The sequence below is a fragment of the Lygodium microphyllum genome, chromosome 7, assembly GCF_053477565.2.
Source record: "Lygodium microphyllum isolate KBCC chromosome 7, Lygodium_microphyllum_v1.1.10, whole genome shotgun sequence".
Classification (NCBI taxonomy): Eukaryota; Viridiplantae; Streptophyta; class Polypodiopsida; order Schizaeales; family Lygodiaceae; genus Lygodium; species Lygodium microphyllum.
In genome coordinates, this window is record NC_141141.1 from 58,878,370 (window position 1) to 59,022,548 (window position 144,179).

Below are 144,179 nucleotides of genomic sequence, written 5' to 3' on the forward strand. Positions count from 1 at the left end.
TCTTCGGCTAGCCCAGGTAATTCTACACCTCCCCCTATAGTAGTAGGACCAATCTGGAGCTACTTGACAAGGGGGATGGCCTCCAGCGCCCTGCACGATGAATTTTGTGAGCTTCGACAAAAACATGCGCGGCTTTCGGCACGTCCCAGTCACGTCGACTCTGGTCTGAGGCCCAGACTCGACCCTCGGACCACCTGGCCCATTCGGCCAAGTCGGTCGGCCCACCGCCGTCCGAGACAAACCATCTGATTCAACCCATTCGGCCGTCCGAGTCAAAATTTTTTGCCACGTGGCACATTTGGCCTCAGCCCCCATCCGAACGACCCGTCCGAGCCTCAAATTAGGCCCTCGGCCACTTCCCACATTCGACCGTCGGCCCAAGTGCCTCGGCCCATCCGAATCACCTTGTCCGAATTGGTCATTTAGCCGTCCGAATCAAAACCGTCCAAGTTAAACCCTGAAGTTCGGCCCTCGGCTTGTCCAAGTGACCTACTGAGACCCTACAATTCGGACCAATTGGTTCGAGTGCAACTTTTTATCAAATTTTTCAAAAATTTGACCTGACCTAGCCAACCCTCAGCAGTGCAAACTATCGGAAGCCCTTAGGACACTCAAAACGCTATTCTGGCACACGAACTAGGCAAAATCGTAGGGCGTAATCGCTTAGGAGCTAGAGGCAGGCAATTACAAGACTAGGGACTTAGGCGCAATCCACCGAGGGGGAAAGCCTGATTAGACCCAAAAACGAACAAGGCAACGAAGTGGAAAAAGAGCCCCGAGCCCCGAGCCCCGAAATTGACCCCACAGGCTACATAGAACGAACGGCGCACTGCAGACCCACGACTGGGCCGAACCCTCGAATAAGTGGTTCAAGGTTTGGCAGAATGATCCTCCAAGCTGTGCATGGTGCCTACCGTAACGACCCTGCGGGTCAAGGAGGGGACTGCCTCCAGGAGCCCCGCAAAGGGGGCCCTACCCCTCCTTTTCCACCCCAAGTAGGTTGGAGAGAGAATGCGCGCTGTGACAAGCCCTCTAACTTGGACCCTCGGGTAGTAATGGCCCTACGCGAGTATGGAGGCTCCCTTGCAAAGGAGCAACCAGAAGCCCGCACTCGAATAGAGGCAAACAGAGACCCTAGAACCTTAACAGGCCGATCTAGCCATCAAGGGCAAAAAGGCCGCACTACAAGGACACACGTGCATTGTGTTCAAACTACGTTTAGTCAAAGTAGAATGCAACATCATCAAGCTACCAATGCAGAGGTGACTAGACATAACAATCCTGACAATAGATGCACCCTGAGCAGCGGTGCACTGACCACCCAAGATTTTCGTGGAGCATCCGCGTCTGACTGTGCAGCTAAGGACTCAAGGGCATGTATCAGAAGGCTTGAAGCTATAGATCAAGACCCGGACGATGAAGGCATAGTACCACCTGCTTATCTTAGGGTCAAACTCACCGCAAAAAGAGAGCATAGAGTTGATGCTCTCATTGATGAAGGAGCAGATTTCAATATCTTGACTCATGGAGCATGGACCTTGCTAGGTCAACCAGAGCTCCAACCGACTAATGCAACTCTTAAGCCTCACGGGGAAAGCCCACTGGCACTTCTAAGGAAGTGCAGAATCCTGGTTACCATTGAAATAGAGAGCTTGCCAGTCCTGTTCTATGTTCCTCCAAATAACGGGAAGTATGGAAAGGAAATCCTCCTAGAAAGGCCCTTCAAGAAGGCAACCAAGTGTGAGGCCGACTATGTAGCACAGAGCATACACCTGACACTACCGGGTATAAGGATAGTCACGACCTTTAGCAAGGTTGACCTCATCAAACCTCGAGGGAAAGGCAAGCAAGGTGCTAACATAATAGTCAAGCCTGCTAACAAGGGCAAGGACTTGTTGCAAGAATTAATACAAGCACAGGTCGAACGACAAGAACCAGTGAGTGAGGCCATGCCTGAAATAAGAAGGTCAGGAGACAAGGCCAAGGATAGGGCTTGGACTTACAAATATCGTAGAAGACCACAAAAGAAACCCAAGCATTATAGACAAAGGCATCCAGGGAGAGCACACACGACGCCACGATGGATACCCAAGGCATTGCTTCGTGCTCAAGGGCATTATGCGAGCAACCGATGGGTTTGGGTGCCGAAACCCCCTGCTAAACCACCTCGGCTAGGAGCCCAATTTAGGTTAAAAGAAACAAGGCATGGGAGGATCTCTAAACGAGAACTCGAGCCTTGGACCAAAAATATTGGATTGATAGCACCCCTCACGAGTGAAATCAAGAAGCCAACCATGACCCGTCAAATACTAGATCCACAGTCAGGGCCAGGTCTGCCTAGGAGTCATGGGCCCCCTTCATCCTCTCTTCCCAAACACACATAGGAAACACAACAACAGTCGTCAATGGTGGCGGCTCACTCCCAATCTCCATCTCCATCAAAGCCTCCAAATATCCAGGAAGGGGGATATGATACTAGCCGTATCTCTCAGCCCAAGGATATGCATGTGCAACCCAATGTGACCAGATCAACTCATGCTCAATCTGCACAGATGAATGCTCAAAGGGCAACAAAAGACGCGACCACCTCCGATTGCCCTAAGGACCGGATACCGCAGCAATCCACCAATAGTAACAAGTCCACCGAACTAGCTGCTAGTACTTTAAATCAAGGTTCACAGCCGTCACAACCCTTGGCCGTGACAATGCCCCTTACTAATGTGTCCATAGTGGTTTATCTGTGAAGGAGGTGTCGCGACCAACCTCCTTAACAACTCCAGCACTTCCAAAGAGCCTAAAACTTGGGCTGGAGGAGTTAAGCACAAGGGAATGGACGGAAGGGCTAGACTCTCCCAAAAGGGAGACAGTTGTACCCATGCAACCTGCCAAGGTTACTCCGCAGGCCACGACTAGGTCCCATGAGTACCCACTAGAGAAGGGAAATGCTGAGGCCCAACCAAGCACATCAGTGGCGGCGGTCGACCTAGCCCAGGGTCCTGAGCCATTAGATGCACCTGCATTGACCAAGAAAACGAGGAGAAAACAGCAAAAACAACAACAGTTGCAGGTGGTTGTGGACCCCAAGAACATTGGAACGAAGAGTGTTGGAGAGCTGATGAATAAAGCATCGAGTCCATCCACCAATGAGCCCACTAATGCCTCTCCTAATAGCGGTGAAACCTCAAACACATCTGTGTGCTCCGACAAATCAAAGCAGTCGTTACCATCAATGGCTACTTGCAACACTCTACCCACTAACAATAGAACTCGCATTGAAAAATCAAGAGTGGATACAACACTGTCATGACAGGGTGACGAATTCACACCAGTCACACCCAAGGAGAACCATGACGCAATAACGAAGCCTCAAGAGAAACATGGAAACCCCAAGAGCATGAGCAATCCTAGCGTTGACCAATCTTGCTCATATAGACCTGAACCCCCAGCTATGCTAAAGCCTAGGAAAACTCCTAGAACCTTGCATGAGATAACAACCGAGCAAGCCCTCGTTGAACATAGAAGTGTCGTAGAATGCTTAACTGAGTTGGATGCTAAGCTCAAGGTGTTCGCACGGTCTACGTCCTTGCGGACATGGGCGCATTCCCTAAGGAGCAGCTTGGAGATTACTTGCCCTTCCCTTTATCTTGGGAAGAGCAGGAACACCTTGACGAGCACTATAGCGGGCTCCTGCACGAACGCTTGCAACTCATCCCGGGTGAGGAAGCAGACGAACTGCGCTTAACTGTCACATTCAATGAGGTGCTTTGCCAACCGAATCTCGTAGACATAGAGCAACTAGAGCGATTGTCAGCAGGCCGGAGTCGATTTGAGCAGCATTGGTGTGAAAACCGCGTTGCAATGGCCGCACTAGGGGCTCAGATCATGATAGTCTCTGAGGAGCGATTGGCCAAATGGCGATTTCAAAGAGACCCAACCTATGTGGCATCAATTTCTCTTCGAGTGCTGACTGCCATTTGGGGCAAAGACTTGGCCAAACTAGGCCAAGAAAACCCTCTGTTTGATAAAGTTCTTGCTGAGGAGGAGTTACATGTCGCCAGTAGACTCGGACAAGGTTCCATGCTACTCGATGTGGCGAAATATTTATCAGTATTGAGTAAGCTACCACGTGTGCTAGATGTGTGTGCCACGCTTCAGTACAATCCCGAGTTCTACCATTGGTTTCTATCCTAGTGAAATGACAAGGTCTCGGACAAATGTATGCACACATATATATATCCAATGATTTTCGTATCACCTTGTATAGACATTATCAACACACACAAGCCATAACAAGTCAAGCGCAGACAGACAAATCGAGGCTGCCAAGCTATGCTAGGCCGGTTCCATATTCACCAGATCATGCCCGCCTCCGGGCAAAGAGCACGTGCTCTGCATTACCACCATGGTAGCTCTGTCCAACATCCCTAAGGACGTAAGCAGGGCGCAGTCTCTCTCTCTCTATATACATGATCCCCTCCCCGGCCTATCCTTCTGAGGAGGAGCCTTCCAAATGCAAAACCACCAACCGACCCAACTCAGCGTGAGTCAAGACTTGCTCGTAGTTAGCAGCCAGAGGGACACCATTACAAGAGTCCAACATGTTCCGCACTTCCTCTTCTAATCACGTACGTTTGATAACCCACACCAAGTACCTCCTATGAGAACGCTCTTATCCTGTATCAAAGCCTAACTCTTGGATTGCATTTTGTAGGTTTCTAGAAGAAAAACATGGAGAACCACGGTCAGCTGGCATGCAAGGATGCTCTTCGCACACGCCGAGAGCATGCGGCACACGGCTCTCCACCGGAGCACTATGTGCCCACACTTAAGAGATATGCAAAGAAGCGCAGACCTAAACGGCACCACCCGAACGAAGGCCTAAAGATCCTCAGGCTAGGAAAGTCAGAGCTCGTCTAAGCGTGCAACCCATGGCAACACCGGTTGCACAAATCCCCCACAAGCGCTCAGGCACCAAATGCCCAAGAGCAGAAAAGGCAGCCAAGGATAGGGAAGAATTCAACGAGTTGGTTAAAAGCATTCTAGACCTGGCGGCGGCCCAGGACTATACCATCCACGTCCCGACCGACATGTGCCCCACCCGACCTCACAACAATCGCGCACCAGCACCAACCCAGTCGCCCAACCAATCGGACTTGCCCCGCCTAATAGAAATTGACTAAGCCTTGCGATGCACGAGCAACTTAACATGTGTTGTCTTTTTGATGGGTGAAAGGGAAACTCCCCACTCATACCACTTCTGCTGTCCATAGCTAATGTATGCCGAACCTTTAACAAGCGATCACCTATGCGGTGAGATTAACATTATACTAGTTTGGAAAGTCATGTTTTAACTCAACTGCATCTGTTGAATTACTTAACGAAATCAAGCATATGCTCTCACGACGTGACAAGTGGATGCAGGATAACACAGGTCTTCGTGCAAACGTGTTCAGCGTCTGGATCACTGCAAAACCACAACAAAGTCACGCGGCTGAACGCGAACTATCACCCTCGCAAGTGCACACATCATGCGAACCCACGCATAGTCAGGGGCTTTCTTGGGTCATGCTCTGTGCTCATGACGGGTGTCACCACAATCGCACCAATACCGCAACAATGGCTCCCCTAAACAACGAGGATAGGGTAAAATCATCACGACCATATCCATTTCCTGAGCCTCCGATGTTGGACATGTCCCGACACATTGAAAGGCTCATAGCCTCCGCATGTTGCAAAAGTTGTATTGTGGCCAAAAAAAAAAAAAAAAAAAAAAAAAAAAACCTAGATCACAACACCACACCTAGGGGCCCTCAAATCAGGTGTGTCCAGTGCCCTTGGTCGGCTAGCTCCACCCTTAGTCCCCTAGCCCCCTAGCACCCCCCACAATCGTTCAGGGCACCTCAAGGGCAAGACATACCTAGGGAGCCTGTCTCACCTATGGTTAGACCTGTCACCCTGACCCACTCCCACAATCCCCCCTGGCACTCTGCCTTAATTTCAGTGCAATCAATTGTAATTGTGCAATCACAATGTACAAAATGTCGCATACGTCTCCACGTGTACTTCTTTCCATCCAAAACGACCTTGTTTACTCCACATGTCATTTGGCGAAACCCGCCTGCAGTCTTCTACCTACGTAATATCTAAGTATGCAGGGGCACTCACCTAATCTCTGCACCAAAGTATACACACAGTTTGGGGCCTCAAGTGCAGGACAATACTCCAGGCTTGCTTAGAGTTCAACCTGTCTCCCAAACTAATCAAAATATGTATTGTGCACGATAAAGAAGACTAGCACTACCCCTTAGGGAGAGACCCCATGAGAGGTTTTTCAATTGCAGGTATTGAAGATCCGACGAAGGTGTCGTTCGCTCTTCATCCACACTCCACTCTGAATTCCTATCCTTATCACCCGGTAAGCCTGTCATGAATCATAATGTACAAAATCCTCACCAAATCGCCACTTGTACTCCATCAGTACAACACCTCCAAAGAACAGCCTTACCACCAACTCTCGTTGCCCTACCACCTACCACCTACCACCACTTAACCCATCAACGTGCCCCCAACAACCTTTCTCCCCCCCACTACCAACACTCCACCTTGGCTACAACCGATGTCCTTGCCACCCACGTCTTCGGTGCATGCTAACGCCTACTACTTACGACGATGAGTGCCATGGGACTGGCACTTGTCTAGGAGGGGGTAATGTTAACCCCAACACAAAGAAAGCAAAAGGAAATAAAAAAGACGCAGGGCAAAGGCGAAAAAAAGGTAGCCCGACTGAAGAAAGAAGAGGAGAAAATGTCAAAAGCGCAAGGGCAACCTTAAAAAGTCCAAGGCAAATGCAAAAGGGGAAAGGTGCATTTTAAAATACAAAGGTGCACTTTGAAATATTGTAAAAGAGTGCCAGGTGGTGGAAAATTCGGAAAGCTAAAACAGAAGACAAAGACAAAGGCCAAGGCAAAGAGAAACGAAAGACAAAGGCACACAAGGAAAAGCGCAAGTCAAAACTATTGTAAAATAGCGCAACCGCATCATAGTTTAATTCAAGGAGCGTCGGGCTCTCACCCGTGCAATTTGTAAATGTAGATGAGCGGTGGAAAGGAAGCTAGGGAGAGAGAAGGACAATGGGAAAAAGGGCCACCGGCCATGTAAGAAAGGGGAAAAGGGGATGACTGCCCAAAAGGGATTTAGGGTTTTGTATATAAAGTTGAAAAGTGAATGAGAAGCTCATTCTTGTGTGTGAAAAAAAGTGGCTCTCTTCTTCTTCTTCTTCTTCTTCTTGCTTGCTTGAGCTTGTACTTGAGAGAGGGAGTTTGAGAGTGTGAGGGAGTGAGCGTGTGAGGGTGAGGGACCGTGGGATGAAGAAGCTCTCCATCTTCTCCTCTCTTCTTCTCTTCTCTTGCTCACGGTGATAGAGCTTGGATCGTGGAGCTTGAGGATGGAGCTTGCTTGAAGCTTGCACTTGGATCGTGGAGCTATCGGAGTGCGCGGGAGAGGAGGTAACTCGAACGGCATGGAGATAAGCTCACTACACCCGTAGATATGGATGGCGCATTGGCTATGTGAGAGGTAGCCATTAGTACTCGGCTTGGAACGCTTGAAACAATAGGCGGTCCGTGGGTCTTGGTGGTTGAGCGAAAGCTCCCACTACATGAGCAAGAAAAGCTTAGAACATCAAGTGAATGGCATCCAGACATCTAAGATTCATAGAGCATACGTCCAATATAAGCATAAAACTCGATATATTCTTCAAGCTCGTAACTACATAAGCCATTGAAATAACCAAGGCATGTAACCACACTCATAATCAATGTAACAAAGATCAAATCTCAACTCAAAAGCATTCCATAGCATATCAGAAAGTATGCATAACAATTAAAATAGCGACACATCTACTAGGTATCCCATAAAGCATCAATGAGCATTAGGCACAAGCTTTTCACTGATAAATGCTTGTTGTCATATTATTATAGCACTAAAATAATAGTGAATTTTGAGCTATTTCAAGCTCAAATCAATCTCAAAAGCATAACTATACCATTTGGGCACCAAAATAGCATCCCTGAAGCATCAAATATGCATTATGGAATTTACTATTTGTTGGCCAAACCAGAATAGTTCTATTATATGTGAAATAGAGAACAAAGAATTTACACAAAATTGACTTTGTGAGTGCCTAGATTTGTGGCTCTCATCACACTCTTTGTTTTTAGCTATAGAATGCCTAAATCTGATAATGTATGCAAAAGTTATGGCCAATATACAATAGTGCTATCAAGTTGGCATAACTATCCACGACTTCTACAACATGCTCTGTATCCACTCAAAAATGGATAAAATGACTACTCCTCAGCTCAATAAGCACTCAACAATGTTCAACTAAGCCTTTAGGAAGCTCCACAACAAGTGCGGAGCAAGCTAGAACAAGTCGGAAGAAGGAAAGACTCAATACATATCTCGAGAGAAAGAAACAATGGTTGCCATGAAACCTTGAGTTAAAGCTTTGAATTCGGCTAGCTAAAGCAAAGAATGGATACCGACTGAAGGGAGTGAACTCGAAGTGGAAGCATGCAAACGAAAGCAAGAGCTATGGGAGAGAGAGAGAGAGAGAGAGAGAGAGAGAGAGAGAGAGAGGCAAGATGTGGGAACTCCAACAGTCACAATGTATGACTAGCCTTCCCTTTATTCAAATGTCACTAAAAGAATAAAGAATCAAGTGACAATGATTGGCACCCACCACCTGCGGTGTAGAGGTGTATGGGTACTATCAATATAGTAATACATGGGCGGCTAGCCACAGGGCACCTTTATCACTGACAATGAATCCTCATCTCAAGACTCCTACCCTAAAGTATAATATGATTGTTTAGAAGGAAAATGAGATATGAGAAAAAAAAGGAAAGAGAGAAAACTACCCAACATGGTGTACATGTCATTACACCTAAGGATTCTCAAGTTAGAATTGCTTGGTGACTCTTGTTGATGGGCTCAATCTCTAACCCCCTAGCCCTCTTTCCTTACATGAAATCATAAGCATGTAACGAATATGACATGGCTAGAAAACTTGAACCCCTAGATTTACTACACTGCTCAACCCCTTGTTATCGCTTGGGTCCTCAAGTGTAGGGACATTCCTTAGGAGTTTCGCTCACCTAGGTTGGACCCACCTCCAAATCCCACATTGGCTCACTACATATGTAAGCTTTGGGCATTGCCTATAAGTAATTACCTTGTATGGTGGTGCGCAGATCGGTCGCAGATAGCTCACGTAGTGAATCCCTGAAGGTCCCCAATAACAATGAACTCTACCTTTTTGCACAAAAAACAATGCAAAAGCTTGAACGACAAGAGACAAGAGACAAATTGGGTTCAATCTCCCCCATGCCTTGTGTGAGCGCTTCACAAAGCATGTATTTTATGTATATTTCAATCTTCATGCTCAATAATAGCCCAATTTACAAAAATATGACAAGCTTTTAGCTTTTGAGTTTGCTTTCTACAAAAATAGGGAAATAAAGCTAATGGACGGTGCCCATAGAGTCTAGCACGCCCAATCTCAATGTCCAAATAGAAATAACATATCCGTGCCCATAGGCGCATACAAAATAATAATCAATAATCAATGTCTCAATAGACATAACAAAATATAGGCGTGGAGCCTATCAAAATATAGTCCAAAGGTCGAATACCCGCTAGACTCCAATGCTTTCCTCCGCCACTGCTGCTATCTCTACACATCAACTGAAGCATTCACAATCGTTAGTAAAACAATACAATTAAACCGACAAAAGTGAATACCTAGCAGTCTTCAGCTACATAAATAAATCAACTGGTTAGAAATAAATCCTAACCTTAATTTATTACGAGTGCGCACTCTAAACTCATAAACGTTTATTAATTTAATATGCATTTTGCGGAATCACCCACTATAGAATCACCCATGTACACACTAAATTAATGAAACGCCCGAAAAGGACAGGCGTCCCCATCAACTTCTCGCACAAAGAATCCTCTTTGTGTATGAGCCCCGGTCATCTAAGTTTACGGAATCCACCGTAAAACCTCACGGAATCCACCGTGGCACAGAATCCACCGTGGAATATGGTTCCTGGCATCATACCCCCGGGGTGGGATAGTAATTGATCTCAATTGCTATTAGCTCAATGTGGAGCTAACAGAGTGGGGAAAGCATTTAAGTCTCTAGCGTGCATCCATTGTGCTTCCTCTACAGGATGGTTTTTAAATTTTACTAGATATCTAGAATACCTTCGGCCAGTTCTAGTGGTCATGTAATCAGTGTCTATGATGGCTTCTGGTTCAAGTATTTCAGTTTCTTCCTCTAGTAAAGGTGGGTTTTCATAAACAGGGTGGATAGGTAATTGGCCTCTAAATGGTCTCAATAAACTGATATGAAATGTATTGTGAATTTTCCAATGAGATGGCAATTCTAACTTGAATGCATTATCATTAATCTTATGAATGATTCTAAATGGTCCATAAAATCTAGGAGCTAATTTGACAACTAGATGTCTATCCACACTTTGCAGTCTACGCTTTTCTATTCTAAGCCAAACATAATCATCAACTTTGAAATTCATAGCTTGTCTTTTCTTGTTGGCTTGTTTGGTATATGATTGTTGGGCTTTAGCAATCATATCCTTAACCTCATAAAAAATACTGTTGTGCATAGTAGCTATATCATCAGCACTCTGAATTTTATTAGACAAGGATACAACAGGGGTAGATAATCTATATCCATAAATGACTTCAAAAGGTGCTTTCTTTGTAAATGTGTGCGGTGTATTGTTATATGCAAACTGTAATAAATGCAAATGAGTATCCCATGTTTGAGGTTTAGAGATAGTGTATGCACGTAAAAGATCTAAAATAGTGCTATTTGTGGCTTCTGTTTGTCCATTTGTTTCTGGATGAAATGCAGATGAGAAATCAATCTTTGTGCCTAGATTTGCAAACAGTGTAATCCAAAAATTGTTACAAAATCTAGAATCACGATCTGAAATAATCACTTTTGGCAATCCATGGTTAGTAAAAACAGTTTTCAAAAATAACTGTGCTGCTTGTGATGCTGTTAAAGTTTTCTTACATGCAATGAAATATGCTTGCTTACTAAATCTATCTACAATTGTCCAAATCATGTCATGGTTAGATTTAGTATTTGGTAAACCAGTAATGAAATCCATAGATATATGTTCCCAAGGTTTAGATGGAATAGACAAAGGCATTAGTAATCCATACTGTTTACCATGATGTCTCTTTATTCTTTGACAAATCAAACATTCAGAAACGAAATTAGATACATCTACATCCATATGCGGCCAATAAAAATCTTCAGTTAACATGCGTAATGTAGATATGATACCTCTATGACCTTGATATGGGGGACAATGAATTTCATTCAAAACAAAAGATCGGAATGGAATAGTAACACACAGTCTCTTTTCAAAAAACATAAATCCATCATTATATGATAATGAATCAACAGGAATGAAATTATTTTGAACTAATTTTTGCCAATCAGAATGAAAAGTAATATCCTGGTGATATGTGTCTTTCATAGCAATCAAAGAATCAAAAGATATGATAGAAATATTATGAATTGCAGGTCTTCTACTCAATGCATCATCAACTATATTTTCTTTTCCAGGTTGGTATTGAATGATAGGATGAAAACTTTGAATGAAGGAAGCCCATTTGATATGACGGTCAGAAATTTGGGGTTGGCTAAGTAGATGTCTAATGCTTTGCTGGTCAGTCTTTATCATGAATTTTGAACCCATTAAATAGTGCTTCCACTGTTTTAATGCTTGTACAACTGCTAATAGTTCTTTGTCATAAGTGGAATATTTGAGCTCAGAGGGTTTCAGCTTAGAACTAGAATATGCTATTGGATGATTGTCTTGCATTAGTACGGCTCCTATTCCTGATCTGCTAGCATCGGTCACAACTAGAAAGAATGGTCTGTTAAAGTCAGGTAACTGTAGAACAGGGGCATTAGTTAATGCACGTTTCAGTAAATCAAAGGATTTCTGCTGAGTTTCAGTCCATTGATAAATAATTCCTTTCTTAAGAAGTTTTGTTAATGGTAAAGCAAGTAATGAAAAATTACGTACAAACTTCCTATAGAAACTAGCAAGACCAAGGAATGAGCGTAATTCATGTACATTCTTAGGAACAGGCCAATGCAATATTGCATCAATTTTCTTAGGATCAACTTTAATTCCTTCTTTTGATACAATATGACCTAAATATTCTATTTCTGTCTTAAAGAATTCACTCTTTTCAGGATTTGCAAACAATTGATTTTCTTTCAGTAATTGAAAAACTAATTATAAATGTTCATAATGCTCTTTTTCACTTTGACTAAACACCAAAATATCATCAAAGAAAACAATCACACAATACTGATATTTCAGAAAAATACGGTTCATCATTCTACTGAAAGTAGCAGGTGCATTGGTCAATCCGAATGGCATGACTAAGAATTCACAATGGCCAAACTGTGTTCTGAATGCAGTCTTAAATATGTCGGATTTATCTAGCCTCACCTGATGATATCCAGACTTAAGGTCAATTTTACTAAATATAGAAGATCCTTGCAGTTTGTCCATAAGGTTATCAACTCTAGGTATAGGATACCTATTCTTTACAGTGATCTTATTTAATGCTCGGTAGTCAATACACATACGATAGGTATTATTCTTTTTCTTGACTAAGAGTACAGGTGCACCGAATGGAGAACTGCTAGGTCGAATTAAGCCTCTATTTAGTAATTCTTCAACTTGACTCAGGATTTCTTTTTACTCTATTTGATTGTGCCTATATGGTGCTTTGCAAGGTGGTTGTGTGCCAGGTATTAGATCAATCTTATGGTCTTCTGGACATGAAGGAGGTAAACCTGGTGGTAGGTCTTGTGCAAAACAGTCCTTAAAATATGCAAGAAATTCCTTATGCCTAGGGTGCATATGATTTTCCTTTGCATGCAATTCATTCACCCAAATGAGATATGATTTAGTATTCTTGCGTAGTGCATGTTTTGCTTGAGTATGCGAAAGCAGTGGAAAAATATGAGATGTATGCATACCATATAATGTAATAGATTTTCCTTGAAAATTAATATTCATTGTGTGTGTGGAATAATCTATATTTGGATTATGCTGGTGTCTCCATGGCATTCCTAAAATAATGTCGCTTGACTGTAATGGGACAACTAAGAAATTTCTTCTTTCAATGTATGAACCAATTTGAATTTCTAAATCTTGTACTTCTTGTGTGCCATTGTACCTAGTGCCTAAAAATGCAGCTTTTATGCGATAATGCGTAGGTACAGTATGCAATTTTAATTCCTTTACCAATTTGGCTGAAATAAAGTCATGAGTACTACCGTCATCATGCAATATAGTTCTTTCCTTTCCATGCACCAAACATCTCATAGTTAATAATGAATGTGGGGTAGGCATACCTGGTAAAGTGTCGGAAGTAGTAGTAGGATCATCCTCATCTTCAGTGAAATCTGGCATATCCTCATGCTCGTCTTTGTCCATGGCTCCAAGATAGTTGATATGTGCTGGTGGCTTCTTTGAATGACAATTTGCTGCGAGATGCCCTGGCTGGTGACATTTATAGCATACTATTGGCTTGGCTTTGGTCACATTATTTGCAATGGCTGGAAGTCTGGGTACATTTGGATTTGCTTGTGGAATAGGCTTTGGATTTGGATTGACAGTGGATGGTAATGCAGGTGGTTTAGGCCAATTCTTGCGGAAAGATGGTGATGAGAAACGACCTGGATTAAACCTTCTAAAATTGGAATTGAATTGTTTAGATCCATAATTACCGTTGGCTTGGAATTGCTGTGGTCGTCTATCTCTTCCGCGTAACTTATCTTCAGTGTTGTGAGCTAAGGAGATGGCGTCTTCAAGGGTAGCAGGCTTGAACATGTTCACTTCAGCGTAGTAATGTCCAAGAAGTCCAGACATATACTTCCGCTTATGTGTCGTCTCTGGTACGTCTTCAAGCATGCGTAGCTGTAGGAGTGCATTCCAAAAACGCTCTGTATACTGTGGAATAGACTCACGATCTCGCTGTTGAAGTAAATCCCATTGCTTGATAGTCTTCTCATGAAATTGCGGTGGAAGGAAATTCAGCATGAACTTCTTCTTGAAATCTTCCCATGTAGTAGGACATTCTATGCTCTTGCGGACTACAGTCCACCAAAGTGATGCTTTGTCTATCAGATGGTTAGTAACACACTTGATTTTATCTTTTTCTGGATAAGTTTCCTCATGGAAATAGTCATCAAACTGGCTAATGAATGATAAAACAGTCTTTCCTTCTTGTATACCATTGAAAGTGCGAAACTTGAAACTTCGTTTACTTATCTTTGATTCCTTGCAAATGGTTTGTGCTTCAAGAGTGGCGTTGATGGTACGGCGAATCAAATCTTCAGCTTGAGGTTCTTTATCGGTGGACGCTCTTTGTAGTTTTGTCAATTGCGCTTGCAATGCTTGCCTAGCCCTTCGCTCTTCTTCCAATTGTAGCATGATTAGATCTAGCTTTTGTTCCATGGTAGGCTCAGGTAGGTCGTCTTCAGTCATAGGATCATCCATATGTGGGATCGTCATCCTGTAAAACTCAACAAACCTTTCTTACTCAAAATCAAGTTAGCGGGATGAGCGTAGCTCAAATTTGGGGTTACAAGGCTATGTATTTTTAGGTATTTCTTTGTCTATTTTCAGAAAATCTGCAATATTTCCGTCTCCGTTTGCTGAAAGTACTTCAACAAACTTTTAGATAGGTAGAACACCTTGCTACGAACAACTTTCCAGTTCAGAGTTTTTGCATACGAACAAGTCTTCTAGGAGTTTTAAGCACTAGTCAGTTCTGATTTAGTCTGACTTGCAGAGTTGCAGACTTAGCAGACTTGCAGAGTTGTTGACTTGCTGAACTTAGGCTGACTTGCAGAACTTACAGGACTTGATTCCACTTGACTTGCTGAACTTGACTTTGGTAGCGCAGGACCTGGAGTTTGCCAACTTGTGTGTCTTGTTAGAGACTTGCAGAGAGTTGAGTGACTTAAGCTTAAGTAATTAAGCTTAAGCTTATTAAGCTTAATGGAGGACTAGCAGGGCGGCGTCAAATTTTCGTGGGGGGGGGCCGTTTTTTGCGCCGTGATTTTCGGAATGATGCCGTCTGCCCACGATTTGATTATTGAAGCCTTCCTAAGCTTAAGATTAAGCTTTGATATAGTAATTAACTTGAATTTGAGAAGAGCTTATCTCTGTTTTCAACGACTTGATGAAGGAGATAAATACGTGGTCCTCCGCCTGCAGAGCCTGGTCCTTCCCGATCTGACAGTGGAAATAGGGGTTCTTGATCGCCAGAAATCTGCCTGTATCGACGGTTCGTGATGAGATTGACTGTAGAGCCCGTTTGTTCCTGGAGCTCCACCTTCGCCCGAGATTGGTAGCGATTGGAAGCTCTTGATCTCAACTCCGCTCTGATACCACTAGTGCGCAGATCGGTCGCAGATAGCTCACGTAGTGAATCCCTGAAGGTCCCCAATAACAATGAACTCTACCTTTTTGCACAAAAAACAATGCAAAAGCTTGAACGACAAGAGACAAGAGACAAATTGGGTTCAATCTCCCCCATGCCTTGTGTGAGCGCTTCACAAAGCATGTATTTTATGTATATTTCAATTTTCATGCTCAATAATAGCCCAATTTACAAAAATATGATAAGCTTTTAGCTTTTGAGTTTGCTTTCTACAAAAATAGGGAAATAAAGCTAATGGACGGTGCCCATAGAGTCTAGCACGCCCAATCTCAATGTCCAAATAGAAATAACATATCCGTGCCCATAGGCGCATACAAAATAATAATCAATAATCAATGTCTCAATAGACATAACAAAATATAGGCATGGCGCCTATCAAAATATAGTCCAAAGGTCGAATACCCGCTAGACTCCAATGCTTTCCTCCGCCACTGCTGCTATCTCTACACATCAACTGAAGCATTCACAATCGTTAGTAAAACAATACAATTAAACCGACAAAAGTGAATACCTAGCAGTCTTCAGCTACATAAATAAATCAACTGGTTAGAAATAAATCCTAACCTTAATTTATTACGAGTGCGCACTCTAAACTCATAAACGTTTATTAATTTAATATGCATTTTGCGAAATCACCCGCTATAGAATCACCCATGTACACACTAAATTAATGAAACGCCCGAAAAGGACAGGCGTCCCCATTAACTTCTCGCACAAAGAATCCTCTTTGTGTATGAGCCCCGGTCATCTAAGTTTACAGAATCCACCGTAAAACCTCACGGAATCCACCGTGGCACAGAATCCACCGTGGAATATGCCTCCTGGCATCATATGGAGGGATGAAGTGGATCAGCACCCATCAATGACTACTTTTACCTCATCATCAACCCCTCACTTCTTCTAAAAGACCCCTTCACACCACCATGAGTATCATGGGACCAACATAGGGTAACCTTAAGAGATTTATATCAATGACAAAGGGACATGTATTTAAATTTCCAAATTCTTCGATTAAAGTAGTTAAAGTTAAAGTTGAAGGTGTAATTTAAAATGCCAATCGATAAAGAAGGAGACATCAAGGAGTCAAGTACACTAACTTTTGAAAATAGTAGCTATCTAATAATAACAACAACTAAAACAACAAGTTGGAGTCGAGAGACTAAAAACAACCACAAGATACTACAACAAGAGACAAAAAAATAATAGGATAATTTTTTGAGCTATTTTAGGCAGCAGTGTTGTAAAAATAACAGATCAATGTAAATTTTAAAGTTCAATAAAAAATCAAGACAGGCTTAGAATCTTGAAATACATAGATGGAAATCATAGAATCCAAGAATTGGGCTCACTAGTGTGAAAAGTATAATCATTTCTAGTAAAATTTGTCATCTCATGAGTATATTCAATTTTGGGAATATTGTTTCTAAAATCATGGATAAATACTTGACTCTTAGCACAATTATGCAACCGGGTAAAAATCTCATAAACTAGCCACAATGGCCTATGGACATTGTAAGTATATAGATTTTAGAGAAAAATGGAAGTAGGAATGCACCTGTCAAGCCTAGAGTATTCTAAGTTAAAAAAAGCTCATTATTTTGTATGATAGTTGTAAGCTTTGGTTTTCTCTCTTTGTCTCCTTTTAATCACACACACACACACACACACACACACACACACACACACACACACACACACAAGAGCTTCTCATGTCTACCCTCTTGTATCCCTCTTCTTTTCCCTATTCTTTCCTTTTATAATCTTCTATCATGGGAGTGCATTTGGAGGGATGGAGGATGATTAGAGGTGCATGGAGCTTCCATAGCTTTCCAACTTGGATCACATGGGCACCAAAGGTTCCCCTTCTATGGTTGGACTACAAAGAAAGATGGAGAACACATTGATGAGTCTATCTCGCATTCTCTTGTTATCTTTTCTTGCATTCATGGGCTTGACTGGAGTAGGCATGAGTAGAGGCTTGAGATCGGGAAGCGGAGGCATCTATACTAGAGAAGGATGAACTATGAAAGTGTGGAGCTCTTGAAGGAATAAGAGATTCTGTCTTATCCCACTTATTGAGCTACTTGTGTCGGCTTGACATATGACATTGATTGCTCCTTAACAAGAAGAGCTAATTGATTGACTCAAAATACGGATGGCTGGCTATTACAACTCAGGACCATTTGAAGTATAGTCCTCCCATCACAAAGCTGGCCTAATCTTGCAGCAATCCTCTTATGCATCCCCACAATTGAAAGAACCCCCTAAACATGGACCATGTCTCGGTGCCCATGATCAGTCTCCTTGTTGAAGGAAAAGGGAAGTGATACACTGTATGTCCTCTTCTTGTTGCATCTCCCACTCTGTGAATGGATTAGGCTTTGTTGTCATATTGTTACCTAGCATCCTTAAATTAGCACTAACAAGCTTGATGTTTCGCATTCATATTATCTTTTTCAATGCCTATTACACATGCAAACAATTGGGACAGTTTGCAAGACAATGTCTAACCAACTTAAAGGAAGGGAAATAGGTAGCTTAAGTAGGAGCCTCCTTCAGCAAGCATAGCTTTTGTGCCTAAAGACGGAAAGAGATAATGAAGGCAAAATGATAGAAAGGGAAAGACAAAGGCGACTGAGGTTCACATTGTTCTATAATCATCACATGAATCACTTGCCCTAAATCAACTTGCTTGTAGAAGGGCTAGGAGTGTTCTAGGAAGGTCTCTTCCCCGGCGTGTCACCTCTGCCACGTGTAAGAGGGGAAAGCCAGCCCAACAAAGAAACGAAGAAGAAAGAAATTAAAAAGAAAGGGATAGACTGAGGGATCATTTTAGAGTCTAGCTTATCGAGGTAGCCATGGTACTAATGCAGAAGTTCTCGAAGAAGCAACCGGGCTTTTCTGACGTTACAAAGGAACTATGAAGCATACTTGATCTGAGGCACGGTTTTTACGCCATGGCGAATACTCGAAGTTACAGTTCCTCTTCTTCCTTGCAGTTTCTTCCTCAAGAAGACACTTCCTTTCATGGGAGACGGTCACCTTCAATGGCAACAGCTCGATCTCTATCTTCGTCGTCTTCCAATTGTCCCATGGCCTTAGCTGCCAATGCCGGAGAGCACGTGCTTTCAAGAGGTCTCCCTCAACTGAAAACGAGGCATCAGGTAGTTAGAATTAGGGTTACGGTTTGAGTAAATTCTCATTTGGTTCTTGTGGTATCGGGTCCCTGCATACGCACAACCATCATGTTGTGCTCATGATAGTGTCAATGCAGGGACAGACGCTTTTTTGTAAATACTTACCTTTTCTAAACAGTAAGCCAAGCTTTGATGATGGAGATACATGGATGAACTTAAGAAAGGATTTCACATACAGTAGTAGAATATCTGAGATTTGTTGTCATTGCACTTATATTTTATGCAAGTGCTACTAGAACAACCACCCATATAGTAGCTGTAGAACATCTGAGATTTGTTGTCATTGCACTTGTATTTTATGCAACTGCTGCTACAACAACCACCCAGACATGTTAGATCTGGACAGAGACTCGAAGACATTATTTTGGACAAATGTTGAAAATTAGTCATAAGCATACCTTGTTTTATCAAAGATACGCTGAATTTTCTTTTGAAAAACTCTCAATTTGGTCAAACTGCTCAATATATGAGTAAACTTCTAACATAGTGAAAATACATCATTCTGGAGCATTTTGTGCTTCGGAAGGGCTATCACAAGTTCAATGGGAATCTCTTCCCTAGGCAAGTCCAGAATAGCCAATGGCTGTAACTTTTCCACTACTTTCATTTTACTTGGTTTTGAAGCATGCTATATATCACATCCCTCATGTATATGTGAATATGTTGCTCCATTTGAGGCCAAAAGAAGTGGTGGGATGGTAGGACCTTGACCACAATGCTCCATAGCTGGTGCATCATGCGTCTCTTGAGAAATGATAGCCTTGTAAGGTCTCGCAACAATATACAAAGCCTATTGTGAAAACACAAGCATCCACCTTTGAGCACAAAGCTTCAAAGAAGACATTGTTGGCACTGATGCCTCTCTGGACCAAAATTTGGATCAGCCTCATGGAGCTTCTTCATAGGAGTGAAGAAATTCTATAATAGAGATGAGATCATTGTCATTGCATGGGATTGTTGTTAGAAAAGCAAAACATGCAAGCGAATAATGAAAGACACAATCGATAAAAGAGATAATGCACAAAATATAAACCAGGAATAGGAATCCATTATGACAGAGTACAATGGTTGAGTGGTAGGTCACACACTCCACAAGCTCCCTCTCTCCGCACCAAGAATTTGCAAGTACTTGAATGGATAATGGACTATGGCCACACTTCCTCCTTTTATAGAAAAAAATAAAGGAGTTGTCCTGTCATAAAATATGTTGGCCTATTACAATAAAAAATAAAGAGAGTATCCATAAATTAGGTTGTGGGTGCTTGTGTGAACCTGTGATATGACCCTCTCTTAGAGCATAGGTGAATAAGTAATGAACAAGAAACCTAGGATGCACCATGGATACTCCAGTAGCATGCGCTTTGTTGGATGCATCTCGGTAAGAAAGCACCTTGAAGAAGAAGTCCAAATGTCATAATCCCTCTTTGATAGCAAAGTTGTCAAGCTAGCTACCTTGTGTCAAAAGTGACTAACAAAAGAAGGCTTTGATACTATGTCAAAAATGACTAAGAGACCAAAGAGATAGTAGGGTTTTCGAGGAGAAACATAGTGTGTACTACAAACATTGAGAGAGGAGAAACACTCAAAAACACAAGAACGCGATGATGATAGTGCACTAAATCATACTATGAGAAGAAAAGCCAATACAAGCTCAAAAGATGATTGCACTGTTTTGTTTGACTTAGGCAGCAGCAACTGTGGGAATTTGCACAATGAAGAGAGTGAAACAGAGTCCTCTATGTAGTGGGCTATCAAAGTAATCACTAGAAGGTGAAGGATAGTTGTTGAGGGAGTGAACCATAGTCCTTAGATGTCATTGGAGATGAGGAAGATGATCACCAATTGGCGAGGGAGCGAAGTGTAGTCCTCAGATTCCGTCGGAGATGAGAAAGATGAACACCAGTTGTTGAGGGAGCGAAGCACAATCCTCAGATGTTGGATTGTGACATGGGCTGCAAAATGCAAATCCCAGAGTGTGTTGGAGTTGTAAAACGCAAGGAAAGCAACCCAGATAATGATGCGAGGTGGAGTGTGATGACGCCAGACGCAGAGGACGTCCCTAGGCTGCAAAATGTAAATACTTGGGGTATGTTGGATAGACACGAGGGGTGAAGAGGTTGTTGTCAAATGAAGAATGCTGTCGCCAAGTGTTGGGAGCTGACATGAGATAGATGGAATGCCTCTAGATGCAAAAATCAAGTCACAAGAAGTTGCTAGGCCACCAATTGTGATGTCCTCCAATAGGGGTATGTGCAACAGTGGTGTGGAGAGAGAAGAGTGTCGGAGTGATGGAAGAAGAGGAGTGAAGAATAAATGAATCAATGGCCTATTCATAGGCATAAATTATCTAGGGTGATTCACCATTGAGTGGGTGCCCATTGATGAAATGACTAGAATGTGGACACTAGCTCTTTTTGGGGCTGTTAGTCTGTAAACTGAAGAAGTGGTTTCTCAACACCCTCTCTCATGCCCAAAAAGGGAGGAAGAAAGAGGAGCAAAGAAAGATATGAAGATGCAGAGGATCCCAAAGATCCAAGATTTTCACATGAAAGGTAACCTGTAGTAAGGAATAGTAGATGGGACGAACTATAGAGCTTGACTCCACCTTGGGAGAGAAGCCACTAGCTCCATAACTCCATGTTGGAAGGAATTCGAAGGCCTCATCACCAAGTTGTGGTTGAACCTCCAAGCCCTCGATCTAGGTGGTACTTGAAGATCTTGGTTATCAATAGGAGAAATGACTACTCCAAGATAGCCATCCCCAAAGAGTAAAGGGTGGGTGAAATACTTCATGATGAGTAGGTGCCCCCTCAGAGGGTGGTAGGGGATGGGCCCTCTCTCTAAATCCAAAGAAGTAGGAGCCCCTTGTCAGGGCAAAGAGAGTACACCCCCCTCTGAATCCCCCTCTGTGAGAGATAGGAAATTTAAAATCTCATGGATCATGGACTTTGAATCATCTGATGATGAAGGAAGTATCGCCGGTCATGCCAAAGAAGGTAGTTGGGGTGTCGAAGATATCGAAGAACTCCTAGAGGGCTCGAACTTGAGTACTCGAGGGTGGGGAAAGGTGAGGCTCGTGCTGAGCCAACTGTTCTGACTTCATAACCATAGTAAAGTATATTCTCAACATAAACCATGGCTGAAATTGTCAATGGCATTTACTAACATGTTGTTGTGCATGGAACCAGCTGTAAACCATTGAAAATTGAGCATAATTTGATCCTAAATTGATCATTTGCTGACTTGAGAACTGATCACAAACTGGTGCAAATGTGACCCTAAACTGATCACAAAGTAATTGCAAAAACTGATTAGTAACTAATGCAAAAATTGATGAAAAATTGATCCTAAAAGTGACCATAAATGGTTCTTAAATTGATAAAAAACTAATCAGAAATCGATCTCAAAATTGAGCCAAAAGTACAAGTCCAATCAATCATGAACCGATCCCAAACTGATGCAAAATATAGTCTTATGCATACATCTCACAACGACTAGTACACTTAATAGTGACCCCATGGCAGACATATTGTCAGGACAGTACCTTGGATGCATGTTGAATACATTTGAGATCCACTACAAACGAGAGTTGTCCACAACTACTAGAGGAGTGGAAGTGCTACCTTCCCTTTGAGCATCAGGTAATACTCTGGACCCTTGCTTTGTTGAACCTGCAAATTGAAGTTAGCTCTAACTAAAAGGCATTTAGGTAAAGCTACAACAACTGAGGGATGGTTTGCCAAGTCCTCTTCTTCCATCCATTTTGCATCCGTTGGTGAATGGTTTTAAAACTTCACCAAATATCTCTTGGAAGCTTTACCTCTAACCTTTCTTTCTTTAAAGGTAAAGCATGATAGACAAAAGATGCTAGACTTGTTGCAGCCCTTGCCTATTCTAGATAGGCCTTGGTAGAGCATTGCTATGGACTTTATTTTTGAGCTTCCTAGGATACCTACGAGGAATAATGGGATATGGACTATCATTTGCATGTTTAGCAAACATGCCCATTTTATTCTAGTGAGAAAGAAAATAAAGGTCGATCATATGGCATGCTTGTTTCTGCAACATATCTTTAAGTATCACGGTATGCCAGAGTTGATCGCCAGTGATCAAGACCCTCGGATAACCAATTTATTTTGGAAGGGGTTATTTGAGAATATGGGTACCATGCTGAAATTCTTATTATCCATCCATCCATAGATAGATAGTCAATTTGAGGAACCAAATTCCATAGTGTTAGATCGTTTGAGATGCTATGTTTTAGTCCACAAGACACAGTAGGAGCATCTGCCATTAGTTGAGTTTGCTTACAATAATACAGTGCATAGTCCCACTGGCAAAGCTCCGTTTGAGGTGGTTAAGGGTGGTAAGAAGGTACCACCTATCTTGTAGACTAAGGATAGATCTTTGAGGCTGATTGTTATGTGGAAAACTTGGATGCAACCTATGCAAAGATAAAGTATGCACTTTAGAGATCATAGAAAAAGCAAAAGGCAATTGATATCCATAGAGGTGCTTTGAAATTTGCAAGGTGTTTATGTATTGTTGCGTTTTGAAAATGCAAGATTGAAAAAGATGAAAGGAAGAGAGATATTATATTTGCAAGGCGATCATGTATTGCTGCGGTAAGTATGAGATACTATGGGCCCGTCAAGGTGTTAGAAAAGATCAGCAATGTGGTATATCGGTTGAAATTATCTCCACAATGGCGGATATATAGTGGCTTTCATATTAGTTTATAGAGGCCTTTTCATGGTAATGTACTAGAGGATATGTCTGCTAAAATGCAGCTTGAGGTTGAGGAATCGGATGAGATGTCATATCTCAAAACGGGCCAATAAAAGAAATGCTCCATTGCCTTGATTGTGGCATCAATACCTCTATATTCTGCGTATGGAGGAGCATGACTTTCAATGATAACTCTAGGCCTCAACTGCTTTGTGACATACAATTGTCCATGCATCATCAGAAATCCATGTCTTAGTAGAAAGTGCTCATGCCTTTGGCCATTGTACAACTGATTATAAACATTAGCAAAGTCTAAATCATTAACACATCGCTCTTTCATGGCATCCAACTCAACGCGATAAACTGTGCTGACAACTAAAATTTATGGCTTACGTGACAGCACATTAGCCACAACATTCTTTTTACCATCAATATGTACAATTTGAAAATGAAACATAGAGAGAAAATTTGCCCATCTCATATGCCTCTTTGACAACTTGTTTGCGTCAGAAAGTATCCCAAAGTCAGATGATTTGTTTGCATTGTAAAATCAGCCCCCAACAAATAATGCTTTTACCTAGACAATGCATGAATTATAGCCAAGAGCTTTTTCTTATAGACCTACAAATTCTTCTGTGCACAGTGGAGAATTCAACTCTCATAAGCCACAATACGGCCATCTTGCATAAGAATAGCTTAAATGCTATTACCACAAGCATCACACTGAACCACGAATGACTTTCTTAGATTGGACGCACAAGCACAGGATCTAAAGTCATCTTAACCTTCAACTTTTCAAATGCTGAAATTTCCACTACTATTCATCTAAATGGCACATCCTTCTTCTGCAATGCATGCATGGTGAAACTTGATTAAGCATTGAATTACAACAATTAATAACTAAGCATAAATTGAAATGCACACATTACCTTAACGATTTTGGACAATAGGCAATTGGTTGGCCCCAAAACTGGTGCCCCTTTTGGTATTTTTTAAACTTTGATTGCTAATGGCCAGTATACAAGCTGAGATTTCACAATGTTCTTTGTTGATCCAAAACCTCTTGTTGTACATAAAATCAACAAGCAATTTGATCCAATTACCCCTTGATTTTCACCAAGTATTAGTACAAATGGAATGACCAATTGGCCAGATGCTACCCCAATTTACAATGGATGGGCTAGCATCTGAAATCCCTGTCAATCATAAATTTCAAGTGCTGATTTCAGTGCACGATGCCTTCTTCTGTTGGCTTGGGTCCTAAGGTGGCTGTCAAACCCTAATTTTTGCAAAAATTTAGGGTTTATAGCAGAAATCCTCATGTTGTCCACCAAATTTGACTGAGATCTACTGAGAATGGCTAAGAAGTGTTGAGATCTTTTGAGAAATTGTTGAAGGTAGCCAAGATGAGAGAGAAATCTGATTTTCTTTGTAAGAAAACCCTAAAATCTGCTGTTGCTTGCTCTAGCCTGCATTTAATGCAGTCATCTACTTCCAAGCACCTCCAAAATACTATCACCTAATCAACAATGCTGTTGCTAGCCCTTGGAAGATATCTCCTTGATGTCCCTTGCTTATTGAGGCCCCTAGATGGTTGTCTTTTGTAACAAATTGCTGTTCTCTAATTAGAAAATGGACCAACAGATCCCCCCCCTCTCTCTCTCTCTCAGGTTGTAAACTAACTCAATGGTTGAGACATAGCTGCCAAAAACGTTTTCTAAGCTTGCATGGCCATTTTGGCCAAGTGGCAGTCTTCTAAACCCATTTTTCAGCATTATCCAACAATTTAATTAAATTTTAGAGTTAAATAATCTTGAAAAGTTAATTTCAGCCCTTTTGATCTTGCCCAAAACTAAATGTGCCCATCTATAACTAAATTGGCTAGGCCATTTGCAACTTGGAGTGGTCTCCAACCTCTGTTGACCCTTAGAGTGGTATTAATTAATTAATGAATTAATGCTAGTCCCTAGTGTCACTGCTACTAACACTTATTGGCCAAACGACTATCCTAGAGTCAAAATTGACACTAGCTGATCCCCAAAGCCCAATTGACATAACTTATCACAACTTTTATCTTTGACACCCACTATATCCTCAGGGTCCTTGGCTTGTTAACATGAAATAACTGCCATGTGTATCACATATGCTAAACAATCTTGTACATTTGATAAATAACTTAATCAAATGTTATCAACAAGATTAAAGCTGAGTGAAATTTCACATCTCCATAATAATCATAAAGATATTCGGTCGTATTGATTTAAAAAGTGAGTATCATCATATATAAATTAGATCAGAGGATGTGCCTAAGATAGCTTTAGGACATCTTTTGGGCTACATGAGTTTCTCGTCGTGCCTTTTGGGCTTACAAATGCTCCTACCACTTTTGATTAAATAATGGATCGCATTTTCAGACCACATAGAGGATTTGTGGGTACTCTTTTTGATGACATGATCGTCTACTTAAAGAATGAGGCAGAGTATAGAAAGCACTTGGACATTGTGTTCAATGAACTACGTAAGCATAGGCTGGTTATCAATGACAAGAAAAGTAAATTCTTTTTGCATAAAATCCACTTTTTGGGGCATATTGTATCGGCTGATAGTATTTGCATGGGCCTTGCAAAGGTTGAGATAATACGATTATGGCCACCTTTGAAAAATGTGCATGAGATCCATAGCTACTTGGGTTTATGCTTTTATTATTGAAAGTATGTACGTGGGTTTGTTGAAATTGCATCTCCATTGCATGCTTTGCAGAAGAAAATGCGTCATTTAGACTGACAACAATGAAAATTTCAGCATTTAAAAAGTTAAAGGAAAAGATGATTTCAAGTCTTGTGCTTGTGTTGCTTGATCTAAGGAATGTGGTTTAGTGTGATGCATGTGGTAACAACATGAGGGCTATTCTTATGCAGGATAGCTGTGTTGTGGCTTATGAGAGCCGAAATCTCCATGGTGTAGAAAAGAATTTACAAGTTTATGAGAAAGAGCTCTTGGCTGTAATTCATGTAGTGTCTACGTGGAAACATTATTTGTTGGGGTTGATTTTATATTGGAGAAAGACCATCAAATTTTGAGGTACTTTCTGACACTGACAAAATTGTCAAAGAAGCATATGAGATGGGCAAATTTTCTCTCTATGTTTCATTTTTAGGTTGTACATATTGATGGTAAAAAGAATGTTGTGGCTGATGCGCTGTCATGTAAGCCACAAATTTCAGCCATCAGCATGGTTAATCACACTGAGTTGGATGCCATGACAGAGCAATATGTTGCTAATTCGGACTTTGCTAATGTTTATGATCGGCTTTGTAATGGCCAGAGGCTGTTAGAGTCATCACCTGGACAGGCAGGCAATCGGCTAGGTGCCACGCGGCAGTAGTTAGGCAGCAGTCAATCGGACTGGAGTAGTCGGTTGCATGTATTTTTTAGGCATTATTTTCAGTCTATTTATAGGCTCTGTCTCCAGCAGTCTTGGTCAGTTGTGTCTCACAGATTTCAAGTTGCAGACCGTGGAGACTGCCCTCGGGGCTGATGGAGACCGAGATCTTCGAGGCGGAGACATACGTAGATATTCTCTCTGTACCCGTGTATAATTCTGCATCCTTATGCAACATTCTTCATTGCAGATTTTTTGCATTTCATTGTCTCTTTCTCTCTCTATTCACTCTGTCTCGGTCATTCGCTTCTGCATTGCTTCACTCTGATATGGTATCAAAGCATTGAAGGACTGACCTAGGGTGGATCCATCTGAAGAGGAGATTTCAGCGCGACACAAGGCTGCGTTTTCAGCATTGAAGTGCGAGCAGGTGGACTGCGCATTAGGACAAGGCTGAGACAAGCATGGGTGTGCTAGAAAAGAGAAGATTTGCTGAAGTTGCTACTGTTTTTTTGCCATTAGAGAAGGAAGAAGGCTGCATTTTGGGCCTTTAAGTGCAGATTTTACCTTTTCATCGCCTCCGGTGGTGAAGGAGTAGGACGAGCTAACCATGGCTCTAGTAGGCTGTATTTTCAGAGTCAAGGGGGCTGCTCTTTGTGTTTTGTGTAAGCATTGTTGGTGAAGATGTCTTTTGAGGCAGAGACAGAGCTTCAAGCGATCATGGATCATGAGGTTTCTGTCCTACCAGCTCTTCCTTCAGATTATAAGCTTGATGGTGAGAACTACTGCATCTGGCGGGTCATGATGCTTGCCATATTGGAGTCCTATGATCTGACAGAGCTTGTTACGGAGGCTATCAATCATCCTTCTTCACGTGATGATTCCGGACTCTCTTCCAGTGAGAAGGTGGAGTTGGCAAAGGCTTAGGCACATTGGGATAAACTCAATGCTCGCATTCGCTCGTTTTTATTTCTCTCATGTACTACAACTGTTATCTCTCATATAGAGCATTTGACGGTGGCTAGGGAGATATGGTTGGAGTTAGATCAGATATATCATTGGATGACCATCATGAAGTAAGTTTCTTTGGAAGTGGGAATGCGGACCATGAGTGTCAACAAGTCATTATCCATGCAGGAGCATATCAATAAGCTAAGGCAGCTTCAGATGCAGATTCAAAATGCAAGGAAGGTGATCACTTTTGAAGACATGGCGATAACTCTCCTTTCATAGTTACTGCCTCGCATCAATGGTTTTTATTTTGCCTTGATTGCTTCAGGGTAGTCCAAGACTTTTCAGTGGGAAGAGTTGGTTTCTATGGTCTTGGACCAAGAGGAGCAACTGAAAGGAACCAATGCTTCAAAATTTGAGGCTTTGGTTGGTCAATCCTGTCAATAGAAGGGGAAGGATCAAAAGAAGAAGAAGAAGGAGGACAAATCTAAAAAGGACAAAGTCAAGGAGTCTACTTGTCACACTTGTGGCAGGTCACTGGAAGAAGGATTGCCCTGATAAGGAGAAGAAGGAGAAGGAGAAATCTTCAAAGGATTCCGGAGCGGTGGTCGCTCTCTCATAAGCTGCTTTCCTCCATTTGGAGGTGGTTGAGGATTCGACCATGCCGGCTTCTGAAACTAGCCTTCCTTCTTGGATGACCCCATTCACTCGGGAGTGGATTGTTGATAGTGGTGCCTCTCGGCACACGACTCCTTCCGTAGGTATTACTCATTTGCGGCCTTCTCATGGTCAGATTCTCATTGGTGATAGTTCGTCTGTTCTTATTCAAGGACCGGGCAATGTGCATCTTATTCTAGATGGGCATGGTGGTGCCCATGTATTCGAGGTACTTTATGTGCCGACTTTGGGGTATCATATTCTCTCGGTGCACAAGATTTGTGCCCTCGGCCTTTTGGTCGAATTTGATGTGGATTCTTTTTGGATTCTTGATCGACCATCGAGACAGGTTTTGTCTTGAGGTTATGAGGAGAATGGAGTCTACAAGTTGCAGTGGTTTTTTGCCTTGACTTCTCTTCTTCTTACCTCTCAAACTTAGTCCGAGCTTTGGCATGCTCTTCTTCTTACCTCTCAAACTTAGACCGAGCTTTGGCATGCCTTGACTTCTCTTCTTCTTACCTCTCAAACTTAGTCCGAGCTTTGGCATGCCTTGACTTCTCTTCTTCTTACCTCTCAAACTTAGTCCGAGCTTTGGCATGCTCGGTTTGGCCATCTCAATTATGATTACCTGCAAAAGGCGTCTAACGATCAGTTTGTTGAAGGTTTGCCGGATATTGTGGTGAGTCAATAGCCTTGTGTATCTTGCATCCGTGGGAAACAAACTTGTGATGTTGTTCCAAGCAAGGCTTCGAGGTGGTCTTGAGCACCCTTGGAGCTTGTTTCTACGGATCTTTGTGGACCGATGAGGATGGAATCCCTTTGAGGGAGCTTGTATTTCATGCTCATTGTAGATGATTACAGCAAGATGACATGGGTCTATTTCTTGAAGCTAAAGTCGGAGGCTTTCTCAAACTTTAAGAATTGCTTGCTCTTTGAGGAGAACTGATCAGGGTGGAAGTTGAAGACATTATGATTGGATAAGGGCGGAGAATTTGTTTCTAATGAGTTTACTCGTTTTTGTGCAGATCTTGGTATACACCAGGAGTTTGCCAATACAAACACCCCTTAGGAGAATGGCATCTTGGAGCGGAAGAATCGCAGTGTGATTGAGATGGCCCGTACCATGATGGAGCATCGTCAGACACCTCAGTGTCTTTGGGTTGAGGCTGTGGCTACTGCAGTTCATATCCTTAATCATTCCCCTACTTTTGCTATTGTTGGTATGACTCCTTATGAGGCGTACTTTGGGTCAAAGCCAAATGTTTCTTATTTCAGGGTTTTTGGGTGTGATGCCTATGTTTACATCTCGAAGACACAGTGTGACAAATTTGAAGCGGCTTCCAAAAGACAGGTGTTTGTGGGCTATAGCTTGCAGCCTCATGACTATTGATTATTTGATCCTGTTAAATGGGATGTCTACACGAGCCGTGACGTTCGGTTTGTGGAGGTTCTAGCCCCACAGGGGGGTGAGGACCAGACTGTTCTTGGAGATCTTGGTGATAGTTGGGTCTCAGCAACTATTCCTCTCGAGCTTGTGTCTCTTGAGGACTCTTCTTCGGATGAGAAGCCTAGTTCCTAGCCACCGGATTCACCGATTGGTCCTCCGTTGTTGGTAGACCTTCCAAAAACTTCAGCAGAGTGCCAAGGCGAGATCCGGCCTCCTCCTTGTTGGGTCTGTGACACGCTCTAGGATTCAGGGATTGAGGGGGTCCCTGAGGAGTGGTAGCCACAGGATGGACCGCGGAGGTCACGGAGGCACTAGGCACATACTATGGAGCTTGTTTGCTGTAACTACTGTTTGATGTGCCATGTTATGTAGGATAGAGAGCCTACCTCAGTGAAGGCGGCTTTACAATCTAATCATTGGCGAAAAGCGATGAAAGCCAAGTTGGAGGCTATTGAGCGGAATGGCACTTGGTTTCTTGTGCCTTGTCCCTCTCATAAGAAGGTGATTGGTGTCAAATGGGTCTTCAAGACCAAGTACCACAATGATGGCTCTTTGAAAACAAGCACAAGGCTCGCCTTGTTGCTAAAGTTTTTACACAACGCCCAGGTGTTGATTTTCATGATACTTTTGCCCCTACTGCTCGTATGACAACTATACTTTTGCCCTACTGCTTGTATGACAACTATCCATGCTATTCTTGCCTTGGTTGGTCATAGGAGATGGCCTGTCCTTCAATTGGATGTGAAGTCGGTTTTCTTGAATGGTGAGATGGCCCGTCTTTCAATTGGATGTGAAGTCGGAAGGAGGAGATCTATGTAGAGCAGCCTCTGGCTTTGGTTTCTCAGATGGGAAGGTTTACAGGTTGAAGAAGGCTTTGTATGGCCTGAAGCAGGCTCCGTGTGCTTGGAACGAGAAGATTGACTCCTTTCTCTAGGCAAAGTTGGGATATCGGCGCTCTAGGGCTAATCTGCAGCTTTATGTGCACACTTCCAAGGGTGGTCGTGTGTTGTTTGTTTTGTATATTGATGACTTGATTGTTATAGGTGACCTTGCCCCGAAGGTCGAGGAGATGAAGGCAACCTTACATCAGAAGTTCGAGATGACGGATTTAGGACTCCATTTCCTTTTGGGCCACAAGATTTATTAGACTTAGAGGGGGATTTTCATCTCTCAGCAGAGATGTATACAAGAGCTCTTGGTGACTTTTGAGATGGAGGATTGTTGGTCCATTTCTACTCCTATGGATCCGAACTAGAAGGCCACTTCACACTCAGATTCTCCTTTGGCGGATGCTACCCGCTATTGTTAGCTGATTGGATCATTGATTTGGCTCCTCACCACATGGATTGATCTATGTTTTGCTGTAGGTCTCTTGGTTGGGTTCATGAGTACACCTCAGTAGGTGCATTGGTAGGCTGCTTAGAGGATACTATAGTTTTTGAGGGGGACCTCCGACCTCGAGATTTTCTATCCAGCAGGTACAGGTGCTTATGATCTTGTTCTTGCAGGTTGGAGTGTTTCGGATTGGGTTGGTGATGTGGACCATGGGTGGTCTACTACAGGCTATTGTTTTACCTTGGGTACAGGTATTATCCCTTGGAGTAGCAAGAAGTAACCCACGGTAGCCCTCTCTTCGACTGAGGCAGAGTATCATGCCGCATCTTCTACCACATGTGAGACTGTGTGGCTTTAGCGATTGTTGGAGGAGCTTGGCTGCCCCTAGTCTCGTCCTACTGTTTTGCGGTGCGACAATAAGAGTTGCATTGCCTTGGCACGGAATCCCGTATTCCATGCACGGGCGAAGCACATAGAGATCCAATACCACTTCATCGGGGAGAAGCTTTTGGATGAGACCATCGATGTGGAATACTGTAAGATTGAGGACAATCTTGCAGATTTGTTTACGAAGGCACTTCCCCAGGCTCTATTTCGCCGACATTCCAGATCCCTCCGCCTTATGCCTTGTCTAGGATCTGAGAGGGGGTGTTAGAGTCATCACCCTGGACAAGTAGGCACCATGTGGAAGGCAGTCGGACTGCAGCAGTCGGCTGCATTAATTACAACCGATCTGTATTTGTAAGGCACTATTTTCAGCCTATTTATAGGCTTGTCTCCAGCAGTCTTGGTCAGTTGTGTCTCACAGATTTCAGGCTGCAGACCGTGGAGATTGTCCTCGGGGTTGATGGAGACCAAGATCTTTGAGGTGGAGACATACGCAGATATTCTCTCTGCACTTGTGCATAATTCTGCATCCTTATACAACATTCTTCATTGCAGATTTTCTGCATTTCACTCTCTTTCTCTCTCTCTTCTCTCTTTGTTCAGTCTTTGTCTTGGTCATTTGCTTTCGAATTGCTTCACTCTGACAGAGGCATGAGTACTTTGTGCTCAGAGATGGATTTTTGATTATGCATGGACGACCGTGTGTCACAAAGCAGTTGAGTAACTATAGAGTTATCACTAAAAGTCATGCTTCTCCATATGCAGGACATTGAGGTATTGATGCCACAGTCAAGGTAGTGAGCATTTCTTTTGTTGGCGAGCTTTGAGGCATAATATAGAGTGGTTTGTTAGGACATGCATCGTATGTCAGATAGTAAAGCATGATATGCAAAATGTGCAAGGCGTGTTGCACTATTCTAGATAGCCCTTGGTAGAGCATTGCTATGGACTTTATTTTTGAGCTTCCTAGGGCACCTACAGGGAATGATGGGATATGGACTATCATTTGTGGGTTTAGCAAACAATGGTACTTGGGAATGGGTTTACAAGATGAAGGTCACTTCTGGTTTCTCGCCAAAGTACAAAGCAAGATTGGTTGTGAAGGGGTACAAGCAGGAACATGGAGTTGACTTTGATGAGATTTTCTCTCCTGTAGTCAAGATGACTACATTAAGAACCGTTTTGGGCCTGGTTGCGCAGTTGAAGATATAGAGCTCATACAGATGGATGTAAAGACTACATTCTTACATGGTGATTTGCATGAAGATATATATATGCAGCAGCCTGAAGGGTTTGTGGCAAAAGGGAAAGATAAGATGGTATGTAAACTCAAAAGGTGTTTGTATGGGCTGAAACAAGCACTAAGAGAATGGTATTGTAAGTTTGATATATTTATGTAGTCTCAAGGTTTTCATAGAAGTCAAGTGGATCACTGCTTGTACACCAAGAAGGCAGCAGATGGCAGCCTGATTATCTTGGTTCTGTATGTAGATGACATGCTGATTGTTGGCAGGGATACTCATGCCTTGGACTCATTGAAGCAAAGTCTTCATGGCAGCTTTGACATGAAGAATCTAGGTGATGCAAATCACATTCTTCGTGATGGAGCTGGATGGAGTTGAGAGTGAACGCGACAGATAACACACACGAAGAATAGAGAGCAGTAGAAAGGAGAGTGAGCAGGAGATCTTTGATGTTCGGTACAAAAGGACTAGTGTATCTCTTTAGGTTTTAGATAGATATATATGAAAGTACAAATGTGCTAAGGGTGTGTTCACACCTGTGCACATATAAAAGGCACGATGGCTCTTTATTTCCAACAACCTCCCACCTAAAGGCAATGTGCCTTAAGAGGAGAAAAGAATTAGCTAAGTCTAGGTATATACAAAGTTGAAATACATATATCTATCCAACTTCCATCATCTGTCAACAATGAGCAAACTGTTCTATTGGAAGATCCTTCATGAGAAGATCTGCAGGATTATCATCTATATGCACTTTGACAAGCTCAATGCTCTTGCTGTCAAGTACATCTCTAATGAAGTAATACTTCACCTGTATGTGCTTCATCTTTGCATAAAAGACGGGATTCCGTGCTAGCATGATAGCACTCTGACTATCACAATGGAGAACAAACAACTCTGTAATGCCAAGCTCTCCCACCAGACGTGAAAGCCATAAAGCCTCCTTGCATGCCTAAGTGGCAACCACATACTCTATCTCTATAGTAGACAATGCAACACACTTTTGTAGCTTGGAGATCCAAGAGACTGCTCCTCCTGTGAAGGTAAACACATACCCAGAAGTGGACTTTCTGCAGTCCGCATGACGAGCATAGTCTGCATCTGTAAAGCCAATGACAGATGACTTTTGCTTTCCAAAGCAGATGCGCAAATCCTTTGTGCCTTTGAGGTATCTCATAATACCTTTCACTGCTTTGCAATGCTTTTTACCAAGTTTTGCCATGTATTTGCTAACCATTCCCACTGCAAAGGCAATGTCACGATGTGTAGCAATCATAGCATACATCAAACTACCAACAGCTGAAGCATATGATATCTTGGCCATTTCAGCCTTCTCATCATCAGATGCAGGGCTGTTCTCTGCACTGAGTTTCACATATGGAGGCAATGGAACCCCAATTATTTTTTCCCCCTGCATATTGAAATGCTGCAAAACCTTGGAGATATACTCCTATTGAGATAGATAGAGTAATCCTTTTGACCTATCTCTGAGTATTCGCATGCTAAGAATGTGATTTGCATCACCAAGATCCTTCATGCCAAAGCTGCCATGAAAACTTTGCTTCAGTGAGTCCAAGGCATAAGTATCCCTGCCGGCAAAACTAAGATAATAAGGCTACCGTCTGCTGCCTTCTTGGTGTACAAGCAGTGATCCACTTGACTTCTATGAAAACCTTGAGATTGCATAAATGTATTAAACTTATGATACCATTCTCTTGGTGCTTGTTTCAGCCCATACAAACTTCTTTTGAGTTTACATACTATCTTCTCTTTCCCTTTTGCCACAAATCCTTCAGGCTGTTGCATATATATGTCTTCATGCAAATCATCATGTAAGAATGCAGTCTTTACATCCATCTGTATGAGCTCCATATCTTCAGCTGCAACCAAGCCCAAAATGGTTCTCAATGTAGTTATCTTGACTATAGGAGAGAAGATCTCATCAAAGTCAACTCCATGTTCTTGCTTGTACCCCTTCGCAACCAATCTTGCTTTGTACTGTGGCGAGGAACCAGAAGTGGCCTTCATTTTGTAAACCCATTTGCATGGAAGGGTTTTATGCCCTTTAGGCAACTGTACCAAGTCCCAAGTGCCATTTTTCTCAAGAGATTCCATCTATGACAACATGGCTTTATACCATTTTTTGCTGTCTTGTCTGTCCATTGCTTCCTTGAAGCAAGATGGTTCACCACAGTCTCTCAACATGACATAATCAGCCACATTTTTTCCATCAGGAACGAATCTATCAGGTTGTCTAGTACCCCTAGACGATCTCCTAACCCAATAATCATTGTTTGTTGGCCGTTGAGCCTACAAATTTCCATTTTCAGCTTGCTGCCCTGACATTTTAGCTTGCAAATCAGCATTAACAGCTTGCTGTCCTGGCTGTTCCTGCACATCTAGTGGCTCATCATTATGGGCAATGGCTGGCTGATCATTTCCAGCATTATTTTCTGCATCTGTAGGTTCATTTACAGCATGTATTTGCTGCTGTACAGTGGGCACATTTTGCTGTCCAAAAGCTATTTCTTCCTGGAATACAACCCTACGAACCTCCTCAGTCTTTTCTGGCTGTTTATGCATACGATCTTCCCGGAAGATAACATCCTTGTTGCGTACTATTTTCCTTTTCTTGGGATCCTATAATCTATACCCCATTTCACCCTCGTTACCATATCCTAGAAAAATGCATTTACAAGACTTTGGCTCAAGTTTGTTGTGTTCTTTTTTACGAATGTGCACAAAAGTCTCACAGCCAAACACTTTCAAGTGAGCATATAAAGGTGGCTTGCTCGACCACGCTTCTTGAGGAATTCCCCCCTCCCCAAAGACCTGTTCGGTGACTGATTAATCAAGTGAACAATTGTCATAACAGCCTCTGCCCAAAAGCCAGGGGGTAATGCAGCATGAGACAGCATAGTACGGATTTTATCTTGTATGGTCGGATTCATACGCTCTGCAACTCCATTTTGGGATGGATTATGAGGGGCAATGACCTCTCTCTTTATCCCTTTGCTGTCACAAAATGCGTGAAAGGCCTTGGACACATATTCCCTACCATTGTTAGAGCAAAGATACTTAAGTGTCTTATCAGTTTGATTTTTAACCAATGCCAAGAATTTTTGAAACTTGTCAAGCACTTCGTCCTTGCTACGAATAGAGTAGATCCATACCTTTCGTGTAGCATCATCGACAAAGGTGACAAAGTATTTCTTCCCCCCTAAAGATAACCCTCGTATCTGACATACATCGGAATGTACTAACTCTAGAGGAGAAGATTTCAACAAAAGAGACTTCTTATGAGACGTCTGTGCATGTTTACCATAAACACAATGATCACAATGCTCAAAATCAACATAACGAAGACAAGGCAAGTAACCCAAACGAGAAAGCACTTTCATTCCAGTTTGACTCATGTGTCCCAACCGGCCATGCCACAAAGAAACACTTGGTTGCTTGGTCACGGCAACAACATGGTCACACACACTAGATACATGGAGAGGATACAAGGTATCACTTTTACAACCTTTGACAATCACCCTAGATCCCTTACAGATCTTCCATTTTCCATCACCAAAGGTGATATGAAATCCATCGTCATCTAGTTGCCCTGTACTAATCAAGCTCTTCTTGAGCTGAGGTATATGACGTACATGCTGAAGTGTGAAGACAAAATCATGCTGAAATTGCAACTGCACATTTCCAATACCTGCAATGTCACATGCATAGTTGTCCCTAAGATGGACAACACCATGTTGACCTCCTGTATAGTCAGAGAATTACTCACGATGAGGGGTGACATGAAAGGAAGCACCTGAATCTAGAATCCAAGTGTGCATGTCATCATTCATATTTGCAAGTAAAGCATGTGTACTAAAGTGTGAAGAGACAAAGAGTACGTCATTCCCACTGTCACTGTCATGAGTGACTACATTCACCTCTTCAAATTTGACACTGCTTTTCTTAGGTTGTCTCTTTCTTCTCTTCCTTGTTATCATCTGTCTTCTTGCCCTTTCCTTTCTCTTTCTTCCATTTGTAGCAGTCACGTTTAAAGTGACCCTTCTTGCCACAATGATGGTATTCAATATCCTTACCATGTGATTTACTGCGTCCCTTGCTATTAGATTTGCCCTTCTGCTGTGATCTGCCCCTAGTATGCAAAGCATTGGAAGACTTATTGGATGCATTGTTCTGCTGATTCATTTCTTCCATGAGTAGAGCACTCTCTACATCAGCATACAAAAGCATCACATTAGAATTGTTCATAGCAGTCCAGAATGTATCCCAACTCTGTGGCAGAGTGCAAAGTAAAAACATAGCCTTAAATTCTTCATCAATCTTGAACTCCAAGGCAACCAGCTGGCTGAAAATGGAGTTAAACTCACTCAGATGAGTAGACATTGCTGTACCCTCTTTCATACGCAAATCCATAAGCTTTTTCAGCTAGTAAACTTTGCTTGCGGCACTCTTCTGGGCATATAGTTCTTCCAATCGAGTCAAAATAGCATAGGCAGAATCCAAACCTTAAATGTTAAACAGTAAGGTATTAGAAATCGATAGCTCGATGGTTGAGCGTGCAAGCTCATTTAACTCATCCCAGTCTTCCTGTTCCATATCTACGGGCTTTGCCCCTTTGGTTTTAATCGGCCTTGCCTGCTTCTTCCGCAATAGGATGTTATAGCACTGTTTTTGCCAGATTGCAAAGTTATGTCCTCCTTCAAGCTTCTTAATGTGCATGAGATGAGTGCTGTCACTACTGCGAAGGCATTCGCCCTTTTGACATGGATAGCTATGCTAATCTCGAGTATAATCCAAATTTCTATGCCTGGCTCATGAGAAGGTAAAGCTCTCACATTATGTGCTGAACGGTCGTCATCCTCTAACCTTTTAATCCTAGGAAGGATTCTTCTCAATTCAGAAAGGGGGAGGCGTGGTGAAACAAACCAAACATATAACAGGAACCATAAATGAAAATAACACATGCGGAACATGAGGAACCTCAATAGTAGGACAAAGCAACTTGTGATCTGAGGAATTGACAATAAAACTTGGAAGCAATGTACGTAGACTGTTTGGAGGAAAAAGTCTAAAATTCAGTAAATGCAGGCCCAAACTGTCACACAAGTGACCAAGGTACAAACAGGTACCAACCAGCAATAAATAACCATGTAAAAACAGAAATTTCAGATCTGCCAATAAATTTTCAGAAGCACTAAACCTTGTGCTACAGCACTCCACAACTGATTACAGCTGTTCCAAGGACAAATACATCACATTACATGAGAAGTTCCAAATTTTAGCTGTAATTTCGGTTGTACATGCACCCACGGGCACAAAATTTGGCATGCACGGTCAAAAGCCCCAAAATTTTTGTGCTCAAAGCATCAACCATACATTTGCACTGCCTCTAACATGCATAGAATAGGCCAATTTTGCCAAAATAGAGCAATTTCAGCAAAACCCCTAAATTTTTCCAAGTGCTAGGTATCCAAATTGCATGGAATTAAACCCGCATGTACATAAAATGACCAAATGGTGCACAATTTCACCCAAATAGCAAAAGCCCCAAATTGCACGGGGTCCAATGTGCATCTATGTCGAGAAATTGGGTAAATTTCAGCCCAATTCTTGCATATACATGAAAAGCCCCAAATGTTGGAGGCAAAATGTCACAGATTCCTGCAATTTCCGAGACAAATATCATTGTTGTGTCTTACTCGCATCAAGTCTGGATAAATCCCCAAAATTTTTGGGTCTGGTGTGCACAAATTTCAGTGAAATTAAAAAAAATTCACTAAAATGTGAAAAGCCTAAAATTCCCGGGCAAATGTGCACAATTTAGCAATTTCTGAGGCAGATTGTCTAGTTTTGCATTAAAGTCCCCATATCTGGGAAAAGCTCCAAATTTCTTAAGCAAAATTTGACTTTGTGCCTTTGCATGTGAATGCTCGATAAAGGAGAAAAGAAAAAAAGATATTTCCGAGAAAAAAAATTCGTTGACTTGCCCGTTGTCGCCTAGCCTCATGTGGACGACTTTTGCCCGTTGTCGCTTGGTGTTGCGTGGACTGGTAGGCACATACTAGATTCTTGACGATTGGTCCTGGTCAGTGTCCCGTCTGCCGCCAAGCTCGTGAGCTCCTAGACCCCCTGTTGCATGTTGACTGTTGCTCTTCCGTCTGCCTGGCTGCACATCAGTTGCTTGACTTCCTTGTCGACCTGTCGTGTGCCTGTCGCGTTACTTGCGACCCTACAACTCTTCCTTATCGCCTCCGATACCCGAGGCTCTTGTTGGCCTACACCGCCTGCTCGCCTATCACGTGGCGTGACGCACATCACAGGCTTCAGGAAGTGTGCACAACCTGTGGTTTTGATACCAGGTTGATGGAGTGGGATGGACATGAGAGTGAACGCGACGGATAACACACATGGAGAGTAGAGAGCAGTAGAAAGGAGAGTGAGCATGATACCTCTGATATTCGATACAAAAAGACTAGTGTACCTCTTTAGGTTTTAGATAGATATATATGAAAGTACAAATGTGCTAAGGGTGTGTTCACACCCGTGCATATATTAAAGGCACGATGGTCCTTTATTCCCAACATGCCAGCAAAGACGAAGCACATACATGTGAAGTATTACTTCATTAGAGATGTACTTGATAGCAAGAGCATTGAGCTTGCCAAAGTGCATACAGATGATAATCCTGTAGGTCTTCTCATGAAGGGTCTTCCAGTAGTGTGGTTTGCTCATTGCCGACAGCTGATGGAAGTTGGATAGGTATATGTATTTCAGCTTTGTACATACCTAGACTTAGCTGATTCTTTTCTCCTCTTAAGGCACATTGCCTTTAGGTGGGAGGTTGTTGGGAATAAAGGGCCATCGTGCCTTTTATATGTGTACGGGTGTGAATACACCCTTAACACATTTGTACTTTCATATATATCTATCTAAAACCTAAAGAGGTACACGCAAAAAAAATTGTACCCAAGAACATCGTCCATCTCTCTCTCTGACTCTCACTCTCTACTCTTGCTTACGTTTTGTTCTCTACCTGACATTTTCATCGCAGGATATTGCATTGCCACTATGCATCACTCACTTCACCTTACTTCTTGGAAAGGGTGGTAAATCCTTGATCAAGCACTTAATTACAACAATCAACAAATGAACATAACTTAAAATGCATAAATTACCTTAATAATCTTGGACATTAGATACCATGTTGGCCCCAAAACTAGCATCCCTTTCGGTATTTGTTTAATCTATTGCTAATGGAATGAGTACAAGTTGAGATTCACAATTTCCTTTGCTGTTCCAAAAGCCCTTTTGCTGTAGCAACAATCAACAATCAATTCGGGCCAATTGTCTCTTGATTTTTCACCCAAGACTTGCACAAATGGAATCACCAATTGGCCAAATGTTGCCCCAAATTACAATGGATGGGCTGGCGTTTGAATGCCTTGACAATTGCACAAATTTTAGGTGCTGAATTCAATGTATGATGCCTTCACCAATTGGCACGGGTCTCGAGGTAGCTGTCAAACCCTAATTTCTCCAACAAACTTGACTAAATTATGATCCAAAAGGTTGAGAAATGTAGAGATTGATTGAGCACAAGATGGAGAAGGTGAGAAAACAGAAGACAGAAATTTAGGAATTCTTCACGAGAAAGGCCTTCAGATTGGCCGCAGCTTGTCAAATACTGCACAGGAGCTGTTGCCTACTGCTAGGGATGTTAGAATTTGCTATTGCTAGCCATCAGTTTGCTGTTGCCAGATCCAAGGAGCCTCAAAATTGTTGTCGCCTGTTGCTGATTGGTCTTCCCTTGCCCTTGGCTGCCTTAGAAGGTCCTCCAATGGTTGTAGATCTGACTAGCAGCATCTCCTTCCTCTCTCTTGCAGGTTGGATGCAGTGAATGCCTCTATCCACCTCCAAAGAAGTTTTTCAATCTTGCACGGGCATTTGGCAACCTTCTAAACCCATTTTCCCGCATTATCCAGCCATTTAATTAATTTTCAGAATTAAATAATTTGGAAAATTAAATTCAGCCCTTCTGACCCTGCCCAAACTTGAATGTGTCCATCCATAATTTAATTGGCCAGGCCATTTACAATCGGAAGTGATCCCCAACCTTTGTTAACCCTTAGATTGGCATTAATTAATTAATGAATGCTAGTCCCTAGTGTCACCACTGACACTTATTGGTCAAATCACTGTCCTAAGGTCACATCTGATACCAATTGACCACCAAAACCTTTGCCTTTGATTCCCATTGCATCCTTGAGGTCCTCGGCCTGTTACCATACCAGCAAGATTAAGGCATATCAAAATTTCATGTCCTTGTGACCTGTAGGTCTCCAATGATCAGCTGCATCAAGCCCCAAATTGTACCTAGATTACAAGCACATGCAGACACAAATTGTGTCTTGAACATTTGCATGTAGATCTCAAATGACTAGCAACATCAAGCCTAACTTCTCGTTGACACACGAAACACCTTGAGTGAAATGGCTGATTGAAACATGATTTCTGAATGGAAAAATATAGTTGGGTTTTTGCACCCTCTATGTATAGGATCCATCCTTATTGATCTTGTGTACCTGAGAAAAGACATCCTTTGTAGACATGAAAGGATTTGCAAAGTATAAATGTGTAATTTGGAACTCATTGTTTATAAAGGAAGCTATCTTATATGTATTATTCAACTATTTCACTTGACGTGTCGCTTGGGATTTGCCCAAAGGTGAAATGTTTTAGGGTGAAACACAATGTTTCACCCCTGAAACACAATGTGTAGAGGAGCTGCAAGAAAAGGTTTATCCAGAAAAAAAAGACATTGACCAATCGCATCCTTGACTATGCATGATGTGGGCCCATGGGGCATTGCTCTTGTAGAGCTTTCTTAAGGGTATGGGGCTAAAATTTAAGGTCTCTCAAAGTCTCAAGTCCTTATTTACACACGAGTGTGGCTAATTTCCTGGATTAAGCCTTAAATGTAAGGGGTGTGCACTGAATCATTGCTGTTGGAGCTGTGAAAGGGATGATTTTTGAGATTGGCATGGAGAGTGTGGAGCAGCTATACTGGATTTCTTGCATCAGAATTTTGATTCTTTGTGGCAAGTTGCATTTTTGAACCAGCTGTGGGCTGGAGTATAATTTGCAGATTTACAAACCCTGCTTTTAGATTCACAACCCCTATGTGCTGCATTAAGTTAGATTGAACTTTTTACAGTGCTGCATAGAGAGGGAGGGAGGGAGGCAGGTAGGTAGCAAGGAAGGGAGTGGCTGGATTATAATTTGTTTTTAGACTCATAATCCATATGTGCTGCATAGAGAGGGAGGGAGGCAGGCAGGTAGGTAACAAGGAAGGGAGCAGCTGGATTATAATTTGCTTTTAGACTCACAATCCATATGTGCTGCATTAAGTGAGATTGAACTTTTTGGAGTGCTGCATAGAGAGGGAGGGAGGCAGGTAGGCAGATAGGTAGCAAGGAGGGAGTCCAATGTGAAAATTCTCCTTGTTAAATGCTAAAATCTGGTCAAGCACTGACATGAAACTTAATACAGACATTCAGGAATATGATGTGTTGTCCTCACATATATATGGATTCAGCCTTGATGTTCAGATTCCCATTTCAAAGGAAACATCAAAGATTACATGAAGGTAAGAGTGGCTGAAATATATATTTTAGTGTGCCTCATGTTCTGATGAAGGTTTTAGCTCTTGTAATGCAGACAAGTATGATGCAGCAGTAGGATTGCTGAAATGGTTTGGAACCAGCTACCATCACTCCATTGGACAGAGCCTGCTGCAGCTTAATCCCCTGGTAAAGAAGTTCTCAATTCATCCTTTACCTGAAGCCTTGGAATATTCGGATGCTGGACACACACAGGAAGATCCCCTAGTGCTAGAAAGGGCAGACAATGACATTCTAGAAGTAAAAGGAGAAATGATTCAGAAAAATGCAGGCCGATGTGGGGTTGTCTCCTTTTCCACATGTGGAAGTGATCAGCCACAAGAATCAGAAGCTTCTGTAGCTTTGGACACAAACAATTGGTGGGTTTCTTCATTTTGGGTGCTTGGTCCAATTGCCTTGGTGTCATCGGTGGTACTTCCTCCCTTTTTCTTAAGGAAGGCTTTTAAGATGATATTGGAGGATTCCTTGGTGACAGGTATTGACCTGTGGTCAAAATCTGTTTTATCTTGACTTAGCTCAGTGGTAAACTTGTCATGTATGTCTATGGTTGAATCTTGCTGTTGTTAAACTGTTTTAGGTTAAAACTTGGAAAGAATGCTCATCTTATGGAGCTCTTGCTTATATTGCTGTGGTATGAAAATCGGGTAACTTTGTAAACAGGGTTATACGTTGGAGAAAGATGTCTGAGTGCTTGATTGCTTTGGTGCAACAGATTTTTTGATTCTTTTCTTCACGGAGACCCTTTTTTACATGGGTGTAGCAATCTTCCTTCTTATAGCACACAAAGTTCAGCTTTCAACAGGAGTGGCTACATGGAAAAGCAGTGATGGCCTAAGCTTGGGATACAAGGTTTCTACTATTGTAACAATGATTCTTGCAGTTACTCTACCTGTTGGGGCATTTAGTCTTGTATGGCCATGGACTGGGCCTGCAGCTGCAGCTGCACTTTTCCCATACTTGGCTAGCCTTGCTGTGCAGTATGGATTTGAGCAGTTTGTGCGAGAGAAAAAGTCCTCTGTGTGGCCTTTAATACCAATTGTATTTCAGGTATGCGCTCATTTAGTTTTTTGGGTCTTGAGCTGCCCATCATGTCATTGTTGGGTGTCATTTGTGGGATTTATGAATTTTAACTCTTTCGACTTTGTCAATGTTTCATACAATGGCTTTTCACCTTCTGCACTAAGTTCTGGTAGAAGTACAGTTGCTTTTATAATTAAGTCACTAATTTATAGTATGTGCATAGTTACTTTAAATACTGAAGTGTAAATCACAAAGAAGAAATATTTTGAAGTCAAGTGTTTGATAGTCACCACTTCTGCATTCTCATATATGTCTTTAAGTGGCCCGTGATTTAGTTCTTTTTCTCCTAACCTGCCCATCTTGCATGGCCTAGCTTGCCTCGGTGGCTGGGTGTCCTGAGAGCAAGGTGCCCTTTGCTGTTTTTTTGAGGAACTCTTGTGGTTCCATTTCCCATCATGGTGGCTTGAGGAGGAACCTTGCACACCCCTCTTGTCTCAGAGCCCATGCAATTTTCAAATTAGGTGCAAGTGCATTCCCCATTGTCGGAGTTTAGTAGTAGTATAGTAGTGATCAGCCCTATTCATTAGGGTACCACAGGTGGTTGAAACAAGATTGGAAGAGGTGTAGGGCATCTCCTATTTTCAGGATGGAGTTCATGCGTGCATATATGTCACACAGACGATTGGACGCATGCAAGGCACTCAAGAGTGAGGATTCAAAGCCCAAGTGGCTAAACGCGGACGACTGGCACCGACTCAGGGAGGAGGCTATACATTCTCCAGGACGTTGGATATAGCAGCGCGAGGCGTCGAGGGCAGAACTAGAGGCGAGAGTGGTCCATCATCTTAGGAGTAGCGGCCACAAGACATATCTGGAGGAATTTTTAAGTTTTTCTTTTGTTTTGCTTGCTTATTTTTTTGCAATATCCTTTGTACTGACAATCGTGTTTCTAACAGTTGTATTTTGTTTTCTTTGCAGCACTCCATTACAAATCGCGATCCCACCGGCACCACAATTTTTGTTTCTGACTATTGAATTATGGATCCACTCATTTCCAGCTTGTAGTTTGCATAGTTTGTTTCTCTGTACTTTTTCCATCTTTACTTAAAGTTTCAAAATAGGTGTGCCAACACCTTGAACTTTCTTGGTCTAGAAGTGTATCTTGTTGCAAGAGAAGGCCATTTGGCATGTGCCCACTTCCATGCGGTCAGTAGCACTTGTGGGTTGGCTAATTATGCGTGAATAATGTATGATTTTCTCCTTTATTCTTCCCTTCTTGTTGATTTCCCTTCATTCTGGCACACGCTTGATTGATGAGTCTATTGCTGGAAAACCCATTGTTATTTATAGGAATGTGAAACATTATTGTTTTCAAGCATAAGGTAAGTTTTAGAGCTTGGGCATGCAACTGACAGGACAAGGGCTGTTGCTTACGGATGAACCATGTAAATGATTTCTTTTCATTTGATAGGGTGGACAGGCAGCGGGTGATGAGTCAAACAACAGTGAGTGAGCGAGTCAGCATTTCTCCCTTTTTTTTCATTTTCCCATGAATTTGTTCCCAAGGAGGGAAAAAGGGATGGTTGGCTCATACATCACAAAACAGAATGCACTCAACCACTTGCAAAGGTGTTGACTACAAAGTAAAGGGGTAAAGAGGTATGTACAATTGAATGCTATATGATGAGAATGTGCATATAGCTAGGTGCCACTTGGATAGTGCCCTTCATGGGGAAAATTGTTCACTTGCCCAAGTGCCTTCTTACTAAGATGATAATGATCATGCAATGCAAAGGCCCAAGGGTGAGTAGACAAAGAAGGGAGGACAATGTTGGAGACAATGCTGAAACCTATAGGTACCAAGCCAAGGGTAGGAACCCCTCTCAACCATGGATGTTGATGCTGAAGAAGAAAGAGGAACTTGATGTTGGTCTTTATGTAGGGTCAAGAACCATAAAGAAGGATGGAAGATGAAGCAACCCAGCTAGAAGACCTAGCGAGAAGCAACTGTTGTGGTAGCATCAAGAGATGCTTGAAGATCTACCTCGAGAGGGAAAGCCTCCATATACCAGTAGAAGAGCAAGTTGTCATATGTGGTACAGCAATGGAAGGACAGAGAAGTGTTGAAATAAATTGCTGAACACAAGATAGAAGAAAAAGAAAATAGAACATTGCAAAAGAAGAGAACTTAGAGATGTGCTCGGGAAATGGAATCCATATACCAAACACAAGAATGACATGTACAACAATGAGTCACTGGTTGCATGGGCACTGGCACTAGCTTCTCTCTCCAACAGAAAAAAGCCACTTGAATAATGATGATGATTGAATGGGAGGAGGAGGAGCCACTGAATAAATAGGCCCAAAATATGCCAAATATGACAGTTGGTTGGCCAACATTTAATGCTGACTGATTGGCATAAAATGCCACACAAAAATCACTAAAATAATGCCTAAATAATGACTAGTGTGCCTAGCTCAATTCGCATGTATAGACTCACACATGAGTTGACAATCTTGCTAATACCCTCTCTCAAATCATGGGGGATTGATACAATACAATGATACAATGATAAAGGCTAATCATAGTCTAGACAACAAAGAACCACCTAAGTAGAACCATGGACCCAAGTAGTGGGTGATCAAGCCACCACCAAGGTGCCTTGGAGAGAACTTGATGTGGATGTTGATTGTACCATTTCCTAAAAATAGAGAAGAGTCCTAACAGATCTTTGTGTCTGGTATGATGTCTCCTAATAGTATACAAGACTATCCTATAAAAAATGCCTCTGAACATATGCGACCATGGATTCTCCGCCTTTAGCCAAGATCGCCAAAGTGTCCCCTTATGTGAGCTCGGACTAGGAGCCAATCTAGCTCTCTCAAAGAAACAACCCATCATGAACTTAGATGTCAATCCCAGCTCCAGGATTTGAATTTGTTGGACTTCGGTTGATGCGTCAGAGACGTCCCTCTCTGGAACTTGTGCACTTGTATAGATGAGGCTTGGTTGCCCCATTGCACCACCCTCTCACACTCCCTCTCTAGCATTGGAGAGTCATTAGGGATAACCGCATTACTTGGACTAGAAAGTAGCAAAGGAAAAGGTAGTCAAGTCTTTCCCTCGGTGTGAAGAAGTGGATCCTTGCTGTGCCTTGGACTTCCTCTGGGCCAGAGGATCAGAGTCGAAGTTTGAGGAAGAGGATGACTCGTCAGAGGAGTTCACATTCGCTTCTTATTCTCCTCGTTCTTTCGTGAGGTTGCTAACTCCTTGTAGTTCTTTTGCAAGTGTCCCTTCTTACCACACTGATGACACTGAGTCCATAGCAGCCAGAAATGTAAAAAACGTTTAGAAATGAAACGTTAGAAACGTGTTTCGTAAGTTTTTTTCAAGAGGGGTAAAAATAAGAAACATGGGTTTGTTTATATAGGGATTTTTAATAGTTTTCTAGGGAAAGAGGTTCTAAATCTCTATGGAACTGTCTCTTAAACAAAGAATGGCCAATTGAGCTTGAATGATAATAGAGTCAATTGAGAATAATACTTTACATATCCATGATCCATTATTCACTTGTCACTTATGTCAAAGCTAGTCTTTGGACAAACTATACTATGGTTTAGAACTAAACACTATGATTCATATATATCATACAAAGAAAATTGAAATAAACATGTAAATAGCTTATCTACAATATGGATTAAGTCAAGTTGCAATATCATGATTCTCATTTTAAAACAAACTGACAAAATATTAAAATCGAGAATGAATCATAATATATCATAAATAACTCATAAATGAGACTAAAGTCGTATAATAATCAACTCTCAAGATAAGAATAGATACTAGATTGACAAAGTTCAATAACTAAACAAAATCACAAAAAAATTAGTCTCTCATTCAAAATCTTGAGCCCTCTCTAGTCATTACACATCAATATCATCATGCTTAACATTGCTCAACAATTTTTGTGAAAACCATATTTTGGATTTCAACTTACAAAAAAAAATCCCACGTTTTTTACTCTCAGAAATGTTTCATAAGTTTCGAACTAAAAGAAATGCGTTTCTTAGGTGTTGATTGGGCTATTGACTTCTTTTTCCTGTCACCCCTCTCTGAAGCCGTAAAGGCCTTATTGGCACCTTCATAATGAGACCGAAGTCTCCCTTGTAAATGCAAAGATGCCTCATGCTCAAGTAGCATCGAGGACATATGTGTGAAGCTCACAGGTGTAGATGATGTTTGTGCCCTCAAAGCATTCGCCACCCCTTCAAAATCTGGGGGGAGCTTGTAGAGTATCATTTCCACTAGATGTGCCTCTGGAAGGACAGACTGCATGTGTCGAAGTTGGTCTTGTACTTGTGTAACACAGAGTGAAAATGCTTGAATGGTGTCCTTCGACTCAAACTTTAGCTGTTGAAGCTGTCCATAAAGGGTCACTACACGTATGGGGGAAAGCGCCTCGTACATCATCTGAAGCTTCGACCATATTTTTGGTGATGTCTTGGAGAAGCTAACCACCGGGAGAACTTCTTTAGAAATACACCGAAGCAGTGCAGAATACACATGTGCATTGTTTGAATCCCATGTAAGCATAGCTTCCTCATGGTTGTCTTCATCAAAATCTTTGAGAAGAGAAAAAGGGCGCCGAGGCCGAGGAATAGCTCCACATATAATGTACCAAATCTACCTCTGCACAAGCCAAGCTTTCATCATAGCACTCCGTGTAAGAGAGTCAAGTCCATGTAACTTATCATCTGTAGAAGTGCATGGAGGAGCCATTGGGACAAGATAAGAAGAGAAGATAGAGAATAGAAGGTATACGGAAAGGGAATATAGCCAAACCAACATCAAAGACTTCACGAAATGAGAGTTCACATGGAGTGCAACCAAAAATCTGATCATAATAAAGTGAAGGCCAACTGTTGCAAAATGAAGAAAAACTAGTCCAAAATTGCTAGAAACAACAAAAACAGCCTATACAAATAGTCGCTCAACACAGTTAGGGGCAAAAATGAAAAAAGCAGGCTGGTTGAGCATTTAATGCAGCAAATTGTCGATTGTAGGCTGGAATCCAGGCGTAGGCTGAAAACGCAGGTTGCTGGTCTGAAAAACACATGCCTGATCACTAGGGGCAAGAAAGACTTGCGATCAGCAGAAAAAGCACAATAGGAACCTAGATCCTGCAATCTTATACCATGTCAAAAGTGGTGCACAATGGAAGGATAGACAATTGTAAATGTTGAACACAAGATGGAAGAGAAAGAAAATAGACGAACAATGCAAAAGAAGAGAACTCATAGATGTGCTTGGGAAATGGAATCCATATACCAAACACGAGAATGACGTGTACAATAGTGAGTCACTGTGGCTGCATGGGCACCGACACTGGCTCCTCTCGCCAGCAAGAAGACCACTTGAAGAATGATGACAACTGAACGGGAGGAGGAGCAACCACTGAATAAATAGGCCCAAAATATGCCAAATGTGGCAGCTGGTCAGCCAGCATTTAATGCTGGTTGATTGGCATAAAATGCCACAAATGCCACACAAAAATCACTAAAATAATGCCTAAATAATGACTGGTGTGCCGAGCCCAACTGGCATGCATAGACTCACACATAAGCTAACAATCCTGCTAACACAAGTCTTGAAGGAAGATGGACCACAAAGGAACGGCTAGCAACCTATGTTTTCAGCCCAAGAAGGACCAATGCAAGCTTAGCCCTCAACTGAAATACAAAACCTTGGTGCTAAACAAAACAAAAGTAAAAAAAAGTTAAAATGAATGGGTAATAGAGTAAGGAAATGTGTGGATGCAAGGGAAGACAAATAAAAGAAAATCGTAAAGCAAAGTATCCTAATGACACATTAGCATCTGATTTGAGCAACATGAATGCAGAAGTTAATGTTTTTGTCAATGATGGAATGTTGAAGATATAGGAATAGGCTAAACAAGATGCACCTATGAACGTTGATTTGGTTGGTGGGGCAAATATTTCAGTTACATCTATTGCAATTCAGCCTTACGAAGAGGTTTACCTTTCTTGGTTTAGATGAGGTCTTAGGGAGTTACTGTTTTGAATATTCAGGGTTCAAGTCTTGGTTGCTTGCCAGCCATCCATTGGGCTGTGTGAGATGTTAATGCATGAATTACCTAGTAATTCAGTAGGTGTGAAGTGTGAAACCAGCCTTCCTTCTCATATAAGGGTGCTAGATGGCCTGATTTTACTCAAATTGCAGCAAGCCATAGAATTCACAAGCGTGAAATTAAAACTTTACCAATCAATCTTGGACGACTGACACTCGATTGGTCCCAACCTCTCATTGAGGTGGAGAAGGAACCTGCTGTCCTTGTCCTATCACGTTGCACGATCAGCTATGGCCTGTCTTTGAGCTAATCCAGTGGCTCCTCCTTCTTCCCTCAGCTTTTGAATGGCTGCCTCAATACTCAGCCACCCCAAATAGTTTGTTCTCAGCTTATATGGGCAAGTTTGCCAAGTGACAGCCTTCCAAAAGCAATTTCCAGCATTAGTTAGTTAATTTCGAGATTAAATTTTTGAAAATTAATAAATTATCCATTTGACCTTATCCAAGAACTAGGTAGCCCATCCGCATTTAATGTGCTAACCCCTTTGGAACTTTCCCAGCATTAATTGGCCTACCTAGTCCTAATGTTACCGCAAAACATTTTTAAGGCCCATTTAATGACCTAGACCCAAATTGACACTAGACACCGACAAATACCTGTCAAACATAACTTAATACCTCTTTTGCCAATGTCACCCATTGCACATTTAGGGCACTTAGGCTGTTACTATGACTTAATTGACTTGCATGTCACATGTGCATAACTTAATAATGTGTTGCACTTGAGTGTTGGCCAGAATGCGAGCTTGGTGTGAGCAGAGATAGAGCAAAGAGCTGAGAGAATCATGTAAGAGTGTCCCGGTGTGTTGGACTGTACACAAATAATAAAAATGTATTTATATATGAGGGTACAAGTAAAGGATGTGTTCACACCCGTAAGTTTATACACACGGGATAAATGGGAGTTTATACCCGAAGGGGCTTTACACCCAACAACCTCCCACTGAAAGGCCCAAAGTGGTGCTTGTAAGCTATCCAACTCCCACTAGGCAAATGCAATGCTCATGCTGAGCCTTTACAAGACTTTTAGTGTGAACATCTGTAGGGTTATCTTGGGTTTTGACCTTAGTCAGTGTGACAAGGCCATCATCCAAGACCTGTTGAATAAAATGGCGCCGAATATCTATGTGTTTGGTATGGGCATGAAACATGGCATTTTTAGCCAAACATACTGCACCTTGGCTATCACAACCAAGCATTGGAGTACAGGAAGAAAGACCAAAATCCTTGACCAAACAACCAAGCCAAATAGCTTTCTTAGAAGCTTCTGTGGCTGAAATATATTTAGCCTTTGTAGTACTCAGTGCTATAATTTTTTGCAACCTTGAACACCAAGAAATAGCTCCACTAGCCAAAGTAAAGACATACCCGTTGGAAGACTTTCTAGTGTCAAGATCTCCTGCCATGTCCGAATCACAAAACCCCTGCAGATCTAGTGCACCCTTTCCATAGCATATACATTTGTCTTGTGTACCTTTTAAGTATCTAAAGATACATTTCACCGCTTCCCAAGGTGGTTTTCCAGGGTTAGACATGAAACTACTAACAACTCCCACTGCATGGGCAATGTTTGGACGAGTTGCAACCATGGCATACATCAAAGAACCACAAGCTGATGCATAAGGTGTAGCTTTCATTGCAGTAGTAGTTGCATTGTCTTTTGGGTAATCAGCGTTGCTAAGCTTTGTATATGGTGGTAAAGGTACACCAAGAGACTTAGCATCAACCATATTAAATCTGTCAAGTACTTTGTTGATGTACTTGTCTTGTGAGAGAAACAAGTGCTGTCCTCTATCTCTTTTAATGCGCATGCCCAAAACGTGTTTAGGTGGTCCCAAAACTTTCATTGAGAAGGCTGAACTCAGCTGCCTTTTAAGAGTATGTAAAGTACTCTTATTCTTTCTTGCAATCAGCTTGTCATCCACGTATAAAACCAGCAGAACAAGGCTTCCATCATCAGCCTTCTTAGTGTATAAGCAGTGATCTGCATGGCTGCGTTTGAATCCATGTCTGAGCATAAAGGCATCAAATTTTTTATACCACTGTCTAGGGGCCTGTTTCAGCCCATATAAGCTGCTTTTCAGCTTACAAACTAAATGCTCTTTCCATGGAATAGCAAAACCTTCGGGCTGTTTCATGTACAGCTCTTCATTCAAGTCACCATGAAGAAAAGTAGTCTTCACATCTATCTGATCCAACTCTAAATCCAAGGATGCAGTGAGAGCAAACAAAACACAGAGCATAGTCATATTCACCACCGGTGAGAAAACCTCTTGGAAGTCTATGCCTTGTGTGTATAGCCCTTAGCAACCAGACGTGGCTTGTATCTGGGCTTTCCATCAATACATTTCATCTTATAAACCCATTTGTTAGGAATAGCCTTTCTATCCTTGGGCAAAGGTACAAGCTCCCATATGTTGTTCACATATAGAGATTTCTTCTCTTCTTGCATAGCAAGCTCCCACCTTTTCTTGTTTTCACATGACTGTGCCTCTTTAAATGTCGAACGCTCACCTTCGTCAATCAATAAAATGCAATCCAAAGATGGCTGAAACCTCTGTGGCTGCCTTTTGACTTGTGTGGACCTTCTTACCCAATGATTTGTGTTGATAGGCAATGGGCCTAGATCCGCAGGTATATGCACACCATCACCTCGTGGTTGATTTTCAGCATTTTCTTGCTGCTGTAACCTGTTTTCAACATGTTCTTCTTGCTGTCCTATTCCATCATGTGCATCAATTTGCTGTCCATTATCTTCTGGCCATAGAGACAGGGAACGCCCGTTCCGGCACATAGGAACGGATTAATGCGTTCCGAGGGGTTCGGGCCAAGGAAACGTTGGCGAAACGTTCCAGCCCGTTTCCTGGCCCGTTCCTTCCCGTTCCAGGTCCGTTCTCTGGCCGTTCCAAGTCCGTTCCTTGCTTGGAACGGGCGTTCCAGCTCAAGAGTTTTTTAATTTTTTTAATTTTTAACTTTTAAGTTTTTTTTTTTTGTTGTCGTTGCCCGCGCTATCTCGAACTGCCCGCGTGTCGCCCGTTTTGCGCCCGTTTGTCTGTCGCCCGTTTCACTTGCGTCCGTCTGTCCTCGCCTACGTCGCTGCACTCCCGTCTGTCCGTCGCCTGCGCCCGTTTTGCCTGTGCCTGTTTCGCCTACGTCGCTGCACTCCCGCCCAGTCCGCCGAGTACCTGGTCCGCCCAGTCCGCCTGCCGACTGTCCTCGCCCACTCTGCCTGCTCCGCCTGCCCTGCCGACTGTCTCCGCCCACTTCGCCTGCTCTGCCTGCCCTTCCGACTGTCCCGCCGACTATCTCGCTTGCCCCGCCTGCCCCCACTGCCTAGGCCCTACTCCCACCTGCTCTTGGGACTCGTCTACCTCTCCCGCTTGCCTGGCCCGCCTCTCTTGCCTGGCGTGACTTCTCCCCGGGATCAGGTGAAGTCTCAAGGTCCGAGGATCATTATCTCGATTCTCAAATTTGTCATTGTCCCAAATTTGGGAGCTGAAAATGCGCCAAATTTTTGGGCATTTTCAGCAAGGAATTGCAGGCTGGAATGCCCCAAAATTGGGGCATTTTGAGTCTGTCATTGCCCCAAGTTTGGGAGCTGAAAATACTCCAAATTTTGGGGCATTTTTTTCAGCAAGGGAATGTTCAATGCAGGCTAGAATGCCCCAAATTTGTGGCATTTTCAGTAAAAGGAATGCAGGCTGAAATAGCACCAAAGTTCTGGCATTTTTAGCATTGCTAAAAATTTAACACACATGTTGAAATTTTGGCTGCAAATTTTTGCAATTTTATTGAACTTTACTGATTATTTGTCACTTTTATATAGATGGCAGCATTCACATCTATGGGATCTTCATCATCCTCAGCAGGTACTTCGTCAACAACTGGATGAAGTCGAAGCACTACTTGGTCATGGTGGGATGAGGTAGATGCAGGGGTGCCATTGAGAGGTGGAGGGGCTCGCCCTTGGAAATGCAAACTTTGCCCTTATGCTCGCACTAGTGGGGCTGATAAAGTGAGAGCCCAGCTTCTACACGAGGAGGGGAAAGAGGTGCGTTTTTGCACCAATGTATCAATTGAGAAAAGGCAGGAGTTACTTGACCGCACAGCCACATCTATGGGGAATTCACATGCCAAGAGGACGCCAAATATAGCAGTGGATCCAACAACATGGACTCCAAGACTAGCAGGGCATGGTGTTTCATGCAGAAGACCACCAGGATTAGTGGCTATGTAGCCTTCTTGTGGGCCATCAATGGCAACAGGTCGTGGTGCTAAACAGAGTTCATTGCACACTTCATGGGAACCAAAGAAAAAAGAGGAAACAGATGCAGCAGTGGCATGCTTTTTTTACCATGACCATATTGCATTCAAATCAGCCAGGTCACCTTATTTTTTAAATATGGTGACAAAGATTGCAGAGTATGGACCCACATATAAGCCCCCTTCATCAGAAACTATCAGGACTACATTGCTTCAAAAGGAGAAAGTAGCCATAGAGATTGCAACAGCAAATATTTGCAATCAATGGGTAAGAAATGGAGTGACATTGATAGCAGATGGATGGAGTGACACACGCCATAGGTCCATACATGGTATTGTTGCATATTCTTGTGGAGATGTATACTTCATTGGTAGTCATGATGCTTCAGAGACTGGAAAGAGTGCAGATGTATTGGCATCCGAGTGGTGCGAGGCAGTGCAAGCTGTTGAGGCAGAAAATGTAGTGCAGTTTGTGGCAGATGGTGAACCTACAAACAGGGCAGCAGGAAACATTTTAATGGCAATGTATCCACATATCACCTTTAGTCCATGCATGGCGCATTGCTTGAATAACTTGTTGAAGAATAATGGGGACTTGCCATGGATTGCATCTCTTGTTGCGAAAGGCAACAAGATTATCACATTTATATGTAATCATCAGTACTTGCATGCTGAGTTTCGCAAGAGAAGTGACAAAGAACTTCTTAAATACTCGGATACACGATTTGCATATAGCTTTCTTATGCTTGGCCGATTGCACTATTGCAAAGGTGCAATTAGGGAGCTATTTGCTAGTGATGAGTATGAAAATTGGACTGGGGCTGCCACTGCTACTGCTGTGTTATGTAATGCATATGTTTCTGATAGAGATTTTTGGGATGAGGTTAATCGCACCAACCAAATGGTTGATCCTATTATGCACATATTGAGGCTTCCAGATGGCATGGATCCATGCATTGGGAAGATCTATGAAGGTATGGATCGCATGATTGAGAGGTTGGAGAGTTTGGAACCAAATGCAGATAGGTATGAGCAAATCAAGGAGTTATGCATCAGCAGATGGAATGAGTATGACTCTCCTATGCATGCTGCAGCATATGTGCTTGATCCTGAGGTTTAAGGAAAGATGCAAGAAAGAGACCTTGAGGTGGTCAAGGCTTGGAACACATTGCTTGCAAGGCTTTATCCTAGCCGTAAAATGCAATGCAAAATTAAAAATCAGCTCTCTGTATATCGACAAACATTAGGGATGTTTGGTACAGAGGATGCACTAGAGGACATGACAAATATTGGGGTTGCTTTATGGTGGGAGGACTACGGGGCAGAAGCTCCAGAGTTGCAGAGTTTGGCTATTCGTATTCTTAGCTAAACAATTAGCTCTTCTTGTTTAGAGCAACTATGGAGCTCCTTCAATCACATTCACTCAAAGAAGAGAAATCGTCTTGGTACAATGAAGACGAATGACCTAGTTTATGTGAGCTCCAATCTTCGCTTGCTAGCTCGTATCAAGATTGTGGGAGAGAAGGAAGGAGTCTCACTTGAAGCTTTCTTGCTTGCACAATGGGGGAATACACACGAGGGTGGAGGCTGAAAACAATTTTCCTCTTTTTAGTTGTGTAAGCCAAAAGAACTCTCATACAAAGAAATAGAAGAACCCTATATATGGGTCTCAAAACAAACTCAACTAAGGTGGCATACTAACTGAGCCACGAACTAGAGTAGATAAGGATAGCTGTCATGTAGCTATTATTAATGGGTGGTGTACCAACCGCGTCTGCAACTGACAAGTCGGTGACATAAATACACAAGGGTCACCCTGGCGTATCACGAGTGGAGCTCGATATCTCAACACTCCCCCTCGAGCTCAATCCCAATTCCTACACACCAAGCAGGTCTCTGAACTTGCGCAGCTTCTCTGCGCCCAATGCCTTCGTGAATATGTCAGCTACCTGATCCTCTGTGCTGACATAAACTAGATCAATAAGACCTAGTAAAACCCTCTCTCGCACATAGTGATAATGCACCTCAATGTGCTTTGTTCTAGTATGATAGACTGGTTTATTTGTCAAGTGTATACTACTCATGTTGTCACAATAAATGACAACTGGCCCATCTGTAGACTGATGCATATCATAAAGTAGCTTATGCAACCAAGCTACCTCACATGCAGCCATTGCTGCACACCTGTACTCAGCCTCTGTGCTCGACAAGGCAACTGTAGGCTATTTCTTGCTGCTCCAAGTGACTGCAGCACTCCTAAAAGAGAACACATATCCACTGGTAGATCGTGTATCAGAAATACTACCAGCCCAATAAGCATCAGTGTATCCATGCAACTGTATCTGAACTCCAGTCTCATAAAATAGTCCATACTGCAATGTGGACTTCACATACCTGAGTATGTGTCTAGCCGCATCCAAATGTGGTTTCCTTGGAGCCTGCATAAACTGACTTACCAATCCAACAGCATAGCTCAAATTTGGCCTGGTAATAGTCATATAAATCAAACTTCCTACTATGCGTCTGTACATAGTAGGGTCTTCTAGAAGCTCACCTGCATCTGTGCTCAGCTTCACATTCTGCTCCAAAGGAACTGAAATAGGCTTACAGCCTGTCATCCCATATTTGGACAGCATGTCCAATCCATACTGCCTCTGCAAAAGCTGTATCCCACTTGGTGATCTAATCACCTCAATGCCCAAGAAATAACGCAGCTCTCCCAAATCCTTCATCTCAAACTTCTGCTTCAATAGCATTTTCACATGAAGGATATCTTCATCACTATTACCTGTCATAATCAAATCAACATAAATGACAAGTAGCATAATACATTTCTCTGTTTTTCTCACATAAAGTGAGAAATCTGCCTTGGAAATCTGAAAGCCAATAGTGACAATATACTGTCCTATCTTGTCAGACCATGCTCTAGGTGCTTGCTTCAAGCCATACAAGGCTTTCTTCAACCTGCAAACAAACTCAGGATGAACAACATGCACATAACCTGGTGGCTGCTCCATGTAGACCTCTTCTTGCAAATCACCATGCAAGAAGGCATTCTTTACATCCATCTGATGTAAAGACCATCCCTTTGATGCAGCCATAGCAATGACTGCTCTTACGGTTGCCATCCTTGCAACCGGATTGAATGTTTCTTCATAGTCAATGCCATATGTTTGTGCATACCCCTTGACTACTAATCTTGCCTTGTATCTGTTCACAGAACCATCTGCATTGTGCTTCACCTTATAAACCCACTTATAGCCAATTGCATTTTTACCTTTAGGCAAAGGTACCAATTTCCATGTAGCATTTGCTTCCAAGGCATCCATTTCTTCATCCATGGCTTTCTCCCATTTTTCTTTTTCCATGGCTTGCTCAAAAGAAGTGGGTTCTGGTTCCTGTATCACTTTGACCATATATGCATAGTGAATGGCTGTAAATCCATCATATTTCAGCCTATCCACAGGATACCTAGCTCTCGTAGACCTGCGCAAAGTAGGTTCACTCCCAGGTGCTCTCAAAACATCCCTGGTCTTTCTTACTCCAGGTGTAACAATAGAAGGAATACCCAACTCATCATCAATGCTCTGTTCTGAGCCACTGGATTCACCATCCACATAAGAGTGACTTGCATTCACATCAAACATGGGCTGATCAACCTTCTCTTTTCCTTTTCGTGATACCTGCATACCACTATCTGTATTGCTTTGAGAAGATTCTCCTGATCTCAATCTGCTTGTCCATGGCGAAGAATGTGAACCACTGCTAGAGGACGCTCCAGGTCCACTAATATTTTATGACTGCTGCTGTGAATTTTGTGCAGCATTACCATTTTGTGCATCTACATCATCAATCACATTTACTGGTTTATACCAGCTACTCATCTCATCAAAAACATCTCTGCTCACTGTAAATTTACGAGTAGAAGGGTTATAGCATCTATATCCTTTTTGCTGCAAAGAGTAACCAATGAAGATGCACTTCTCAGCTTTTGGATCCAACTTGGATCTCAACTCATCTGGCACATGTACATAGGCAATGCAACAAAAAATTTTCAAATGAGAAATATCTGGTTTCGTACCAGTATACCTCTCCTCTGGAGTCATTCCATGTATTGCTGCAGTGGGAGTTGTGTTCATTATGTAGACTGCTGTAGCAACTGCTTCAGCCCAATAAAAATCTGTCAAGTCTTTTTCATTGAGTATGGCACGAGATACCTCTCCAATATGCCTGTTTTTCCTTTCTGCAATTCCATTTTGTTGTGGGGTATGACTGCATGAATATTGCTGCTTTATGCTATGCTCCTGTAAGAACTTTGCAAACTCATTTGAGAGGTACTCTTCCTCTCCATCTGACCTTAGGTATTTTATTTGCAGGCCTGTTTCTTTTTCAACCATAGCTTTAAGAGTTTTGAAATGCCCAAAAACTTCACTTTTCTTTTTCATAAAATACACTCAAACTTTTCTACTATAGTCATCAATAAAAGTGACAAAATAATGACAGCCTCCAAGAGATGTAGCTTTAGTAGTCCACACATCAGAGTGGATTAATTCCAATGGCTTCTCACTCTCTTGAACATGTCTAGGAAATGGTTTCCTTGCCTGTTTTTCAAACTGACAGGCTTCACATACCTTATGCATTTCTGCAACCTTGAATTTGGGCAATCCTGCAACAATATTTTGGGCTTGCATTGATTTAAGTCGCTGTACATTAACATGACCAATGCGTTTATGCCAGATATCAATATCTGCAACTACACCGGTCCCATGTGCAAACATTGCTGCACTCAATTCAGACATGTTTGCATCCAATGTAAACATTCTGCCCTTCTTCTTTCCTTTTGCTATCAAGCGACCTTTATTTTTCATATCCTCAACAAAGCATCCATGAGGATTAAATCTGACGTGCAAGCCCTGCTCAACCATTTGACCAACAGAAACCAAATTCTTGGTGATATTCGGGACATGAAATACATCGGACAGGTATTTCTTTTTCCGATCCTGCATAGACAAATGAATTTTTTCAATCTGCACAATAAGATGTGCAGTATCTTCACCAGTCTCCACAAATCCTGGTTTTTTCATTTTTCTTGCATCCTCCATCCATTCTGCATGACCTGTCATGTGGTTTGATGCACCTGAGTCAACATACCATATATCATTGCTTTCTTCTGCACTTGTCACAGAATTGTTTATGTACTGCACCATAAACAAGTGCTCATTTCTGTCATCACCCTGTCTACTAGAAGATGCATAATTTCCTTGTTGCAGTTTTCCATTCATGATGTCATTCTGCTTTTTATAGCAGTCTTTAGCCATATGACCCATTTTACCACAGTAGTAGTATTCAACATTACTATTTGCATTTTGGCCTCTTTGCCATCCACCACGACCTCTTTGGCTCCCCCTGCCTCTAGAGTTACCACGTCCTCCTTCATAGGACTGGTTTTCTTGAGTTTGCTGCATATTCTGATTTCTACCACGGTCTCCATATCGGCCTCCTCTACCTCTGCCTCTACCTCTTCCAGCATTTGAGTAGAAGACAGCTTCTTTTGAAGTTCCTCCTGAAGAAGATGCACCACCATTTCTCTGCTCCTCAGAAATTAGAAGAGCAATCAACTCCTCAAAATCAGGAAATCTTTTATGGACGGAAATGGATGTTCGGAACTGTGCATAATCCTTTCCTAGACCATTCAAGGTCACAGAAACTAAATCATCATCTTCCACTGGCGACCCAATGGAAGCAAGTGCATTTGCAATCTTCTTTACCTTCATGTGGTAGCCATTGATGCTCATATTCTCTTTCCACATTATGCAACTCTTGCTTGAGCTGCATTTTCCTGGCTTGTGTATTTGTGCTATACATTTTTGACAAAGTATCCCATGCCTCCTTTGGCGTACTTGCATCTTGAATATGCACAATCATAGAGTCTGAAATGCTGATAGACAGCCAGTACATAACTTTCGTGGCTCTCTCATGCCATGCTTTAAATGCCTGCATTTGCTGTTGATTGGGAACATCAGGAAGAATTGGTTTTTCTTCATTTCCTGCAACAAATTCCCAATATCCTTTTCCCATAAGGAAATTCGTCATTCTAAACTTCCATGCTTGGAAGTTGTTCTTGTCAAGCTTTTCAGTGACAATCTGTGAGAGAGAATGAGACGCCATTACAGAACACTGCAAAAAATTCTGTCACTGCAAAGAACATAGCTTCAGCCTCACAAAGGCAAATCTACAAAACTGACGAAAGTGATATTTGACCACACAGTCACTTCCTAGTGACGATTTTGCATCAACAGGCAACAGGGATGATTCTGTAACTCCCAATGTCTTTGCGCACAAGCATATGATGCAATTTCTACAGTAACTTTTCACCGACCTGTAGAACAGTGGCTGCACAGCATAAAACTGGGCCTTTTTCTGAGTGCGTGCAGAAAACTTCCGCCTCCAAAACAGGCCCCGAAATGGCCTCAAATAAACAAAAAAAGGTCGCCAGGGCTAAAGCCCTCTCCCGCAGCATATACTGCCCTCTTGCTTCACCGCGAAGGGCGTCTCAACCTGAGACAATGCACTCTTGCACTTTCCGGCTGTGCTACCTGCAGAGATCTGCTCCCAAAACAGAAAATGAAAGCAACACTGCTCCTCTTACCAGAACACCGCGAGCTTGGCTTGCTTTCTTGAGCTCCTTACCACGAACAAGGCTCTGATACCATGTCAAGATTGTGGGAGAGAAGGAAGGAGTCTCACTTGAAGCTTTCTTGCTTGCACAATGGGGGAATACACACAAGGGTGGAGGTTGAAAACAATTTTCCTCTTCTTAGTTGTGTAAGCCAAAAGAACTCTCATACAAAGAAATAGAAGAACCCTATATATGGGTCTCAAACCAAACTCAACTTACTAAGGTGGCATACTAACTGAGCCACGAACTAGAGTAGATAAGGATAACTGTCATGTAGCTATTATTCATGGGCGGTGTACCAACTGCGTCTGCAACTGACAAGTCGGTGACATAAATACACAAGGGTCACCCTGGCGTATCACGAGTGGAGCTCGATATCTCAACAGCTCGTACATCAGTTGCAAAGGTTGATTCTTTTATATGTTGGGAAAAAGATGACGATGATGATGATGGTAATGACGATGGGCAGGATGTTGTTCAGCAGGATGAGCATTTAGGCACAGTGGAGTCATCTTCCATGAATCGGAGCACTTAGTAGCTAGCCTTTTGGAACTTTAGAGTATTGACTTGGAAATTGGAGCTCTTGTAACTTGGATCTTTACTATTTAGGCTTTAAAGTTTACTGTTTAGTGCATATTTTGTGTTTTTGCAATGCACACTTGTTGCCAGTTGGACTTATGCAACATTGTTGATTACAGTGTTGAATTATGAATGCGATAATCCATTGCTGGTTACAATGTTTTGAATCTTTATTATTGTTGAAAGTTGAAACTTGATTATTATGTCTCTAGAGTCTAATTTCATGAATTATAATTCATGGTTGATAATAGATATGATCTGTCTCTCTAGATTCTAAGACTAGTGTTGACTCTCTCTCTCTAGAGGATATATATATATATATATATATATATATATATATATATATATATATACCGTTCCCGTTCCCTCGCTTTGGGTGTTCCCCCCGTTCCAGTTCCCGTTCCCCGTTCCTGGTAACTATGCTTCTGGCTGTAGCACAATAGGTTGCAACTCATTTTCCGCATCAAAAGGGACAGAATCTTCAGCTAATGGTTGTTAAATGGCTAGCTGTTCATGCTGAAACTTGACCTTCTTCTTGTCAAGGTCACCTATCTATAGTATTTTTCAGTAACTTTGCCTCATTAAATACTATGTCTCGGCTATGTACTATCTTCCTATCCTGAGGAAGCCAAACTCTATATCCCATCTCTCCCTCATCTCCATATCCTATGAAGATGCCCTTGATGGATTTCATGTCTAGTTTATTCCTTTGATTTACAGGAATATGCATAAAAGCATTATAACCAAAGATATGCAAATGGTCATATGAAGTAGGTTTGCTAGAACAAATCTCTTCAGGAATGCCATTTTTCAACGCACGATTGGGAGAGTGATTGCACACATGAATTGCAGTTTTAAGAGCCTCTCCCCAAAACTGCTGCGGGAGATTAGCTATGGACAACATATATTTGACTCTCTCACAAAGCGTGCGATTATATCTTTCAGGCATGTCATTTGATGCATGGTTGTAAGGGGCTGTGAACTCTCTTTTAATGCCATGCATCTCACAAAATCTTTTAAACTCATTAGAGATATGCTCCCCCCCATTATCTGTTATTATAGCTTTTAACTTAAGCCCTTTCTGTGTGGTAACAAAGACATGAAACCTTTTAAAAGCATCAAACACTTCCTTTTTGCTCTTTAGTACATACACCCATGACTTTCTACTAAAATCATTAATAAAAGTGACAAAGTATCGTGGACCCTCATGTGAATTAACAGGCATGGTGTACATGTCTGAATGTACTAATTCAAGAGCATTGGACTTCTTAACAACACCAGAGTAATAAGGAGACTTCATATGTTTTCCATATATGCAATCATTACAAAAATCAAGTCCAGAGCCTTTTACATCAAATCTCCCTGAAGAGGAGAGAACTTGAAGGCCTTTTTGGCTCGTATGACCAAGTCTTGTGTGTCAAAGTTCCATCTGTGAATGAACTTCAGCCACATCCAAAAACTTGCCAAGTAATGCTTTACAATGCAAATAATACGGAGTCCCCTTTTTGCTACCTTTAACAATCAGCATAAAGCCCTTGTGGACCTTCCAAGATCCATACCATCTTGCATCAAGCTGCCCAAGTGATAGTAGACTTTTCTTTATGCAAGGTACATATTTGACATCAGCTCTTGACCATTTTCAAGGGCCAAGTGAATGGTTTCTACATCCTCTATTTCACATGCATAATTGTTGCCCAAGTAAACCTCACCTAGACAACCTGAAGTGTATTCAGAAAATGACTCCAAAGAGGGAGTGACATGAAAAGAGACATAGCTGTCCACTATCCATGACTGAGACAGCCCATCATGAGCTGAAAGTAAGGCATCAATCACACCTCCTTTTTAGTGATGTGCATATCACCTGCTGCTGCCATAATATCTGCATCATTACATGAGGCTGCAACAAGTATCTCTCCAGTGTCAGAGAGTTCTTCAATAACCACACTAGATGCAACATTTTCTTTTTCAACTTCTTTTGAGGGAGAGTTGCCATCATCTTTCTTGTCATCCTTCTTTTTCTTTCCTTGTTGTTTCTTTCTTTCTTGCTCTTTCTTGTAGTAGTGACAATCGGGCTTTTTATACCCTTTACGTCCACACTGATAGCAAGTGACATCCTGATGTTTGCTCTTGCTTTTACTCCTGCTTTTTCCTTTATTTCTTGCATTACCCCTCTTTTTTGACCTGCCTCTCAGATGATAAGATGAACCACTACTTTCTCCACTAGACTTTCTTCTAATCTCCTCATTGAGAATAGAGCCCCTAACACCATCGAAGGTTAAAGGAGGATTGTTGGTCAATGAAACAACCAGAGACTCCTAGCTATCAGGCAAAGTCATCAACAAGAAAATGGCATTTAATTTATCATTGAAGGGCTGCAAACCAGGGTCTTGTAACTAGCACAAAATCCTTGTGAAAGCACTTAGATGCTCCGATGCGGGCTTAGACTCATCCAACTCCATGTTTACAAGCTTGCGCATAAGGTGAACTTGATTTACTGGAGTTTTATTTTAATAAGTGTCCATCAAATTTTTCCATATGGCATAAGTTGTATCAAGATGCTTAATGTAAGTAAGTACATCATCAGATACGGCCATTTTAATGTATGCAATGGCCTTCTTGTTGAGTCTAGCCCAATCCTCATCTGTCATAGCTGCAGGCTTGACTTCCAAAAGAGCATCATCACAATCCTTCAGAAACAAAATGCCTTACATCTTGTCTTCCACAAGTCAAAACCAGTGCCATCAAATCTCTTGCTTTCAAGACAGGATTTAGTGTCATTGCTGGTTGAAGCATTTGCAGCCATTGTTCAGCAATGTACCCAATAAAAATACTGCAATTTATAACAGCAAACAATGAGCTGAATGTTTGGTTAATATCAGCCCAAATTTTCAGGCAATGAGAGCAAGGTTTAGTCCAAGTACACGTACAGTAGTGCAACTTATGACATTCAGCAGTATAACTGAAATTTCAGCATACACTCAAAGCATACATGATTGCCAGGTGACTCCCACTTCAGCAGTATCACCAAAAGTACATTTGCAATAATCCCAGATCTGCAAATGATCACTAAGATTGCAACAAAATGACTGTTCAGCAATACATCAACTCAATGGAAGCTGCCCAACATATGTATTGCTGCGTGTGTGACCACGTACTTCTGATACACAAAAAAAAAGCCAAGATTCTTTGCAATTTCTTCAATGTTTCATAAGTGGGGAATGAATCTCACTCCTTGCAGCACCAAGATTGCATCAACAATGTCTCCAATGTACATTTCACACATTATTTTTGCCAAAATTTTCAAATTTCACCAAAACCCCCAAAATTTTACTAGCAAATCTGAACTGATTGCATAAGTCCATCTTCTCGAGCATCAAGTGTGGACAAATGTTGCAGAAATTTCACAAATTTTGCAAAAGCCCCAAATTTTGGGGTCAAGGAGTGCACAAATTTCCAAGAAATTGGCTCAAGCAAGTAAAAATTTCACTTGCATTTGAAAATTCCCAAAACTTCCGAGATCCATGCACTCAATGTTTGCAATTTGTGGATCAAGAATCAGTGAAACTTGTGTCAGGCACCAAATCTGGGAAAAGCCCTAAATTTTAAGGAGCAGATTTGCACAGATTCGTGTTCTGTGCTTGCTTGTGTGAACACCCGGAAAAGGGAAAATAAAATGAATGAACTGAAATTTTTGATTTTTAAAAGAAAATAGGGGCCATTGACCTGCCCATTTGATGGACGTCACTCCATGCTAGCTCCGTGCCGTATGACCTGAAACCCGTTGGTGCCTGTCACCCGTCGCAAGCAGTCCACCTCGTGTGGCATTGAGTGGTCGCCCGCTGGTCCCATTGGTTGTCTACCCGTCGACTGCCTCCGTCTCTCATCTGTCGCGTTTGGTTTGCCGTCGACTTCTCACCTGTGGCCTGGTTACACTCCTGCGTGTTGACTACAGGAGTCATGTTAGTCTCCTCTGTCTGCGTGTCACCTAGGTTTGACAACTGTTGTTGTCCCATTGAGCTTGCAATTGGGGACTATTGCATGTGGCCTGCGTGAACCATTGTGGCTTTGATACCAGTTTGTTGCACTTGAGTGCTGACTAGAATGCAAGCTTGGTGTGAGCAGAGATAGAGCAGAGCTGAGAGAATCGTGTAAGAGTGTAATAGTGTGTTGCACGGTACACAAAGAATAAAAATGTATTTATATGTTAGGGTACAAGTAAAGGGTGTGTTCACACCCGTAAGTTTATACACGCGGGATAAATGGGAGTTTACACCCGAAGGGGCTTTACACCCAACATAATGCTAAAGCTAAGCATAAAAAATACAAGTCTTTGTGATGTACCTCCACCTTGACATCTTTGCAATCATCCTTGCACTATAGTGACACAAAGACATGAGTTATTACTGGAAATACATGCAAGTATCATAGTCAAATAGCAAATGCACCTATTGCTTAACCATGCTTATACTCTCTACATGTTCAAAATTCTAGTCACTAGAACATCATAGACATGAATTATAACCACTGTCAGAACCATAAGGGATGCATCCACGTGCCAAAACCCAACATTGTTTTGACCACCAAGGCAAAGTAATACATAAACTAAGCATAAACAATGCCTTATAGCAATGATGTACCACATGATACTCATGTAAAACATACACCAAATGCAAACCACATTTAGCTTAGGCAAATGTACTTCTCTTGCATGACTTGCAAATGTACATTGTATACCATCCATGTAGCCCATACATGCCTTGCAAATGTACATCACATCTAAACGCACATTTCATATACTCCATACATGCTAGTAGCCTTGCAAATGTAGAGCTTCAGAGCCTAGATGCAAACCATATACATCTGCATACCAACTCATAGTGACAAATACATTGAATAGTTATTTCAATGGCAAAAATACTTTTGGCATATAGTATCTTGGATGCAAACCAAGTACATCCGAGATCTGCTAGATAATTGAGCTATCCATGACTAGGGGAGTGGAGGTGCAACCTCACCCTTAAGCATTAGGCAATACTCAGGACCCTCTATGTGTTGAACTTGAATGAGCCCATGGCTCTAGATTGAAACACATCAAGGTGAAGTGTATCATTGAGATTGATTTGCTAGGTCACTCTCCATCTATTTGTATCAATCCATAGGTGAAACAATCCTAAAATTTCACCAAGTAGCACAGAAACTTTTTTCCTAATACCACTTGTCTTGAAATATCCACTAGGTTCTAGGCCTTTGTCCTTGTGGACCACATAAATCCTTGAAACTTTCACATTGTTGCCAAAAATGGTACATTGGTTGCATTTCCCAATAACCAGCACTGTACAAAACATTTGCATGACTAGCATTAATTCCATGAGCCCCATATACATTGGGGTTAGCAAATGCATTACCAAACATGCCACTTTGTGCCCTAGGCTTTCATGCCAGCATTATTATACATGGGATTTTGCAATCCACTTGCTATATTTGGATACATTGGGCCTTGTATTCCATGCATCACTTGCTACATATCATAAGGATTAGAGCCAAAAATCCCCATAGATGGTCCTTGATCAACCATTGCATGGAAAATAGATCCACCTGGCACCAAAGCATTTGGAGTGTCCCACATTTGCATGCATGCCTTGCTGTCCACGACTCATTGGATTGGCATTACTAAGTTGGCCTTGCGTTTGTGGCACTTGCCCCATTGGCATCGTCTGCTTTTGGTCATTACCAATATTGTGTGTATCTTGTGGCTCTTCTTTCGGAACCTCATGCTATCCCAAAGCTCTAGAAGATAATACTTCTTCTTGCCTTTGCTCTCCTTTGTAGGAGTATTCAAAAACTACACAAGCTGAGGATTCTTTGCCAATTATTCAAAGAAATCAATTGCTATCCTCAACTATGCCTTAAATCAAATTGATCATCATCCTCTTCTTCATCTTGCTGGTCATCAGTATTTTGTGGCCTTGAGGGATTTGCTTCTTTGTCTAGTCAACGTTCTCTACTTGCTACCCATGATGTGTGCCCATTCCAAGATTAGGCATTGCATTCGCCCAATGTTTTGTGAACCTTTAGATAGTGAGGCGTCATCATGACTTGAACCAAAATCACTATATGATGACATGCTTGCTGAAATGCACTCAGCTGATCACAAATTCAGCAATGAGCAAATTCATTGGCTTGTGATCAGGTGCCTTGGGCCCCCACATACTTAAATAAACTAATGTATCATGGCAATGGAATCATGGAACTGGTCTTCCTTCTCGGATAGGGATGAAAATGGTAGTGGATGTTGTGAGAGTGAGCAACGGAAAGAGGGAAGTGAATATGGAGAGAAGAAGAAAAAGAGAGAATGTAGGAGAGAGAAGGAATAATGTGATTGCAATGGCTGAAGGTACAAGGCTGCAACAGTCAGTCCCAACACGCAGCTCTATGCGTTAGTGTGGGTGCCAAATGGTGGTAGGGGATGAGAGAATGAGGAGGGTTGGCTGATCACGAAGGATCAATGATGGATAATGGATAATGAAAGTGGGAGAGTAGGTTGCCTATATATAGGCAAAAAAGAGTGAAAATCCTAAATGTGGTTAAACCCCTAAAAAATAGCCAAAAGTATATAAAAAGAAATGCACTAATGTGCCCTCCATCTAAAGTGTCTAAAACGCCCAAAATGACAAACATACACAATGTCAGAGCTCCTAATGTCCTCATTTGACTTAAATTGAGGCTCATAGGCAAGAGATGACCACATAACACACACATAAATGGTAATATCTCCTTGAATCCTGGATGTGACGGAAGAGATGTGGATCCAAGGGTGGTAGGAAGAGTGCCAATGTCGATGTATTTTGTCGATGAAGAAAGCCAACCAAGGAGCAAGATCCCCTCTCCATATAAACATCCTACAAACGGAAGGCCACCAAAGGGCAATGGAAATGGAGAGCTCTCGAATGGATCACACAAGAAAACTCTAGTCGGAGATGGGTGAGCCAAGCCTCTAACCCAACTATGAGATGACAGTGAGGAACTATTGAAGGCACCATAAGCTAGATAGAAACACCAGGGATCAAGGACCAAGCAATAGGGAATGGTGGCTTGATGACGAAGAAAAGGGGTAGCCATATAAAAGAAAGGCCCAAAGTAGATTGGAAACCTTGAAGCAACTCCTCATGATCTTGGGAAGCCCTCTTTGAAACACAAAGGGCTAGGAAATCCACAGCCACATTACCAATATCATCTCCTTCTAAAAGGGATGGGAGGTACGAGGGAACCACCAGAGGAGATAGTGGGGGATGGGATGGAACTTGTGGAAAAAGTGGTTCACAATTAAGAACAAATGCGACTATAGAAAGTTGCCTCAGAGGGCCCTGCATAATGGAAGGGGAACGGAGCATAGATAGCCGACTCTCTAGCCAACTTGTTAGACAAGTGGCTCCTATAGAAGAATACTCAACAAAGACGGCCGGCTTGGTGTAGACAACCCATATCTTGAGATTGGGAAAACCAGGAACTGGGAGGAGAGAGAAGCTCAAGTGCAGAATAGGTAGGGCCTTAGGAACAAAGCTTGATGGATGGTCAGCCAATAGAGGCAAGGTACCAACACCACTAATAGACATCGAAGAAATGTCACTAGTAGTGACGATATCCCCTTTGATGGGACGGAGAACTTGTAACAAATCACCTCGCAGAGTCATAGGACTCGATGCACAACTAGCAACGAGCCAAGGTTGCTTAAAGAAGAGACCTTCAAAGAAGGCTCCTCCACTTGATAAATGTGTAGAAACATTGACTTAATGGAAATAGTGTGTGACAAAGTATGGGTAGACGAAGGCTTTGCCATCCTTTGCTTCCGGATGAAGGTGAGGGTATATCCTCTAGCACTTCTCCTTGGGGTGTGGTGGGAAGTCTGCGCACAATGAGGACACGTGGAATATCCTCTACGCTTCCCCACAAAAGTTGTATCAAAGTCAGAAGATGACTCTAACTTCTTCCTTTTCTTTTTCTTTTGCTTGGCTTGTACTTGTAGATAAAACCACACATGCACAGCCATGTTTACAGGCTCCACAAGAAACTGTCTCACTATGACGTGCATCCTGCTCAAGCACCAATGGGACTAGCTCCTTCCAAATGCGAGTCTCCCAGCGACGAGAAGTGAGAAGACTGGTGTAGAACACATTATACGTCGGTGACGGAAGATGTGAGAGAAGTGTCACAACCAGGTCTTTCGAAGAAATGTCTATACCAAGGAAGGAAAGCTCATCTTAAATCTCCTCCATCTTGGAGATTTGATATCTCATTGTAGGGGAATCTACAACATAAAGTTGTTGTAGCTGCAACTCAAGAGACAATCGATGCCCAAGAATCTGTACAACTCAATAAGAGAAAAGAGCGGGCTCTGGCATTCAACCGATCCCATAAAGCTGCCGAATCCATGGTCACACCATCATGAGGATCCATAGTAGGTTGGGGTATAGGGATTGTAACAAAATCCCAAAGGTCATAGTTGTTGAGGAGGCACTCCATGTGGCAAGACCATAGAGGATAGTTTGTCCCATTTAGCTTTTTGGATGCGGAGATGCCTTGGAAGAAAACAAAGAAGTTGCTGCAACTGGAATGCCATCCACTTGTATGGGGTCCGTTAACCTATGAATCAGAAAAGACTGATAGAGAGGGGGAGTATCCAAGGTAGGAAGGGAGAACTCGATGCCGGGAAGGTATGCTGACTGAAAACACTGTCTGTAAGCTCTATAAATGACGATGTTAGCACCCAAAAGGGTTTCCGAGCCCAAAACAAAGATGGATCCAGTATACGCAGTATAGGGAAGTCTGTCTGCCAGATTAAACAGGCTGTCCAGCCTGAAAACGGGGTTATGCAGAGTGCCGAGATGCTACCCAAGGGAGGGGAAGATCCTCAGCAGGAAAACACAGCAAACAAAGAGGTCTTGCAGCTTGGAAAGTGGTCACTCTGTCTGTAGGAGTAATTGCCTGGCCTGCACAAAACACAGATCTGGCTGCTTGAAAATAGGCCGTTGAGGTTGCTGTGATGCCGCCCAGCTCAGGAGAAGACTCCCAGCTGTCAAATGCAGGGAGTACACGTATCAGTCCACTTGGAAATGGGCCGCCTGCACCTAGAAATGGGCCACTTGTACATGGAAATAACTTGCCAGCAGTAAGGAGCTGCCGCTTGCCTGAAGCGAGTGCTGGACTGAAGGGCTGCCTGCAAAGTGCAAAGGGCAGACAATTGAATAGACTGCCTAGCCAGTCAAATGGATGCCCAGCCTGTCAAAAGGCCGCCCAGCAGTGTAGGAGGTAAAACACAGATGTGCTACTCCCAAAACTAGTGATGAAGATGACTGGAACCACGAATAAAGTGCTCCTCTTCATAGACTCCGGCTCCCATGCGTGGCTTTGATACCATGTGAGAGTGCACAATGAAAAGAGGAAAGCGAACACGGAGAGGAGACAAAGAGAGAATGCAGGAGAGAGAAGAAACAATGTGATTGCAATGGATGAAGGTACAAGGTTGCAATAGTTAGCTCTAACATGCAGCTCTACACGTCAATGTGGGTGCCAGGAGGTAGCAAGGGGATGAGAGAATGAGGAGGGTTGGCAATGATGGATAATGGATAATGAAAGTGGGAGGGCAGGCTGCCTGTATATAGGAAAAAAAAAGGGAAAACGCTAAATGGGGTCAAACCCCTAAAAAATAGCCAAACGTGCACAAAGAGAAACGCACTAATGTGCCCTCCATCTAAAGTGTCCAAAACATATAAAATGATAGACAAATACAATGTCAGAGCTCCTAATGTCTTGATCTAACTCAGACCGAGGGGCAAAAAAAAAAGGGAAAACGCTAAATGGGGTCAAACCCCTAAAAAATAGCCAAAAGTGACAAAAAGAAACACACTAATGTGCCCTCCATCTAAAGTGTCCAAAACACATAAAATGATAGACAAATACAATGTCAGGGCTCCTAATGTCTTGATCTAACTCAGATTGAGGCTCATAGGTAGAAGACGACCTCACAAGATACACATAACTGCTGACAGATGCAAGTTGATTACACTCCACACAAATCGAGGAGGGAAATATATGTCATGTGAGTTTAACTCTTTTTTGGCTCTGAAAGGGGCATTAAACATCAATGTACTATGCCTTACACACCTCAACAAAACAGTGTGATTGAAAGAAAGAATCGAACTTTGATGGAGATGGCACATTGTATGTTTTTACACTAAGTTGCCCAAAAGTTTTGACTTGATACAATTGTGTGTGCAATACATGTGCTGAATTGCAGTCCCTAAAGCACTGTTTGAATGTACATCTTATGAGGCTTGGAATGGCTGAAAGTGTGGCACATTCGATTCGTTGGTTACAATGCAACCCTCTATAAATAAGATTTTTGTTAGTAGAGATTTCGATTTGTTGAATATGCTATTCAGCCCTTTATGGACTGCAAAAATCAGCCCAATGTGGGGCCTAACAGTTTGTTGCCATTGTTTTAGCAAAGTGCACCTAATTTTGGTCAATTTCAACAATCTATTAAGGGTTTACAATAGCAAAATTAGCAACAAACACATGTTGAACAGTAGCTTGATTTTTAGCCCATTGATTAGGGTATTGTTGATGATGAAGTGGCCGATGAGAGGGCTGCTATTCAAGAAGCTAAAACAGCCCCTAGATGGCTGTTGGATATATTACGAGATAGCAAACAATTCATTCCACAACTAGAGTAGCTACTCATCATGCAAAGGGTAACTTGGTTGCGCAGGCACTTGTAGCTACTGCATGCAATGAGAAACTCGTTTCTCTACAGAATTCTGTAGAGGAGAAGCATTGGATAGTATCTATGCAGTTAGAGATGGACTCTATTCTTTAAAATAGCACATGGGAGCTGTGTGTCTTGCCTGTTGGCAAGCGTGCTATAGGCACAGCGTGGATTTACAAACTAAAACACAAATTTGATGGTAGCATTGATTGCTACAAGGCACAACTTGTTACCAAAGGGTACACCCAACAACATGGGATTGACTATGATGAGACATTTGCATCCCATTCACATATGACTACCATTCACAATGTCATTGCTTTGGTTGCCCATTTTGATTGGCATGTGCATCAGTTGGATATAAGGATTGTTTTTTCGAATGGTGATCTTCATGAGGAGGTTTATGTGACACAACCTCCTGGCTTTGTTAAAAAAGGCTCAGGAAGCAAAGTGTGCCGGTTGCATAAGGTCTTCTATGGTTTGAAATAGACACCTAGGGCATGGTATGAGAAGATGCTTTCATATTTGATTGCTCTTGGCTTCAGTGATTCATACATTGAAAGCATGCTTTGTGTTTGCAAAGGTGGGGATAATCTCTTGATTCTCATTCTTTATGTGATTGATATGCTTTTGGCTGGACCTCATGAGACACATATTGCCCCCTTAAAGGCTGAATTGCAGTATGCTTTTGATGTCATAGATCTTGACTACTTGCACTATCATCTTGGCATGTAGTTTACTGCAGTCGAGGGGGGCATTGTTTTGCGATAATCTAAGTACATTGGATAGCTCCTTGAGCATTTTTAGATGCAAACTGCAAGTCTATCTCTACCCCAGTTGAGATAGGCCATAGGTTTACACTCAAGGATGTAGGAGATCTATTTGATGCTTCTCTTTATCGGCGGGCTATTGGTTGTCTATTGTATTTGTGTAATATATGGCCAAACATTTAGTTTGGGGTTTCTTAGTTGGTATGCTTTATGCACTGCCTTGGTACTATGCATTGGCATGTAGTCAAACATTTCTTTTGCTGTCTTAAAGGTATGTAGACATCGGACCTTTTCTATAGCCTAAAGATACTTCTCTTTGCTTGCAAGCATTCACAAATAGTGATTGAGATGGATATTTTGACATGCGGATGTCCACTAGTGGTGATTATTTCATCCTTGGTGATTCGTGTATCTCTTGGTCTGTCTACAATGGCCACATCTAGCTATAAAGGTGGATATAGAGCAATTTTTATAGCTGCATTGGAATGTGTGTGGCTCAGACGCCTTTTGGTTGATCTTAGTATCAGATGATAGTCGCGCACTCCTATCTATACTAATAGTTAGAGTGCCATGGTAGTTGCCAGGAATCTAGTTTTTCATGCTCACACAAAGCACATTGAGGTGCATTATCATGATGTCAAAGAGAGGCTCCATGCAGGGTAGATTGAATTGCCTCATGTGCTTACACAAGACGACTTGGTAGGTAGATAAATACACCTGTTGTTTTCTTCCCCCTCTTGCCGGTGTCTACGGCCCGCAAAAAGAAGGTGCCAAGTGGACTTAAAACGAGTATGTTGATGATGCTCCGCTTTTTACAATCATTCCATCCGTTGGTGAGAATGGAGCAATGATTTTTTGTCTATGTGGCTCGAATAGGATCAAGGACTCTATCAATCCTCTCCTTCTCTTCATCAATTTTCTTCGTCCTCATGTCATTGTAGGTGACATCGGTTCATTCTTTGTATAGACCCACATTGGCAATGACCTTTACCATCTTCTTCCATTGCTTTTGCTTTAGGACATTGAATGCAAGATTGCACTCAATCACCATTCGTGCATCTCAATATCTGCAAGTTGTTGCCTTTCTCGTAGAAAGGCAACCGACTCATGGGGACATGACTTGGTGCTTGAGAGAGAGAGAATTGTCTCTTGGGTGCTGCATGAGCCTCCGTCCTTTGCCTTTTGCCAGAGCTGAATGCGGATGTGGATTTGCCACTATCCATGGTGGAGGCATCGGTCGAAGATAAGCCTACATTTTAGGCTTCCACATGAATAGCCATAGGTGTTGGTGTCGATGTGCCACTTCCTTCTCCTCCTCCAGCAGATCCCCCTCTCATCTTGATGTGAATCTCGTCCACAATGCTTTGAGGGATTTCCTTGCATGGAGCAACTTGCTTCCCCATCTTGGAAAGATGTTGGAGAAGTTGGGTCGCACTAGTTTTGTAGTGCTTCCCGCAATACTTGCACGTCCAATGGTGGGAGTTCAACTTTTGTGTCCCTCTCCATATGGATTTCATGAAAATTGAAGGCCTTGTGCCTCGCACGAGTCATGATGTTAATGGAGGGCCGAGGCTTCAAGCTTGGAAGTTGGAAGTCCGGGATTGAGATGGGGGAGAGGAGAGTGAGAGAGAGAGAGGGAGAGTAAGAGGCTTGAGGGTTAGAGAGAGAGGGGGTCGGATAGGCTTGATAGATAGATAGCTTCCTTGAAGAGAGAGAAGCTTGAAAATGCTTGTTGATTTGGTGTCGAAGGATGGAGGGGAGAAGCACCTTTTATAGGCTAGAGAAGAGTGTGAAAGGAGAGTTCCAAGAGCATCCAAGGCCCAAGTCAAACATTCAAAAGTATGCTGGTTGGATCTTGGGATCCAAGGGGGTAAGGGTGTGGAATGTGGCATCCAAGGCATGGGAAGACTCTCAAGTGCCATGTATGTGACTAACGGGTGAAAAATGCGTAGCGGGGACATTGTGTAAACACAAGAACATGCCTAGACGCAACGACCAAAACAAGTCAATTTTCACATATGAATTTGTACGGATACGTATCATGTCGTACAATATAGATTGTATGGTATGATCTTGTCTGTACATCGTATAAAGGCAACTATATCTATGACCTGTTGACACGAAAGATTGATTTGAGCCGGGGTGTTATCTTTGATGAGGCTTCAACCTCTGATGATCCCATTGATGGTGATTCATGTGCAGGTGGTTCTTGGTCATTGATTGAACCCCCTCACCATTAGCTCAACCCCTTCCTTCTCGGTTATCTATTGGCACCGCTACTTCATCTTCGACTTCTCCCCCTTATACTTCTCTTTTACCATTGATGGCTCCTTCTATTCCTTCTTCATGGACTGTTTCTATTCCTTTTCCATCCCCTTAGGTGTCTTTTGGGGAATGTCAGTCTCTTTTCCAAATGATGCATTACATGTATTGGAAACCTAGTGGTCTCCCTCGTAGTAAGATGAGCCTCTCACCGTTCCTTGGTGGTATCGATGACTCATGTAGGCTCCATTTTCCTTTGACTCCTTTTTACCCACGTAGATAAGCCAGGATATGGGCCGAGCAAGACAGTTCACTTTATGTGAACTATGCTCTTATGCCTCAAATTTTTCAGAATCATGAGCCTACTACACTTGACAAGGCTCTTGCACAGGATATCTGGTGTCGTGCTATGTAAGAGGAGCTGGATTATCAAGCGAAATCAGACTTGGGAGTTGGTTCCGCTTCCATAGAAACGAAAGGTGATTGGTGTGAAGTGGGTCTTTCAGACCAAGTACTTGGCTGATGGATCCTTGGATAAGCACAAAGCTAGGCTTGTTGCCAAGGGATTTGCACAGAGGGTGGGATTGGATTATTCTAAGACTTTTGCACCTACAATTTGGATGTCTTCTATGTTGCAGCTGATTCCATCGAGACTAAGTGAGTTGAGGGTGAGAGTGTTAGATATTGCACAGAGAGTAGAGAGCAGTGGAGAGAGAGAGTAAGCATGACACACTAGGTATTTGGTACAATGACGAATGTACCACTTTTTAGGTTTAGATAGTATATAAAGTACAATAGTGTAAGGGTGCTTTCGCACCCAAACATTGAAGAAAGGCATGTCAGAAGTGGTGCAGCAATGGAAGCGTAAAGAATATGCTGAAATAAATGCTGAAACACAAGACAGAAGAAAGAAAGAAAGAATGAACACAGTAGACAGATAAGAACTCAGATGTATGCTCGGGAAATGGAATCCATATCGAACACGAGACAGCAGCATACAACGGTGAGTCACTGGCTGCGTGGGCTCCTTAGCACTGGCTCCTCTCTCCCAGAAGGATCTCCACTGATGGCTGAAGTACAAAAGACTGTGGAGGAGGAGCCCTATAAATAGCCACAAAAGTGGGGAGCATAAAATGCAGGTCGGCCAGCAACAAATGCTAAATAATACATCATAAATGGCCACAAAAATGTGCCATAAAATACTGCATAAAATGTCCAGCCTCTGCACACAGACTCACACCATGAGCTGACTAATATCTGCTAACACCCTCTCTCAGATCATGTGTGATCGGATACAATGAAATAGTACAATGATGGAGAATCATAAACTACACAACAAAGAAACACCAGAAGGACCATGGATGTCCAAGCGGTGAGTGGCCAGCCCACCACCAAGAAGCCTCGGAGAGTATCTGATGTCGATGTCGATCGTACCAACAACACCTGAAAATAGAGAAGAATCATAGCAGCTCTCTGTGTAATGTCACCTATGTCACTCAGGACATACAAAGCCAATCTGCCAAACATGTCTCTGAACATGTGACCATGGAGTTCCCGCCTTTGGCCAAACCACCAAAGTGTCCCCTCATGTGAGCTCCAGACGAAAGCCTCTCGCTCTCTGTCAAGAAGAACAGCTCATCATGAACCTAGAAATCAACTCCAGTCTCTAGGATTTCACTGCCAGATACCGTCGATGCGTCAGGGACGTCCCTCTCTGGAACCTGTGCACCTGTATCAAAATATAGATGAGGCACTGCAGCCCCACCAACACCCGCTCACACTCCCTCTCTGGCACCGAGGAGTCGTGAGGGATGACCGCATCACCACCACTAGAAAGCAGCCGAGGAAGGGGCCACCAAGCCCTTCCCGCGATCCGAAGAAGAGGATCCCTTCCGCGCCTTGGACTTCTCCTTGGTCGGAGGATCGGAGTCGGAGTCTGATGAAGGAGAGGACTCATCGGTAGAGTCAGCATCCCGCTTCGTCTTCTGCTCCTTCTTCCTGGAAGCCGCTAACTTCTTGCAGTCCTTCCGCAAATGTCCCTTCTTGCCACAGTGATAACACTGGGGCTTCGACTTCTTCTTCCCGTCACCCCTCTCTGAAGCTACATAAGCCTCACCTCCATAATGTGCCGGAAGCCGCCCCTGTAATCTCAAGGATGCCTCATGCTCAAGAAGCATCGAGGTCATATGTGTAAAACTGACAGGAGACGATGATGTCTGCGCCCGCAAAGCATTGGCCACTCCATCAAACTCCGGGGGGAGCTTGTAGAGGACCGTTTCGACAAGATGCACCTCGGGAAGAGCAGATTGCATGTGCCGAAGCTGGTCTTGTACCTGCGTAACACGAAGAAGAAAAGACTGAATAGTATCTTTCGGCTCAAACTTCATCTGCTGGAGCTGGCCATAAAGTGTGACGGCCCGCATGGTGGAAGGTGCCTCGTACATTTGCTGCAACTTCTGCCATACTTCAGGAGATGTCCTACACGAGGTAACCGCCGGTAAGACCGCTTTAGAAATACACCGAAGCAACGCCGAGTAAGCACGGGCATCGTCCGAGTCCCATGTGAGCACCGCTTCCTCATGGTTGTCCTCATCAAAGTCTTCAGGAAGAGGAAAAGGACGGAGAGGTCGAGCAAGAGCTCCACAGACGATGTACCATAGCCGCTTCTGCACAAACCAAGCTTTCATGACAGCACTCCATGTGAGGTAATCAGGGCCATGTAACTTATCATCAGTTGAGGTGCACGGAGGGGCCATCTGGAGGAGGTAGAAAAGAGAAGTAGAAGAAAAGAGGGTCGTTGGGAGAGTGAGCACAGCCAAAACGCAACCAAAAACACCAAAAATAGTGAGTTCACATGCAATATAACCCAAAGGCTGACCAAAATAAGCCAAAAGCTGCTGCACAAAGTCAAAAAATCAGTCAAAAACTGCCAAAAACAGCAAAAACGGCCTGAATAATCAGAAAAACAGACAAAAATAATGCTGTAAACAGCAAAACACAGGCTGCAAACTGAAGAAACAGGGTCTAAAGACTGTTGCCAGCAGGTTGATGAAGGAAACACGGGCAGCAAAGAGTGGAACAGCAGTAAACGCAAATCTGACCAGAAAAACGCAAAACGCAAATGCTGAAACACTGTCGCCAGCAGCAAATCAGCAGTCGCCAGCAGGAAGGACAGCCGCCTGATCAGCAAGAAGGGTGTAAATCCTGAAAACAGCAAGAAAACATAGCACAAATAGGTTGCAGCCTGAAATCTGATACCATGTCAGAAGTGGTGCAGCAATGGAAGCGTAAAGAATATGCTGAAATAAATGCTGAAACACAAGACAGAAGAAAGAAAGAAAGAATGAACACAGTAGACAGATGAGAACTCAGATGTATGCTCGGGAAATGGAATCCATATCGAACACGAGACAGCAGCATACAACGGTGAGTCACTGGCTGCATGGGCTCCTCAGCACCGGCTCCTCTCTCCTAGAAGGATCTCCACTGATGGCTGAAGTACAAAAGACTGTGGAGGAGGAGCCCTATAAATAGCCACAAAAGTGGGGAGCATAAAATGCAGGTCGGCCAGCATTTAATGCTGGTCGGCCAACAACAAATGCTAAATAATACATCATAAATGGCCACAAAAATGTGCCATAAAATACTGCATAAAATGTCCAGCCTCTGCACACAGACTCACACCATGAGCTGACTAATATCTGCTAACAAGGCACAGTAAGCCTTTATTTCCAACAACCTCCCACCTAAAGGCAATGTAAAGAACTCTCCACATTAGAGTATAACAACTGAGCATTCGAGTTACTCAACGCTGTCCTGAAGGTATCCCAACTTTCAGGCAGAGTGCATAGCAATAAAGTAGCCTTGAACTCATCATCAATATGGAAATCCAAAGCAATTAGCTGATTGAAAATTGAGTTAAACTCATTCAAATGTATAGACATGGCTGTACCTTCTTTCATGCGAAAGTCCATTAAAAATTTTAGCCAATAAACCTTGCTAGCTACACTTTTCTGAGCATACAATTCTTCAAGCCGCTGCCACATTGCATATGCTGAGTTCAGCTTCTCAATGTGGAAGAGCAAGTTGCTTGACACTGAGAGCTCAATGGTAGAGCAGGCAAGCTCATCCAAGTCACCGCACTCGTCTTGTTTCATGTTTGCTGGTTTGATTCCCTTTGTTTTGATGGGCTTTACATGTTTCCTTTGCACCAAGACATTGTAGCATTGTTTTTGCCAAATTGCAAAATTATGTGCATCCTCAAGCTTCTTAATGTGCAAAAGATTACTGCTCTCATTGTGTCTAGCCATAATTTGCAGCCCCAAATTGACTAACTAGTCACCAAAGGCAAGCCTAAATGTGACACAACTAATCACGGTACAGTAAAGTACCAACCAACAGTAAAAATCCCAAGATTGCAAAGATTTCAGATTTGCAAATAGATTTTCAGAGAATAAAGATGTTTGTTACTACACTCCTTAGGCAATTATTGTCACATTTAGGTACCAAGGCACCAATGACATGTGAAATCCCCAAAATTTCACTGAAATTTTTGCTCCAAAGACATTCCTGGGCAGAAATTTGACAATTTTGATCAAAAGCCCCAAATTTTTAGCGGGTAATCCGTCCAGATTGCATCAATACATGTACCCAAGTGCATCAATACATGTACCCAACTGCATTGAAGAAAATTCTACTAAAATTTCACATTGTGCTTGTGCGTGAAATAGCCAAGGCAAAATGTGAAATACATGTATCCAAGGGCAAAATTTCACGTTGTGCTTGTGCTTGTGAATGCTTGCTAAAGTAATAGCAAAAATTAAGGAAATAATTTGAAGAAAAAAGACATGAGATGAGCTTCTTTTGGTGTTGACCAGGACTTGTTGATTTTGACCTTTGATTGAACGCAATGCACCCGTTGCTTGACGACTGTCGAGTTTGATCCTGCGGCGCTTGCAACTCGCCGTCTGTAACTTGTCGTGTTCCCCTGCGGCGCCTGCGACTTGCCGCCTGCAACGTGTTGTGTGCTCCTGCAACGCTACGACCTGCCACGTGCAACTTGTTGTGTCGTGCGTGCTTGTCGAGCCCGCCTGTAACCTGTCTGTCGCATTTGCTTGTTGTGCCTGCCTGTAACTTGGTGCCTGCACGAGTGTGTCTTCTACGCGACTCGCTTTGACCGTCACACATATTGACTATCGGACGTCACCTCAGGCGTGTCACCTCACTCCAATTACCGGCTCTGATACTAGTTTGTTGCAACCGGTTCGATCGAGACTGAGTGAGTTGAGTGTGAGAGTGTCAGATATTGCACGGAGAGTAGAGAGCAGTAGAGAGAGAGAGAGTAAGTACGACACACTAGGTATTTGGTACAATGACGAATGTACCACTTTTTAGGTTTAGATAGTATATAAAGTACAATAGTGTAAGGGTGCGTTCACACCCAAACATTGAAGAAAGGCACAATAAGCCTTTATTCCCAACATATTATTCAAGCTATCTTGACTTTTGTAGCTCATCATCGTGGCTTGTCTTTTAGATGTCAAGTTTGCCTTTTTAAACAACATCCTAGAGATGGAGATGTATGTTTCACAGCCTCTTGGTTTTCTTGTGTAGTGGAAGGAGGATCATGTCTACTGATTGCAGGAAGCTCTCTATGGCCTAAAGCAAGCTCCTAGGGTTTGGTACTAGGGGATTGATTGATTCTTCTTGCAAGGTGGTTTCCATTACTTGGATTATGATCCCAATCTTTATTACAATGTTGTGGGTGATAGGTGTGTTTTAATCATCTTGTATGTGATGACTTGATTGTCATAGGAAGTGACTCACATGTAAAATTGAAGTATAACAATGGAGCAGAAAGAAGTGAACACAATTGATAGAGAGAGGAAGTGGTCACAGCATGATAGTTTTCATAATAGAATGTGAGTGAAAACAAAGTACAACAATGACGTTGCTTTTTACAATAATGGCTCTTGCTCTTCTTAGCTTGTTTGCCCCCCGCTTCTTGTTGTTATCTGAACTTCCAGAACTTCTAAAACTTTGCGGAGCATTTTTGGGCTGATTGCCCTTGCCTTTTTGCTGCCACAAAAGCATGTTCAAAAGCTACTACATCCTCACCACTATTCTTTTTTGTTTGCTCTTCTTCCAACAATAAGCCAACCAATTGAAGAAATGTAAGTGACTGTGGAGAAACCCACATTGTAAGATTCAATGGAGTGTGGAAGGCCAAATAAGACGGTGGTAAAGAGTTCAAAGTAGTAGAAATCATATGAGTATTATAATAATACTCATCTACATCGATCAACTGCTCGTGCAAGTCCTGAATTTTATTAAGATGATCTTGCATAGTATCACTGAAACTAGCCTTCCTTCTTGGAAAGGATGATAATTCCTTGATTAAGCACTTAATTATAGCAGTCAGCAAATAAACGTAACTTAAAATGCACAAATTACCTTAATAATCTTGGACATTGGACACCTATTGACCCCAAAACCGACGCTCTTTTCGATATTTCTTTGACTTGATTGCTAATGGAATGAGTACAAGCTAAGATTCACAATCTCCTTTGTTGTTCCAAAAGCCCCTTTGCTGTAGCAACAATCATTAAACAATTCGGGTTAATTGCCCCTTGATTTTTCACCCAGGACTTGCACGAATGGAACCTCCAACAAGCCAAATGCTACTCCAAATTACAATGAATGGGTTGGCATTTGAATTCCCTGATACTTAACACAAATTTTAGGTGTTGAATTTAGTATACAATGTCTTCACCGATTGGCATGGGTCTCGAGGTGGCTGTTAAACCCTGATTTTTGCAGAAATATAGGGCTTACAATAAAGATCTCTTTGTTGTCTACCAAATTTGGTTGAGATTTGCTCAAACTGGTTGAGAAATGCTAAGATCTCTTGAGAATAGGTTGGAGAAGGTGAGAGAGAAATTTGATTTCTTTGCAAGAAAACCCTAAATTTTGTTTGCTGCCTGTTCCAGCTTGTATTTAATGCAGTCACCTATTGCTAGACACCTCCAAAATTCTGTCACTTGATCTGTCTCCCCCAAGCTGTAAACTGGCTGAATGGCTGAAACCTAATCCCCAAAAACGTTTTCTTAGTTTGCATGGGCATTTTTGCCAAGTGGCAGTCTTCTAAACCGGTTTTTCAGCATTATCTAGTGATTTAATTAATTTTCAAAATTAAATAATCTTGAAATTTAATTTCAGCCCTTCTGACTTTGCCAAAATTGAATGTGCCCATCCATTATTAAATGGCTGGGCCATTTGCAACTTGGAGTGGTCCCCAACCTTTGTTGACCCTTTGACTGGCATTAATTAATTAATTAATGATAGTCCCTAGGGTCACCATCAATACTTGTCAAATAACTATCCTAGGGTTGCCTTTGACACCCGCTGCATCCTCGGGATCGTTGGCTTGTTACCATGAAATAAATGCTGTGTGCATCACGTGTGCTAAATAACGTTGCACATTTGCTTAATAACTTAATCAAATGCTATCAGCAAGATTAAAGCATCTTAAAAATTCACATCCCCATGATAATCACCTTCTTCCATCTTCACATTTTCAAGCTCCTTCAAAAAAGAAATTTGTGCCTCATTCTTACCAACAAACATGTGCTCAAGTGTAAACCATGCTACTTGTAAAGTAGCAATAGAATGAATATGCGGGATTATTGATCGTTGAACCGCCAATGAAATAAGTGACAATGCTTGGGCATCCCTAGTGTCCTAAGGCCCCTAAGTAGATGTTCTTTGGGGTGGTGGCTCTGTGACAACTTCTTGCCTTTGTCCACGTCCTGCTCTCTTGTGCCCTCTTGTCTTTGTCCACGACATCTTGCTTGTGGAGGGGTTGCAGGAGACAAATCACTAGGACATACTTCTTCCCCACTAACATAATCCCAAAGACCTTTTGCAACAAGCACATTTTTCATCGTAAAAGACCATAGAGAATAGTTGTTGCCATCCACTCTATCCTCTTTTGAAACATAAGTGAAGACATCATTTTGCCCATGAGCTGCCATGATAAATGTCACTTAATCAAATGCAAAAAGAGCAATTACAAAAGCTGGCTGACCTAAAAATCTTCAAATTCCCAGAAATTACAGCAAATGCCAAGCTGTAATCGACCAAATTTAGTCAAAAGAACCACCAAATCGTGTCATAATTAACCAATACTACCTCAATGTGCTGAAAATTTCCAGATTTTAGCAAACAACACGTTGTCCAAGGCAATAAGAGTGCTCAGCAGCACTAAAAACACAAAAGCACCAAAACTTTGATTGTCCAATGTGCGTAGTTTTAGTCAATTTCAGACTAAAAACAAATTACGTGTGCCAATGTTTGCCAAAAATACAAAAACCCCAAAATTTCTAACCCAAATATGTGCAAATTTCTTAAATTCATGCACTGAAGCACTTGCTGAAGCAAAAATTGACCTGTTCCTGCAAAAGCACTTTGCTTTGGCTTTGAAATTCTGATTAAAATAATAAAATATATTTGTAGCAGCTGCATAGATACAAAAATATGCTGATGTGGCAACTCAAGAGCAAGCACAACCAGTTATGAGCTGCGTGGTTGTTGACGTGGCAGACTGGAACAGATCTGGAGCAGTTTTGGACTGCGCAGGTGCTGACATGGTAGTTCTGGACTGCGCCTACCAAGTTAGGGTTTTTGGGACTGCACTTGCAAAATTAGGGTTTTTTGGACTGTGCCTGTAAAATTAAGGTTTTCCAAACTGTTCTGGACAACCATGAGAGGTTGTAGAGGTTGAGGAGAATAGAGAAGGCGTGTCAGAAACATAGGCTGCCACAGGTAGGAGTAGCATGTGGGTTGAATTGAGAGTGGAGAGCAGAGAGACATCTGGCTGAACAGCTCTGATACTGAATGTAAGAGCGAAGTACAACAATGGAGCAAAAAGAAGTGAACATGATTGATAGATAGAGGGAGTGATCACAGCACGTCAGTTTTCATAATAGAATGTGAAGTGAAAAGTACAAAGTACAACCCTTAGCCTTTAGGGTTGTGAAAGTGACTTAAAGTGCGTTCACACACAGATGTGTGTATTGTGGGGTAAGTGACCAAAATGTGTAACGTAAATACATAGATGAAAATAAAAGTGACTGGGGGAAAAAACCTCTCTTACAGAGAGTAAAAAAGTGCCATTGTGTCCTATGTGCAGATCATTGGCACTCCTATGTGAGCGTAGGTGTGAGTAAAACCCAACATCACAGGTTGGTTGGACTTGTGAGATCTTGTGGGAGGAGTTTAACATGACGGACCTAGGGATCCTTCACTTACTCCTTGGTCTAGAGATCTATTAGATGGCACATGGCATCTTCATCTTCCAGCATAGGTACATCTTTGAGCTTTGTTCGGAGTTTGGTATGGCCGAGTGATAAGTGTCGGCCTATTTCTTGCCTCATGGATGCGGAATCCAAGCTTGTGGCAATTGGAGAACCCCCACCAGATGCTACCCATTACAGGTGCCTTGTTGTTTCTTTAATCTGGCTTATTCATACTAGGCTAGACATCTCTTTTGTGTTGGCATTGTTGTCTTCTTTTACAAAGACTCCTACTTAGGCTCATTAGCGAGCCGCTTTGTGCATTCCGTGCTATTTACAAGGGACTTGATCCTATGGGATCATATACGGCGAGGGGGCCGCTCTTTTTGGATGGAGTAACTTAGATTGGACAGGTGATGTGGAGTCCAGATGATCCACTATAGGTTTTGCTTTCTCCCTTGGATTGAGAGCTATCTCATGGAGTAGTAAGAAGCAACCTATTGTGGCCTTATCTTCTACGGGAGTAGAGTACTAAGCACTCTGTTCTACAACTATGGAGGTGGTTTGGCTCCGTTGGATGTTGGTGGTGATTTGCTTTCAATGGACAGGTTCCGCACAGTTGTACATGGATGACTAGAGTGCCTTAGCTTTGGCAAAGAACTTTGTGCTTCATGCTCTTATGAAGCACATAGAAGTTCAGTACCATTATGTTCGAGAGAAGATCGTGGATTTCGAGTTAGTGGTGGCTTGTTGTCCCATGGAGGACGATGCAACGGATCTCTTCACAAAGCTTTTGCCCAAGGCTTCCACACTTCATCACATGAGGTTGTTGGGTCTTCAGGCACTCCCAATATCTGAGAGGGGGTACTAGCGTGCCATTCTATTTTGTCAGTCTATCATCTCATGGTTGTGAGCTTCGTCAGAGTTTGACAAAGACATTGGAGCTCTGACTATGTTTTCCATTCAGTTTTGTGTGCATTTCTTTTCCTAGTCAGTGTCAAGAGTGATCACATGTTGTCAACAGCCATTTCTCATGTCCTGCCAAAGGCTGTGCAGCCTAGTTGTCAGTGATTTGCCCTAGATGGCTGTGATCAGCCCCAGACCTGCCACATCAGCATTCTGTGCAGTTTTTTGTCAGTCAGACTGCGTTAAATGCTGTTGGCTAGTTTCAGCATATTCTGGCTATTTAGCAGCCATTGTCAGGTAGGGGCAGGTCACTCTCTTCTATCTTCTGCAGGTGCTCTCAGATTGCAGCATTCTTCTCTGTCTCCTTCAAAGAGTGCTGGCTGCACACTCCCTTTCTGTCACCGTCATTGTCTCTGTCACCATCTTCGGTATGTCATCATTTTCCAGCCTGATCTGGTGCCCTCACTGATGCTTTGGGCTGCGTGCAGGGACTGATCAGTCCATTGTATTCTGCATTTGTTTCAGATTCAGTGCAAATTTCTCCTCTCTTCCTGCTGTCTTTTCTCTTCGTGTTCATGTTCCTCTTCTGTCGTGCACTCACAGAAGCGCAGCCCTAGTTTGCGCTTTTTGGACTGCTTGCTATAGCCAAAACATTGATCTCCTTGTACTTTGGACATTGAGTCTAGCTGGCTGTCCTCATTTAGGATCAACCATTGGAGTGATTTCTCTTCTCCTTTTCTCTTCGTGTTCATGTTCCTCTTGTGTTGTGCACTCACAGAAGCACCGTCCTAGTTTGTGCTTTTTGGAATGCTTCCTTAGCCAAAACATTGATTTCCTTGTAGTTTGGACATTGAGTCTAGCTGGCTGTACTCATTTAGGATCAACCATTCGAGTGATAACATACTCTACCTTATTGTTCATAGGCGTCTTCGACTCTGCACTCAGCTTTGCTTAGCCTGGACTGGCTCTTCAAGTGTCTTTGATCCTTGTGCTCCACCTTTTGCATTGAGTCTTCATCCTTGTTTTGGCTTCTTCAGCTCTCGGCATCAGTACTTCATGCTGCTCAGTGTGCTTCATTGTATCTTGTACCTTGCATATGTAGAGCCTTTTGTACTATTTCTTCCATCTTTCATCCATTTATTTGGGCATTCATTCCTTATTCAAGGAGTCTTTGACTCTTTTGTTTTCTGCGCACTTTGTCTGCTCACTTGTCATAACACATTTTACTTATGTCGCCTTGCTTGCTTCTACAAGTTTATGATCATGTGAGCTTGGAGCACAATTGTCGGGGAATTGTAGAGTCAGTGTTGTGAGGCCACTTGGATGATTGGCCTTCTGTTAGACGGTTGGGTTGCCATGATCACTATAAAGGTTTCTTTCTAATCTTGACAAGATCAATGTAGCCACTTCAGATCGTGACCAATCTATCATACTTAACAAAGAAATGCACAGGGATAACAAGGGATTGGGCATAGCCAATGTCCAAATACTGAAGTTCTAGTGTCTTCAAGGTATACGGTGACCAGTCATTGCTGCTTATATAAGGAACTCCTTTCACTAATCTCTCAGCTATAGGTAGGGCAAGCTCGTTTACTGCTTAACTTGCCACCCATATCAGGGTCAAATGGCAGGGCTAACAATCCTGCTGAGGTACCTTTCAAACATGTGCAAGAGAAAGACCGAGAATGGAAGAGGAGAGTAGTCTGAAGCCTGAAGGTATTCCAATGTGAATGTGGAAGTGAAATACAAGACACTGTATGCCTGTCTGAAAACATACAAGCCTATGTATAGCTGGAACTGCTGGACGGTCACTCATAAAACAGGTCTGACCAGTAAAAACAGGTCACTCATAAAACAGGTCTGACCAGTAAAAACCCTAGTGTATGTGACAGACATGCTGTCCTCTTCATGGTACTCCCTGAGAATTGCTGCTGCTAGACAGCATACAGTTGTCTTTTTGTTCTGCTTTTTGCATTTTGCTTCACCTTGAAGCAGAAGTTTGAATTCAGATGGTAGGATGCACCTGAAATTTTTCTTGCCATAAGCATAAAGAGGTTACAAAATATTTGTGAATTGTCATAGTTGCTTGTTCTTCTTGTTGGAGTTGATTGCTGGTGCTCATCAATACTTCGTTGACAGGTATACAGGCTACATCAACTAAATAGAGCGACTCAGCTAGTTGCAGGGCTCTTGTATTCTTTGAGAGGAGCAGAAGCTACAGCTGAAGCTCTGGCTGTAAATGGATCACTACAGACTCTTGTATCTGTACTTCAACTGTTAGGCATGATGTGCCTCTGGTCCTTGGGGGCATTTCTCACACACATTTTCTCTTTTAAATCTCAATCATGGGATAGAAGAATACCATCTTCTGGGTAGTTGTCTAAGAGCTATGAACATTATCAGATCTTGATACCCTGTTAGTTTCATCGAAGCAATATTTTCCTTGAGCTATTCAGCTGCCTTTAAATGATTTGTTGATTTGAGGTTCAGAAGCTGAAACATATTTGAGATTGTGAGGTCATGTGAATAATATGAATCTTTAGAACATTAGATGGCAGTAGAAAGCGAGCCAAGGCGTGAAGAAATTAATTTGTTGGTCATGTATGCAGAGTATCAGCAAGATTCAAGCAAATTTCTCTCAGGTTTTGCAAATATTTGCAAGCTTGGGAGCCTGCAAGCAGCAGAAAATATGGATAATTTGAGTGTTTCTGACCTGCTTCAAGTCATTCTAAAGCAAGAGGTGTTCCTGCAAGAGGCATTACAGATGTACCTGGAACGGCCTGTGATAAAAAAATTCAACATAAACAAAATATCAGTTCATTCATCATGAAATATCCACGACTTGTTTACCTCAAATGTATAACTTACAAGATTTTCATGTAGTCATGTGTATCATGATCCAATAATGACATCATGATTAGATGCATTTGAACCGATTTCTTGTGTTATTACATCGAGTGTTTAATTTGTGATAACTCAAAATCATTGCTTATGTATGGCGCTTTTTTTTTTTTTTGAGAGAATATCGTATCAATTATGGATGCACAAAGTGGTTGAACATTAACTCAGTGCAGCCAAAGAAGCTCATAAGCACTCGTGCGCATGGAAAAGATAATGCCCTCCTCTCACATGGTACGATGCTGCCTTTGATGAGAGTTAAGGGGAACATATTTAGCAAATGTGCACCAAGCACATTTAAGTACAATAGCAAACACCTCTAGCAATTATCACATGCAGCATATTTATTTTTACATGCCTAAGATGCAAAAGCCTTAAGGGAGGTAAAATTATGGGGCTTAGGAGATAATAATGAGACAGTTGAGCTGTCCCCCATTGCCACAAGGAATACTAACGCACCTGTCCAGCAAAGAAAATAGAACTGATAATGATCTTGATTGCTTACATAGTGTGCACATGTGGGTGTGCATGCATGTACATGCACGTGTGCACGCATGTCTGCATACTTGTGCATGTGCACGCTTGGACGCGTGTGCATACATGTGGAAACTTGAGCATCCACATATGCTGCCATGCACAATCATTATCTTGACATATATACCAAATATTGTTTTTTTTGGGGGGGGGGGGGGGGGGGGGGTGGGGGGGGAATGTGGGAGTTGTACTTAACGTTTTATGATACTAAAGCTTTTAAACATATTTTGCATTAGTTTGTGGAGTAGGTGATGTGGACAAGGTGGTAAGAGGAATTGGAAGTGAAAATGTGATTTTTGATGGGGGAAATAGAGGAACTCTAATATAGGTATGATCGTTGAGGCTATAATAGGGCTTCACCTTGATAGGGGGTGATGAAACTTATTGTCAAAGAAGTAAAACTACCTTTCTTTTCTCCACTTGAAGTTTTGAATTGGGTGTGCTCTAGGCAAGTCTGTTAATAAAGATGGAACTCAATCCTTTTTTACATGGCTTATGCCAAAATGTAATATAAAAAAGTTGATGGTGGTCTTTTGAAGTCTTCTCATATTCTTTCAGTGCCTTCATTTTGTCTTATTTGATGTACCTAGGATCGATAAATTTGGACATCTACGCAATTGTGGGGTGTCAACTAAAGCCCTATCACTTCTAAGCCTTCAACCAAGCATAAAAACACACTCCCCTCTTTTTATGAAATTAAAAGCTTGATTTCACAACTCACCATGATACAATCTTTTCTAAAGCCTTGAGAGGCCATAGGTGATATGCATTCTATGGTGGATGCAATCAAGAGCACATACGTATGACTCCACTATTTGATACACCTATAGGTACCTATTTCATTCCTAGCATTCTATGGTAGTAGATTTGTTTTTCCTCTCTAAGATCCCTCCACCTAGCTTCTCTTTTTTTCTACCCTTCACTCGAGTGTTCTAAAGAAAACCTCTTAGTAGGTTACACAAATCATCTTTATCCTTTGATGATTTTTTTTTTCTACCCACCCTTCACTTAAGCGTTCTAAAGAAAAACCTCTTAGTAGATTACACAAGTCACCTTTATCCTTTGATGATTGCTCCACAAAAAATTTAAGCACAAATACCTTAAAATATGTGCACATGTCCATGTGCGTGTGTGCAGTCACTCACTCTCTCAATACAACATGCACGTCTTCATGCAAATACACCCTTGGATATGTTGTGAAGGTATATTATAGAGTCCTACCCATTATGTACATATAGACTTGACTAAGGCTATAACTTTTCAAACGCCATAGGCTTTATGACAAGCATACAAAATTAAGGTTATAAATGTTTATATCTTATAAGGATGATTAATACATATAATAGTTGCCGATGATAAATTAGTTGAGAAGCATGATTGTACCCACATTGATACACACATCGTGATGTTAGGTTGATCATCTTCATCTAATAGCTAGTGGCAAAACGAAAGTTTTTTACAATTGCATAGACATCATTCAACTCACACAAGCAATTTGATTATGGCATCGATCCTTTAAATAAAACAAACTTCATCCCAAAGATATCAAGCACATGGGCCTTGATGCATCCGTATCTTTCTTGGGTCATATAAATGATAGTTGCAAGTTGCAATTTTAAGCATCTAATGGTCTTAATTAGGATAGTAGTTATGTATCCTATAAACACATATTTTTTGATTGCTTTCTTAGGATAAATGATAGCTACATGTCGCAAATTTAAGTATCTAATGCTCTTAATTAAGGAAACAATTATATATCCTGCATTAAAAAAATTGATTGCTTTCTCAGGTCATATAAAGGATATGTACAATTTTTAATCGTAAGCATTTAATGGCCTTAATTAAGGCAACAATCAAATATCATATACAAATATTTTTTATATTTCATTTTTGGACTACATAGTATGTACCCCTCAAGGGAATAAACATATCCTAGTTAAGAAGAATACCTATGCAATATATGCGAAAGAATACCTATGCAATATATGCTTAAGGATCCTTGCATATAGGATGTCCAAATAGGTCATGCTACAAGGATTTGTAACTATGGTTGAAAAATTCCCTTCTCCTGCAATTTGAGTTGGCAGCACTAGAAATGGACCATATAATACCTTGATAGAGACTATTACTAGTTGACTAAAATATCAAACTTCTTAAAAAGAGAGATTACCCTTATTTTATTTACTAGTATGTTCTTTGAAAGTCGTTCATACAAAGAACTAATCAGGTTAAGATTTGAGCATTCACACCCTCCATTATTCTTGTTATCACTTTTTCAATGGAAAGCTAAATACACAATGATTAGCATTCTCAATTACAAGTGCAACAAAACATATAAAAAATGAGTCTTACCATTGGGGTTTAAATGCTGGTCATATTTGACAAATAAAAAGACTTTATTCCAAATGACTAGGAGGAAGCCAATTAATGGGATTCAAAATGTTTAATACATAATCACTCGTTTTATAGCTGAATTGAACTCTTACAAATGAAGAAAGACAGTTGAGGAATGTATAGCCTAGTAGTACCAATTTAAACTAAAGAAGACTCTAGAAGTCTATATCATTGCCACCTTTCCAAAAAAAAAGAGACCCTCTTATGATGGTGATTTTCAAGTCGAGATCTCCCTTACAATCAAATAAAGTTGTAGAAAAGAAGTGGATTATATGCCTTAGCCTTTCCTTTACTTGGTTTGTAGATTCTTAAGTAATGATAGCAAGTCCCATGCAAGGGTGTTACTTACCTCTCCACCAACTTAAAGATGCTTGGGTTTGAGTGCATTTGTAAGTTAGTTGGCAAGTGAGTTTCTCCATCAATTTAAGACCTCTTTGTAACAAAAAGACATGAATAGATATCATCAAACACACACATGCCACTATGATTGATCTATGGAAGACTATAATTCAAAGTAGAAAAGAACAACATACAAATGATGACAGCGGGCTGATACATATGCAATGGACCTCCTATCATCAGATTGCACGACAAAGCAATATATAACAAGGCAGTAAAAAATTACAGCTTACCGAACAACATTGTCTTGGATTCCTTCTTTATCATCGTAGGAAGACATTTCAAGGCGAAAGGGGATAGGGTGCAAGTGACATAAAGATTATTGTCAAGCTGCCAAATCTCAACTAACTCAACAATACTCTACCTCAACTAGTTAACTTCACCCAAGCTTGAGATCCAAAGACAAAGAGCCATTTGCTAGTCCCAATGTTCATGGTCTAAAGCCAAAGCTATAACCATAGAGCATATACCTGTGCTTTAGGCATCAATAAGCTTAGGTTGAAAGACATGACAATGAACTCATAGTGGCCATATTGTGTAGTAAAGGAAGGAAGTCTTTGGGATATGTTCTTCCTTGATCCTAATCTAATAGTAGCTAGATCTTAGATCAATCTTTGAAGATACCTTAGCACCATGTAACTTGATTTTTTTTTTCTAATAGCGGCCAACTTTAATATCATAGTCTTAGTTATAATTGGCTTAATTGTAACTTCCTCATCATAAATATCGGCGATTTAAAAGAATGAGTGATTTTATTTTGAATAATAAGTTTTAAAGTATTACTTGATATGTAGTAGGTACTTAACTCTACATATTTAATTAGGGCCTTCGTGCTTCATGGCTCCATAGATGTAGCCATGCTCTTCTTGCATTCAAGGTTTGTACTTTACTTGGGACTACATGGAATGTGCATTATATTCTTGCAAAGATAATTTAGAGGAGCTAACAAGATTTTATGTGAGCTTTAGTAAATCCAACTAAATGAGCATAATTTGAAGATGCGGTGGTTCACATTTAGGTGCAAAGATTTAGCAAGCCAAGTTGTGCCCTTCCATTATTTTTGTTATGAATAGACTTGATCATGTATAACATTGCCTCTTGATCATGTATACCATTGCCTCTTGATTATTTTTGTTATGAATAGACTTGATCATGTATACCATTGCCTCTTGTCATTTTTTTGGAGGTGCAATAGCTCAAATATATGGCACATGGCACATCCTTCTAAACCACCCCAAATATGTGTTCCCCCAGGAGCCAATTTTTCTCTATGGCTACCCTCCCAAAGCAATCTCTCTCTCCAACTCTAGCATTGCCAATCTTGCTACATATGTTCATCCTCCCCTATCAAAATAGTGAAAATGCCCCATTTTCTCTTGATGGTTGCCCTCTTTTGCAATGTTTATAGCCAACTTTTGAGTATGGAAATCCTTTGGGAGATACCTATAAATTACATCTCTTGCTAGCATATCTTTTAGACATTTTGCTCTAGTGCATATCCTTATTAGACTATAAATGATCATCAACCATGGCAACGAGCCCGTTCTTCAATTGTACTCCTCATTCAATGCTCTCTTGGCTTCATACCAGCTCTATTGATTCTATTCCTTTCCATGCTTTCACAATTGGCCAACCTTCATTCTATGATTGGAAATTGTTCTTGTTGTTGTCATTGTTTCAATCATCTCCCGCCATATATATGTTGCAATGTTCATGAACTTGGGGGCAAGTTAACATCTTTTTTCCTAGTTCCCACTAACACTTTATGAATTACCTTATGCTTATCACATCAAATTAATGACCTTATAGGTTGATCCCAATAAATTTGAATTCAACCTAAAGGAAGCAAAAGTTCTTGGTTGCTTGAGTGCAAGTACAACTAGGACTTCTATATACATCTTTTTTCCTAGTTCCCACTGACACTTTATGAATTACCTTATGCTTATCACATCGAATCAATGAACCTATAGGTTGATCCCAATAAATTTGAATGCAACCTAAAGGAGGCAAAAGTTCTTGGTTGCTTGAGCACAAGTACAACTAGGACTTCTATATACTTTTTCCTATTGGGCTCTAGATACAAAAAGAAGGCATGTGGTGCTATGGCAAGGCTCCATATTTTTGGCATTGCGAACACTCCTTGATAAGCAAGATGTCCCATCACACATTGTTCCATAATCTATTCAGACACACAAAGGTTTGAATCCTTGCAACTGCTCTTATAGGGTATAAGGGCCAACAAATGCTTGTATGGCAAAACCAAGAGGTTGATCACGTGCATGTAGACATCATAGTCAAGTTACCAATAAATACTCTCTCTCTCTCTCTCTCTGTGTCTGTCTCTCTCTATCTCCATGTGAGAATAATACATATTTTCATTTCATTCATCCTTTCCTCTCTTTCCCCCCTCTCTCTATCTCTGTGATAATTTCATTGACTCTACATGCTTCTTGCCTCTATAAGATCCATAGTAAGGAACATGTATATTTTCATCATCATGCTCATGTTAGTACTCTTTTGTAATATTGGTATGAGATGCTAACATATTGCAATGAAAATTCGTCAACCCAATGATATGATCCCAAATTAAACTAACTATGTGCTTGAAAGTGTGTGTAGGATCTAGATGGTGGTTAACTATTCTTAAAATTTTAATGCTTGAGCCTTTCTAAACCTAATTAATCATGTCCTTTCCTAAGTTGTAGAAGTTGTATGAACACTTTTCACAATAGTACACTAGTTGTCAAATTGACACCCACTAGAAGAAACAAGAAATTCCTCATCCCGCAAATGTGAAGTTTTAGAATATTATTAGGCCAAATGCATTTGTTCTCAAGAAAATAAGAAATAAAATATAGTAACACTATTGTATATATTTCCAAGAAATCATACATTAAGCACCTCATCAAGCCACTCTTCTATTGGTAAATGGCAATTTCAAGGCACATAAGAGCCACCAACCACACTTACCCTTAGTTTTGTGGATGTAGAATGCCCATTGCTTAGGATACCATGGTTCTTGGGTTTTTTCCAATGTAACATCAAGAGCTTATATGCTCAAAATGCATCCACTCTTACCTAGCCAGAGTAGCTCTATATAGCCAACCATAACCTACAAAAGAATGAAACAAAGGTACAATTTGCCATGATCAATTTCCGATAAGATCACACTAACTCACATATTGACCTTTGTCCAAAATGCATCCACTCTTACCTAGCTAGAGTGGTCCTAGATGGCCAACCATATCCTACAAAATAGTGAAACAAAAGTACAAGTTGCCACGACCAATTTCTAATAAGGTCACACTAAGTCACATATCCTCCTTTGTTTGGCAAAGTGATGAAGATGATAAAATCTTGAATTCAATCATTAAACACGTGACTTACAAAATTACACGTGGACCAAAATTCAAACCCCATCAACAAGCACTACTCTTGCTTTTGTACCAATAAGAAATATTGTTTCATTATTCGTGCCCTTACCATATTCTCTAACTTTAGAGAAAGAAGAACGTTCCATAGGATCCTAGAACCAATTGATCAAGTACCTTCAAAGCATAAGTAAGCAACAACAAATTTTATATAGAATCCTAGAACCAATTGAATACCTTCAAAGCACAAGCAACAAGAAATTTGGTTAATGATGGAAAGGATTGATCAAGATAAAGCATGAAATCAAAAGAATTGAAGATCATCAGGTAAGGAGACATTATGAGTTAAAAATATGTATTGAACCTTCCTCTTAGAGCTTTAATTGATCATGAGTATGATTATTTCTAGCAAAAAACTCACATGGAAAATACACAATGTAACAAAATACCCTTATCTTCTTGCTTACATGTGGGACTTTGAAGCTTAACATGATGAATGAGCTTGATTGGCGAGAAATGGAGCTCAATGTCACTTTTTCCCATGTATTCAACATGACATAGAACCTTGCCTAATATCATGTGAGGTTAAAATCTAGAAAAAGTGACAACAATAAGATAATAGCCCATCATTACCTTTGCTCATTTCCCATCTCTACCAATCCATGAAACTCTCACTATGTTAGAAATGCCACTATAATTAGGCCAAAACTACATGATCACAACTAGTTTTTATAATACCTCAAATCTACCTTAAACCTTTTATGCTCATTCCCCTGCACATAGCTCAAGATATTATCCCAGGTCCACACTAATTATTGTAGAACCTTAAGTTCTATAACTTTTAGCTTATTTCTTCCAAATGAAGAACCATGACCAAATGAAAATATGCAGCCCATTATATGGCACTCCCTTTAGTGGCATCAATCTCAAAATATTTAATATTGTAATCCCCCTCAATATACTTGCATTAGCAACAACCCCTCTCTCTTGCCCATTCCAAATCTAGCTATAGAGCTCCAAAAAGAAAAAAAACCTAAATTTCAACATATATAATACACAAAAGGCCCTTCAAAGTTGGACAGAGATGAATATATATTTGCTAAGAAAAGTCACCATGGCACCTTGAAAAGCCTAAGTTCCCCCCCCACCCCCCTCCCCCAAAACCTGATCATGCTATTGCTCATGAGTCCTCCGTGTATGCATCCAAGTATTCATATATGTGCATTTAGATGCAAGAACATATCAGTTGTTTCTTTTTATAAATATACCATTGTTCAATGCATATTCTATCACTTATGCATAGAGGATAATGCTTATTTTGGCATGAATCTTCCATCAATGAGCTCTATTCTCAATTGAGGTGTTGATACATTATGGGAGATTTAGACTTACTTTTGGGCCTTGTAAGAATTTCCTTGTCATTGTCATATTAAGAAAAGGGGGCCCATGGATAACTATGTCCATTGTATCTCAAAACTATATCTCTAATACATAATTGGAAAGGTCTTGATGGGAGTATTCTAAAGCACCAAAACCTTTGACCAATTTAGAGTTTATATGCTAAAGTTATGGGCTCCCAACCAAAAGGTAACCTCAAAAATACCATAACAGTAGCCTCACTCTCATTTGTCCTTATGGGATATTCCCTAGAATCCCAAAAAAATTAAAAGGCCCAAAAGTGAGCCCAAATCCCCCTTAATGCATTGAATGAGTCTCATGGGTGATTGAGAAAACATTATGATCAATAAAGTTAATTTGGTTGATCATCTTTACAAGCACATTAAGTGGTAGCTATTAGATACATGACAAGAGCAAGGTATAGTTGTTGGAAAATTTGCTAGCAAAAATAATAGATACAAGATTTTGGAAAAAAGAAAAGGATATTTCCACTTACCTCTTCACAATATTCTCTCACCAAAATTGTTATTCCTCACCATTCTTATTTTTCTTCCTCATTGGATGGAGGTTGCTCTCGTATTGTTAGAACAAGGAAAACTTTCATTAAACATGAAGAATATATCAAGAAACACTTTAAGATCTAAAGACCAGTATACAATGAGTTAGATTATTAATAAATCCTTAAGAACAAACAAGACATTTACTGCATTTTCATGCAATAGGATGTTTGATGCCTAGAGTATATACCAAATTTATCTAATGCTTTGCAATGGCAAACATGGACATTCCTATTCACAAGCTCTAGTGGAATAAGAAAGAAAAGGATAACACATTCAATGTTTAGGAATCTATGCTGCCCTTTATGCGGAGTTCTTCTTGAACTAATTGGTTTGGAAATTATTATGCTTTATCTTTTGCAATTTTTTTCCCTTTATGTCTATTTTTTTGTACATTAGAAATATTGTGTCATATGTGGAACTTGTCCCATACATTTTCCAATCGATTGTAGTTAATTGAAGTACTTCTAAGCTACCCTCTTCTCTAGGATCATATAGTTGCAATCCAAATATACCAAAAGGCACATATTTAATGGTCCCAATTGTAATGCAAGAAGTATAGTTGCACGTTAGAACCTAGATTTGATTCTAGTTACAACTCCATGTTTTAGCCGAATCCAAGTTTCTTTAAGGGATATGAGGTTTTTAATTATTATAAATATAATCACCCTTAAAGCTAGCTCATTTTCATTTCTTAGATCCCTTTGATGTATATGCTTCTATGGGGAGTGTACATTGTCTTGAAGAAGTATATTAGATTTCATGGATCAATCTCATTCCTCTCTAACTTAACGTGTATATGTAAAGAAGGACCTTTCTCATTCACATCCATGTAATCATAGTCCTTTTATAGTACAAAAGATTAAGGAAGTAACTCTTAGGTCTCTCTTAGGCCACTCACCCCAATAAGAGTGTTAAGATCCTTTGTTGAGGAAATCATTACTATGTCACTCGTAGGTAGCACCTAGATAAAATGATGAATATTCTTTTGTGTATTTTACCTATAGTCCTACCAAAACACAACTCATTTTATGCACACACTATCATGAATTTGAGAGTTGGTAGCTGTCATGCACAGTATATTGTCACAAACTTTGAGAGTTAAGCCCACAAGAACGACTAGTAATTATTTAACCAAGAATGTACATGAATTATAGAATAGTTATGGATATTTAAGAACCCTTTTCAATGGATGGTGGAAATTCCAAATCAAAGTAAACTTCATAACTCGAATACTATTATAAGCATTATATTCAACATTTCTTTAGTAGTTAATTTTGAAGGCCTTAAATAGTTTGTTTTTGCTGGTATGCTACGATATGTTTTGCTAATGAATGATTATTCTCTTGACAATCATTTGGCCTTTGGACCAACTCATCTCTTTATGTTTTGTTAATAAGTGATTCTCCAATCTAAGAACATCCTACTCTGTAATAAGATTAAACGCATAGCCTAAAAATCCATTATTGCCAATTAATCGCATTAATGAAGACCTATTATAACAAGGAGGAATACTATTTTTGATAGGATCTTTGGGGTATAACCTTCCATCCAATCAAAGATCAAGATTTTCATTTCCTTCAAATCAAAACACATGCTTCATGGACTTTGACATAGTGTTTGGTTTTGTGCTTTTCCTAATCGGTTTCATGCTCATGTTCTGGTTCAGCGTGAAGATGATAGAGAGATCTTTTACCAATGTTACAAAAATCATTGGATGATTGATCCATAGCTAAATATGTGATCTACAACTTTGAGTAGGAATACTGTGTGAATTCAAAAATGAAGAAGAATAAGAAGGCAACTAGTAAGGGGGGAAGAAGAAGGAAAAGAGAGAATGAGGATGAAGGGAGATAACCAAATGTTAAAACATATTCAAATTGAATATTCACTCTCACTTCTGTCAAAACAAGATAGGATCTTCATTAAGTCAATCATCATCATCTTTATGGCAACCTACATTTCTAGATTTGATGCAAGGAATGACAATATTATGGTAATGACTTTTTAACAAATTTAGATATGTTTATTTATCAAAATATAGACATTTTAAAACCCCAAAATTATTTTTATTTATTAAAATATTTTCTCTCTCTGGCATCTCTTGAAGGCTCACTGACTATCACTTGCTTGCATAGAACAACTTGAGCTTTATAGATTTGAGTAACTTGAGACTGTCGAAAAGTTAGCAAAGTAGCATGGTATTTTGTAGGCAATATGGAATTGTGTTATCCTTACATGACTCTAGTCGTGTACCCATAAACTAAACATCGCCTTGCAAGTGTGAGATTATAATAGCATAATCCAATCAGAAAATCCATGTGATCTCAGTAGGCCATGGATCAAAGTTGCTAGAATTTAAGTCAGCAAGTGGATGGATAGTTAAAGATGCTAATAATCATTGGTAAAGTGGGTTTATAGAATGTTTGGGGAGAGCTAAAATGATCTAGCAAAGGAGTGCTTTAGAAATCAAGATGAGTTGCACTGCACATCCATTCAACATGCTAGTAACTACACCTCATATAATAAGCTATTAGACATCCAACAAGCATAGTCTATGTGACATAATAGGATGTAGATTACATGTTCTAGAATTCGATGCTTACCATTCATGGGGTAAAGTAGATCTAGAGAAGGTTTAGAGCTAAAAAGGTCCAACAAGAAAGTACTTCAAAAATTAGCACAAGTTGTAGTGCTCATCCATTCATCATATTGTTAATTACACCTCATCTACTAAGCTATTGGGCATTCATTCTTTTAGTTCATCCATTCTATAAACGTTTTCATGTACTTAATTTATCAAATGTCAAATCTATTTTATTGATGATCAGATGGCTTCATAATCTTGGACAAAGAAAATTTGCACAAGGAGCTTTTAATAATTTCTTGCATATGAACACATGGAATTTTCCAAACATTTTCCTACATGTTTATGTATGTGATCCCTAGATGTGGCTAAGGAATACCATTCCCCATATATAATTGTGGGGGATCGTAGGTAAAGATAGGGAACTCTCTATTATGTCGTATTCATTTATGCATACAAGTAGGGAACTACATTGTGCATCACATTGGGGTAGCACATACACATGCAAAAACTTCAACTTAAGTAGTATTTGATTAATAGCATAAGGTTTTCTTATCACTACATGATAGAGTTTGATGTCCATTGAGTGAAACACAACTTTGAGGATCCTCTTATTGTTGCAATGTGTTATTTTAGCATGTCATATGTTAGTGTACAAATGAGTGAATCGGACCAGCCACCCCGTCTAATCGGACACACCCCATCTGATTGTGACAATCGAACATATCTAAATTGGACACACCTGAATTGGATCAGACCACTGGTAAATTGGATTGGACCACTAGTAAGTCAGACTAGACCACTGGTAAATCGGACGTCCAATTTCCAAAATCGGACCATGCACAATTGAACACACCCTAACAGAAACAGAAAAATTTGGGGAATCTAACACCACATCCCAGATGACGTAGAGCACGACCCCACCAGGAGAATTCACCGAATGCCTTATAGGTAGTTCCAATCCTAGAAATTGTGCCGAAGCAATTCTGACACACTTAGTAGAAAATTTGACGCGCTTAGAGCCATAAGATGACCAACAAACCCCAACTTGTTCCTAAACAAATTGAACGACATGACACAGACCCTAGCAAGTAGCAAGAAAGACCAAGAACTGAGCTGAGAGCCCCATCAGGTAGCCATGAATGCGAGAGTGCATAAATTGAATAGTCATCTTGTCTTCGCACTCACATTGTTTTCCAACACTTGAAGCACACTTAATAAAAGTTGAAAGCTTGATTGTGCATAGTGCATGGAAAAGCATACACACACACAGTGATTGTAAGTTGAGAATCGCTTGTAATTAACAAGGAGCTCACTTAGACATAATAACGTGAAGGAACCCACCAGTAGGAGAAGACCTCGAGACATAGTTGGGTGATTGAAACACCAAGCGTAGAGCCAAGCTGAAAATGCAACAGAGAAGCTAGGTGCAGGACAATCTCCATAAGAGAAGTGGATCTACCTGACCTAATCAATCTTATCGACAACTTGGTGGAGCATGAGACAACAGATATGGAGGAGACTAACTCATTGGCAGACACAACGAGGAGCTTGATCTAGGAGGTTTCCTAGAGAAGATCCTAGCTCTAGCAAGTAGAAATTAAACAGGACCAGATGCACAGAGAGAGAGAGAGAGAGAGAGAGAGAGAGAGTGCTAGAAAAAGACCTCACATTGAGCGAGCTTTTGACGAAGTGATTGCTAGATAACACGGCATCATAATAGAGTGTTGCGGCACTAGCAACGTCACTACTCGCAGGGCTAGGGGTTAACTAGGGCTCCAAGAGGCAATCAAAAGTCCCAGTTGTCATGAAACAATTGGATAAATACCAATCGATCCATACAGCTTTGTGAAGCAGTTCGAGCAAGTTTGCAAAGTCAACAGCCTCAGTGACCTTACTCAACCCTCGCAAGCATTCAGTCTGTGCTTAGGCGACAAGGGAAAAACTTGGTACATAAGTCTAGATGCTATTGAATACGCTCACTTCAATGGCCTTAAAAATCTATTCATTAAGAGATTCTTCGAGCTAGGGTACTCTGATAACCTACTAGTGTGGCTGATGAATGTCAAGCAGAGGGATAAGGAAGATATCCAGGATTACGTGATGTGAGAAGTCTCTTCAAGAGAATCCCAATTGGCGAGCGACCAACCGAGAGAGCGGTGTACAGTGTTCATTAATGGAATACGAAGCGAAGATCTCTACAAGGCCTTCGCAGGCAACTCAAGCTTACAGTGTGAGACACACTGGCTAGGGTCTTTGAAGAGGCCATTAGAGTGGATGACTAGCTCAAGGAGAGAAGCTTTAGGAGATTGAATCGAGAGGAGAATACCTCTAGGAGTTCCGAGAGAGCTTCGATGACAAGTGAAAGATTAGGTCCAAGTACTCAGGATAAAGGAAAGGGCCCTGACTCAAGCCAAGAGCTAACGGAGATGAAGATGGAGCTAACTAGATTACAAGAGATGATGAGAGGACCAACACGCCCTCATGTCCAATGCATGTATTGTGGTGGAAACCACCTACCAGTTGAGTGTTAGGACCCTCAGTCCCAACCTTGCACCAATTGTGGTAGGTTCGGCTATGATGCCATGCATTGCCGACTACCGAGGAGATTTCCGTACTCACAACCATACAATCAACCTTACCTTGCAAATAGGCCGCCAAACTTCTTCGGAGAAGGGGGGCCCCATTGGCTCTCCTTGCACCTAATGATGCCAAGCTAGCCATTCCTAGGATGGAGATAAACCTTACAAGCATACCTAGACCACCTAGACCCTATGTGACCCATCCACTGAGTGATGCTTCAATCCACTACATGGAGGAGCCAAATGGCGAAGAGCCTTAAGTGCACCCTTACATCTTGTATGACGAAGAGGGTAATGCATTCCTTATGGACTACCAACCAGTACCAATGATAACATTAGGTAGAGGAAGGGGTAGAGGCTTAGGAGGGTAGACCTAAGAGCCAATCACATGTTGGACTTGCGGTCACCCAGGATATATCTCTTCGCATTGCCCTGAAAGGGAGCAAGCAAATCGAGACAAGGCTCATCAAAGATGCGTTGAATGTGGAATCACACATCTGTTCATTGATTGACCTAGACGGAAGACATCCTCTAACCCGACAAACAAGCCATTGACCCCATTGGGGTTGTTAGGTGTCGAGACACTTGAGGGGGAGGCCAGGCCTATCCTGTTGCATGTCATGACCCACGCACAAACAAAGCAGGCTAGCATATCATTGCCAAGGCCTAGCAACTTAGACGTAGCCTCAATCGGAAAGAAAAGGCGCAGGAGAGGAAATAAGAAAATAGATGCAAAGGTCACATTGAAAATGGAGAGTGCTACAATGCTGCGTGTTGGAAAGAAATGATAGATGTAGAAGCAGAAACATCAGCTCCAAAGACAACTGAGAAGGGAAGTGCGAAGGTCGGGGAGTACCCCAACCCAAAGCGCCAACTCGAAGCCATCAAAAAAGTGAAGGAGTGGGTGAAAGAATCCTAGGAACACTTAAAAGACACTAAGCCCATATTGGAAGATGACATTGATGATCTCTCAAGCATAGGTATGCCAGTGTCACCTCCACGACCAAAATTGAGAGATACGAATGCACCACGAGCAGTGCCTCTTAGACGAAGCCTAAACACTACGAGCTAGTAAATCAGTCAAGGCCATTGGCAAGGAAACACAGGGATAAGAGAGAGGCAAGCAGCTAGCAACCTCCTCAATACTCTAGTGACCACCCTAGTGACTCTAGCCCTAGGAGACCTGCTTAGACAGCATTCGACACTGTGGCAAGAGTTGAAGCAATGGGTTGAAGGGTCAATGGAGCAAGCTGTCACTAACTTGCATGGGAATGACACAGAAACGCAGATACTGAGTCTGACATTGCACTTAGTACCAAAATCCTTACACATCAATGCTTTTTGGGAGGGTATTGAAACACACACTGACTTGCCAATCTTAGTCCTGGGTGATACCACAAGGAAAGGAATTGTAGATACGAGAGCAGGAGTTAGTGTGATGAGCCATGTATAGTGCTCCAGACTTGGGGTAACCCACCGGTCGAGGACGACCATGTTTAGCGTCACACTGGCTAACGGGATGAAAGTGAAGCCATTTGGCGTATTAAAGAATTTGCTAGTAAAGATCACATGAGTCCAATTCTCAATTGATTTTATAGTCATGAAGGGAGTGGACTATGACATCCTGCTAGACCCCGACCCTGGATGTGCAATGCAGGAGTCATAGAAGATTGGGGCAATGGTCTAATCTTCCTAGGCAATCGAACGAAAGCTGTAAGAGTAGAGATGGACATCTGGAAGACCACAAAAATTGACCTAGATACTATCTTCACTATGCTAAAGGGTGACGACTAGAATAGAAAATCTTACGAGCCACTGACTAAGTATATCCCTTGCCCTGAGGACTGAGCGAGACTGGATGCATGCCCTTGCTACAATCGACCTACCATTCTAAGACAATGTGGAATATGAGCAAGCTGCTAAGGCTATTGGCAAGACCCGAGCCCTCAATGCCAATCTGCATGATGGCTAGGAGTCTGTAGGTAAGACCCAACCATGTCATATTTCAAGTACCAAACAACAAGCGAGAGTTCCATGAGATCTTGGAGCACATAACCAACAAGTTGACTGGTAACCCATCAGTAAACCTTAAACCACTCAAAGATCTCTTGAATGAACCGAAGTGGCAATGGACCAAAGTGCACGACTTAAACTTGATGTACAATTGAGCCTTAGTCACACCGATGAGAAGGACAAGACATATCAAGACTTAGGAGATGACGAGCAGTCGGATGAAGATAGCTCTAACGACAAATATGAGGACTGATGTTCCTTCAGTGATGAGGGTGAAGGGAAAATTGACACGATAGAATACGACATTGAGGGACAGGTGATAGAGCAAATACGAGCACACTCCAAAGCATGTAAGGGAAATTGTTTTAGAATCGAAAGAGGAGTCATGTGCATAGATTGCGATCGCACTTGGTTGGAGCACATAGGTACAATAGACTTTGAGTGAGCAGGCCTAGCCTAACCAACTGCCACGCCATTGCTTATAGGACGGATTCACCATTGGAGCTACGACCACCAAGAGAGACTCCCTCTTCTAGGGAAGATGGAGAGTTTGATTCCAAATCAGAAGTAAGCTCAGATAGTGATCTCGAAATACCTCGACCTTCTAAGACTAGATGCACCAAAGGGGACTTACCCATCCACTTCAGGTGCCGAAGGTTAAAGGAGGAAAGAAGGAAATAGCCTAAGCATGCATAGGCAAAGAACATTGCAAGACCTACTAAGGAGATTCACTAAGTTCAAGAAAGGTGATAGGGTAGTGATCTTTCTAGGAGCCAAACGTTAGGGGCAAGCAAGTGAACCAATAGAAGGACCCGCCAAGGTCAAGGAGGTCAATTTAGCCAAGGAGGGGGAGACACCCCAACTTGTCTTTATAGCCAATGACCTGACTGAGAAAGAGGAAGAAAGTCTCATTGCTCTCTTGTGAGATTATATAGACGTCTTTTCTTGGTCCCTGGACGAACTCAAAGGGGTAGATTTGAGTGTAGTGACTCACAATATACCCATGACACCTAACGCAATGCCAGTCAAGCAATGACCGTATCCCATGAATCCAAAGTATGCTCATGCTGTCAAGGAAGGAATTGATAAGCTAATGAGAGAAGGATTCATATATGAGATTGAGCACATGGATTGGGTTTCACCCATAGTCATCATACTAAAGAAGAACATGAAGATCAGAGTGTGCGTCAACTACAAAAAGGTAAACACTGCTACGAAGCGAGATAATTATCCATTGTTGTACATTGAGAATATGCTTGAGAGTGTGGCTGGTAAAGAGGCCTACAATTTCCGGGATGGCTTCTTGGGGTACAATCAGGTGCAAGTGCACCCTAACGATAGGCACAAGACCACCTTTGCCACTGAGTGGAGAGTCTTTGCCTACATAGTCATGCCCTTCGGGTTGACTATAACGAGCCAAATGCCTTCTAGAGGCTCGTGTGTGCTATATTCAAGGATATGCTTAGGAAGGAGTTAGAGGTTTTCGTGAATGATCTGTGTGTTCACTCTACTTGGAAGGAACACCTAGACAAACTCTGAGCTGTCTTTGAATAGTGTCGATTATATCATCTCTCATTGAACCCCTTAAAGTGCCAATTCTGGGTGAAGCACGAATGCATCCTAGGGCACATGGCGTCAAAGAATGGCATTGCCACCGACTTCTCAAAAGTTAGGATTATTGTTGATCTTCCACCACCAATTGATTACAAGGGAGTTCATTGCTTCCTAGGCCATATAGGATATTATCGGTGGTTTGTGTTAAACTACGCATTGATTGCTAGGACCTCTATACAAGTTGTTGATTATATTTGAGTGGACTAACGAATGCCAACCCGCATATGAGGAGTTGAAAAAGGCTGTAACCACTGCACCAATTCTATGAGCCCCAGACTGGACAATTACCTTTCATGTTTACATTGATGCTTCTAAATTCACTTTAGGAGCTGTGTTATGCCAGCTTGGTGAACACAACTTAGACTATCTTGTGAGCTTTATTAGTAGACAACTCACTGATATGGAAATGAATTATTCGACAACGCAGAGAGAGGGTTTATCCATAATGTTTGCTGTAAAAGAAGTTTCGACATTACCTTTTGGCTACACCCTTTACCTTCTTCATTGACCATCAAGCCACCTTGCTTTACCTTGTTAATAAACCATGCACTACAGGATGCATAGCTCGATGGTTACTTCTACTTTTAGAATTTAAATTCTCTGTGGTTGTATGTAAAGGAAAGTAGCATTATATGGCTGACCATATGTCTCGCTTTCCCACAAGAGAAGCCACTAGACAAGGCATTGCAGAAAAACTACCTGATGCCCATCTATTCAGTCTATCCACTAGTGAAGGAGATTTATTTAGAGCTAATTTGACGCCTTAATGGGCAGTTGACATAGTCCAAATACTTGAGCACGGACTTCCTGAATGGCCAATAGAAAAATCCCGACTTAGGCAACTCATTCTCAAAATCCAACCTTATCAATTAATAGTAGGCCAACTCTATCGGCTAGGGCAAGATGGATTGATGTGCAGATGTGTGTGTGAGCATGAAATGCATGACGTATTTGTAGAGGCACATGATGGAATAGCAAGAGGGTACTTCAGCAGAGACACAATAGCCAGCAAAGTGCTATAGTCTCAGCTATGGTGGCCTACTCTTTTTCAAGATGCAGCACGATTTGTAAAGCGCTATGATGAGTGCCAAAGGACCAAGATACCAGTTCACAAGGACAAAATGGAGTTGAGTCCCCAATCATTGCAAGGCAACCATTCAAGAAATGGGGACTCAACTTCCTTGGGCCAATCAGTCCTGCAGCACAACACTCACAAACAAAATACATCATTGTTGCCACTAACTATCTCATGAAGTGGGCAGAAGCACGAGCTACGAGAAAGAATGATGGTAGGACCACTACCAAGTTGCAGATGCCACTGCAACCTATGGGAATCAGTTTCACCCTTGAAGAGCAAAACAAAGATATCTACTGTTGATAGGCTTGACCCCACATGAAATAGATGCAGTAGGGTTCACGGAAGGGGTACAATAGGAAACCTAGCAAGGAGATGAGGCTAGCCCAAGCTTCAAGATGGGGCCCCATGAAGAAGAGCTAGCACCACAGCCTCCTTCCCCACCATGGCTAGAAGACAAACAATAAGCAAACACATCCGAAGAAAGAAGGGACACACTTAAGGAAAAGAGAAAAAAAATGGTGGAGGAAGCAAGGAGAAGATTGAATGCCAGACTTGTAGAGTGCCACCCACGCCTATTCCATCGAGGCAAGATAATTTCCCAGTGAGCTTCCATGCTGATTTAGTAATCTGGGAATAACAGGAAATTTCCAGATACCCCTTCGATCTAAACTTCCAATTCCTCGCCAATTTGTGCAGGGTTCTACCAATCAAGGTGGTGGAAGAAGTGATCAACATTGGAAGAAGACTCGGGGAGAGATGGCTAGCTAAGAGAGAACAGAACCCGACCCTTTGGAGCATAGAGGATGCAGAATTTAGGCAAAACAAGGTTTTTGAGGTCCCAAGATCAGTGCCAGGTTATGAGTGCCAACCTACATGGAGAAGATATATCTATGACATTAATATGGACACTTGGGGTGGCTTTCTGCAACAACCTCCCATTCAAATGCAATAACCCAACATTCATGCCATACCCCCAAAGGATGAGAGTGGATTTTGACCCTAATGTCCATGGCTGATACGACTTCCTCGAAATCTACAATGAGGATTGTACTAAGCCTGAAGAGGCCCTTATCTTCACCCCATAAAATTTGTATGATTCCATAGTCTGTTTTGTGGATGAATTCTCCTCATGCTACGAGCCTGCATTCATTATTACATGTAATTACCTTAGAGTACTTAGAATACTACCTAGGTAAAACCCCACTCCACAGGAATGCAACCTTCCACCCCTCTATTTTGATCCCAATGCCATAAACATCTGTGCCATGGCTCCGACTAATAATACATGCTACTCTTCTCCTTGCATTTTGTTTATCCCTTCTAGAAGATATGAATGATAGTCACTTTATGCATTGCAATCATCCATTTCTCTCTACTACCACTCTACAAGTCTGCATGAACCTCAAAGGATACTTGTAGAGTTGACAAATCTTGAACAAATCTCTTAGGCCCCCTTCTCCACCCCACACAGGCAACAAAGCTTAGCTCTTGTCCTACCTATGTAATCAAAAAGAAAAGAAAAAAGAAAAGGGAAAAGAAAGAAAGAAAGGGAGAGACAAGAAAAGAAAAGAAACAAAAGAAAGAAAGAAGAAAACAAAGATGAAAAGAGAAGAAATCACAACGAACAATAGTTCACCCCACGTAGGTCACAATCACTACACCTAGGGGTTCTCAAGCTAGGTGTGTCCAATGGCTTCAATCAGTTGGTGGCTTTGTCCCTAATCCCCTAGCTTTATTTTGATTCTCCACTTCATGCTTAGGGCACATCAAGGGCAAGACATACCTAGGGAGGTAACACTCATTAGACATGTCACCCTAAGCTACACACACAGCACCTCCCTTATACACAAACTGGGTCCTCAAGTGTGGGACGACACCCAAGCTTGCCCTAGCTCCCAGTTCCACTAGCATGAGCACAATGCACCATATAGTAAGTAGACACTTCGTGCGCAGATTGGATGCTATATGCTCGCGTAGTGAATGCCGGAAGGTCCCCAAGAACAAAAGAACTCTACTTTTTGTACAAAACTCAAGGTAGAAAGCATGCACGACATGAACAAGAGACCAATTGGGTGCAATCTCCCCCCATGCCTTGTGTGAGCACTCCACAAAGCATGTATTTTATGTATTAATCATCTTCAAGCTCAAATAATAGCCCAAATTACAAAATAGCACGCTTTTGGCTTTTGAGTTTGCTTTAGCACAAAATAGGAATAAAGCTAATGGGCGGCACCCAAAGAGTCAAGCATACCCAATACAATGCCCAAATACAAATATCATAATCGTGCGTCCATGCGCATACAAAATAATAAATAAATATCCAATGCCTCAATAAATATGCACAATAAAATATAGGCGCCATGCCTAAGGTATGCGCCCATCAAAATATAAATGATAACTCAAATACACGCTATCCTCCAATGCTTTCCTCCGCCACTGCTGCTATCTCTACACATCAATTGAAGCATTCACAATCGTTAGTAAAATAATACAATTAAACTGACAAAAGTGAATACTTAGCAGTCTTCAGCTACATAAATAAATCAACTGGTTAGAAATCAATCCTAACCTTAATTTATTACGAGTGGGTACTCTAAACTCATAAACGTTTATTAATTTAATATGTATTTTGCGGAATCACCCGCTATGGAATCACCCATGTACACACTAAATTAATGAAACGCCTGAAAAGGATAGGCGTCCCCATCAACTTCTCGCACAAAGAATCCTCTTTGTGTATGAGCCCCGGTCAACAAAGTTTACGGAATCCACCGTAAAACCTCACGGAATCCACCGTAAAACCTCACGGAATCCACCATGGCACGGAATCCACGGTGAAATATGACTCCTGGCATCATACCCCCGGGGTGGGATAGCAATTGTCCTCAATTGCTATTAGCTCAATGTGGATCTAACAGAGTGGGGAAAGCATTTAAGTCTCTAGCGTGCATCCATTGGGCTTCCTCAATAGGATGGTTTTTAAACTTGACCAAATATCTAGAATATCTACGTCCAGTTCTAGTGGTCATGAAATCAGTATCTATGATAGCTTCGGGTTCTAGTATTTCAGTTTCTTCATCTAACAAAGGTGGGTTTTCATAAACAGGGTGTATAGGTAATTGGCCTCTAAAGGGTCATAATAAACTAATATGAAATATGTTGTGAATTTTCCAGTGAGGTGGTAGATCTAACTTGAATGCATTGTCATTGATTTTGTGAATGATCTTAAAGGCTCCATAGAATCTAGGTGCTAATTTCACAACTGGGTGTTTATCTACACTTTGTAATCTACATTTTTCAATTCTCAACTAAACATAGTCATCAACTTTGAAATTCATTGCTTATCTTTTCTTATTGGCTTGTTTTGTATACGATTGCTGGGCTTTGGAAATCATATCTTTAACCTCATAAAAAATAGTAGCGTGCATATTAGCAATATCATCAGCACTCTGAATTCTATTTGATAAAGATGCAACAGGTGTACACAATCTATAACCATAAATCACTTCAAACGGTGCTTTCTTTGTAGATGTGTGTGGTGTATTGTTATATGCAAACTGTAGTAAATGCAAATGTGTGTCCCATGTCTGTGGTTTAGAAATAGTGTAAGCACGTAAAAGATCTAAAATAGTACTGTTAGTGGCTTTTGTTTGTCCATTAGTTTCAAGATGAAATGCAGATGAGAAATCAATCTTTGTTCCTAGGTTAGCAAACAAAGTAATCCAAAAGTTGTTACAAAATTTCTAAACGGACATAAGCAAAAGGATCAAGCAGCTTGAAGGGGGAGTCCGCAAAAGCTACACCTAGAAGGGTGAGGGGAAGGATCCATTCAATGCCATATTTAGTTTCAAGGAAGGATGGATACATCCCCACCCACTGTTTCCCAAGAATGATCTATCCAACATGATATTCAATTTCAAAGGATTGATCCACTCAAGGCCAGTGTCAAAGAGGAACCTGCCCCAATTACATCTTCAATTTCAAGGGCTAGTCCATCCAACATCATCCCCCGCAAGGGCTTGTATACAAACTCAAAAAAGCCATTTGGTTACACTCATCCCACCTTCCAACTACTACACATCAGCGCCATGGGACTGGGACTCAACTAGGAGAGGGGTAATGTTAACCTCAGCATAAGAAGAAAGCGAAAAAAGTGGAAAAGTTCAAGTCGAGACCTAAAAGAGGTGGCCCAGGAGAAAATCAAACACAATAGAAGAGGCAAGATAGAGAATGACTAAAAGCACAGGGACGGCCTCAAAAATCAAGTCAAAGGCAAAAGCACATTTTTTCATGCAAGGCGCCCCTAAAACTATTGTAAAAGAGTGCCAGGATCCCTCTTATGCAAATTGTAAAAGGTGGATGGGCATAGATAAGAGAAAAGGAAAATAGAAAGCACAGAAGGAAATGGAAAATGACCTTCACAATGGCTAGTCATGTAAAAAAGGGATGACTATCCAAAAGGGATTTAGGGTTATGTATAAAAGCCAAAAAGTGAATGGAAAGCTCATTCTTTGGTGTGTGGCAAAAGTAGACTCATCTTCTTCTCTCCTTCTCTTCTCTTTGCTTGCATGTGAGTGCTTGAGGGAGGGAGTGTGAGCGAGTGAGGGAGTGAGTGTGTGAGGGTGAGGGATCTTGGAGGTGAAGCTGTCCATCATCTCCTCTCTTCTTCTTCTCTTCTCTTCTCTTCTCTCATCTTGCGTATGGCTATGGAGGATGGAGCTTGGAGGAGGAGGCTTGAGCTTGTATCACAAATCATGGAGCTACCGAAGTGCTTGAGGGAGGAGGCAACTCATTTGGGCATCAAGGTAAGCTCACTACATCCTAGTAGGATCAACGACGCATCGACTAGGTGAGAGATAGCCATAGGTGCTCTCTTGAAATGCTTGAAGGAATAAGCAGTCTGTGGATCTTGGTGGTTGAGTGTGAGCTCCCTTTACATAATGTATTGCTCGATAGTTACTACTACTACTAAAAATTAATTTCTTAATGATAGTATGCAAGGGCAAATAGCATTTCATGGTAGACTATATGTCTCGCATAACCATAAGAGAAGTAGCTAGACAAGACATTGTAGATGACCTACTCGACACACATATGTTTAGAATGTCCAGCGAAAGAGATTTTTTTAGAGCACACCTTACACCTTATTGGACACACGACATAGTCCACAAGGCTATGCCACAACGTCTCATTCTAGAGATTCAACCCTATCAATTGATTGCTAGCCAACTCTACCGATTAAGAAAAGATGGACTGTTTAAGGAGATGTGTTTGTGAGCATGAGATGCACGATATGCTTGTAGAAGCTCATGGTGGAATTGCTAGAGGACATTTCAATGGGGACACTACAGCAGGTAAGGTGCTCCCATCTCAATTGTAGTGACCTATGCTATTTCGTGATGTAACTAGGTTTGTGAAGCACTGTGATGAGTGCCAACAAACCAAAGTCCCTATTCGTAAGGATAAGATGGAGTTAACCCTAGTGATAGTACACCAATGATTTGAAAAATAGGGGATTGATTTCATTCATTCAATCAGCCATGTAGCACAATACTCACAAGCGAGGTACATAATCATAGCCACAAACTATCTCACCAAGTGGATTGAAGCTCAAGAAACTCAAAAAAACAACGCTAGAACCATTGCCAAATTTCTATGGGAGTAAGTGATCTCACAGCTTGAATGTCCCATAGAATAATTGCCCACTTATCCATGTTCTTGATAATCCATCGAAAATCCTCACTGTATTATCCTCAAGCCAACGATCAAGTTGAAGCCACAAATAAAATCCTAGTGACTGTCCTAACCAAGGTGGTATTTGGCTCATGCAGTAACTGGGACAATAAGCTAATGGTAGCATTATGGGTTTACAATACAGCCTACAAAATAAACATAGAACAGACACCATTTTTCAGTGCTCTCGTAAGGACACTAAAGACCCTTGGACAGCCTATTGTTTCAAGTGTTTCAAGCTAAGAGCTATGGCCACCTCTCACATAGTCATGCACACTCCTCCACACAAAAATGTAGTGAGCTTACCTTTGAATGAGATCAAGTTTCCTCCACCCATGAACCCATCGGTAGCTCCATGATCAAAGATGCACTCTCAAAAAAGCTTTGAGATTTGACCTCCATAGCCATGCACGTGAGGAAGGGGAAGAGAAGAAGATGATGATGAAGAGAGGAGAAGAAGAGCTTCTCAAAAATTTTTACACTTCGTGTCTTCAAATTTTTCTAAGTGCGCCTTTGTTCTCCATCTTTCTCTTGCCTTGGGATTGTCTTTCACTTTCGATTTTCCAAATGTTTTCGTCTTGATCTTTCAAGGATTAACATCAACCCCATTCAAAAATCTGAGTACCAGTCTCATGGCACTTGATGGTACAGGTTGAAAATGTTGATAATTCGTGGTACCTTTGGAAGGTAAGTCATATTGGGGACTCTCTATGAAGTGGGTTTTAAACATTGCCAATGTTGGAGATAGATGGTTGGTTGAAGAGGGCCTCTATAGTTGTTGTTGGTCACGCCGCCATACAATGCACTTGAAAAGAAGAAGAGTGCACTTCCTAGGGGGTCATGTCTACCACCTTACAATGTAGTATACTATGTAAGTGATGGTGGAACTAGGAGATAGATTGTAAGCCTAATGTATTGTCCCACACTTGAGGACCCAGTTCATATAAAGGAAGATACTGTGAGTGACTTAGGGAGACAAGTTTATCAAAATGTCCTACCCTTGATGTGGCCTAAGTTGTGAAGTGGGGGAGGGCTAAGATGGTCCCTCGGTGTAATGATTGTGATGCTTATAGAGTAAAGATGGATAGATTTTATGTTTTTGTTCCTTTTCTTTTGCACTTCTTTCTCTTTTCTTCATCTTTTTTCTTTTCTTTTTTTTTCTCTTATTTTACTTCTTTTTTTTTCTTTCTTCTCTCTTTTTTTAAAAAAATTACAAAGGGAGCATGTTAAGTGGCATCCCATTCATGAGCAAAGGCCAAGTTACATGGATGCTTAAGGCATTTGCTTAGGAAGGCCCTACTCTGCATATAGTTCTTCAAGTTCTTACATTAGGGGTGTAGATGACAAAAATGGGTGGTTACACCTAATGAACCTACTGTCACTCATATCCTCTCAGGCTCATACAAAATGCTGGTAAGAGAGTGGCTCTCATCATGAGGTGAATCATTGCACAACTATCTATTATTGCATTAATATTAAAAAAGAGGGTCGGTAACTGCTCTTTCTCTATAGAGCAGGTTTTTGTTTTAGTAGTATTTGCAAAAGGCAAAGATAATTACATGTGGTTATGAAAGCAAGATCTGGGCACGAGGAGAATTCTCAGGAAGTGTGCTATTGATGGTGGGTGGAGGTCCCTTTTAGTGAAGGTCATGCATTCTTCAGGAAATGTGTATTCACATTGTCGATCATTGGGAAGTCATCTCTACCATGCACCTCCCTATTGAAATCAACTCCAAGCCTTCTTTGCAGGTAGGGCATGTAGATAGGATCATCTCTCTCATGTGGTAGGATGCTACAGAAAGCCATCCAGGCCTCTAAGTTAGAGTCCTAGATGTTTCTGCACCACTCAGGTTGAGCCTCATACCCTCCCACTTTTAGGGGCACCTCCACTACCTTGTCATCCCAATAATTTGCAAGCTCGTATTTCCACCTTGTGGAGTGACTCATTTTCCCAATACTCCCAAACTGCAAGTTCCTGGCTCCAGTTTACAGGATCACACCTGAAGGGGGGATGGCCACATGTGGAACTTACAATGGCTTGTGGCTTGGAGCTTTTTGCATGCTAATTCTATTTGCTCTCTTCCCTACACCTTATCTCCACCATCCTTTCGGGTGGTATGGCTTCCTCCCCTTACTTTCTAGTTGTGCTTGTGGTTGTTGGAGAGGGGGGCTTAGTTCTTGCAAATTTTCTTCCTCCACATGGTCATGCTCAAAGTCTAGCTCTTCCTCATGGATTGACTCTATTGGCCCTTGTGGGAGAGGTTGTGGTCATTGCTTCAACTCCTCAAAACCAAGCAAGTCGAGTTCCTGCATGGTTGATCCAATTGCGATTAAATGGGCTCGTTGCTCCTCTACTCCTAAGTTGGGGCTAGGTTTGGGTGCCTTGGCATGGAGTCCATATTGCAGTGCTCTCCTTTCTAGCTCTAATTTTCTTTTGACTTCCTTAAGGATCTCTTCTTCTCTTGATTGTGTTACATTTAGCATTGTGCTTAAGAAGGATCTTTGCTACTCCAACATCCCCATCTGTAGAGCTGCAGCTTTTCTCTCTACCATGAGTTGTTCACTCTCTTAATGGGCCAGTCTGTAATATTCCCATGCAATTAAAAGTTAGTTGGTTAGTTCGAAAGTTGGTTAGTCAATTAATAAGTTAGTATGGTTACTGACTAAAGACTAACTAAGGTAAAAACTAACAAACATTAATAACTAACAATTTTTATTTAAGTAAAAATATTTTATTAAAAAAATTGAGAGTCCTAAATCTGATATTTTCCTCGGATTAACAAGGACCATAGCCACTCTTCGTAGAAGTTACAATGTGAACAAGAGTTATGAGCCATATTAATCACTAGTGTTAATATGTATAGTATGGATTGTCCAAAAATATTAGATTTTGGGCAAAACTAGCATATTCTAGATATTTTAGATATTATCCTAAAAAGATATGGAGATTTCTAGAACTGGATGTCATTTAAAAGAAAAGACAAGTGATGTTTTAGTTAGTTTTGGAGATTTTATAAAAATAAAAAAATAAAGAGAGATTGGCAAAATCGCGCGTGTTGTGATCGCAATGTATAGGCAGTAGACATCACTTCGAACAGGGAGAGAAAGGAATGATCTGAAAGATTTTTAATCAAGTGTCTTGGGGTTTTACCCCCCTTTTGGAGCCAATGGAACCATCAGATTTATGAGTTGAGCATCACATCACTGATTCTCCAAGATCCCCTCCACCAAGAACTCTTGGATGAGCCTCTTCTCTAATTCATTATAAATATGAGGCATGGGGAGGCACAAGGAGACCCTGAGAGAGAGAGAGAGAGAGAGAGAGAGAGAGAGAGAGAGAGAGAGAGAGAGAGAGAGAGAGAGAGAGAGAGAGAGAGAGAGAGAGAGAGAGAGAGAGAGAGAGAGAGAGAGAGAGAGAGAGAGAGAGAGAGAGAGAGAGAGAGAGAGAGAGAGAGAGAGAAGTTTCTTCCTCCCTTTCCCCCTCCTTAGAGGGTGGCCACACCCATTCTCTCTTTTTCTTTTCCCCAAGCTCATCCCCTAACCCGCAAGCCATTTTTCCCCAATTTCTCTCCTTTCAAGCAAGTGGCTGAAGTTTTGTGTGAGTTGTGTTTAAAAGAGAAGAAGATCATGGCCCCCAAGCAGAAAATGTCACGTGTAGATGGCATTCCCTCAACAAGCAACGGAGCCTCGGGTGAGGGCATTACTACCAATCCAACTGCTGTTCCGATCGTAAGTAATGTATTTCTAAATTGATAGATGCTTGCTTTGATTCTTGCATGAGATACATTAGGCTCCATACTATGATGTACAAGAATAGGTCATGGGAAGGGATAGGCCTCTTCTCACATATTCGAAAGATGAAGTTTGCAAAGTGCATGTATCAAAGGAAGTTGATTGAACTTAGTTGTGTATAGCTTATTCGTTGATAGAGAAATTGATCAGGGGTTATGAATAGCATAATTGTAAAAAGAATAACATTAGGAATTGTGCATGCAAGTATTAAGTAAATTTTGCATAGAATCGCTCTTTGATCCCAAGGGGGAGAGCGAATATGTGATGTAATTATTATCGCATCTATTCTTGTATTGTTTGGAAAAAAATAAAATTAGTTTTGTTGGTTGATTAAAAAACACCTTAAATGATTTTTACAATCAACTGACTATTGCATTGTGATTTGGATAAATATTCCAAGTGCTTGTGTTTGATGGTAAAATCATGGCAAAGGTCAGTAATGACAAGTAACCATGGGAAATAAAGGAATGTTTCGCTGGAAGATGATATTAGGCTGATTGCCTTGATTATGCTTGATTCTTAATTGGATTAATTAAGGAAGGATATTTTGCATGGTTGGATCATCTCTAAGATCACACTATGGATTACCTTGAGGGGGGCATTGCTCGATTCACGGGCCGAAGGTTGAGTGGTGAAAAAGCCAACCATGGAAGTTGTGTCTTACTCCTACGTCGATTGGGGTCAGTGGAGCTTTGGACACCCCTTTCCTAGACTAGAACGGAATTGTAGACTGTCGTGAGCCCAACGTCTAGGGCATTTTATGATCCTATTTTAGATAAAGAATGGAAATTTTGGTGCCATGTGATTTGGACCGGGTACTATTGGACAGAAGATATACATAATTTCTCTTGTATGGGCAGGAGACAAAGATTACCTTGAAGATAAGTTAAGGAACTTGCTTGTCAAAAGGTCTACTTGCTTTGTTTTTGTGTCTGTGCTATAAATTATGCAAAGGAACCCTATTTCCTAAAGGTTTAAATGTCACACATAAATGTGTTAGGACCTAATTAGATAACCAAAGAATGTCTATTGAGGAAAGCAGGTGGATGGAACCCCCGATGGGTCTGTCCTACAACAGGGTGGTCCCAGAGAACTCGGAGGCTTTTCATAAGGATTTATTGCCATTTGACTTTAGGTATTGTTAAGTTAGAACCCGATTCATGCCATTTTAGGGGATCGGAATGGGACTATGCCCTCCGAGCAGAGAGGTTTAGCCGCGTATCCCTCTAGTTTCCCATTCTCTTTGAACCAAGTGCGGTATGGATCTGCTTTGGATTGGGTATCTATGCATAGAGTAGGATGTCCAAAACCCAATGCTAGAATGTTGTTAGGAGACCTTGGCCCTAGGAACCCAGATTTCATATCGATCCTAGTAGGTTCATCAGCCATGAACGTTTCATTGTGAGGCGAACTCGGGAAACCCTAGGTGACAAACCTCGGAACATTACTTGGGAGTGCTGGGTGGCGACGCTTAGATTCGTTTCTTGATGGACCGCTAAAACGTGCTTGGACTAGGCGGGCACATTACACAGTCGATAAGCTAAGTCTTTAATTCTATTCTCATTCTTGGCTGCCCATTCTTCTGTCTTCTCCTTTATCTGCTCCAAACCTTGATTCTAGTATTGGGCTAGAGTGGCAACCACCTGCTCATGCTCTTGCCATAATACATGCATTTGTTCTTTTTCTTGGTTTCAATGCTCCACTTGTCCTTATAGGATTACTCGCTCTCATGGAGAGCTACTTGGAGTTGGTTATGCATCTCTATCAACTTCTTTGAGGCCTCTTTATCTTTTTGTGTTTTTTCCCCACACAACTATTTTTTTGCTTCCTCTCTTTATCTCTTCAACTCCTCATTTTCCAACTCTACGTATCTATTTTCCTTAGAGTTGAAGATGCACATTTCCTCTAGAGCCATACGATTCTCCCTTTCTTCATTATACAAATCTTTTAGGATTTCTTCTCCTTGCCTTGTCTTTAAGGCCTCTTTCAATTCAATTATTTCTTTGTTTATGATGGTCATTACCCTCATTTTTTCAAGCCTATAGGTTGCAAAGGCATTCTTTTATTCTTCTAGATTTGGAAGTGTGGCCTTCTTCTCTTCAGCCATCTTGTCAAGTTGGCTCTAAAGTTATTTTACTAACTCATTGTATTCTTATGTGTTGTGCATAGCTGAGGGCATTGATGTTGTTGAGAGTTCCAAGCGGAGTATCATTGGCCATTAGTATAGTTCAGTATCGACTACCTGCTAGCTGCTAGTCTTTTAATTCCTATAAGGGGGGCTCCTTTGCTTGGTGCAAGTGTAAGTTCTTGCACTTTTCTCACTAGATACTGCACCCAATCCATAACATTTCTTTTGTTGACCACTCCTTTGGTGGTTCCTTCTTGCATTGGGGTGATTGTCGAGGTGACCATGATTGGATTGGTGTCTTTTGTAAAACATATCCCCACATTAGATGTTGCCTTGAGATATCGTAAGACCCGTTTGAGCTACTTCCAATGTTCATAAGTGGGCCGATGCATGGCTTTGGAAAGAATATGTCATGCATAGGACAAATATGGATGGGTACAAGTAATTAGATACCAAAGTTATCCAAGTGCTTCCATATAAGGGATAGTCTCCATTTCATGAGCCTACTTGGTTGAAAGAGAATGAGATGAGGATGGATTCACTTGGAGATTCTGGGCAAGTGGAGTGACCATGGGATTATAGTGGAGCATGGAGTAACATGAGAGAATAGACATAATGTAGGTATGCTGATGCATTTTGATAGATGAGGGTGACTGTTCAATTTCAATGCCAATACAGTAATGCATAGGAACATAATCTGTGATAGTAAACTGTGAATATATAATAGATTTAGCTTTGGACATGGCATGGGGAGAGTTGATAAGAATGGGAATGTCATCAACGCAAAGGCCTAGGATAATTACGGTGTTGCGTCGAAGAATAATATAAATGTTATGATCAGTATCTAGCCGCCTAAAGCCATGGTGTATTAAATGAGAATGAATGTGAGTGTACCATTGCCTTGGTGCGTGTTTTAGGCCATAAAGAGATTTATTATGCAATAGACAGACATAAGTTGGAAATTTTGGATCAACAAAATTTGGGAGTTGAGACATATAGATTTTCTCTTCTAAGTGACCATGTAGGAAGGTAGTTTTGACATCAATATGATGAAGAATTAATTTGAAACGAACAACCATGGAGAGTAATATCCGTAAGGAGGTTAAAGATAGTACATGAGAGAATGATTCTGTAATTGAGGCCTTCAATTTCTTCGAAACCATGAGCTACAAGTCGGGCTTTGTACTTGTCAATAGAGCCATCTAGTTTGAGCTTTTGGCAAAGTACCCATTTGCAGTTGATTGCCGATTCTCTAGGAGGAAGGGGAACCAATGTCCGAGTGTTGTTATGAAGAAGAGCCTTGTATTCTTTGAGTATTACAGCTTGCCATTGAGAAGCTTCATTACTTCAAAGTGCTTGATTGATAGAAAGGTAGTTTGGTGGCTCGGGAATGGTGGTTGGAGGTGACTCTTGAGCTTGTCCAAGGGCAATGTTGGCTTGGAGATGAAGGTCATGTAAGCTTTTGTAGGAAGGAGTTGGTTGGGAGTAAACTTCATTAGTCTTAGAGTCGGAAGAGTTAAAGAAAGTAATGGGCATTGAAGGGGAAGTTGGAGATGGAGGTTTAAGAGTGGTGACAATGAGTGCAGTAGGGGAAGAAATACTTGAAGTGGAGGACATTGTAGCTATGTGACTAGACCTTCGAAGTTTTGGAGGATGCTAGATCAATGTGAGATTCAATGGATAATTTTGGAGCTGGTTTCTGAGAAGAGGAAGTATTTAGAGGGATTGACTTGGTTGTAGGATATTGGACTTGTGAGAGTGGAAGGACAGGAGTTTGTTGCTACTTAAGTAGTTGTTTAGCTGTGGATAGTGAGCTGGAAATTGCAGGGAGAGAGAGTATCATTCACATAGTGTTGATGAGCCGGAGTAGCAACAAGGCAATTACTGAATGGCGTTTTCTATTGACATGGCTATTTTTTGTTTAGGTATGGCGACTTGGTTGCAAGCGATTGCTGTAGTTGCTGCGTGGCAGGAGGAGCAGGCACATTTTCAACTGACGTGATCCTCAAAGCTTGCGTGATTGACGCTGCAGAGGAAGGCGCCAATTTTCCAACGTTTGGCTTTAGTGATGAGCTGGATATTAAGTTGTTAAGGTTAGATTTTACATGATTTGGAGCTTGTCCATATGTGGCATATGGTGTGGGTTGTTCTATATGGGATAAGGGAGATGACAATGGTGAAGAACATGAATGAAAGGAAAGATGAAGAGAAGATTGTGTAGAAGATATAGTGGGCCTAGATTGAGTAGTGTCAAATGTTGAAATTGGAAAATGTTCTATCCTATGGGACAATGGGATAAATTGTCAGAGATTGAGGTTGTGTGGTGGTAGATCCTATGGGAAGGAGATTGATTTCATGAAATATGTTGCTTCTACCATAAATGAAGACCTTGTTGTGTGGATCATGAAATCGATAGGCTTTGTAACCATGGGGCTCACCATATCCCTTAAAAATTAATTGTGTGGCTATGGGAGAGAATCTGGATATGCGATCCTTATTGACAACAAAGGCAGTGCATCCAAAGACCTTTAGATGTGATAGGCCAGGAGGGTGACCAAACCACAATCTGTAAGGAGTGTTATTGTGTAGAGTACAACCTGTTTTGAAGATATGTTGTTGTAGCAATCACTTCCTCCCAATATTCTTTTCCAAGACAAACTAGTTATAACATAGCTCTTGCGACATTTAGTAGAGTATGATTCTTACATTCAACAACTCCATTTTGCTGTGGATGATGTGGCATGGTAAGCTCATGTTGAATGCCAAAGGCTTTGCAATAATCTTTGAACTCATTTGATGTATATTCTTCTCCATTGTCTGTATGAAGAGCTTTGAGTCATAACTCATGCTTATTTTCAACTGCTTCCTTATATTCTTGGAACTTGGAGAAGACTTGTGACTTCCTTGTGAGAAAATATACAATAGTATATCTTGAATAATCATCAATAAGCACCATAAAATATTTTTCTCCCATGAGAGATACGGGATTGATAGGACTACAAATGTTGGAGTGTACTAATTGAAGAGGTTGAGTCATAATGGAGTAGGATTTGGGGTAAGGAAGATTTGTGGCTTTACTGAGAGCACAAGCTTGACAAAATAGAAGTTGTGAGAGGGAAGGTGGAAGGCCGCAGACAAGTTTCTTATGAATAAGTTATTGGAGAACATTGTGAGAGGCATGACCAAGTCTAGAGTGCCATAGGAGGGTGTGTTGTGGTGTACTTGTGAGGGAAGTGGAGTTAGTTGTAGCATTTGAAGAAGGTTGTAGAAGTGAATAGCCAATTGGGTAAATCCAACCTAGTTTGGGGCAAGTTAGTTTGAGAGAAGGTGAGAGTAGATGTAAGATGCAGTGGTCTCTGTAGAAGTGAGTAGTGAGAGAGGATTAAGAAGTGAGATCATTGATACTTAACATATTTTTTTAAAGGTTGGGAACATAATAAAATTTATGTACCTTGATTATGTGATTGGAGGGAAGCTCCACTTGAATGGTGCTATAGCCCTAAGCTTGTTGAATGTTGTTGTCCCCCATGGCAACATTGAGTGGAGTGGACATCTCTTTGAAGTCAACTAATCATTTCTTATGAAAAGTCATATGATGAGTAGCTCCAGAGTCTAGAAGCCATATATATTCTTTTTTGGAGTTTGAAGAAGGTGCCTAAACACTTGTGGCTAGGCTTGATAGTTTCTAGTTGCTCTTCCATGTTATAATTGCCGATGCTAACAAAGTAGGCTTGACCTTTTGAGTGATGTTTGTTGAATCTATTTTTTTGACGATAGTCCTTTGCAATATGACCTTGTTGTTTGTAAACTTTACATATGAGATGATAACAAGGGTTTCTTATTAAGGATAGGGATTGAAATGATTGGTAAGAGTTGGGCTTATGTTGAGGATTACCAAGAATTCCTTTGAAGTTAGACCGAGGAGAAAACTTAGGCTTTTGGGGTGAAGGGGTTGATTTCTTTTGTGAAGAATTTTTGGGTTGTTGGATCCCCAAGAGGAACACCAAGGAAAAGGGGATTCTACTGTAAGAAAATCTATCTTGTAAAATCAACAAGATTTTATTTCATTCTTTTGATGACCAAAACAAAGAAAACAACTAATCTTCACGTAACATCATAGTAGATATCTCCCATGGATTTGATAGAATCAACCATAATCTTCAACATCTTCATAGGATCTATCAATAGAACAAGGAACATAAAAGAATACACTATCTTTGAATGGAAATCAATCACATAGTATTCATCTTCAATGTCTTCATATTTCTCTCTCTCAATCTCTCATATACAGTTGCACTGTTTTGATAGAATTGACTATCTTTGGCTCTCTCTCTCTCTCTCTCTCTCAATAGTACATCATCTCCTCACCACAATACTCTCATAATAACTCTCAATAATCCTTATTAGGTCATGTATGCACCTCCCAAGAGGTATGTCTGATATGAAGAGGTACCAGAGCCACTACAATGTCTCTTCATAGCTCACTACTGTCACTGTCACTCCAGTCTTCTCTTCAGTCTTCAATGGCTGCTTCTTCCATTTGTTTTAGCTCTTTTGAACTTAGATTCATCCTTTCCAAAAGTTAGAAAACTTTCCCAAATTCACACATGCTTTCTACAGAATACTTACAGAAGGTCTACAAAACAATATAGTACAGTACCAGAGCAGATACAGAACAGTTACAGAGCAGAGACAGTGGCTCTACAAAAGGTTTACAGAAGGTCATCAGAGAACATCAAATCCTCATAATTCATACTCAAACCATTCCAAACTATCAAAAACTATTCAATAGGCTTCCAAAAGATCTCAATCTTCATCAATCATCAATCTATGCTTCATGCAGAGGAAAATTAGAACAAAACAGAAGCTATACAAAAGATATACAGAACCAATCAGAACCTCAACAGAACCTATTAAAACATCACACACCTTCATATTTCTACTGCGAATCATCATGATCTTCTAAAACATCATCAATATCATCCAAAACACTCTAAAACACTTCCATTATCAACCGTACATCACTCTAAATTCAAACCTCAAAAACAACAAAAATCAGTCAAAAATTCAGTCTTTTTCCACTCTCAACATATCCCCACACTTAGAAAGGAAGCATCCTTGCGACCTAAGGAAAAGAAGAATATAAGTTCACTAAAGAGATCAATTTTGATCTTCTGTAGGATCTTCAATATTCTCGCCAAACCACAACCCCAACTTATCACCTATGTTTCTAGAAAAACTACTGAAGGAAAACTTTGTTATTCATTAACTCATCTGATAATCATTTAAAAGTCATAACAAATTTGTAAAGGATATAAGAGGTTCTTCTTCAGCTTTCCATCATAGACTTTCCATCCATCATCACCATCAGTAGTTTGAAAAGAGCTCTCGAACAAATTATTCTCAATCAGCACGAACTCATCACATACAATTATTACAACACACACACAAAAACTAACACAACCATTTGAATGACACCTCCAAAAAGAGAGATATATATAATTAAGAATCATCCAAAATACATTGCAAAGATATCAATGAAGGTGATCCCTTTTGAAGGCTTGGTGGTTTCGAAAACGCTCTATGGAGAAGGACTCATCCACAAATGTCTTTGGAGGATTTTGAAAGAACTGCAGGCAGTACATCCTTTCTAGCAAAACAAGGTATCTGCTAGGTAGACATAGGGCATGAAAATATAGGGCATCCAACTTTTGGGAATCAATATTCACATTGACATTCATACAAAGCTTTGGAATAGCCTTTTGATCGTTATGGGAATGCGTATGCATGTATGCTAGATACCAAGCAAAATGAGCTGTCAATCTGACTGAAGGATCTAGAGATTGTGAACATTGGTGAGAAAAATGGATATAATTCTGGTATGCTTGACTAGTAGTTGTCTAGTCCCCTGGAATTATTGGCCAATTTATCTGGGGTTTTGTGAGAGAATCAGTCGAGCTCCATCCTCTTCTTCTTGGAATCTGCTGATCAAATCCATCGTACTCACTAACCAATTGAGGGGGTTGAGAAATAGAAGTGGTAGGAGATGGAAGTGGAATAAGTAAAAGAGGATGAAGAGATGGGTAGGCAAAATCATAAAAGGAGGAATAGGCTAAAGAAGGAGTGGCTGAAAATTTAAAAGAATCAGTTAGGAAAGGTGTCAATTGATAAAGAGGAAAAATAGAAGGTATATGGATAGATGGAGAAGGGCATGGTGGAGAAGGGGAAAAAACTCAATCTTCGATGAAAGAGCAATAGGTAAATATAGGAATTTGAGGAAAACCTTGAGGTTGGAAAAGAAGAGGTAAGATAGCTGTGCTGAGTTGGTTTGATAAAGGGAAATATAAGAATCATAGTGATGAGCCATTTGTTGATAGTACAATAGGCTAGGAACAGAGGGACCTAGGACATATATTATCTGATAGGCATAAAAAAAGAATGAATCAAATGGATGGTTCTTGGAAAGATAAGCTAGGAGATCCACCCTCAGTTGGTTAGTGCTCTGCACATAAGTAGAAGCTAAATTCTGACATTGATTCAGGACCACAAAATCAATCATTGAATGCCATCAATTGTCAGGGCAAGTAGCCACTTTTGAAGAATAACAATGGAACATGTCATCTATCCGGAACTCCAAATAGTTGACATACAAAACAGCTTGCAAAACCACATCCCCCACATACGAGGCCAGATCTACTTCATCTGAAATCAACAGATCACCTCGTAGATACATGTAAGACATCAACATGGTATCCATCATCATAGAATCTTCAAACACCATATGGACCACTTCGGTCAATAAATCAGGAGACCAAGCCCCGCTCCAACCATCCTTTGGAAGAGGGAGATCCATCGTTGAAAGCTTCTGTAACATCTCCTCCCCCCCTGTGACCCCCGTGCCTCCCCCCATAGGAACTCCCCTCCTTTAGATTTTTTGAAATTTTTTTATCTCTCCCTCTCTCTCCCCTTGTCGTGTGCATGGCGGGGAGAGAGAGAGAGAGAGAGAGAGGGAGGGAGTGAAGTAAATGATAAGGGGGGGCATGCAGCCCCCCAGATGGCGGCGGATAGCCGCTTTCTCCCCCCCTTCCACCTTATAAAGCCTCCCCCCTCCCTCCATTGGCATAGGTCCTCCCCCCCTCGTTATTTTGCACAGCGTCCCCTTGGACATGCAGCGAGAAGCGTCCCCTTCTCTAGCTCGTCCAGCAGGCCCCCTCCTTATCGAAACTAGGCCCGCCCATGACTGCATCATCACGCCCCGTCGTCAAGAAATCCCCCTTCCGTGATCAATGCTGAGAGAGAGAGAGAGAGAGAGAGAGAGAGAGAGAGAGAGAGAGAGAGAGAGAGAGAGAGAGAGAGAGAGAGAGAGAGAGAGAGAGAGAGAGAGAGAGAGAGAGAGAGAGAGAGAGAGAGAGAGAGAGAGAGAGAGAGAGAGAGAGAGAGAGGAAGAACGAGAAGAAGAGGGAGAGAGAGGAGAGGAAGAAGGAGAAGAAGAGGGAGAGAGAGGAGAGGAAGAAGGAGAAGAAGAGGGAGAGAGAGAAGGAGAAGAAGAAGAAGAAGAAGAAGAAGAGGGAGAGAGAGGAGAGAGAGGAGAAGAAGAGGGAGAGAGAGGAGAGAGAGGAGAAGAAGAAGAAGAAGAGGAAGGAGAGAGAGAAGGAGAAGAAGAGGGAGAGAAAGGAGAAGAAGAAGAAGGAGAAGAAGAGAGAGAGAGGAGGAGAAGAAGAAGAAAGGTAAGAGAGAGAGAGAAGGAGAAGAAGAGAGAGAGAGAGAAGGAGAAGAAGAAGAAGGAGAAGAAGAGGGAGAGAGAGGAGAAGAGGAAGAAGAAAGGGAAGAGAGAGAGAGAAGGAGAAGAAGAGAGAGAGAGAGGAGAAGAAGAAGAAGAAGAGGAAGGAGAGAGAGAAGGAGAAGAAGAGGGAGAGAAAGGAGAAGAAGAGAGAGAGAAAGGAGAAGGAGAAGAAGAGAGAGAGAGAGAACGAGAAGAAGAAGAAGGAGAAGAAGAGGGAGAGAGAGGAGAAGAAGAAGAAGAAGAGGAAGGAGAGAGAGAAGGAGAAGAAGAGGGAGAGAAAGGAGAAGAAGAAGAAGGAGAAGAAGAGAGAGAGAGGAGAAGAAGAAGAAGAAGGGGAGAAGAGAGAGAGAAGGAGAAGAAGAGGGAGAGAGAGAAGGAGAAGAAGAAGAAGAAGAAGAAGAAGAGAAAGGGAGAGAAGAAGAAGAAGAAGAGGGAGGGATAGAAAGAAGGAGAAGAAGAGGGAGAGAGAGGAGAGGAAGAAGGAGAAGAAGAGAAGGAGAAGAAGAAGAAGAGGAAGGGAGAGAAAGAAGGAGAAAGGAGGAGAAGAAGAGTAAGAGAGAGGAGGAGAAGAAGACGAAGAGGGATAGAGAGAAGTCAAAGATAATTAGGGGAGGATATAGGGAGAGAGAGAGAGAAAGAGAGAAGGAGAGAAGACTATGAGATGGAGAGGGTGAGATAGAAGGAAAACAAATTTGGGAGAGGGTAAAAGAAGAAGAAGAGTTATGCATGTTTGATGTCACATTGTTTGACCTTAGATTCCTTGTGAACCCACGTACCACTTCCTTCTGCCAAGGCCAGAGTGGTCGAATACCTCAAGGGTTGCAAGACCGAGAACGCACAAGGATGGCACCCAAGAGATGAGTTACAAGGAGCACAAGTGCTGAAGTTGCAAACGGAGCTAGGAACATATCCAATGCAAGTGGAGACATGAATATCACCAACCCTCCAGCATCTATAGCTCATATCCAGGTTGTACCAAGATTTAGATTCTTCTCACGCATCTTGAATTCTTAAATAGAGGTAGAATTGCATGTATTCGCCATTAAAGGGCTTAGGATGGGTTGATTTCTACCCTAAATGGGTAGCCATCATTAATAAAGGTCAAGGTGAAATCACTTAGTTCATTTAAAGGATCTTGAAGGAATTTGTTAAATCGACCTTGCGAAGCCCTAACCCAAGAGGGAGAGCGAACTTTAGGGTAGTTGATTTATGCTAAGCATGTTGCTTGGAACTGTTGAAATGGTTTTAACAAAAGGATGATCTTGTTAAAGACGGATTGTTGACCCAAGCTATGCTTGGTTGTTTGAAAAGGGTATCTCCAAGTGAATGTCGACTGGTTGTGTTGGTAAGAGGAGAGGATCTTACTAAGGATAGGGGGATCATAAGCAGGGTGATTGCTTGATGTGGTTTTAGATGCTAATCCAAGTTGTTTGTGATTGATGATTGCATGGTCGGGTCTGAGATGACTGATTGCCATGGAAACAAAAGGGATGTTTTCCCTAGTAAATGCTATTAAGCTGGTTGCTTCAGCTGTGATTGATTTCCTTAAGGGATAATTAAGGAAGGATAGCGCTAGCTACCCCCATGTGAACCGCCAAACCCTAACCAAGGGGGTTATGAATCCACGCCGAGAATGTGGACCGAACCCACTGTGAGAGGTCTCTCCGTGGAAATTACTTGGCATAGGAGGATGCTTGGGTGCTAGTGGGGGCTCTCGCCACATAAATCCCAATGCCTCCGGACCCTACACAAGTGTTCTACGTGACTCCAGATGGGATCTCGAGGCCTTGATACTAGTTACAAGGTGGAATCTTGGTAGGATAAACCTTCGGGTTTTATTGTCAAGAGACGAAAGGATTTTTCTACGGAGGCAGAAAGGAACACTTAATTCTCCTGTATAGGCACAAGACAAACATTAATCTGAAGATAGTTAAGGAAGTGTTTGATCTTGTTTTATCTTGTCTTCGTGTCAGTGCCCTAAATTACGTAAAGGAACCTGTGATTAACGGGTTAATTAAGGAAGCTGCTTTTATGTGTCAAACATAATGTGGTAGGTAATTAGATAACTAAAACAACCCTTGAGGGAAGCGTGGTGGATGTGACCAATGGGTCTATCCTATGGAAGGGTGGTGTCGGTTAGCCGAGAGCTTTTCTCCATGGAATTTATTTGAAGCGAACATTAGTTAGACAAGGACCTTAGAACTTGTAAGTTGAAACCCTGATTCATACCATTTTAGGGGACCGGAATGGGACTATGCCCTATGGGCAGAGAGATCGAGCGGTGCCTCCCTCTCGTTTCCCATTCTCTTTGAACCAAGTGCGTTATGAGTCTGCTTGGGTCTAGTTGTATCTATGCAAAGTGGAGCGCTTGTCGACGGACGTTAGAAGGCTGTTAGGAAGACTTGACTGCTAGGAACCCAGACTTCAGGTCGATCCTAGTGGGAACAGCCGGATGAGTTCCGTTGTGAGGCAGACTCGAGAGACCCTAGTTGGAAAACCCCGAGTCATTCCTTGGGAGTGCCGGGCGGCGTCTTCTAGATTGATCTCTCGATGGGCTGCTAAGACATGTCCCGCAATTTGAGGGGCGGGCAAGTTACACTTGGTATTAGAGCAAAAATTCATAGACATATCCTAAATAGAAATAACCTAAGTGGCATGGCTTGATTGTCATGCACCTTCTGCACGCACGAATGCTGACATGCAAGAGAAGAAATTCCTTCTCAAACAAATTAAGCCACCCGAGTTTGATGGCAAGGGAAGGACTAATCAAGCCGATGCTGAGATCTGGATTGAGTCCATGGAGGACTATTTTGAGGCAGCAGGAACTGCACCTGCTAACCAAGCCATGCTCGCTAAACTTAAGCTTATAGGCAAAGCAAGACTTTGGTGGAAACAATGGTGCAGAGACCAAGCGATCTCAGAGGGGACATTCACTTGGGATAAGCTTAAGGAAGCTGTGCGAGGGAGGTATCTGCCACCTGCCTACCACACACAAAAGATGAATGAATTCTATGACTTGAATAAGCTAGGATTATCCCTTGAAGCATACTATTCAAAGTTCGTTTCACTCCTAAAGTATGCACCCCCAATAGATATGACACAACATGTGTCAAAATTTTGTGTTGGGTTGAATCCACCCATAAACACTCAATTGGAATCAATGTGCCCAACGGACTTGCAAGACACATTACTCCGAGTGACTCCAATCATCGAAGAACTTAAATCGGGCAATTGTAGCAAAGATGACTATGGAGATCAAGATAAGAGATGCCATATGTATAGAGAGATAGGGCACATCCGTAGGAGATGTCCCTACTGTCAATGCTTCCATTGTAAGGAGCTAGGACACATCCAAGCAGACTGCCATGATCTAAGTCCGGAAGACTTTGAGCCTCCAAGAAAATGAAGCTACACAGGTGCAGTCTATGGATATATAGACGGATCAGATGGAGACAAAGATCTAGAGCCTGCTAAACCTTATTGGGAGGACTAAAATTCCTAGAAACTTAATCTACATGTAACACAATTGAGAATAAATCCTACTATGGTTAAATTGAATAATATGAGTGCACTACTTGAAACATTAAGAGCAGCACAGCAGATGCATGGTGGGTCTTAACCCACAAGTCATAAGCCCCATTAGTGCTTGTCTTCCCTAGTTTCTCTCGAGATGAGGACATCTTGATTCCTCTAAGGGGGAGAGGATGTAACATCTCCCCCCCCCCTTCCGTGGCCCTCGTGCCTCCCCCCATAGGAACTCCACCCCCTTTAGATTTTTTGAAATTTTTTTAAATCTCTCCCTCTCTCTCCCCCTGTCGTGTGCATGGCAGAGAGAGAGAGAGAGAGAGAGAGAGAGAGAGAGAGCGAGAGAGAGAGAGAGAGAGAGAGAGAGAGAGAGAGAGAGAGAGAGAGAGAGAGAGAGAGAGAGAGAGAGAGAGAGAGAGAGAGAGAGGGAGTGAATTAAATGATAAGGGGGGGCATGTAGCCCCCCCAGGTGGCGGCGGATAGCTGCTTTCTCCCCCCTCCCACATTATAAATCCTCCCCCTCCCTCCGTTGGCACAGGTCCTCCCCCCCTCGTTATTCTGCATAGCACCCCCTTGGATAGGTAGCGAGAAGCGCCCCCTTCTCCAGCTCGTCAGCAGGCCCCCCCTCCTTGTCAAAACTAGCCCTGCCAAGGCCTACATCATCACGCCCCGTCGTCAAGAAATCCCCCTTCCATGATCAACGCTGAGAGAGAGAGAGAGAGAGAGAGAGAGAGAGAGAGAGAGAGAGAGAGAGAGAGAGAGAGAGAGAGAGAGAGAGAGAGAGAGAGAGAGAGAGAGAGAGAGAGAGAGAGAGAGAGAGAGAGAGAGAGAGAGAGAGAAGGAGAAGAAGAGGGAGAGAGAGAAGGAGAGGAAGAAGGAAAAGAAGAGGGAGAGAGAGAAGGAGAGGAAGAAGGAGAAGAAGAGGAAGGAGAGAGAGAAGGAGAAGAAGAAGAAGAGGAAGGAGAGAGAGAAGGAGAAGAAGAGGTAGAGAAAGGAGAAGAAGAAGAAGGAGAAGAAGAGAGAGAGAGGAGAAGAAGAAGAAGAAGGGGAAGAGAGAGAGAGAAGAAGAAGAAGAAGAAGGAGAAGAAGAGGGAGAGAGAGGAGAAGAAGAAGAAGAAGGGGAAGAGAGAGAGAGAAGGAGAAGAAGAGAGAGAGAGGAGAAGAAGAGGGAGAGAGAGGAGAATAAGAAGAAGAGGAAGGAGAGAGAGAAGGAGAAGAAGAGGGAGAGAAAGGAGAAGAAGAAGAAGGAGAAGAAGAGAGAGAGAGGAGAAGAAGAAGAAGAAGGGGAAGAGAGAGAGAGAAGGAGAAGAAGGGAGAGAGAGAGAAGGAGAAGAAGAAGAAGGAGAAGAAGAGGGAGAGAGAGGAGAAGAAGAAGAAGAAGAGGAAGGAGAGAGAGAAGGAGAAGAAGAAGGAAAAGAAGAGGGAGAGATAGGAGAAGAAGAAGAAGGAGAAGAAGAGAGAGAGAGAGGAGAAGAAGAAGAAGAAGGGGAAGAGAGAGAGAGAAGGAGAAGAAGAGGGAGAGAGAGAAGGAGAAAAAGAAGAAGAAGAAGAAGAAGAGAGAGGGAGAGAAGAAGAAGAAGAAGAGGAAGGGAGAGAAAGAAGGAGAAAGGAGGAGAAGAAAAGGAAGAGAGAGGAGAAGAAGAAGACGAAGAGGGATAGAGAGAAGTCGAAGATAATTAGGGGAGGATATAGGGAGAGAGAGAGAGAAAGAGAGAGGGAGAGAAGACTATGAGATGGAGAGGGTGAGATAGAAGGAAAACAAATTGGGGAGAGGGTAAAAGAAGAAGAAGAGTTATGCATGTTTGATGTCACATTGTTTGGCCTTAGATTCCTTGTGAACCCACGTACCACTTCCTTCTGCCAAGGCCCGAGCTGTCGAATATCTCAAGGGTTGCAAGACCAAGAACGCACAAGGATGGCACCCAAGAGACGAGTTACAAGGAGCACAAGTGCTGAAGTTGCAAACGGAGCTAGGAACGTATCCAATGCAAGCGGAGACATGAATACCACCAACCCTCCAGCATCTATAGCTCATATCCAGGTTGCACCAAGATTTAGATTCTTCTCACGCATCTTGAATTCTTAAATAGAGGTAGAATTGCATGTATTCGCCATTAAAGGGCTTAGGATGGGTTGATCTTCTACCCTAAATGGGTAGCCATGATTAATAAAGGTCAAGGTGAAATCACTTAGTTCATTTAAAGGATCTAGAAGGAATTTGTTAAATCGACCTTGCGAAGCCCTAACCCAAGGGGGAGAGTGAACTTTAGGGTAGTTGATTTATGCTAAGCATGTTGCTTGGAACTGTTGAAATAGTTTTAACGAAAGGCTGATCTTGTTAAAGACGGATTATTGACCCAAGTTATGCTTGGTTGTTTGAAAAGGGTATCTCCAAGTGAATGTCGACTGGTTGTGTTGGTAAGAGGAGAGGATCTTACTAAGGATAGGGGGATCGTAAGCAAGGTGATTGCTTGATGTGGTTTTGGATGTTAATCCAAGTTGTTTGTGATTGATGATTCCATGGCCGGGTCTGAGATGACTGATTGCCATGGAAACAAAAGGGATGTTTTCCCTACTAAATGTTATTAAGCTAGTTGCTTCAGCTATGGTTGATTTCCTTAAGGGATAATTAAGGAAGGATAGCGCTAGCTACCCCCCGCGAACAACCAAACCCTAACCAAGGGGGTTATCAATTCGCGCCGGGAATGTGGACCGAACCCACCGCGAGAGGTCTCTCCGTGGAAATTACTTGGCGTAGGAGGACGCTTGGGTGCCAGTGGGGGCTCTGGCCGTAAATCCCAATGCCTCCAAACCCTACACAAGTGTTCTACGTGACTAGAGATGGGATCTCGAGGCCCTGATACTAGTTACAAGGCGGAATCTTGGTATGATAAACCTTCGGGTTTTATTGTCGGGAGATGAAAGGATTTTTCTGCGGAGGCAGAAAGGAACACTTAATTCTCGTGTATGGGCGCGAGACAAACATTAATCTGAAGATAAGTTAAGGAAGTGTTTGATCTTGTTTTATCTTGTCTTCATGTGAGTGCCCTAAATTACATAAAGGAACCTGTGATTAACAGGTTAATTAAGGAAGCTGCTTTTATGTGTCAAATATAATGTGGTAGGTAATTAGATAACTAAAACAACCCCGGAGGGAAGCGTGGTGGATGTGACCAATGGGTCTATCCTACGGAAGGGTGGTCTCGGTTAGCCGAGAGCTTTTCTCCATGGAATTTATTTGAAGAGAACGTTAGTTAGACAAGGACCTTAGAACTTGTAAGTTGAAACCCTGATTCATACCATTTTAGACGACTGGAATGGGATTATGCCCTATGGGCAGAGAGGTCGAGCGATGCCTTCCTCTCGTTTTCCATTCTCTTTGAACCAAGTGCGTTATGAGTCTGCTTGGGTCCAGTTGTATTTACGCAAAGTGGAGTGGCTGTCGACCGATGCTAGAAGGCTATTAGGAAGACTTGACTGCTAGGAACCCAGACTTCAGGTCGATCCTAGTGGGAACGGTCGGATAAGTTATGTTGCGAGGCAGACTTGAGAGACCCTAGTTGGTAAACCCCGTGTCATTCCTTGGGAGTGCCGGCGGGCGGCGTCTTCTAGATTGATCTCTTGATGGGCTGCTAAGACGTGTCGTGCAATTTGAGGGGCGGGCACGTTACAGCTTCATATAGAAGGCTAACTTCTGTATAACTGATAGTGGACAAAGAAATAATAGTCCGGAGGAACATACTCCTGAAAGTGCTAAAATGTAGACCATAACAAATCCATTATGGAGTGCAATCTTTCCACTTTATCTTGAAACAATGGACACAATGTGGCCTGTCTCTGGAGTACTGCCAAGTCCTGCTTAGAGATAGAAGGAATAATAGGAACATTGGGGCTTAGAGGAATGGACCGTGACTGTGCCAGTTCGTCTTGCAACTGCTTAATCTGGGAAGCTTGTGATTCCACTGTATTATGAGCAGTCTGTAAGGCTGACAGTTTTGTATCTAAAAGAATTTGAAACTCTTGAGCTTCTTTGGACATCCTCTCTTTCTCTTTTGAGACTCTAGTGACCTCTGATTGAGCTTTTGTCAATTAAATCTTCAATGAAGATATTTCTTCTCTCTGGGTCTCAATCATTTGGGTCTGTTGCTCCATCTGCTTAAACAGATCTGCAAGTGTATTTTTAGCAGAGGCTAACTCGGAGGTTGCCTTATGCAACTGGCCTTTGGACTGCATTAGTTCTTCATAAAAAGAAGCATACAACTGTTGAACACAAGCTGTCACTAAAAGTTCAATTGAACTCTGGATGCCATTACAAAGGAATGGAATAGCATCTCCTGACACTAAACTGTTCAGTGAAGGGACTGATATTTCCAAAGAACCCTCTCTATGTGCCCTGAACAAATTATTGCATGTAAGGTAGGCAGGGAGGCCACTGCCAGAAGTAGCAGGAACTGTGACTGAAGAAATGATTGAGGGAGTTTTATCTGCCACACGCTTCAAGCACTTTTGCTGAATGACCAATGGAGGAGGGGAATCAAGATCCTCTATGTTAATAGGTTCTGACTCTTCTGAAGGTGGAGGGGGAGGAACTGGATTAGATGGAGGAGGTGGTAGCACACCCTTTTTAAGGCCTGAGTATGTTAAGAAAGCATATAAGTAGGAACCATAGGTGACATTTCCTTTGGTTACTTTGAAAAAATGTTAGTCCATCTTTGTAAGCAGGTAAGTACTCCAATCAATGGCTACCCCTTTTAACACCATTCTGGAAGCTGTGAAGAGTTCTTTGGACAAATAATGGGATGGTGTTTTGGCAAGCATAAACTTGTATTGGAGGAACTAGCAAAATAACTTCCAAAGAGGATCAGTGATAATGGAAAAAGATACTCCTGAAGTGTTTATCACTTTCTTGACATCCAGAATCTCTTTGATCTGCTTCTATAACAGCTTGAAAATCTCATCGTTGGAGAATAATTGTCTAGCTGTAACAAAGGACTCTCCTTTGTAGGGAAGAGACAAAGCCTTTCCTAACCCTCGGGGTGTCAACACCATGAAAGCACCATGAACCAGGCCTGACTTCATACTGTATGATGCAAGAAACTTATCACACAGGGATGGATTATCTGGAATCAATGGGAATGAAGCAGCCACGAAAGTTGCAAGTCTTGCTTTCGCTATAGGCTCAAAAGCCACTAGGAAAGAATAATCCCTACTGATCAACGGGACATACTGGATAGGAGGAGGAGTGTGAGGCACCATTCAGATGGAAAACACACACACAACAACACAGGAAATCACAAAGAATGCCTGCAAAACAACCAAAATAGCTATAAAAAAGAAATCGATAAAAAAGAAGTACATACACATAGACGTAACTAACCAATTTACCACCCCAAACAACCCACATCCTAGAAAAAATTCAACATGACCTCTATACATATGCAACCGAAAACTTCACGCGATGCAACAAGTATGCACCCAAAACCCCGTATCAAGTAAAAAAGAAAGAAAACTGCAAACCGCACCCATAATCGTAGCACATAAGAAAACCATAATACCATAAAAATCTAATCAAGACCTGACCATAACCTTGACCAACAATTTTAGCTAAGAGGACTTTACGTGCCTATTCCACGGAGCGTGTTTATTAAAAGGGAGAAAAAGTGTAGTGAGGGAAAATGGTTTTAATGAAGGGTTTATTTTAAGAAATTATTAACAATGGGTGATATTTTATTAGGTGATAAACCTTAATAAGAAAACAACGGTTCCTTCTTAAAATTTTAAATACAATTTATTAGGGTGAAGCGGTGCTTTAACGAAACCCGGACTGCGATTCCTAGACTGGGGTCTCTAAATGCAAATTCATTAATTAAAAATTAACGGTGATGTGGAGCGTTTTTTTGCCAGCGCGTGCTTTTTGTGAGGCTAGTTCATTTTTATTAAAAATTAAGGTACTTCTGAAGCGTACGTAGTGCGTGTAAAGTGAACGGTTGGTTAATTTTAAATTATTAAAAATTGTGTTTTTAGTGCGAATGCGCGTGAAAAAGTGGGTGAATATAATTCATTTTAGCAATTAATTGTGGTTAAAAATGATTAAAACAAATAAAACTTAAAAATAAATACTTGGCAGGGGGTGTATGCAATAGACTGAAGGTGCATTGAGTAGTCCCAAATGTAAGGAATCCACTCAAAAAAACAAACACCACTGATTTAAAAAAATAAAGCACCTTAGTATTTTTGTGTTATTTTTATTTTTTTATTTTATTTATTTGTTGTTTTTTTTTCAATTGTATTTTAGATGTGTTTGTATTTTGTATATGGTTTGGTTTTGTTTGTTTGTTTTTCTTTTATTAGTTTTCTTGTTTGTTTGTTTTTAAAAAAATAATAATTAAAACGGGATATAGGACACATGAATATGTTGTGAAGTGTAAGACTGGAATTTCAGCAATCCAACAAGTGTCAACAATGTGTTGTAATTTATCCATGATTTTGCATTTGATTTTTGGAATTTAAAATGAATTTTCATGAGGTCAGGTATTAGATTTAGGGTTTTGGCTTCAAATAATACTTTAACCATTTATGGAATCATTTCAATTGAGAAATTATTGACAAAAGGGAAAAGGGGGTTTGTGAAAATTTTTGGAATTTTTTCGAAAATTATTTTGAATTTTTATCAAATTTTAATGAATTTTACTTATTTTACATGTATTTTTGAAAGAATTTTGAAATTTTGAATTTTTTGCAATTTATTTTCTTGAATTTCCACTTTAAAAAATATTCCAAATGATTTTAGCAATGTTGGAAAATTTTTAGAAAATTTTCTACAAATTTTTTGGATTCTAAATGAACTTTAATGAATTTTTGAAGTTTTTAGGTGTTTTATATTTATTTTTATGTGTTTTTATATATTTGTTGAGTGTGGAAATTAAAAGGCAGTACTTGAGCTGCATGTGAACAACGGAGGATGACTGCGTGTAAACGGCTGGCACTCCACTACACGAACGAATCGGAAGCGCGTCCTCGTGTATGAATGCCTGCTAACCACACCCGTACACCGAGAGCGGCCGCACGACGTGAGAACAAGGGAGGGAGAAGGGGTAGAAACAGGGGGCTAACACGGGGAAAAACAGGAGTTAGTGGAAGGAAATTAGGTTAGGGTAGTAACCTAAGTTAAGTATGTGAGTGGAGTAACCTAAGGGAATTAGGTTAAGTTAGGAACCTAAGTGAATTAGGTGAACTGAGTATGTTAAGTCAATTAGGTTAGCTTAGACTGTGAAATCAATTAGGTTGGTGGAGTTTGTTAAATCAATGAGGTTAGTGTAGTCGATTAAATCAAGTAGGTTAGTAGAGACTAACCATGAGAGGAGATGTGGTGGTGTGGGGGTGGCGCGGCGGAGGAGGAGAGGAGGAGTGGATGAGTGGTGGTGCCACGGCGGAAGAGCGTGAGGAAGGAGAGGACAATGGTGGCGGAGGAGGAGAAGAAGGGGAGGACAGTGAGGCGGCGTGGGGGGCGGCGGAGGAGGAGCATGAGGAAGGAGGAGGACAGTGGTGGCGGAGGGTTGGAAGAGCGAGAGGAGGAGAGGAGGTGTGGTGGAGAGAAGAGGGCGAAGCGGCGGTGGGAGAGAAGGGAGGCACCGAGGGGAGGAGAATAGGAAGCAGCGTGTAAAGGAGGAAGGGACGAAGGAGACTCTGCGTATGGAGAAGGCGCAAAGCAGGTAAGGCCGTTAGTTTTTTTTCTTTCTTTTTTAAAAAATAAAAATAAAGAATTTGGGTTTTTGGGAAATTGTTGTTGTTGTCTTAAAGGTTGTTTCAGGTGTGTTTAAAAGTGGATGTGTGTGTTTTGGGAGAACATGGGTTTTTTTGATTGTTTGTGTGTGTTATGTGTGTGTGTGTGTTTTTTTTGTTTAAATTTTTGGTTTGTTTGTTTTTTTTTTTGTTTTTAAAAAAAGTGTATTGGATGAGTATTTTAATTAGTTGTTGTTGTTTTTTATTTTTTTAAAATTTATTTATTTATTTTTTATTTTTAAATAAAAATTTAATGTGTGTTGTTTTGTTTTTATATGCGTTTGATTTTTTTCTGTGTTTTTTTGTTTTTTTGTTTAAATAAAAATAAATTGGGTATAGGTGTGAAAAAGGAATGCACTTGCGTATGCGCGGGGCGAGAGTAAAAAATTTTGCAATGACGGGATCAAACGGGGCAGGGACAGCGACACATGAGCCACAGACGCCACGGGGGTGTCCCGAGACTCGTAAAACCAGAAACAAATGCATTCACGCGCGACATGAGAAACGTGACCACTTGGCAAAAAGGAATACAAATTAATAAAATCCAAATCGCACGTCAGATCAAAAATCCGTAAAAAGGAAAAATATGCTGGGAGATGAGGGAAAAATGATGGAAACATGAAACACTGGGTCAGGGGCAAAATCAGGGTGTTCACATGGGAAAAACACAAAAAATAGGCCCAAAAACACTTACATGTATTAATATCGAAAAATTTGCGCTTTGAAAAAAAGTGTGGAAAGAAAGAAAAATGTGCAGAATCATGTGTGAAACAACCCTATCATGGCAAAACACAGTTCCGATCAAAATAGGATGCATTCACATGGAAAAAACCCCAAAAATGGACTCGAAAATGGACTTGGAAATTAATACGGGAAGAACCATGCACCAGAATAGAGGATAGAAAAAAGAAAAAATGTTAGAAAGAAAGGATTCACAGGGCTGGCACATCAAAATTCAGTTTGGGGGAAACTGGGAGGGGTTCATATGGAAAAAACACGAAAAACACATTTGAAAACACTCGGAAAAATTAATAACTAAAAATTCGATAGTCGAAAGAGGGGGGAGGAAAAAGGAAAAAGTGGGGGAAAGGCTGAAAGGACACGGGTATCAAATGAAACTGAAATTCCGGTGAAAATAGAGCAGGTTCACATGAAAAAATGTGAAAACTAGGCACGAAAAAGACCCGAAAACCCGCAAAAATTAATGTGGACCAACCGTGCATCATAATGACACGGAGTAAAAAGAAAAAATGTCAGGAGAAATGGGTAGGACAGGGATGGCACATCAGATCAGTGTTTCAAAGTAACAAAGGCATGTTCCCATGGAAAACCATCCATTTTATGGGAATTGCTTCAAAAATTAATAACTTGAGAACCGTCTGTTGGAATGGGAGTTGGTAAAAAGGAAAAATGGAAAGTTTAAAGGGATGAACATGTCTATAATGTTGGATGTGAGTCTCAGTGAATGTAGGGTACGTTCTCATAGAAAAATCACAAAACAAAGGATAAAGGCAAACGATCAAAGAACAGCTTCGAGGACAGGGTAAAATAGAACGGAGGAGTGGGGAAGGGACCCCATCAGGGTAAAATGAAAGCATGGCATAGATGCATGATCATAGTAGGGTATATGCATGGGCATATGCAACATAGACGCGCAGGGACGCATCCCCACACTTAAAACCTTAATAGGAAGGGTAAACTGAACATCAAGGACCTAGTACCACACCTCAGATCAACCACAAACATCCCCACACTTAAGACATGACTGTCACTAAGAAACAGAAGGTGTAGGGTTAGAAAAACTTGGCCCATATTGCTGAGGAGTAATGTCGACTATCGAGGTTGCGTCTTGTATCGTTGTTGGTTGCAGGAGGTAACAAGGTGTCGTCACAGCACACGGCCTTTGTCCTTCATGGCAGGGACCATGCGGCAACACCTAGGGAGGAAGCTGGTGGAAGTAATCACAGGAAATTCATCGAGGACGAGGGATAGTGCACTCAACTCACGAGCACTCAAATGGAATGAAAGAGCAGCCACTTGCTCCATTACTAACATCACTCGAGGAAATAATGATGGAACCCAGATCTCACACCCGATTTAGGAATCGACAAGGGAATGGTGCAGAGAGAGTATGCCAGGGTGCACAATTGATGGTGCATCAGTGCATCTAACCTCGTCTGGCATAGATGCAAGCAGGAAGGCCAGGAAGCCTTGCAGTGCAGTGTACATAACAAAATGACGTGTCCTGTGCTGATGTCAGAGACCCAGCCTGTGGGTGCATAGGGAAATAGAAACGTCTACTCCATTTGTCGTAATGTCCCTCAATCCTCACCTGTCAATAATTGATTGAAGAAACACTAGTCACACTCGGCCCACCCTTTGTTTCACGCTCTGTTGAAAGATACAGAGGGCAGCCCATTCCTGAGACCCATTGATGTAATCCTCACTGTCACTTGTGCAAAGGGCATATGCCTTGTGTGCGTTTGATGGTGCAACTGTGCATCCCACACTGTGTCAGCATACAGTGCAAGAAGGAAGGCTAGGGAGCCTTATGGTGCAATCCATAAGAACAAATCGTGCATTGTGCATTGAGAGGCCCATCCCATGCGTGCAACACTCTGTTCACACATCTCACCTCTCATTTGATTTGAAGGGAAAGACTGGTCACTCACCCCATCCTCTGTCTCACGCTCTATTGAAAGATACAGAGGGTAGCCTATACTCACATCCCCATCATGTTAGGATGAGAGCTCACATCACTCAAGGGGTTGGTAATGAAGATCGTGTCGGCTATGGTTGTCATGAGGATCTTGAAGATGAGGCGTACCCAGGGAGGCGGCCAACAAGTCTCGTACTTCAATGGTTTGTAAGAAAAGTCGTCTGTTAAGAAGGACTGACAGACTAATATTGCAGAGACAACGCACTAAGGGAGGTGGTTTTGAATGAAATTCTGAAAAGATTCTGCTAGTGAGTCAGCTATCTTGAACTATGGGGTGTTACCACCTTTTCCACAATCAGCTTCCTGCCCAAGGGTGTTTCCACATTTTCTTGGAACGAGGCCTGTTATGATAGGGAATTTGTTCCTTTTCTTCCAAAACAGTTTTGTTTGTTTTTTTTTCTTTCTTTTTTTTTTTCATTAAGAAAGAGAATGGTAGAAATACCATGTGTTAGGACCAACCTCACCACCGTTGTTGGATTAGACGAGAAGAAAACAAGGTTGGGTTGAGATGTTTCTATGAGGGGCTAGCAGAACGAGACCGCCTCATGAGGAGAATCATAAGGGCTATCAGAAGCACGATGAGAAGGACAGTGTGACGCCCAAAAGGAAAAGGGTAGGTCGACTGTGATTGTCAAGATCCCTAAGGAGGGAAGTACTTCTTCAGAAGATAGCCATTGATCAGGAAAGGATCATTAGAGGCATCAACGGTCTGCACCTAAATAGAGCCGTTAGGATTGACAGAAAGTACCTTGTACGGGCCCATCCACCGTTGTTGAAGCTTGCCAAACCTCGAATCATAGGCTAGGACAAGATCACCTTCTTTGAACTCCTTGTGCTTGATGAAACTGTCATGATAGGCTTTGCGTTGCGGTTGAGTGGTTTCCATGTACTATAGGGCCATCCGCCGTATATCATCCAAGCATTCCAAGTGCAGGAGACGGCATTGCAGTGACTCATCATCTCCCAAGCGTTCTTTAGTCGTTGAGGCCATTAGCTTCGCAGACTTGCTCAAACTGCTCAACAAAGCTGTATGGGTCATCATGAGGTTGGTACTTATCGAGTTGCTTGGCAACAATCCGTATTTTGGCCTGGCTTTTTGAGCCTTGGTTTGCCCCTAATCCTGCAAGCAGTGACGTCATTAGTGCGGTGGCACTCAGCTCTACTGTTGTATTATTGAGCAGCGGCTTCATGAGAAGCTCGCTCAACGTCAAGTCTCCCTCTAGTGCACTCTCATGGTCCGTTCGGTTTCGACCAGCCAAGTTCAGCACTCGCTGCACCTCGTGCAGCTCCATGCTTTGCCTTTGGCTCCTAGCCTGTTGATCCCTATTGTACTCGACTATGCCCTGCAATGCCTTGCGGGGTAGCCTTCTCTCCTCCTCTAGATCTGTAATAATTGCGTCTGCCGTCCTGCTGCGGTGCTCGTACCGGGCGTGCGCGTCGTAACTACTCACCAGCTTGAATAGTATCTGGGAATACGTTTAAATCGAGCTCCTCATTAGACCGATGGTTTGAGCTCTCTTCCGTCATGGTCGAGTTCTCGTGCTCCACTACGTTGTTGATCAGGTTGAATAGACTTGATAGATCCTTGTCATTGGCGCTCCTTGAAAGAGGGCAATTCCAGTTCAATAGGGAAGACAGCTTCTGTACCATAAACTAACTGGAAAGGGGTCTGTCCTGTAGCTGCCTTATGAGAGGTTTGGTATGCCCAGAGGGCCTCTGTAAGTCGATTGGTGACTTCAACTTGGCGATTGGTGACTTCAACTTGGCCATTGGTTCTGGGGTAATAAGGGGTGGACTTGCCATGGCGGATCTTATACAACTTTGTCAGCTTCTCCATGATTTTGTTAAGGAAATGAGTACCTTTGTCACTTACTAGCTCAAGGGGACTGCCAAAAGAGGTGATAATATTCTAGTACATGAACAGGGCTATGCTGTTACCATCGTCTCGTTTGAGAGCTTTAGCTTCACACCACTTTGTGACATAATCTGTATATACTAAGATGTATCTGTTCTGCTTCCGTCTGGTGGGTGGATCAATGGGATCCACAAAATAAATCCCCCACTTCTCAAACGGCTTTAGGGGAAGAATGGGTTGCAGTGGCATGGCACTTGTTTTGGTGGGCTTCCCCATTCACTGACAAGCATCACATCTCTTGTAGTAATCATATGCATCCTTGTGGAGGGTTGGCCACCAATATCCTGCTAATAGAGCCTTCCTGGCTGTCGCTTCTCCTGTGAAGTTTCCACCACATGGTTCGTCATGGCATGCTTTCAATACTATGCCGATTTCATCCCCTACAACACATCTTCGTAGCACTTCATCTTTACCTCTCTGGTACAGTGCGCCGCCTAGCAAGGTGTAGGGGGCTGATTCTAACAGAAGCTTCTTTTTCTCACGGCTTGAGATGCCAAGAGGATACTGTTGAGTTGCTAGGAGGTTGGCTATGTCTGCATACTAGGGAGTAATTGTTTCAACTAGAAACAAAGAACCATAAGGAAGGTCAGGATCATCCTGTTCCTCTTCTTCTGTTTGAGGGATCCGTGGTGAAAGATGATCGGCTAGGACATGGGAATGGCCAGGCTTAGTGATCACTTCAAAGTCGAACTCCTGGAATAGGAGTAACCATCTCATCAGTCGTCCTTTAACATTTTCTTTGTTCATTAGGAAGGACAAGGCTTCATGATCCACGTAGAACTTGAAATGCGTTGATAGTAGATAGTGTCAAAACTTCTCTAGTGCAAACACCATTGCCAAGCACTCAAGTTCTATCACAGTGTAGTGCCATTCCCTATTAGTGACCTTTCGGCTTGCATAATATATTGGCTGATCTAATTTAGAGGGGCCCTTTTGACATAGGACAACACCTAGCCCTTCAACTGATGCATCTGTGTGCACATGGAACTCCTTTGTCCAGTCAGGAGGCTGCAAAATAGGTGCTTGGATAAGGCACTATTTTAGGGTATTAAAGGCTTTTTCACAGTCACCAGTCCAAAGAAAATCCGCATCTTTCCTTAGAAGCTTGTGCAGAGGGGCTGCCTTCGTTGCAAAATGTGCAATAAATCTTCTGTAGTAGCCCACATGGCCAAGAAATCCTCGCAATTGAGGTTTGTTGGTTTGTTAAGGTGGCAATCTTTTCAATTTTCGCTGGGTCTATTGCAATCCCTTGTGCAGAGATAATATGGCCCAGAAGAACTCCTGATGAGATGCCAAAGACACATTTGTCAGGGTTGAGAGAAATCCCATATTCTCAGCATCTGTCAAAACATTGCTCTAGGTATCCCCAGTGCTCACGGATCAAACTATAGACACAAAAGTCATCAAGATACACCTCAATGAAATCATGAAGATGATTTTGGAAGGCAGCCATCATTACTCGTTGGAAGGTGATAGGAGCATTACAGAGCCTAAAGTGGTTGAACCATCATTTGTGGCATTGTCGTCTACGGTGACCATAGTAGGTTAGGTGCATTATACTGTGGCACTATTTGCATCTGGGAATAGGGGTAGGGAACTATCCCTGGGACTGCATTTGGGGGGTATACCATTCCTGGAATTAAACTGTGGCACTGTTTGCATCTGGGAATAGGGGTAGGGAACTGTCCTTGGGACTGCATTTGGGGGCAATACCATTCCTGGCATGAGAGGAGGTAAGACTCCTCTTCCTAGAGTCATTGACAGCCTTGCTTCAACTTCGTCATACAATCTTGCACCTTCCACTGCAGCTTGCAGATTGACTGGTTTTCTCAATTCCACGAACTTGAGAACTTTTGGTTGTAGGCCTATGAGAAACACTCCTTTCTGGATACCTTTGTTCAAATGATGGTTAGTCCATCTCTTCAAGATGGATTCCATTAGAGAGACATAAGCTTCTACTCTTTCTCCAGAGGACTGACTTAGGTTCATGAGCTCCTCTCGCATCCACTCTTCGAAACCTTCACGTCTGAATTTAGTAAGGAAGGCCAACTTCAGGTCGTCCCATGTGCCAAAAGTTCATGCTA

At 41.7% G+C, this 144,179-nt stretch overlaps 1 protein-coding gene across 2 annotated transcripts; it reads left to right on the forward strand.

Annotated features, from left to right (window-relative positions):
• Positions 1-18,326: 18,326 nt before the first annotated feature.
• On the forward strand, positions 18,327-87,840 carry LOC148033492 (uncharacterized). 2 transcript variants are annotated; one of them, XM_087681430.1, is made up of 5 exons: positions 18,327-18,746; positions 42,478-42,574; positions 42,625-43,083; positions 43,321-43,655; positions 87,433-87,840. In XM_087681430.1, exons 1-5 carry the CDS (start codon positions 18,540-18,542, stop codon positions 87,667-87,669), a joined length of 1,335 nt encoding a protein of 444 aa, XP_087537556.1. In that variant the 5' UTR covers positions 18,327-18,539; the 3' UTR covers positions 87,670-87,840. The 2 variants fall into 2 exon arrangements, with proteins under 2 accessions (XP_087537556.1, XP_087537557.1); XM_087681431.1 differs by having other exon boundaries at positions 18,332-18,746; positions 42,646-43,083.
• Positions 87,841-144,179: the final 56,339 nt, after the last annotated feature.

Excerpts from the sequence above, each read along its gene's own strand:
- LOC148033492 (XM_087681430.1), top strand. The coding sequence starts at position 18,540 with ATGGCGAATACTCGAAGTTACAGTTCCTCTTCTTCCTTGCAGTTTCTT. Across the intron at positions 43,084-43,320 it reads GGAGGATTCCTTGGTGACAG|ATTTTTTGATTCTTTTCTTC; the intron begins GTATTGACCTGT and ends TTGGTGCAACAG. Across the intron at positions 43,656-87,432 it reads TAATACCAATTGTATTTCAG|GTATACAGGCTACATCAACT; the intron begins GTATGCGCTCAT and ends CTTCGTTGACAG.